At 40.9% G+C, this 107,500-nt stretch overlaps 2 protein-coding genes across 5 annotated transcripts in view; one reads left to right on the forward strand and one right to left on the reverse strand.

Moving 5' to 3' along the window:
• Window positions 1–1,843, forward strand: part of cblb (Cbl proto-oncogene B, E3 ubiquitin protein ligase) — a 70,041-nt gene extending 68,198 nt beyond the window's left edge. For both annotated transcript variants that reach the window (XM_084073725.1, XM_084073724.1), the window contains exon 19: window positions 597–1,843. In XM_084073725.1, the coding sequence (XP_083929851.1) occupies window positions 597–859 (263 nt within the window). In that variant the 3' untranslated portion in view covers window positions 860–1,843. The remainder of the gene's footprint in view (window positions 1–596) is intronic.
• Window positions 1,844–29,599: 27,756 nt separating this feature from the next.
• On the reverse strand, window positions 29,600–103,648 carry alcama (activated leukocyte cell adhesion molecule a). Of its 3 annotated transcripts, none has more exons than XM_084074900.1 (15): window positions 103,326–103,648; window positions 58,274–58,380; window positions 57,383–57,602; window positions 56,893–56,957; window positions 51,778–51,865; window positions 50,256–50,426; window positions 44,522–44,646; window positions 44,192–44,324; window positions 42,860–42,972; window positions 41,794–41,917; window positions 39,937–40,058; window positions 37,159–37,294; window positions 34,436–34,468; window positions 33,665–33,894; window positions 29,600–32,459 (listed from the first exon to the last, which is right to left on the reverse strand). In XM_084074900.1, the coding sequence occupies exons 1-14, from the start codon at window positions 103,387–103,389 to the stop codon at window positions 33,698–33,700; spliced, it is 1,698 nt and encodes a 565-aa protein (XP_083931026.1). In that variant the 5' UTR covers window positions 103,390–103,648; the 3' UTR covers window positions 29,600–32,459; window positions 33,665–33,697. The 3 variants fall into 3 exon arrangements, with proteins under 3 accessions (XP_083931026.1, XP_083931024.1, XP_083931025.1); XM_084074898.1 differs by having other exon boundaries at window positions 39,925–40,058; XM_084074899.1 differs by having other exon boundaries at window positions 29,600–32,462; window positions 39,925–40,058.
• Window positions 103,649–107,500: the final 3,852 nt, after the last annotated feature.

The raw sequence follows: 107,500 nt of genomic DNA on the forward strand, positions 1-107,500 counted from the left end.
CACAGCATGCTGTTAGTCCAGCAAACATCTTCACCCACATGTTTGTATGTGTTTGGCTGTGGGACTGTAGGTATTTGTGCCAGAGATCTTTTTCTAGATTTTTCCTAAACGTTTCAGAAATGGCGGATCTGCAAGCTAGTTTGTAGGGTGGCTATTTTTGAATAGCCAATGTATGAAATTATAGGGGTTAAAATTATTGTGACGCTATATTAAGTAATTTAACCCCCTGGGACCCCACTTTGAGAACCACTGCTTTAGTCCTCCTGCTTGGCTCGGCTCATGTAGTCGCACAAGTCAGTGATAAAAAAAAAGGAGTAAAAAAGAAAGGGAAAAAAAACTGCATTGCAGAGCCAAGTCTTTAGATCTCAGACTGTCTGCCAATGTGAGACTACCACCCACCTTGCTCTGAGATTTTACAACGCAGTTTTTTTTGCATTAAAGTTTCTGCAGTGAATTATTATTACATCTCAAAGGTGAAGCTCAGTAGGATGCTATCTTACTATATATATATATAATTTTGTTTTACAATTACTAATATATCCCCTGGCTTATGCATCTTCTGTGTGAATCTCACTCGATGCTTGTTGCCCTTGTAGCCATGGAGTGTTTGCAGGCACCCGCCCGGCCGCCCAAGCCACTGCCAAGGAAGATTCCTCCAGACGTCGGGCAGGGGAAACCCCACAGCATGATGGAGTCGGCGGCCAGCGTGAGTGTAGACGCCAAGATTGCCAAGCTGATGGGCGAGGGCTACTCCTTTGAGGACGTTAAGCGGGCACTGATGATTGCCCAGAACAAAGTGGAGGTGGCTCGCAACATCCTGCGAGAGTTTGCCCTGGTGGCTCCCAGACTCAACCTTTAGCCCCAGAGACGGCCAAGAGACTGCGCATCAAAGGACGCTGTGCCTCTGACGGATTTAGATAATGGAAAAAAAGGGCTTTTTTAACCTTCTAGGCCTTGGACTGAGTGGAGGAATGAGGAGAGAAATGCCATGGGGGGTCTTTCTTGCCCTCCCGTCGCTAATCAAGAGAAGACAATGCACAACAATGTTGCTCAAACTAAAAACCGAACCGCGGCGGAACAGAGAGACGAGGACGAAATGTACTGTCTGTGAATGATAAAAGTTGAAATCTGTGAAACTAAAAAAGGACTTGGCTTGTTGTTTACAGTGAGCTTTGCCAGTGCAGGCCTCTGGCTTTTCAAATGCTCCTGTTGCCAACAATTATGTCATGGGGACTAAGACCACCAAACTATATAAAAGGTCCCATCCCTGCTACTGCTGCTACAGTTCCTTTCACTCCCTACTAGAGACATGTGTTTGTAAAGCCTTTCAATAAATGCGACATCATTTGCAACTCAACAAAACGAATCTTAATACTCTCAATAACGATGCTCAGTAATGTGTACAGTTGGCGTGGTTCTATTTACTACCAGTGGGGGGAGCCAGACTCCTCCATATCTGTTTAAATAAATTCCTTCACTCATCCACCCTTCTATCTTCCTCCATCTGTCTTTCTTCCTATTTTATATTTGTCAGCTAATCGCAGCTCTTTCTCTCATCCATCCTCCTACAGAACAGCGTGTTACTCAAAACTCGTTTACAGAGTGTGACTGAGCAGTAGTTATTTTTTCTTCACAAAGCAGACCATGGGCTGGTGAGCTGAGAGCAGAGCAATAGTACCCGAGAGGTGGTCCATGGACTGGTGCCTTATTGATCCACTGGCCTCCTCTAGTGCAGGTGATAACCCACCCCAGAGAGAACACTGGTCCACTGTTCATGTCAGGGACCCCCAAATTGATATGTATTTGGCTGACAACCCCCCATCTGAAAATGTTTTGTGCCAGGAGCCCCCATAAGAGAAGAGTTATTGTTTTTCAAAAAATCGTAAATAGAAGATCTACAAGCTCACAACGTGCTTGTAGAATGGTTATTTTAGAAAATGTTTGAACATTTCTGGAAAATGTTTAGAATTATTTATTTATTTTTAATCTTCTGATTGGTTTTTAATTTATGAAGAATTGTGGGAATTATTTTTTCCTTAAGAGAAAACAAAAAAACTAAACAGGATAAATGGTTCATGTCCTATGTTTGTTAAACAATATTGTCTAGACCAGGTGACCATGAAACCAGCCCAGAGAATTGCTTTGAACCAGGAAATCTGTGTTAACACTTTGAAGCCAATAAGTGAAAGGCCAAATCCAATGAAGGCCGAGGAGTCATAGAATCAGTATAGAAGTACTGATTCTGAAGTATAGTTTCATTTAGCTTTTCTGTAGCTTGACCACAGGTTCAATCAGACGGGACCTGTTTTTGTTTTTCAGATTGACGTGCTTTCTTTAATCAAGGGAGAAAACAAGCCAATGAATGTATTTGTTCAACATGAGTGAGCTGTTTTGTTGTACACTTGAGTTTCACTGAAGCCAATTTGTTGATAGTGATGACTGAATTTATACAGTACGTGCCAAACAGGCGGGTAGTTAACCTGGTAATGCCTTTTTGTGTATATGTGTGTGCACATGTATGTCTGGAGGAGTAAGCGTTTAACCACTTAAACCCTATATAATTCATTGACCCCCAGGGGTCTATACTTGGTCCGCTCCTTTTTTCCCCTCCAAATTACTTCTCCGAAAATAGCCGGTCTACAAGTTCACAATGTGTCCCGTTGCGTCACGTTGCGACACGTTGTGAGCTTGTACAGTAGATGTGCTATTTTCGCCAAATGTTCACCCCCAAAATAGGGATGCTAGGGTTCATGTGGTTAAATAATGGGAATTCAACTGTGCTGTAGTTCAACAGCCAAATGTTGTCTTTCAGGCTTTAGGCCTGACATGACGTGCTCTTCAGTATTCACCGCACACACTGGCTCTTGTGAAGCACATGGGGAAAATATCATGTTTGCCATTCTTGACATGTTACAAAAAAATACGCCTCAGTCTCATTTGGAGTGGGAATCACTTGATGGCTCTGCAGTAATTATGCATTTAATTTTATGTTTTGTATTGGATATTTCACATTTGGGATAATCGTCTGCTGAGAAATACAATTAGATGGGCAGAGTGGAACCATGTGGGATTGTGTTGTGCTCTATAGTCAAACTTACGTGGCATACTGTGGAGTCAGTGCTGTGACTTAACACGCTGAGTCACTGTTAAAACGAGAGTGATTTTGAGTATGAATTATGCCTGATTTACAGTATATGCATAGTTGTGTGCGGGTGCTGCACAGAGCTGTTACGGGTCGTGAGTGTATAGATCGGCTATGTTTGGTGTGCAACGCCCGCGCGCAACTATACCTCAGGCCTTTGGCTCAGTCCAGGGACTGAAGTGATGCTGCATGATGGGGGACAGGGCAAGTCTACAGCCAAATGAAAGTGCTCTTATACAATCTAGGACCTAGAAGGGATTATGTGATACATACAGAGATAGAGAAATCTTCAAAGATCTAGTCCATGTACTAGATCAGTGGTTCTCAACCTGTGGGTCGGGACCCCCAGGGGGGTCCCCAGATGACAGTAAAGTGACAATGTAAGGACTTTTAAGACCTATTTTAATATAGAATAAATAAAAGAAAAAGACCATTACTGCATCAACATCAAAAGTAAGTGACAAATTGTCAAATGAAATGAAAGAAAGAGGGAAACTTTTGGAAAATAGTTGTGAGCTTGTAGATCTGCTATTTTCTCTATTTATCTGTTCAAATATGATTATTTTGGGGGTCACGGCCTGAAAAGTTTGAGAACCACTGTATTAGATAACGGGCAGGCAAAGCAACTGTGATGTGTTGTCCAGTCCAGTTCTGGGCTGCTTCGCCTGCGATGAGGCACGTGTCACGATATTGCCCTGACTTTTCACTCAGAACAAGATAAGGAAAGCTTTTTCTTTAACGCACCACCCCTCTTCACCCGTTCCCTTTTTTGTGCAGCTCTTTAAAGGGGAATACCACTTTATTTTCTGAACTCTCATGTTATTCTTATGGTCTCGGACACTCCACTCAAGATCCTAATCTGTTATTTAGTATACAGATTCAGGAAATGTTATTATGTATTGATCGAATCATCTATTGATGGTAAAACTTGTTAGGCCTCTGCAAATACATAAGAAATATATTAACAAAAGACAGACATTAAGAGTAAAGAGCATTCATAGCATCTAATCTCTTCGGGAGCATGAATCTGCTCCACTGACAATAGGAGACATGGCTTTCTGAACTCATACAAAGACTGTCTGTGATGTTACAGCCAAAAATATAATTAATATTGCAATCAGGTTAGAAACTGCCATGGATATCTCGTCTTTTCTCATTTATAATTATGAAAATGCTTTAGTTTGGAGATGTGCATTGTGCCTGAGAGACGAAACTTCCCCAGAGCATAGGAATAACATTTCTAAATGGTGGCATTCCCATTTAACTTGAAGCTTAACCACTTAAACCCTGCGTATATACTTTGTTGACCGGGTTCTCCCAGGGCTCTATCCTCTGCCTCCTCCTTCTTCCCTCTACACCAAATCTTCCCCGAAAATAACCCATCTTCAAGCTCACTGTGAGTCCCAATGCGACGCATTGAGAGCTTGTATATTGGCTATTTTCATAGAACGATCGCCCCAGAATAGGGACGCTAGGGTAATGTTGCACTGGGTGTTTTGTTTTGTTTGTTTGTTTGTTTGTTTGTTTAACTTGAACGCCTCTGAGCTCAGCATTGTCTGTTCCTTTAGGTCCCTTATTAAGGGGATAAGTGGCCTTAGGTTGCAAAGAGCAATTTTGTTTTCTAATTCCATTTTCTTATTAATGTGGTTCAGTGACAAATACTGTGTCAATAAATATGTAAAGCATAGAGTAATGTGCAATTAATTTATATATTATTAATGCCTTTTCCTTGATATGTTATTTTCATGGACAAGTAAATAAAAAAAAGTCTTGAGGGCTTTGTCCTTGTCTTTCTAAATGGTATGTGAGTGAGTGAGTGAGTGAGTGCCAAGAGCATGGGTGCTTACATCAAAGTTGTATAGTGCTTTGAGTGATATAATTTAGAAAACATCAAATTAATTTCCAAATATCTGATTTTACATTAAACTGGACTGTTAGTATGTGATTATTATGTAGTTATTAGTCTACTTCCCAGGGAGAGAAAAAAAGCCTGTTACCATTATAAGAATTGTATATGGATATAAGGCCTTGTCACATGAGGCCCCTCTGGCTACTGATGACCACTGATGACTCCATCTGTAGAATCATATTTCATAAGTCACACACACACAGACACACACCGATTTCCCTCCCACCCCATGGTTGATGCTCAAAGTAAGTAAAGGACACAAAATAGCCTACACTCATAAAAGAACACAGAGTGGAAATACAGAATGTATTCATAAAATAAAAGCTGCAAGTAGAGCTGCCATCAGTGCCTTTCTTAAGACAGGTCCCATCCTGTTAAACCTAGCAGAATATACTTCCATTATTATTTTAAATAATAAATCTAGCAGAAGCTGCCATGTCAGAATGGAAAGAACCTGAGGAGAGTGGCACCTGCTGTAATTGCTAACTTTTCTTTTTTCCATCGGCACTATTGCCAAAGTAATCGCTGAGGTTAACTCAATATCTAGTTGGTGTCATCATTTAAAATATTTTTTCCGCCACATGTGTAAAAAGGTTCCAATCAGATATTGCTGTCCAAGGTTACAGATAGGTGAGGATGCTATTTTCATAGTGTATCTAATATTAGGATTTAGGTACAGTCTGTGCAAATTTGCTGCAAATGGATTTGAGAAATCAGGCCTAATCTAAAAGCCTTCAGACTTCAGAAGGGGGACCATATAGTATATAGCCTAATCACCTTTAAAACACCAGGTGATAGACTGATGAATGATGAATGAATAAATAATGTATGTGAATTGTTAAGAAGTAATTGGTCTAGAGCGCTAGAACTCTAAAAATTAATGACATCACTTATCAAAACAATGGCTCTGAGCTAGTACAGCACATTTTGTTCAAATATTTTGTTCAATGGTTAGAAGAAAAATGCAAGCTAAACGCATTTCAGAGATTGGTTGAATGTGCAAATTACATTATGCGACTACATTATCACATAATCCTGGAGGGACTGTTTTATATAATTGTTTCCATAAAGATTCAAGGCAAGGCATAACACATTTCAAACAGAATGTAACTTCCCTGTGGCAGTGCAGAGGCACAAACAAGTCCAGTGACAGATCACTGCGGGACTAGGACTGACCCCTCTCTTACTTTCTCTTACACACACACACGCACACGCACGGACGCGCGCACACATCACACTCATAAGCAGGTTTATTTGTATAGCACATTTGATTTCACATACACCGGCATAAAGACCTTTACCTTGAGCATTTAAAGGCACAAGAAAGCATTTTTTAGAGAAAGATGCTGTTGTAAATGTAATACAACAGATGCATTGTTTTAAAGAGACATAGCAAAACTATAGGTTAAAGTGTAATTATGGTTTTACTTATTCTCACAGTATCAGCAACACACTCATATGAGTATGTACTGTATGTATGTATATGTTGGCAAAGGATGCAATGTAAGGCTCATTAGTCATGTTGCGCAAAAGCCTTACTGCTTGATTGAAAACAAAAACTAACAAGGTTCACATTATTTATGACTAATATTGAAGAAAGACTGTCTCCATCTGATAAATAGCATGACTTAGTCTGGTTTTCCTCACATTCGCACAGCACATCCGGTGTCATGTAAAGTCTCTAACATCTGGAGTCATACAGTACATTGTTTCCGATTGGATATAAAGAAAAAGAAAAGATCCCTATATATCATATAGAAGTATTATCCTTCTGATCAGCCACCATCATGTGGAGGGGTCCCATGCAGACCCCAGGGCTTTAGTAGTAAAAAAAAACAAAGCAAGGGGGAGTGGCAAGGCTGGAAGGGTAGAGCTGTGTGTGCATGCGTGTGTCACGTGCCTGTGTGCGTGCGTGTGTCGCGCTCGCGTGTGTGTGTGTGCATGTGCGTGTGTGTGTGAATTCTGTAAAGCGACCAGACAGTACTATGAGTCTAGTAACATGTCAATGTAAATTGGGATGAAGTCATGGAGTGAGACTTGCAATCTTGGCTTGGTAGATTGAGTAGAACCTACAGTACAGTATGTTAGCTACAGTGACCTTTTTATCAGAGGCATTTTATTGTTGCTTTGGGCTACTGTGTTGTCCGTTCTGCTCTATAAATGGTCTGAAATCTTTTATCTTCACCCTTGGTGAAAAGGATATTGGATGATTAAAAAATACCATGTGGGTGTTCCTGGTGGCTGAGCCAGCACTAACCACATGCTTCTTGTGAGTCATCAATCTCGCATGTCTCCCCGGCCCTCTCTCTCTCTCTCCCCCACCTCAGTTTTTTGATCCTATAAACCAGATTGACAGGTGCCTGATTGGCTGGTTTTGGTATTCCATACCTTGGCAGGACAACTACTCTGCGATTATGAATTCACAAAAATGACATCGCTGTCATTGACCAGTAAACATGTTTGGGAATTGAGGTCCTTCGTCTGCTGTCAGAGTGCACAAGAAATGTGTAGTTTGCGTGATGTGGACACACACACACACGCGCACACACACACACACACACACACACACACACACACACACACACACACACACACACACACACACACACACACACACACACACACACACACACACACACACACACACACTTGGCAGGTATAATAATTACACCTGTCTTGACCTACCTACATGTACATACTTTAACTTGATTCACAATTTAAAAATTCCACCTTACTGTGGACATGTATGCTTGAGATTGACACAGTGGTTCTTACTTATCATGTTCACTTGTCCCTGCGGGATTTGAACTCAGGACCTTGTGTATGCAAGGCCTGTATCTATGGTTTATACAGTACTTTCTGTGGTCTCTTGCACGCTGTTCAGTGAAAGATCAAATAAAGGTGCAAGAGTCGGGTAAAAGTTTGAAAGGTGCGCTGGTTGGATTTTAACAGGGAACCTTCTGGTTGCAAGTCCTGTATCTAAACCACTGCACCACAGAGGTCCTTACCTGGTCTGTTGACTTGCGTGGAATTTTCTGAAAGATTAGATAAAGGTAAAAGCCCCAAGTAAAAGTTAGAAAGTTGTCCTTGCGGGATTTGAACTCAGGACCTTCAGTATGCAAGGCCTGAATCTTAACCACTGCTCCACCATGGTACTTACTTTCTATGGTCTCTTGCACGCTATTCAGTGAAAGATCAGATAAAGGTGCAAGCGTCGGGTAATAGGGTAGCACTTTACAATAATGACCCGTTATAAAGCATTTATAAACGTTTATAAGTAGTTTGTAGACTATTAACAAATCATTAACAACCTGTTTGTTGACATTCATAAATGATTACTAAAACCTTTATAACTACAGTTACAAATCATTTATAAAGTATTAGTAAGTAGTGAACTATTCATTAATAAGCCATTTATATACATCTGTAAAAGATTATTAAATCATTTGTAACGACCCATTCTAAAGCATCTATAAACTTTTATAAGCAGTTTGTAGACTATTAACAAATCATTAACAACCTGTTTATTGACATTCTTAAATTATTACTAAAACCTTTATAACTACGGTTACAAATCATCTATAAAGGTATTTTATGACTATTCATGAATAAGACATGTATAATATATCTGTAAATGATTATTAAATAATTTGTAACTGATGTTACATAATATATACAAGCTATTGGTAGCTTGTTCATGTTTAACATATGCTATGTTAAACATTCCTAAAGTATCTATAAATCCTTAATACATGTTAGTATGTGCCCTATAGTAAAGTGAAGACAGTTCATCATTTACAACTGTCTGTTAATGTGTTTGTTCATGTTTAACATGCTTTGTAAAACATTCCTAAAATATCTAAGACTATGCATTATTATACTCTACCAGGAAGGCTGTACTTGTCAGCCATCTGTTAGCTCAATGGGTTGAGCCGCAGTATTCATGATCCAGAGGCCATGAGTTCAAATCCCACTGATGTCATTCCTATGATTCTTTCCTTTGCAAACTGGCTTCCAGAAGATCAAATGAAAACTACCAGGAAGGCTATATTTGTCATCCAACTGTTAGCTCAATGGGTTGAGACGCAGTATACATGATCCAGAGGCCATGAGTTCAAATCCCATTGATGTCTTTCCTATGATTCTTTCCTTGAGTGGGTTCGATTCCCTCTCCGAGTCATGTGTCCCCGGTAACTTGGGGCAACGGATAAATTGACTGATATTCTTCGTGATGCTTCCCTTTGCAGAATAACTTCTAGAAAAACAAGTTAAAACCACCAGGAAACCTGTAACTCTCAGCCAACAGCGTAGCTCAACTGGTAGAGCGTCTGTCCAATAACATGACTTGACTTGACTTGAGTGGGTTACACTACACTACACTACACCAGACACACACTATGGTCATTATGTGATGTGGATTGACGTAATTTAGCTTTAACCGCAAATGATTAGATCTGATGATATAGCACTGACGATGGTCTTATGACCTAAATGTGTGTTGCTGCACTTTTCACTTTGAGCACTTGGATCACTTTATGATCATGAAACAAATAAAACAAAAATAGATTTTCTTAATCTGTCTATCAATCTTTCTCTTTTTCCTTTAAGTTTCCTAATTTTTTTTTTAAATAAAACACTTACAGAAATAAAAAAGTTCTCATATTTCAAAAGAACCTCATAAATTTAAGGCAACAAATGGACCCTGGTCCGCTGTTTCCCAAGTTATGGGTCGGGACTCAATGGTGGGTCGTGGACACATTTTCTTGGGTCATGAGTAAATACCCCCTCCCCCCCGCCCCAAACCTGTTAATAAAGTATTCAATCAAATCAAAGATCTACAACATCAAAACATAACCCTATCGATTAACGCTCTGTACATGAGCAAAATGTAGTTCACAATTAAGATTGTTTTTAAAGGAAAAACTATTTTATTCAACACTTTTTAAAGCTCTGTGGATTTTTTGTTTTACTTTTTTTTTTTAATGACAACCTGATAATGCATTTAATCATTGGGTAAACAATACATCATATTTTTATCAAAAAAACAAAGCAAAAATATCCACAGAACTTACAAGTGTGAAATACAATCTTGACTCTTCCAAACAAAAACATTTAGAAATTTGTAATAATTTAATCATTACAGACCATAAATGTGAAGCCATGTTAACATCTTTATACAAAAGGAAAACCGGTTGAAGAAAAGACTCACTCCACAAAAACCTTAAGAAAAACACCTTAGACAGAGACTAAAAAAATACATTAGTGTTTTATTTGTTCATGCTCATAAAGAGCTCCAAGTGCTAAAAGTGAAAAGTGCAGCAGTAAACGTTTGGGTCAAAGGACCATCGTCAGTGCCTCGCCTATTGACCGGCATGAATAATGAAGCTTTACCCACAAATGACAACACAGAAATCCACATCACATACTACACTACACTACATTACGGTCATTATGTGATGTGGACTGACGTGATGAAGCTTTAATTGCACTGACGATGGTCCTACGACCTAAATGTGTGTCGCTGCACTTTTCACTTTGAGCACTTGGAGCACTTTATGAACATAGAAAAAATAAAATAAAAATATATGTTCTTAGTCTCTGTCTGAGGAGTTTTCCTTAAGGTTTTTATGGAGTGAGTCTTTATTTCTGCCAGTTTTAATTTGTTTTTGAGATCAGTCAGTGAATATTCCTCTTTCCTTTTAGCATCCTACATTTGTTTTACATGAATAAAATACAATATTTAGAGTAGTAAAACGTTCTTATGTTTCAAAAGAACCCGATACATTTAAAAACAAAAATCAAAGAAATTCAATTTAAAATATTAAAATAAGAGTAATGAAAATAGCCGATCTACAAGCCGAGCTTGTAGATCTGCTATTCTCACTAGGTCCCAGGGAGACATCACATTTCTCTTTTGGGTGTCGAGCTAAAACGTTATGAAAATCTTTACACTGAAATGTTTACATTCCAGTGTGTTTTTGCCATTGCTTGTTTATTGATAATTTCAGATCCAGATTCAAACAGTGACCATTTTTTCTGGGGTCAAATAGTAAAATGAAAATTAATTAAAAGCACATATAAGAAGCAAGCAAAATAGAACATGTGCCATTTCGTGAAAACAACAAATATAAGCAATAAATTAGAAACAAAACAAAAAAAAGAGGTTGTGAAAATAGATTTACATGCTCGTTGTGAGCTTGCAAATCTATTATCTTCACTAGTTTGGGTCCTGAGCTAAAAGGTTTGGGAACCTCTGCAGTGGCACAATGCCTGGTAGCTGTTAAATATAGAGCTTACACATTTTGAATGACATCAGTTATGACTGTAATGTTTAGAATGCAATCACACAGTTATGACTAATGTTTATTTTATTTTCCAGAAGTAATACAGTCTACAGTGACTGAACTGCCTCTTACACAGTGTCACAGTGGCTGCTAGCTGATGCCTATGAGTTCAATTCAAAGTTTCAATTTAAATGGTGCATTTATCTATAGTACCTTTAACCAAAGCACTTTGTAATGTGCATTACATTCACCAACATACTTAGCAGGGGGAGAGATAGAGAGATGAGGGATGAAGAGACAGAGAGAGGGATAGATAGAGAGACTCGTATAATTTACATCATTTGTGAACGATTGACATAAATCATACGAGGCGCATATGACGCAATGGCAGCAGCATTCTTTTCATGTTCTCTGCATCAGTCCATTTTCTTCATTATTCTCCGGCCAAATGACGAGCATTGTACGCAAACAACGTGAAACGAAGTCCACATCACATACTGGTCATATGGTTGTATGTATCGTTTATATTATATTATTATATTATTATTATTATTATTATTATTATGTGATGTGGATTGACGTGATGAAGCTTTACTCGCAAATGACGGCACAAATAACGAGTAACTATACGTGATGCACATGCCGACATCCGTCAAACACCTTCACATCACATACTGGTCATATGCGATGTGGATTGGCGTGATTAAGCTTTACCGCAAATGACGCAACGCAAAATCAATTGTGCCAATATTTGTCAGCAATACAGCAACAGCATGAATGACATTAGTACACAACACTATGAATGACATTAGTACACAATATACAACACTATGAATGACATTAATACACAACATACAACACAAGCAACAGGAATAACCAAAGTCATTAACCCTTTAAGACCTGAAGCCGATTCTACATGTCTCCTAAATCCCAACAGTTTTCTGAAAAACACAAGTTTCTATATCAGTGGTTCTCAAACTTATTCATGTCAAGGACCCCCAAAATTCTATGTATTTGGGCGCGGACACCCATCAAAATATTTTGTTCCAGGGACCCCCCTCCCCCCCCCGCAGAAGCAAAGATTTGAGTTAAAAAATATTTGCTTTAAATATATATATATATATTCAAAGATTTGCACACATTTTCACGAATTTTCAAAAACAACAGATCTACAAGCTCATAGCGCGGCACTCGGTGCTGCGCTATGAGCTTGCATATCTGCTATTTTTGAATAGCCAAAGTGTAAAATAAAGCTTTTTAGCTCAAATCTAAAAATGACACAGTTCCAGGTCTTAATGGGTTAAATGCATATGATATGAATGATGGCCCTACATCTCTCCCTGTTCTGACCTACTGTAAACAACGGCGTGTACCTCGCCTAAAAGAAAAAATTGCCGACCGATGTGAATGACAAGCTATCCGCAAATGTCGTGAAATAATCACAAAATCACATAAATCCACATCACATATAACCCTAACCCTACGACCAGTAATGTGATGTTGTTATTATTATTATTATTATTATTATTATTATTATTATTATTATTATTATTATTATTATTATTATTATTATGTGATGTGGATTGACGTGATGAAGCTTTACTCGCAAATAGCCTGAAACGGTACAACGGCAATAAAATTACGCGAAACGACACACGACGTAAAGGACGACATGCATCACATACCTCCACATATGTTCATATGTGACGTGGACTAACGTAATGATGTTTTACCCGCATATGTTGTGAAATGACACAACACAAGACATACATCACATCAATGCACATCACATACGGCCCCCGTGTACGGTCATATGTGATGTGGGCTGACGTGATGAAGACTTACCTGCATATGACGGAAGCGACGTGAAATCAAATGTAATTTTTACCCGCATGTGTTGTGAAATGACAACACATACATCACATCAATCCACATCACATACTACACTACACTACACCATGGACTTATGTGATGTGGGCTGACGTGATGAAGACTTACCTGCACGGATATGACGTGAAATCCTGAGACGCGACGCAAATCAAATTACTTAACGCAAATGACGCGAAATGCTACGAGACATAAATCACACAAACGCTGGCCGTGACCCAATAATAAAAAAAAATGGTCCAGTCCCTTACATATTCTTCACGAATGACGGGCATTGAACGCAAACGACGCAAACCGCTGGCCCGCCACCCGTTAAATGACGCAACGCAAGCGGCGCTGATAGTGCAAATTTTACAGTTAAAGCTAAAAAAATGTTTAGTTGATACTATGACAGGGGGAAAAAAAAGCTATATTTTTAACTTTATCAAAAATAGATAAAGCACAAATAGGTTTAACAATGTGAGTTTGCTATGTGACCAAGAGCCACATATACTATACCCTGTCACTATATTATACAACCTAGTATACATATACTGTACCCTGTCACTATATTATACAACCTAGTATACATATACTATACCCTGTCACTATATTATACAACCTAGTATACATCTACTGCACCCTGTCACTATACAGCTTAGCGTAGGCCTACATATACTGTACCCTGTCATTACATAAACAGCCTGGATACGTATACTGTCAGTACTACGAATAGAACCAAATGGACCAGTGACGGGTCCATTTGGTTCCATTTGTAAAAAACTCAAAGACACACTAGAAGGAAAAAAAGTTATAACTTTATTCAAGCAAATAATTAAGAGAAAAGAGGGGAAGTTAAAGTATGGAGGTCAGGCAGAAACCTTGTATGTCCAAAATTGTTACTTTTTAAAATGGACACAAAATAACCTGTGTTCCAATGGATCCAATATAATTATCATGATCTTTGCGTTGTGAGCTTGTAGATCGGCTGTTTGTACTGCTTTAGTATGTGACACTGTCACACGGTATGACCAAGTAAAGAAATGTCTTTACGACAAAAAAAAATGTATATATATATATATGGTTTCTGCCCGACAACCAATGATAGACCGTGTCACTACTATCACTTACCTTGAACAGCAGCCACGACTCAAACAGCAGATGAAATAAAAAAAAACACTAAGAAAGAAGCAAATGACACCACGGCACGCACATCATTTGCTTTCTCTTTTAGTTTGCACAGACCTACAGCATAGATGACTGTTAACACAGTGTTAATGGGGCTACATGCTACCATAATGATACCAGACATAAATCACATAGCTCCACATCACATACATTTGTACACACAAACCACTAGTGAAGAACTAGTGCAATAGACAGGCAAGAAGAAAGAAATTTGTTTGTGAAAAGAAAGATAGACAAAAATAAAAAATCGATCAAATAACTCACACAAAAGTAAATAAAAACAAATAATCTTGTTATTGCTTTATTAAAGCAAAGAATAGAGAAAAAGAGGAGAAGTTAAGACCACATATGGTCATATGTGATGTGGACCGATGTGATCAAAGTTTTGGGCGCAAATGACGTGAAACAATAAATAAAATCACATTAATCCACATCACAGAAAGGCACATGGTCCTATGTGATGTGGACCGACGTGATGAAGCTTTACCCACAAATGACGCGATGCAAATGACGTGAAACGATAGACGACGCAAATTACCACATACATGGTATGGTAGCATGTAGCCCCCTTAACAAGCAGCAGCTGAAATCAAAAGGTTCCTACCTTCCTGCCATCTTCACTTACGGACGTCTACTTCTTGTCATCTTCGTGTTCTGTAAAGACACAAAAAAGAAAACAAAAACGTTGAGTTGAGCAGGCCTTACAGGGTGACATTTTGGAAGCCAAGATGGTCTGTAGAGCCATAAGCTGGTCACTGACAGGGCTGTGTCACCATTATGGCATTTTACTTGAGTAATTGTCACAAATAATTGTGATTAAGGATTTAATTGTTTTGTACATGAACATTGAACATGTTTGAAAATAAATCAACATTTTTGTAACTAGAAGAGTGGGCACCCGGGAAAAGTGGGCACTTCAATGTGTAATTGGCCATTTCTATTCCTCAAAGTAAGTAATTAAGTAACTTAAAGGAGTAGTTCACCCACAAAATGACTTATTTTCTATCAATTGCACACGCCATGAAGCCTTAATTCATGGATTTGTTTTTGTCGCATTCCTATGCCAATAATTAGATTCCCGTCTCCTACCGGCTAATGTATCCGGTAGGAGACACAAAGTAAATTATTTGTGTCTCCTACCGGAAATACACCCGGTCATCAAATGATTGGCTTAGTAATGAGACAAAAACTAAATCATGAATTCAAGGCTTCATGGGGTGTGCAATTTATAGAAAATAAGTGATTTTTTGGGTGAACTACTCCTTTAAGTACATGCTTTGAAGATGCTTGACTGGCCTACAGCCACTGTGGGCATAAAACAATACGTTTTAGGTCTGATAATGATGTACCCACCCGTACATGTTCACATCATGTATACTTTACATTACTTAAAGAGGGATAGTTCACCCAAAAACATACTTTTTTTCGATTAGTCACCCCACGGAGCCTTGAATTATGGACCGGTAGGCACAAAGGAGACTCTTTGTGTCTCCTACCGGAACCGCTGCCGGTCATCAAATTATTGGTTTAGGAATGCGACAAAAACAAAAACATATTCATGAATTCATGTCTCCATGGGGTGACTAATCCATAGGAAAAAGTGTTTTAAAGTAAACTATCCCTTTAAGACAGGGGTCTTCAACGTTTTCAGGCCAAGGTCCCCCTAGCTGAGAGAGAGATGAAGCAGGGACCCCCTCTATATTGTATAAAATTGTGTTTGGGATAAACTTTTGCTGCTCTTTTTTCCCTCTACACCTATAACTCTTTGCTAAAAAATAGCCGATCTACAAGCTCACTACGCCTTGCAGCGCGAGGCGTTGTGAGCTTGTAGATCTGCTATTTTTGGCTTAAGTTCTCCTCAGCAAAGGGATGCTAGGGTTCAAGTGGTTAATGTAAAAAAAGATTTGGCGGACCCCCTGTAGTAACTCTGGGTCCCGGACCCCCTGTTGAAGACCCCTGCTTTAAGAACATTTTGCAAATTCTTCATTTGCTTTACATTTTGGGAGAAACATTGCCAATTTAGCAAAGAGGTGCCGTCTATTCCTGTATCAAACACCATGTTCAAGTAAAGTCTACAATGCTTATCATTTCATCAAGTTTCAGAAACAACTAAAGACAGTGGCTCTCAAATGTTTTCATATCAAGGACCCCCACATGAATATTCATTTGGCCAAGGATTGGGCCTCTTCCTTACTTCCTTCACATTACCACGTTACCAATGATACAAATGAAGGCTCTGTTCTATTTAGTGTAGCACAGTGGTTCTCAAAGGACACCCATAACTCTGAGTGTACAAATGGAACCAAATGGACTGTAATTTGTTTCCATCTGTACACTCAAGTTACACACCCGTAAGGGTCCATTTGGAACAGAGCCTTCATTAGCATCATTGGTAACACCTGTGAAGGGAAATGAGGAAGAGGCCCGATTTATTTCCAATATGGCCGCTGATTCCAAAACTCCAGTGTGTGCCTCCTACCTCCAGCATGGTTGTGTGTTACAGTGAAATTGGTGACCTTCAGAAAACATGCGACCATCTCGTGGACTTCACAAAAACATCACCACGTCCAAATGTAAATAACAACCGTTTGTTTATGAACAGAGCAACTCTGTTCATGAACTAACAGCAGTGATTTACTTTGGATGTTTGACATGTGATGGACACGATGGACACATCTTTTGCCAGGTCACCAATTTCTCCATAACACTGGAGGAGGCAGAATGTTGAGGGTTGGGATTCGGCTTGAAAATAAAACCACAGACGTCTTGGTTCAGCTCTCAGCCGCTAGACCAGTGGCTCTCAAAGTGATGTCTGATACCAGTCATCAGTTACCATGAGTATAAACCCTAGGGTTTATACTAGACCGGTCACAATTATTACGCAATAGCCTAATTGCAATTATTTGAATTTGCAATTATGTTTTGCATAATCGTCATAATCATTACCATGTTAATAATGTTCATATATTTTCAAACATTTTGTGGAAATAGCAGATATACCAGCTCAAAACGTGTTGCGATGCGACACGTTCTGAGCTTGTAGATTGGCTATTTCCACTCTGCTAATCCCACTATGAATGTATTTGTTGTAATTAAATGATGTATATTATGTGTCATATCTACCTTGTGCAACTTTTGTTTACGAAGCCCTAAAAGCCAAAAATAAATTACATTTGTATTCATAATGTTCCCATGCTCAACGTCAAACACAATTAAATCTTTGATCGCAATCAATCATGTGACAATGAATCGTCAACTTCCAATTTGTAATGGTGACACAGCCCTAGTTTATAATGGCCAGCAGTGGTGGAAGAAAATACGGATTTGTTTTTACTTAAGTAAAAGTATCACTACTGCAATGTAGAAATACTCTGTTACAAGTTAAATTGCACTTAATACAGTACTCAAGTAAATGCACCTAGTTACTTTCCACTGCTGGCCAGGTGTGATCCAGGTACGTACCGTGTGGGGCCTCCCGCCGCGTGGTTGAAGATAGCTGGTATTAATAGAGCCGCGTAGGTTGTATGGCACCACGTCCCGAGCACCGTACGCCTTGTATCTCAAACGGAGAACGTTCGTTGGCACCGTTATACGTTTCAGCTCTCAGGGCCTCGTTGTTGCGTCGACGCAATCGAGGTTCCATCTTCAAGCCCCTTGTCCTGAGTTACAGACACTCTATTACCAGCTATCTCCTGATGACTCCATCCATCCTTTGAACCTTCCCTGAAGCATTCATACAGTGAGTCAAACGCTGAGTCATAGCTAGGAGCCATGACGCAGCGTTTTTAACTCACTGTATGAAGTAGATTTAGTCCACTCTGCAGAAGGTCACATGATTAACCTGCAAGACACAGATATATACCAACATTAAATTTAATATATTGTATAATAATAACAATAATAATAGAAAATACAGTTTTTAAGTAGGCTATAATGCAGGGTGATACAACTTTGATGGTGTATAGGGCCACTATATTTCCACACTCACTCCAGAGGGACACATTGCATATTATTGTTACTGTCGGGCAGACGCCTCTTATCTCCATATTTTTACTTTTTTTGTAAATTAAATTCGTCATTCTAGTATGTCACACAAAAGTAGCAAAAAATAGCTGATCTACAAGCTCAAAGCGCGTCGCATCGCGACGCGTTTTGAGCTTGTAGATCAGCTATTTTGGAATTGGAATCCTGACAGTTTTTTTTTTTATTTAATTTCAAACGGATTTGCTTATAATTAAGTTAACTTTATGAACTTAAATACAAATACATTGGATATAAAGTCATTGAACTAATAATATAGACTGGAGTAATTAAAGCGGGTCATGATTGCATGTTTGGAATTGGAACAGCTGAAATCAATAACATATATCACTATTAACCTGCGGGCCACATTAAGTTAAGGTGAGGGCCGCGTGTGGCCCCCGGGCCGCCAGTTGCCCATGTATGCTATAGTGTTAACCCTTTAAGACCGGGAACGCATCAGTGTAAACACTTTAACCATTATCTTACACTTTGGCTATTCAAAAATAGCAGATCTACAAGCTCACCGAGTGCGGCGCTATGAGCCTGCATATCTGCTATTTTTTTTTAAATTCTGAAAATTTCTGAATTTCTTTTACTCAAATTTTTGCTTCTGGGGGGTCCCTGGAACAAATATACATATCATTTTGGGTGGTCCTTGTCCTTGACATGAAAAAGTTTGATTATAGCAACATACGTTTTTTTCAAAAAACGTATGATTTAGAACATTGGTTCTCAAAGTGGGGTCCGGGGACCCCCAGGGGTACTTAAGGGGGTTCCAGGGGGTCCCCAGCTAAATGATGGACAGGGACCAAATGGACCCTTATGGGTCTGTAACTCTGAGAGTGTACAAATGGAACCAAATGGACCCTAACGGGTCCATTTGGTTCCATTTGTACACTCTGAGTTAAATTAACAATGATTTTACAATATGAATTGGGGTCCCAGAGACATACATGCCATTAAATGGGGGTCTGTAGCCCTAATGCATGTCAAACTGGGGGTCTTGGAAATTTAAAATGGTTGAAAATCACTGCTAGAGAGCCGTAAAAATCTTCTATTATGGGGGTCCCTGGCTTATCTTTTCAAATGGGGGTCCGCGGGCTAATAAATGTCTATTTGGGGGTCCTTGGCACGAAAAAGTTTGAGAACCACTGATTTAGAAGACATTTGTAGAATCCCCCCAGAAGCAAATATTAGTGTTAAAATGTTCGCTTTAAAAAAACATATTGAAAAATGTGGACACATTTTCAAGTAGTACCATCAACAGTAGCAGATCTACAAGCTTGAAACTTGGCACAAAGCAACACGTTTTGAGCTTGTAGATCTGCTACTTTTGCCATTTTTTTAATCCTGAAAAGTAACAGTTTGGGACATTCTATGGTTTCCTCCCGATAGAGACGATATTATAGTTTCATCTTAGCCTTAGATCAAGACTCAGATTTCTTATCGATTTTGATATCGATATTTAGTTTAGATTACTTATTATCCTGCCTGAGTGTTATTTATCTTATGTTACAATTTAGCTCAGTTTAATCTCTATCCTTAGGCTTTTACATTTGTTTTGTTCTAGATATTTCATGAAAAGTATGAAATGTGAAAAGTGCTGTACAAATAAAATGACATTATTATCATTATCCTATCTTTGACATTCTTAACACTCTCCAAAAATAGTGTTTGTTAGTTGGTTCCATGTTAAAGTCTCAAACATCTTGATAAATGTATGTTACTCTAAATATAACGTGTTTATCCCAAAGCCACAGATGTTATCCCACCATACAGACCCTTTATGTTCGGTGATATTCCGCATTATTCGATAAATAAATGTTTCAATCTGGTCTGTCTGAACATCACTGTATATATCATTCAATGGGTGTAAGTGGCGCTGTTGCAGGTGAACACCGGTATTACACCCCATGTAATCCAGGAAATACAATGACGTTCATCCACAGAGGGGATTAAAACACTTCTTTATTAATCTATACTGAACATTAACTGAACACCAACACCCCGTATGTACGGATAACATCTGTGGCTTTAAGATAATCACTTTATATTTACAATGCATACATAAGTATAGACGCACGAGCCTTAAACACAGAACCACAAACTATTTGGTAAAGTGGCTGTTGCAGCAGGTAAATGTCCATGTAAATGTGGAACTAGAACGGCGTTCAGACGCACACGGGACTACGACGCGTCTTTATTAAACTCTACGTAATATTACGGAACACAACAGACCCGTATGGACGGGTAACATCCGTGTCTTTGTGTTTAAACACTTTATATGTTGGATTGGGTTCATTTATGAGGATTTATGATCCGTTTAAAACTACCAACAAACATCAGACTCGATCACCATAAATAATACAATCCCTGACGGGCCGTCTTGATCCAAGACTAAAGTAGATTTATAAACACACATGAACATATGGCAGGGTTAGATCTACAAACCCCCACACAGTGAGTGTTTAAACTTTAGATATAAATCAAACATTACCTTCAGCAGAGCGGCGCGACGTGGTGCAAGCTAAAATGTTTGAAAGCAGACGTAGTGCGCCTGCGTATTTTTTACATACGGTTTAAAGCCCCGCCTACTGGATCCGGTGCGTTGAACACGTTCAAACGAACGTCACATGGACAAACCATTTGCGTTTTCTGACCGGATCTTCATCCTGCAGAGTGAATAGATCCCCACAGACTGCTTTTTACTCATCAACACTAAATCATCTTCACCTGTGCAGAGCAGCGGTGTAAAGTAACTAAGTACATGTACTCCTGTACTTACGTACAATTTTGAGGTATTTGTACTTTATTTGAGTATTTTCAATACGTTTACTTCTACTCCACTACATCTCAGAGGCAAATATTGTACTTTTACTTCACCACAATTACTTGAAAGCTTTAGTTACTAGTTACTTTATAGATGTTTAATATGATTACAAAACATGCATTAACCACTACAGTCCTATGCATACTTAGGCTATTTGAAATCTACAAGCTCACAATGCGTTGTGAGCTTGTGGATCTGCTGTTTTCAAAGCATTTTTACACATTTGGAAACTTGTGAAATGGGATATTCTGCAAAATGAGTACTTTTACTTTCAGCACTTAAGTATATTTTAATGTGAATACTTTTGTACTTTGCATATGTGAATCGTGTATATTTACATATTTGAATAAATTGTCTATTTAAAACCAGTATGTTTTAAAACAAAAAAAAATCGATTCAATTTAAAATACAGCATCACAATCATTTTAACCACTTTATCCATATTTTATACTTTGGCCATTCAAAAATATCAGATCTACAAGCTCACAGCGCGTCACTTCGAGGCGGCGCAGCGAGCTTGTACATCTGATATTTTTAAAAATGTTTGAAACATCTTGAAAATGTTTGGAACATTTTGAATGATGTTGAATTTCTTAACATAACTTTTCTCTTCTGGGGGTCCCTGGCACTAAATATTTTTCAGATGGGGGCCCCTGGGCCAGGGGGTCCCTAGGGGTCCGTGGCCATAAAGCATACGTTAATGTGGGGGTCTCTACTGATTTATAGCATCCATAACTAGACGCGTCGCAATTCTGGGAAATTGCAAAGTGTGGTTGCGCCGACCGTATCACGACTCGAGGGATACGCCGGGAGGAATACCGTCGGAGGCCGTGCGACGTGCCATTCGAATCGGGTGCCGATCGGATCCTGCCTTCGTGATACGTGCCGTTTTGATTTTAGGAAATAGGCCCCTCCCACTAAATAAATAGGCCCCTCCCACAAATGTAACAGACCAATCGTATTGTCACGTCACTCCTGATATCGCTTTTATTTCATTTTGAGAGGACTGATCCCCCCAAAAATCATGTTTTTGCCTCGGTTACATTTTGTGCATTTGTGGCGCCCCCTATGGGTCAAAATGGAAATGCTTTTGGGGATTTGTTGAGTAAACCATCCTCAACATGTGATTCAAATTTGGGATTCACCGGACGTTTCGTTCGTGATTTCTGGCATTTTTGGTAAAACAGGCCCCTCCCACTAACTTTGGAAGCCATTTACGGACGAACGGTAAGGACTATCAAAATGTCGTTTGGATATGTTTATCGCATGGGCCCAGAGATCATGTGTATCGATTTTTGACATAGAAAATTTGGACAAAATATGTGGGAGGAGGAGCTAAAAGTGTGTTTTGATGAAAATTAAAAATGGCGGAAAATCTATCCTGACACAAATGCGTCATGACCCAAGGAATCTAGGGAAAAAATATTTTTAATTTACGACCTACGGTTCAAGAGTTATAGGCCAAAACGTAAAGTGGGCTGTTATAGCGCCACCATGAGGCCGACTGGTGTAATTCTTTTTCCAATAATTTTGGACTAAATCATGAACCACCCCTCCAAGTCTTGAAACTCTAGCCCTTACGGTTTCTGAGAAATAAATACTTGAATGGGAGTTTTTTCATTTTCCCATTAAAGTGGATGGGGACATTTAATGCACTAATAAATCAATATCAATTAAACTATGAAACCAATCTCTTAGCAAAATACAAGCACACGATTCCCGGTGAAGCCGGTCATTTTGACATATGGCACTAAATTGGGAAAAATAAATTGTGGGAGGAGATGCGGTTCAAAATAAACTGTTATGGCCTCGGAGGATAACAATAGTCTGGTTGCCCTGTTAGGGCAACCACACTAATTATAAAAAGTGTGAATGGAGTTTCTAGGTGAAAGCGTTGTTTGAGATGCCAAAACTTTTACGAGTACATTTCTAAACCTATGAAACATTTCAAAGATTTGTTTTCAGGCAAACATTGTTCACAGTAAGATGTAAAGTAAAGTTTGAATGGGGTTTCTAGGTGTAAGTATGTAGGACTAATAGCCTGCCAAAGTTTGTACTTTTTCCCCTAAAATCTATAAAAGCAGTGATTGTCAATGGCAAAATGGACCTCAAAAAAACACTTTCACCTAGAAACTCTTGTCCATTTTGCCTTTGACCATTGTACATATGTCCTAACTTGCCCTAGTTGGCTATAATACAGTCTGACCAGTGTTTTATCTATTTATATTAGCATTTTGTCTTTTGCCTTTTATTTGATTATGGTCTATGCAATGTCATTAATTGTATCTGTATCTGTATATCTTCTCTTTAACCAAATTGACTGCTCTTGCGATCTCTGTGGCCTAGCATATTGGCATATTGACTCGAGTGGCTCCTGTGTGCTCCCTCTACAGTATGTGAGCCAGTCCAGTGTGTTCATGTACATGTGGTTATTGGATTTGTCTATTGGATTGGGTGAGTGTTCAGTTAGTTATGTGTTGGATGGCCCGGGTCCTCTGCAGAGGAATAGACTCGGGTCACATGACTTGGACTCGAGTCACAAATTTGATGTCTTTAGACTCAACTTGACATTGGCTCAGATATAAGCATTATCTTTATTCCTCCACATGCTCCAGTAGCAGCTGGAGGAATAAATAGAATGTGTGTCGGAGCCAAGGGCCTCACATCTTTTACTGTTTGGAGTGCCACTATACAGTAGTTCCACCTCGGTGCTTTTCATTGTTGTTGAGTATTATTTGTTAACTGAGCACCCACGGCCAAGGAAGCAAACAGAGGAAGCGCACCTGCTCACTGTTGTTTTCCTGCATAGTGCAGGACAGTTGTCGAGGTTTTACTTCTGTATGCCGTCGCTCTGTATTGTTGATGCTTCTTATTTTTCTTTTTGTCTTGTATTGCTGTACACAACAGTACTTTTTCTTTTCCTTACTCTTTACCTGTAACTCTGTAACCTTAACTGCTGTGCCGCCTCTGGGCGACTGAATTTCCCCCACGGGATAAATAAAGGCATCTATCTATCTATCTATCTATCTATCTATCTATCTATCTATCTATCTATCTATCTATCTATCTATCTATCTATCTATCTATCTATCTATCTATCTATCTATCTACAGTATCTATCTATCTATCTACCTACCTACCTACCTATCTATCTATCTATCTATCTATCTATCTATCTATCTATCTATCTATCTATCTATCTATCTATCTATCTATCTATCTATCTATCTATCTATCTATCTATCTATCTATCTATCTATCTATCTATCTATCTATCTATCTCCATATCCAGACTATTGAGAGCGAGTCTTAGGACACTCCCATAGACTTCTGTTGTAAACGAAGGATATCCGAGTATTTCACAAAGGTCTCAAATGGTTCAGATATAATGTTGTTTCATAAGCTGGTCCACCTGGCTTTCACTGACTACAATGCATTCCATCAAACTTCCTGCTCCAGTTTGCCTCCCAGTGAGACGAATCTGCCAGCTGGAGTTGCTGGACAGAGAAAACGACGTAGATGACTGTACCTTCTTTTCTGAAATACCTTGACTACAGTCGCCTACAGACAGTTTCCAGCCACAAGGGTGTAAGTCGGAGTCGGACTACACCATATTTAGTTCAGCCTCTACCAGCACCTCCACAGTGAAAGGCACGTGGTGAGACGTGACACTCCCACAATAACTTTAGAAGGTTATATAAACACCATCTAACAGCACTAATATTTACCGACACAATACAAATCACTATTTAGCCAATACCGGTTAAAACAAATGCATAATGAACTAAAGAGATACCAGAACAAAAGCTAAACTAACAAAAACCCTCCAACCACACCCTTCGCTCTCTCTTCCGTCACCACTTGGTCACTAAGGTAAATAGGGGCTGTTGCTGCATTCTCATGTGTGAACTCCATGAACACACACCTCCCAGAAGTAAACCTCAAAAAGCATGATTAGTAGGGCTTCTCCAAAATAAAACCACAATGTAACCAATATGAACTGACTGTATTCGCCTGTTTTTGTCAAACTTCACACAACAGTCAACATGCATGTGTCTGTTTTCACCTTAGCAAGGGGGATGTTCTCTTCTCACCCGTGGCTGGGAGTGGCTTTGGAAAGGGAAGTGCGGTTGCACAATGCATGCTGGTAATTCAAGTAATACACTATACAGTGGAAAGCAATCCAAAGGAACACATAATTTGAAATATTAATACTCTTTCTCAGTCTCAGCCTAGCCTCCCAGCATGTTGACAGACACTTAATTCCCCAGATCCAATTAGTTTGAACCAATCAAGACCTTTTTTTGGGCCAGTGCCCCTACATTATACTATCCAATAGCCCCCAAACACCCAAAACGTAAGCTTTATTGTTAATTGATCTCTTCAATTAGCAAATATCAGATTTTACATTTAACTGGACTGTTAGTATGTGATTATTAGGGAATTAATAGCCTACTTCCCAGGGAGAGAAAAGACTGTTGCGATAGAATTGTATATGGGTGTCACATCAGGCCCCTCTCACAGCACTGAATGACGTGGATGTCATGGCCCTGTCACAGGCCCTGTCATGTTACCATGTTACCATGGTACCATCAGGCGGCATGGATCCTGTTTTGAAAATGAAGCCGAAGAGCTTTAAACCCTGCAATTTTCCTTAATGAAGAGGGTGATGCTATTTCCCTCCAGCTCTCACTGGATCGGTTCGCAGTCGAGTGCGCAGCAGTTTGGGAGCAGATTGCAATGCATTTATACTTGGCCTTATAAGTAATTATAAAATGTTTTATAATTTGTTATGGCTATTGTTATAAAGCATTATGAGTATTTATAAGTGCTTATAACTATAAGTATACAGTGTAATCAGATTATAATGCATTATAAGTATGTCTATAATGCATTATAGACATGGGATGCATAGCAAGTGTTACCATGATGGGTATACATTTTATATCTCTGCTGTCCGGCAGGAACCAGCTAACTCCAAAATGTTCATTTTTCAGGAAATTTGTTCATCATTGATAAAAACAGCTGAATGGACCTCCAAGCTCTCAATGGGGTTGGAGGTCAAAAGGGGGTGGAGCCTGGAGCCAGCAAAACCAGCAGAAAGTTTGAGGATCCAATGGAGTTAGCTGGTTTTGTCAGAAGCGCTTTTTAATGCTTTTCATTGGTTCAATATTGTTTTTACCAACACACAGACGTAAAGGGTGTTCAATGGCCGTGATTTATGGAAAAAAAAGCAAAAGTCAGAATGGAGTCAAAATGGAGTTAGTTGGTTTCTGCCGGACATTATTACTCTGTGGTTAAAATTGTGTTACATTTGGCAAAGTGTGCAATATGACTTGTAAGCACCCTTAACTAAATGTTTAGGGCTTGGAACTTTAGTGCAAAGACTTTAGACTTACTTGTGACTTTAAAAACCATGACTTGGTCCCACCTCTGGCTCATCTGTACTTCTAAAGAAGTGTAAGGGTAATATTCACCCCAGGCCTGTACAGAGTACAGACTGGCGTCAGCAATATTTGGCCCCTGGAGAACAAGATTACACCCAAGGCAGCATCACAAATGACATGTCCTGACTTTTATTAAACACGCACAGAGAATATATACCTTTGCACAAGCCACATTATGTGGCCAGCAGATATTTGAGTCATAAATCTGATACTGTAGTATGCAAGATGGGATATGAATAGGAATAGACAGAAAACATGATGTTCTAGCAAGCAGCTGACAGTTGTTCTTCAACAGTGACATCGTGTATACTTGGGCCTACAGTTTCTTGATAAAGGAGAGCACATGGAGAGCTAGGAGGAGAGCTAAAAATACATATATGGGAAAAGGTTATTGTTAGTGCCTGGGGGGTATAGCCACTGAAAGATCAACACTTACTGTATTGTAAACAACAGCTAAATACAATAAAGTGCCATTATTTTATGTTTTAAGCTACAAAGTGGCTTTTGGCCCGAGGGTAGCGGAAAGGCCATGCATGGGTCATCAGAATCGAGTATAGAGGCCAGTCTGGGGAGCATGAAGGTAAAACATGGCATTCCAGTTAAAATGTCCTTTGTTATGTCATTTATTCAGTGATATGTAAAAGTGCCCATAGAGGAGACAAACATTTCAGTCAGGAGAATGGGCATTTTGGTAGGAAGGCATGTACTGCACTGTACAGCATATAGAGGTAGATAACTCATTGGCCGCTGCTGTTCATTGGAGCGATGTGTTTAATACAATAAATTGGGGTTTCACACCAAAACACCTTATCTTATTTAGACAGTAACAGTAATGGTTATAAAACAGGAAGAAAAACGTTTTAATCTCAGGCACTTATATACAACTCAAGCATATTTCTTGCAGTGGAGTTATGGCAAGCTGCCCTACACACTATGGGGGCGGCATTGACGGTGTGGCCCAGTGGCCAATGAGGCATCTGCCTATTTTTGTCTATGCTGCACAGTATATAGAAGATATTAACACCAGCTGGAGAAATTCTGGCTTAAACCATACCTGCCAACTCTCCTGTTTTCACCAGGAGACCCCTGAAACTCCTGTTCTTCCATTTCTCCTATTTAGGGGGATTCCACCCTTTTTGTGTGACCCCTCACTGATATGCAGCCACGGCCATTCATGTTAATTTGCTAGTTCCTTGAGTTTTTGATATAAATCATAATGGCAGTATTTGATTGTTCTTTTTGTTGGAAGGTGTGAGTGGGCTCTCTCTCTCTCTCTCTCTCTCTCTCTCTCTCTGATTCTGGCACACACACACTTTCTGAGAGAATGGGAATGTTACTCTTTTACTGTGGCTTTATGTATATTATGTCTGGATAAACTCCAGACATAATGGAGCCTTTTGCAAAGGCTAAAATGTAATTTAGATAGCATGTTATGTAAACAGATGCCAGGTCATTTGTAGACCAGCCGCCTATTACACGAAAGGAGAATTAAATAAACCTGGATTTAAGTCAAATCCAGGTTTGACAAAGTCTGGTCCGTACAGCCTGATTTATTCCGTTCCATGAACACCAAGCCAGGCTGAAAAGGAGCGACTTTGTCGAGCTAGACCTTGTCAAGCCAGGCTGTGTCGAGCCAGGATGGTAAAACCAGGCTTCACGTATTCCTAAAAAAAAAGACCATGAAAGTCGATAACAGAATCCTTGAACTTACTTGGACCCCCAGCGTGGTCAAGAGCCCCGCCTGGGAAAAAATCTCCTGATATCGGACGGTCTGAGGTTGGCAGGTATGCTTGAACGAGTGAGGGAGTAACTAAAGGGGATATTAAGGAAGTTACACTGCAACACCACTAGGTGGCACATCCATCAATCAAATAGAATAGAGAAATTAAGACATCAGTCATTCTACATCACATCAACCACCCACAGTAACAAATATATACATTCATATACATTAAAGCCTGTATAGGCCAAATAAAGACAACCATAGATAGTGACGTGGCATTATATGCCGACAATCTGCAAAAAGCTTAGCATCAATATTAAGCCTTATTAGACTCAACTAATGGACTCAACTAATCCAGTGCCCATTTAGTGGCACAGATGAAAGTCAACAGACTGAACTGTTTGCCGCTTCCTTTGCTTCCCTTCTTTAGGCACTTTTGCACAGTCACTGCATACCTAAATGAAGTTGTTGCTTTATATTTTAGTCTCTCGGGAGCCAGTCTATATTTAACATTTCACACTAACAAGCCACCCTGAAGCATGCAAAAAAATAAGGGAGTGGATATTCAGCCTCAAACCCATTTGATTGATCAAAATGTTTATAGCTTGCATCTGGTTTGAGTTTAGGCAGGGGTTTGGTGTGGTTTAATCACTTATATTTAAGGTTAGGTGCCGTTAGCATGGGAAGGCATTGGTTTGGTGTGGTTAAGGATTGGTGAGGGCGTTCACCATGCACTGCTCTGAGTGGAGTGTTTCCAAGCACAGTCACGATTTCCCCCTATCAATTACTCACCCCAGGAAGCCTAGAATTCATGGAGATGTTTGATTTCGTTTTTGTCGCATGCCTGATCCTATACTCCAATATTTTATTAATTGAAGTAAATAGGATGCCAAGGCAAAACTATATAACATGAATTCCAAAAGAACTCTCAGTGTAAATCACTGGGAGGACTACTACTGTCCATGTTATAAGAGATTGTTTTAAATATGGTATTGCTCTTGTTAAGCTTGGCCTCCTATTTACCTCAATTTATAATTGGAATATTGCATCAAGGATGCGACAAGGGGAAAAAAAACTATCTGCATGAATTCAAGGCTTCATGGAGTGAGTAGGAAAAGTTGAAATACCCCTTAAAGTGTAGTATTTAGATACAAAAAAAACAAGGAGACTATACAAGATGTTTCAATGAGAATGTTTTTTCAAAATGTACACTTTATTGTCAACAACAGTACAAAAACAAAAGTTCTGTATTTACAGTAGTACTATGGCCTTCTCGTCTTACGCTCTTTGGTTTCACTGCTGACCTGATTATTTGAAAAGGAACAAAAGGCATGAGAACACAATGGACCAGGCAGACAGAGATGCCCACCTCATGCTTGTATGCCATTCTATTTTTTTTTTTTTTTTTTTATTAACCATTCCACAGTACAATGCATCGGACAGTCATCCTCCTCCCACGGCCATCAGTGGAGCCAAGATGGAAAAGGGCAATACCTTACAGGACTCTAGGTGGGGACACAAGCTGTCTACTACATCAGTGGTTCTCAAATACGGCAGAAGAACAGTCCAGAAGGAACTCTGCTTACACAGTACACTCGCACAGTAAAATTGTCTCTGTTCCTGTAACGCTGAAGGTGTACAAACTCAACTGGTTCCATTAGTACACTCTCACTAACCATTTGGTTCCTAACTACTAGCAATCATTTAGCTGGGGGCCCCCTGGAGCCCCCGCAAGGACCCCTGGGGGTCCCCGGACCCGATTTTGAGAACCACTGTACTAGGACATACCACGTAATTGAACTAGTATTATCATAAATAATAGTGTTGGGAGGGAGCCGATTTCAGTTACTGTAACTGTAACAGTTACTGTAACTGTGGACAGCCGTCGTGTCTGCCATCAGACTAAAACATTGTGATCATAAATCTGTTCCAAGAAGATTTCAAATATTCATTGTCAACTTTGCATCTCGAGGATCGACCCCCTGCCATATAAAGCTGTGTGCACTTCTGGGCTACCAACGGAACACGTGTAAATCCTGTCTAATCTGTTCCCAGTGCGTTTTCTTTGGTGGGACATCGGGGCATTGCACGGCAAGGGGAACAGACAGGACAGAATAATCCATAATGCCTAATTTATGCTCCATCGTATGATGATGTCGCGTGCCGAACATAGCAGATCTACATGCTCACAACGCATCGTGGATGCAATGCGTTGTGGGCATGTAGATCTGCTACTTTCTGTGCACCAGAGGGCTGCCATCCATATGCAGATAGCCTCATTTCGCCAATCACAGTCGCTGTCTTCAACATGACTGATGGCTAATTTATACTTCGTTGTACGACTAATAGTAACCTATTTTTAAATGTTCCGTTGAAAATCTGTCATTTCTGCCCGCGACATTCATACGACAAAGTTTAAATTGGGCTTTATCCTTCAGACCATTTTAACAAAACAAAAATATATATAATACAGCAAAGAACACACAGACACTGTATCGCCTTATTCACCCCCATGTAACTCTCCTACCATACAGTACCTTTTCAATACTTAGATGATGCCTTTCAACAAGGCTGTAAAATAAAAAATAAAATAAAAAAGATCATCTAGCATGCTGTAGGACAGCTATCCTGGTAGGATTCACTCAGAATATAAATATAATAAAAAACACAAAGATTTAGGACATTCAGACCCCGGTACATTTGGAGTAGAGGTACTCCGAGGAAGAAAGAATAAACATCTACTCTTAAGCCCAATTTATACTCGTAGCATGATGGTGTCGCGAGCCGCGAGCAAGCGACACCGCCATGCAATGGTGTATAAATATGACGCTTTGACTGAGTGGTCTTAACCTATAAAGGATGGCATAACAGGAGAGGAACACTAGAACAAACAATGTAGGAAGGTGAAGGCAATTATGTCGTTTTTAAAACTAGCTTAACTTCAGATGCACAAATCACACACAGTGTCTTAGCCCAAGGGTATCAAAGTTGTATACAAGACATGGGAGATATGGCCGCACATTCATTACTAACTGCAAATACTTTTTTCTTTTTCTTTTTGCACATTCCTGATAACTGCTTGCCTTTTTCACATCCAATAGATTTAGAGCCTAAATCAAGCAAAAAGGAAACCCTTGGGAAAGGAAGAAACTGACAGTTAAAGTTTAATGAAGAACTGTAGTGAATTATACTTAAAGTGGAAAGAACTACTATGATTTACAGACAGAATCAAGTGAGTGGGTGTACTGCAATGCGCTGTCAGTTTAAAATCTACATCTACACAACTGCTTTTTTTGCGGAAACATGACACGGTTGTTTTTTGAATCAAGGACAGTTACGGATCACAGTTACAGTATGCTGCTTGTTTAGAATTGTATGTGTCATGCATTACAAAAAAACTTTTGTGGTCTAAAACTATCCCCCGTAGGCATTTTGCCATACTCAAAGAAACTCAAGAAAATAATAACAGGGGTTTTGATGGTACAGTACACAGGTTATCAACAACTTGTATAATCATTCCTCACAGCCTGGAAGTCGCTAACTTGGGAGGGTGTTACTGGCTGCAGAAACAGCAATGAAGTGTCTTTTTCTCTGAGCACAGCCAAATGAAGGCTATTCCACACAGCGCATTAAAATCAGCATGCTCGTCCATGGGCACACGCATGAATTGTTACACAGACCTTAAAAAAGTGTACAATTGACATTCTTGCAGGGAAAATGAAGAACTGAACGAAACAAAACAAAACAAAACAAAACAAAACAAAACAAAACAAACACGTACGAAGAGCCAAATCCCTCCACATGGCCTCACAGATTGACTCAAACCAAAGAAAATGAAACAAAACCAGAGAGCATTCACCAGGAACACAAAACATAAAATGACACAATAGCATGAGGCAGCCACAGTGCAGCCTACACATCAGCTGTAGGCACATCCTGTTACAACATTACTCTGTGATTGTGTGCTGCTCACGTGGAGCCTGATGGAAGTTGTCAGCAGTCGTTTGGGAGTCTTCATTTTTGGCGTGTCAAGGCCTCTTTCAACTGCTTCTATGCCAAAAGAAAAGAAGAAAAAAAAATCTCGCATTAACGTTGTTGTGATTGTTTAGGAGTTTAGGAACTCTTGTCGGTCGGTCTGTTTACCGTAATGACCTTGTATCTTCAGTTAAAAATTTCAAAGCATCCTAATATCTTACAATTTCCCCGCCAGCCACAGAAAAAGTTAGAACTGTGTGTGTGTGTGTGTGTGTCTGTGTGTGTCTGTGTCTGTCTGTGTGTGTGTGTGTGTGTGTGTGTGTGCTTGTGCGTGTGCGTGCGATTTTTCGATTTGTAAAGGGAACCATTATAAACCCTCTGAATACTTACGTATAACAAATAGCCAAAATAGCACATTGTGACGCTTTGTGAGCATGTAGATAGGCAAACAAATGTTTTTACATGTTGACGAATTTGCCCAAATTAGGAATGCCAGGGTTAATGTGGTTAAAGGACCACAGCCCCCATTTTCAACCTATCTCCATAATTGGTCCTCCTCACTAATGCTCATTATAAGAGGGCACCATTTGTGTCTCAGAGGAGGGCTGTGGGCAGATCAGAAACTTGCCTACCAGTGACATCATTGGTAGGCAGGTTTGGTCATTTAAAAAAATACGTTTTAATTGATATTCTATTTGAGCACGCAAACTTTCCAGGAGGAGAATCCCCATCGATGATGACATTGGTGGCACTGGGCCGGGTTCTGAACCGTCCATAGACTAGACCGCCAATCAGACACAGAGCGAGTAGACAGAACTGTCTACCATCTTATAATGAGCATTAGTAAGGACATGAAGATAAGGTTGAAAATGGGTTAACCACTTAAACAACCCCATCTGGGTAACTGGAGTCCCTCAGGGCTCAATACTAGTATGTGTTATGTTATTGTGGGGAAAGCTTTAGCTGAAAATAGCCCATCGACTTTTCCCACAACACCGACGCTGGGGTTTAAGTGGTTTCCCAAAAGGAAATGCATGTCTTTAATTCTGTTTGACCAGAAGCAGGGATAAAACATATCCCCACCGACCATAAATATGAATGACCACAGAGGGGTATCAAAAGGATTCCCCCTCCCATCCCGCCCAGCAAATCCAACCCTGGTGTGTGCACAGCGTGTGTGCGTGTGTGTGTGTGTGTGTGTGTGTGTGTGTGTGTGTGTGCGTGTGTGTGTGTGTGTGTGCGTGCGTGCGTGCGTTTCTCTTCATCACTCCCCGTACCTTTTTCATCCCCAAGTACAGCACAGCTGCCTTTTAAACGGTGTGGTTGTTCTCCTCTAGCTTTTTGCTCTCTTCAGATGTGCCCGTCTCCTTCTCGCCGGTCTTCCAGGTTCCTTGTCTTCTCTTCATGTAGAGCCAGTAGACCAGCGCCACAACCGCTGCAGCGATGATCAGCCCCACCACGATGCCAACTATGAGCTTGGCCTGGTCCCCACTGTCATCCGAGGACCCTGTAACACAACAATACCGAGCTCATTCACTGAGACAACAATAGATATACGCGCACATACACACGCACGTGCCTGAGTGCACACTCTCTCACTCACACACACGCACACACACACACACACACACACACACACACACACACACACACGCACACACACACGCACACACCCGCACTCACACACACACACACACACACACACACACACACACACACACACACACACACACACACACACACACACACACACACAGAGCGATGCTTTGAGAGCTCCCTTGTATGATAAACCAGTCTTTAGAAATCTATGTGGATGGCAAAGCCAGGATGAGATTAAAAGCTCCCATGGAAGGGCAGTATTGTCTTCCATGTCAGGAGATGTGGGCATGTGGGCTGGGTGGTGTACAGGATTGGAATGTGATGATTATGAATGCAACTCCCTGCGGTACACTTCCTAATACATAGCCGTTATCTCACTCCGAGGCCCTCGACATTCTAGAGAGCAAATAAATAAAAAAATAATTCTCAAATGAAAAACAAAATCTTACCTTCCCTTGCGCCCTTCGGCTCTTCCTTAAATACTGAAATTAAACATAACAAAAATTAGAAGGAATAGAAAATAAACTGGAATGGAAGTACTGCAACATTAGCCCGCGTTCAAAGTAAAGCAGAAAGCCAGCCGGTGCTAATCAATTCTCAAGAACAGCGGGGAAAGCCTAGTCGTTCACAGCCTCTCAGAATCTAATCAAACCAAATCATGTTTTCTGGTCGTGCCTCTCAACATGCACGGTCAAAGTCAGCAACGGGGAAGCACATCAATACTCTCAGAGCAATACTCTTACTGTGCTTTCAGAGCATGTTTCAATATGCAGTGACATTTTTGGGAAATAAAAACAATTTGAATGCACTTTTCATGAACAGACATTCTTAACCCATTCAATCCGGGAACGCATCTCTGTCATTTTAGATTTCTTTCTGGCTTTGTGAAGTTTTGTGCAAATCTTGGAATATATCCACAAGTTTCAAAGGCATGGTGGGCATCACTTCCTGTCGAATTGATCAGGTATCAGGGATCAAATCGACAGGAAGTGATGCCCACCATGCCCTAGGAAACTTGTTTTTTACAGCAAACAGTTTTTTAAAACATTTGCTAAATATTTTGTGCCAGGGACCCCCAGAAGCAAAGATTTGAGTTACAAATGTTCGCTTAAAAAAAATGTATTGAAAGATTTGCACACATTTTCACGATTTTTCAAAAATAGCAGATCTACAAGCTCATAGCACGGCACTCGGTGCCGTACAATATGAGCGTGAACATCTGCTATTTTTTTAATAGCAAAAGAAATCTGAAAATGACACAGATGCGTTCCCGGTCTTAATGGGTTAAAGTTACTGAGATGGGAGTAACACGTTGACCGAGCGTCTTTGAGAGACTGCAGGGACTGTAAAGAACACTAGGCCCTTTGATGCTCTGATTTAGCACCCTGACTAACAAGAACAAGGGTCTAGTCAAGACCAGGAGGGAGGTTTGAAGGAAGGAAGGAAGACAAACGCACCAAGGGTTATCACAGCCAGAAAGAAAGAAAGAAGGGATGAAGAGGTAATGCAATGCCAGGGCGTGGGGGGATGCATGAAATGAAAAGATGTTAATGTGGCATTTTCACCATGATCTTTCCTTTTGTCAGTTAGCATCTGTGTAAGTTGAACATCATTTCGTTTACCAAAGCGCTCCTTCAGATAAAATCACATCAAATTGCCACAATAAAGAAAACACAAACGAATGGTCTCTCCACAGTTCAGGGTTCTGGTGTCTCAATAATGGCAATGGGTTTATGTTTCAACATAGGCAAGTCCAGCCATTACAAATAAACAACAATGACAATTCTTGTGACAATCTGTATTGCATGATGTACAGTACTGTATTTCTGTACGTGTGTGTGTATATGGGTGAATTGTCTTCCACAATGTGAAGGCCTTCTGTAACCATTCAACCATCCAAAAGATAATAACAGCATTATATTATTATGCACATACTCTTGGTATCTCTCGCCAAGATAATTGGGCTAAATTATTGGACTGCTCATAAAAGAATATTGCTGTATCTCCAAGAACTCTACACATGACAAGACTCCATATCATAGCGCATTTAATGGAAAATACCTGTACTGACTCACTGCGCAACTTAAAACTATTGTACTACTTATCAGAACACACTACAACTCATTACAACATAGACCCGTCTTTGTTCAGTGGCCAAGGCTGAGAAATTATTCAAATGCCAGTTATTCAGGAACTCTCAGTCCTAAAAACTGCAGACTGTATTGGTATTAAAAGTACTCAAAGAACCAAAAGTAGAAAATACTCATTATGCAGAATGTCCCCATTGCAGATTGTCCCAAAGTTTTCAAATGTATGAAATGTATACAAATCTTTTTGTAATTGGAAAGTACTTAAAGAAAATGTCACTTTGAGTACAGTACTTGAGTAAATGTACTTAAGTTACTTTACACCACTGGTAAAGAGAAGCGTTAGTTATTTCAATGCAGAGAGCAGATATAACAATGACATTCGCCACAGGGAACAATGTCTTCAGATTAACAGAATGTATCTGTCAACAAGATACCCGATACCTGTTTCAAAGAGAATGTGATCCTGTAAGTGTCACACTATTAGGCCTGTATCACAGCACATGCTCGTTGACCAACATTCTGTGTGGGCCTGAAGGCGTGAACAAGAGTACACAGATGGAAGGAACATTCATCAGCAACAGTGTTCTCAGCTCCCAATGACCCATAACTGATTTATAACTGGGCTTGAAAGTGCCACCCTAGACAGCATTCTGCAATATTTGCAAATATTTTAATTGACTGAACCAGTCATAAAACGATGCTGTGTTCTATTTAGACAGCAATGTGCTTTACAAATTACTTAGTGTGTCTAGTTGCTTTGGCACTGATATGCCAAATGATGCCATTGCCATCGGGGGGGGGGATTACAATGAAAATGATGTCATTATCTGTAGGATTAACCTTGACCTCTGGTAGATAGAAGAACCAGAGATCACACCAGAACGATTACAAATCCTCAACTGTAGAGAGTCTTTACGGTTGGTGTTTCCCTTACTTTGATAAATAGCCCATTGCATGATAGAAATAGAGATGCACAGCACTATTGAACAGTAACCGTTGAAATTAGCCCCTTCCATGCAATCAGCAGTGAGCTGGCACTAGCCTGTTAGTTACTAGCACAGGGAGGTAGCCTGCTAACTTACAGGAGGACACATTGATAGTCTTGGCATCATCTCCCAGCTTGTTGCTCACACTGCAAGTAACGGTCAGGTTTGCTCTGGGCACCACGGTGATCTTGTGGGTGGCCTTGCCATTCTTTTCATTGTAGGAACTCTCCTCCTGCAGAAAGAGCAAAACAAACAATTAGTTGGTTATTGGGCTCTACAAATACTGGGAAAATATATTGCACACACTCACATTGTCTTTTTAACCGTCTACACTCTCACAGTGCAGAATGTTTTGTACACCACTTGTCAGGTTTGAGATGGCAGGGGACAAGACCGATAATGGAAGGAAAATATTCCAAATGTCAACATCTGACAGGACACTGAACTCTGCTATTTTGCCAGGGGCAACTGACAGTGAGAATGCAACCCCCTTCTGAAAACAGAATTAAACAAACTACCTCCTACTCTACAACTATAGCCTAACCACAGACTTAATCTGGCGAGACAGAAAATAATGTTTGCTAATTGTGGCTACAAAAGACAAGACATGACCTCAGGTGCTGTGGTTCTGACAAAACATATGTAGATAGTTAAGTTAATCGTGCAGAACAAGTCTGAACATCTTAGTGGAAAGGTCACTTTGGGAAATAAGAAAAAAGGTTATTAAGGGGAAATACTGAAATAAACAATAATTTTATATTATGCTCAGGCCAGTTCAGAAAAAAGAGACTAAAATATTTTGTAATGTTGCAGAAAATACAGTACTGTCTGTGAACTACCCGCTCTCAGTACACCTGATGCCACCTGATGTACCATGGCAAATCACACACCTTGAGGTTGACATGTCATTATGGATATATTTATCTGTGATTTTCCTCAATGTTTTGATGTGTTCAGGGTAGTTTTGAAATGGTTACAATTATACACTTGCTGATTTCATCCACTAGTCTGTAAAACATTTTGGATTGATGAAGTAACAATTTGGCAAGCCATGATAATGACCATGACTAACCATGATACTGACATGATACTGACCGTGACTAACCATGATACTGACATGATACTGACCGTGACTAAACATGATACTGACATGATACTGACCGTGACTAACCATGATACTGACATGATACTGACCATGGTACATCATGGTCAGTATCATGTCAGTATACTGACCAGATACTGACAGGATCTGGACCTGTACTTGTACTTACAACTGAAATTGGACCGCTTTTGTCCATCTACTTGATCTACAAGCTCACAGGCTTGTGAGCTCGTAGCTCGTCTGCTATTTTTGGCGAATGCCCCCCCCCCCCCCCCCCCCAGAATAGGCAGGCATACTGGGGTTCAAGTGGTTAATTCTCTCTCCCCTGCAGCAGTAACACCTTGCTTTCCTTTGAGTATAATTTTCCTAATTAGGTATTTAATTATAGCCTTTATTTATTGCATTTGGTGTTGTGTCCCTTGTGTTGTGGTGCTTAAGCAAGCAGTAGCAAAACCCTTTTCTTAATGGTCTCATAACCGAAAGCTGTGCAAATAATTTCAGTCTGTTTAGGGCATACCAATATGACCACCCAGTGGCTTCAACCTTAGTGGATTATGATGTTGACCAGAGTTTATTAGTCTTGCAGTAGATCTTAGATCTGAGCTGGCCTGAGGGCCCCTGTCTAGTCCTCAACTCCCTGAATCATTAATGATTTTCATGACTTAACTTAACAGCATGAAAATCTGTAGCCTGATGCTTTTCCAACTGAACCCGCATACCCGTTTGCTTTCTAGAAAATGCCATTATCTCTCACCTACTTAATGTAGAAAATACACAATTTATAGCAGTTTAGTTCCCACACACACTTTTTCCTGATTTGTTTTGACTCAATTTTAAAAGCAATTGCCTAAAACCTCCACAAGGATCCATCATTCCACGGACAGATTAGAAACTGTCCCAAACTATGTCAGTATACCCACTGGAGCTTCCAGAAGAATGAGATGCTGTATGCGCTAGAGGATAAGGCAACTTTCAATCGCACCACCCAATCTAACAACAATCAAGGTATAACAGAAGCAGCCCCACAATGATGGAATTGACTGAGAAACTCAATAACAATGCTATTTTAATTTAATCACGTGGATGAGGCTAACTCCCGCAGGGCTCTCAGAAAAAAAAACATTTCAATTACAGCAGACTTAACCACTCTTGCTGTCCTCACTCGCCTCGTGTGGTTTTCGCTGCTACCCCCATTTTACAATAACCAACCCACGTCTGCTACTGTTTCTGCACATTTATGCATCCTTGTGGGCATTTTATAGGTGCAACGTGTGTATATTTATCTACCGCATGTCTGTTCTGATTCCATACCTCCTCGAACAAGCTCCACCCAAACAGAGCAGAGCCATTATACTACCAAGTGTAATTGTACAACCACTAAATTAAACACTGAAATACTCACCTTATGCTTGTGTGCCGTAATGAGCTTTAGTGAAGCTATAGAAGTGTCGAAAATAGCCTAACTATGATCTCACATCCGTGATACGTTGTGAGCTTGCACATCCGCTATTTTTATCACGCAACACCACAGTACGCACAAGTCAGACCCAAAATCATCTCTGTCGGATGTCCAAACTTTTCAAAACGCGTCGCTTCGCAGCCTGTTTTGAGCTTGTGTATATGCTATTTTTAATGCTTTTGTGTGACGCTGTAGCATGATTAAGTAGGGCGTTAATTTACGAAAAAACACAAAAAGTTAAGATGTGGATTTAAGAGGTTTCTGCCCGACAGCAACGATTTGTACCTACATTTGTACCTACATTTGTACCTACATTTGTGCCGTTGACGTTCCAAATGAAGACGGGTTCCGGGACTCCCTCCGCCTCACAGGCCAGGACTTTGTGCTGGGCGTCCTCTGCTCGGTGTTTGGTCAGACCGGTGATCACTGGTGTACCTAATGTAACCACATCACCTTGTTAGCCATATGCATCACCTATACATTCTAGTGTCATACTCACGTGATACCTGACACAACATGTGCTACACTGTGTGCATGTGTTGCATTATTAACCGCATAGCATTAAAGTCAGTAAACTGCAATTTTATATGTTCATGTCCTACATAGACATATACAGTACATAGATACTGTAGATAGATTACAGTAATAGACTTTATTCGCTCACAGGCATGCACATACTGGCTTGCAACTACACGTGCACACACACACACACACACACACACACACACACACACACACACACACACACACACACACACACACACACACACACACACACACACACACACACACTAGTTTTTTTGTTTGCAAACAGTCCATAATTTGGGTGGGATGGCAAAAGTCCATGAAGCTCATACAGTACACAAATGATCAATGCTGATGTTTCATACGGCATACAGCACCTGCATATTTATTAGCTTTACTGCATAACTAGTTTTGTAAAGTTGGGTGCCTTTGGATTGATCTAACAGTTTTGTTGCCATGATAACAACCTCTCTCTAAATGTTGATAAGACTAAATAAATCGTTGCGGAATTCAGTAAGATCAGACGGAATCACATATTTCTATCAATGGGGCGTTTGTTGAAATTGATGACAGTGTTTGCTTGGTATACACATCTCAAACACCCTCGCATGGCCTTCCAGCGCTAATTGCTGCCTTGAGAAAGCACAGCAGAGGCGTCTCAAGAGTTCTCTTTTTTTATTGCTGTACCACTGAGAGCGTTCTGACAGGCTGTATCACGAGTGTGGTTTGGCAACCTGACTGCTCAGGACTGCAGACTGTACAGCAGCAAAAATCATTGGCACAGAACTAATACAATTCTGTAACATTTACAGCACTTGCTGCAAAAAGAAAGCCCAAAACATCATTAAGGACACTAGCCACCGCGCGCTCATTTTCTGTTCTCGCTCCTTCCATCTGAAATAATGATACCGAAGCATCAAATCACACACCACTTGTCTGACGCTTTCTTTCCACAGTCAGTCAGGTTGCTGAACAGATAACGCATCTACAGCTTATGCCCTGCACATTGTTATATAATATGTACTATTATCGGGTAATTGTTATCGTACATTGTGTATATAATGTATACATATGAGTGTATTAAAGGGATAGTCAAAATGACTTTTTTTCTATCGATTAGTCACACCATGGAGACTTGAATTCATGGATATTTTTTAGTTTTTGTCACATTCCTAAGCCAATAATTTGATGACCGGCAGCGGTTCCGGTAGGAGAAACAAAGAGTCTCCTTTGTGTTTCACTGCCTACCGCTGGTCATCAAATTATTGGCTGAGGAATGCAACAAAAACTAAAAAATATCCATGAATTCAAGTCTCCATGGGGTGACTAATCGATAGAAAAAAACGATTTTTTTGGGGTGAACTATCCCACTATTTTTGTAGGACGGTGCGTCCTTGGCGTTAAGGCAGAGAGAACCAGAGTATTTCATTGTATTTTTTAATCCCATGACAATAAAGTTGGACTTGAACAAGTGAATACAGGTACTGTGAAAGCTTTCTGACTGCCTGTTACATCTATACTGAAATATCTACAAAGCAGAAAAGAAAACTCTGAGTAGATATATATATATCAGGTCCTCGTCCAACCTCACTGAACATGTGACGCCCGCCCCACACACACCGACGGCAAATAAGGACACACTCACCTTCTACTACCAGTTCAAAGGACTGGCGACGTGTTAGACCGGCCATGGAGACTTCACAAACATACATGCCAGCCTGTGCATAGGTCAGCTTTCCAAACACGGGTGCCTCTGTCTTCTCACCATTCTGAGAGCGAGAAGTAGAATACTGAGCTGAATGTGGATTGGCAAAACATTCAAAATGCCTATGAATGGAAACACATTTGCATGTTCTATGCCTTGCAGCTTGCATGCAAGTTATCCCTGTCTCTTCCTTGGGTATTTATAGGCTCATAGTTTTGTCTGAGTTGCAGTCCCAATGTACATCTTTAGCCAGAAAATGGACCAGTAACAGGGGCGTGTGATGGGAGTTTTTGTCCTTTTCTATTTTTGCCATGGACATACAAAATGAACGTTCAATAAATATAACAGTAACACATAGACCTGGGCCTAAATATATACTAGTGGTCTGCTAATGAGCCATATTGTCAATGTCAATGTGATACACACATTTATAAAAGTGTTATTCAGCTATTCTGAAGAAAACATGGAGACTGGTATTCCAATAACTGGGTCTCATCAGTACAGTACAGTCAGTACTTTCAGCGCACATTATATGAACAAAATAAGGACTCAAACATTTTCCATGGGCATGGACAAGTTGTACGAGTTTTGTCCGTGTACGAACACGTTGATGACCCCTGACCAGTAAATGTCTACATTTCCTGAGGAACGTGCTGTACAGTAGACATGTGGGAAAAATCAACATGCTGCCATCCCACAGCAGGTCTCATGATTAATGGTCACTGTCTTTTCACTTTTGCTGACAAGAAGTATCTAACTTCTCGTCAAACAGGTTCCTCTTGTTCCGAATCATGTTTAAATTGAGGAAGGAATCGGGTTGTGTCAGGGATGGGGATGTTTCACTCAACGTCCTATTATCATCGCTGTTGGGAGGAAACCTTATGTTTTATTCCTTCCTATATGTTGTTCATGATCCAAGTGTCAAAATGGAGTCCTCGTGGGATTCTACACACGTTTCCACACACATTTCACTCCCTTACAGCAGCTATTTCCCCCTCCTCTTTACCTTGGTCCATGTCACTTTGGCATCGCCTGAAGCGTTCTTGTTCATCTTCACCACCAGTGGGTCCTTTACCTTCTTCAGAACCTTCCCAGTGGGGCTCAGGCTCAGGTCCAGATCTGGAAAACAGTAGGTCAGGAAACAGGATGTTCAGAGGGGGCATGGTGTTATGTTGAGTACCATCAGCTGGCTCTGCTAATCCGTTAGAACAAAGCCACAGTGTTGCAACTTGAAGAAGAAGACACACTCTCACTGCATATTGCAATGTGCGGCAACCAGCTAGATGGCCCACGCAATAGTAACAATAGCTGGCAGCTCACAATGACATATACCCTACGGATAATCCCATACAGCACAGTACTGTAAAAAACACACATGCATGGCATGCACGTACACATGCATGCACGTACGCACGTACATACATAGGTATGAGCGCACGCACGCACGCACACACACACACACACACACACACACACACACACACACACACACACACACACACACACACACACACACACACACACACACACACACACACACACACACACACACACACACACACACACACACACACACACACACACACACACACATTGTTTCTCCTTCCTTCTAGCCCCAAACTCAATTTAGAACGTAGGACAGAACAGGACATAAAATGAAGACGTGTGAATACACAGAGGCAGCAATGTGATTACTGGAGGGGAAATGTGCAAGACCTATTTATTTATTTATTTTAAATTTTTCATTATTAAAATCTTCTGACCCGTTTGAACTGAGAGGGTTCAGACACATGCACCTGGTTAGACAGGGATGATTACTTGAGGGAGTATCTGTAGGAGCGGAGGCAGTGAGCTCTTTCCCCCGTCCAAAACACTTTGTCACTTTGACTCGTTGGAAGTCAGAAATTTCTAATTAGCTCTCTTCCCTCTTGGCACTTTACTCTGCCTTCTCTCCTTGGCACTTCACTCTGCCTTCTTCCAAGCTTAGGCTTGCAGAGCTTGGAAATGTGATTACTTTACTGTGCTCCCATGACTTTATTTACCGTCAATAACAAAAGCCTTGTTAAAAACAAAGTTGGAAAATTTCAGTTAGCGAGGGAAGGGCAGGGAAGATTTGACTGGAGGTGTTTGTTGGCTCATTGCAAAGGCAACCTCGGGATACAAGTTTTATTTCTGAAGTCACTTTTCCGTTAGCGAGGGATGGCTAGGGAAGATTTGACTGAAGGTGTTTACTGACTCATTGCAAAGGCAACCTCAGGATACAAGTTTGATTTCTGAAGTCACTTTCCCTCTTGTTTTTGAAAATTCAAGGTTTGCATAATATGTCACGAATACTCACAGCTAACAGCGATGCTTTGTGAGGCTTCCATTTTCTCGTTGTCAACCAACGAACACTTGTATTCCCCAGCATTGTTCCGTGTGATGGCCGTCAAGGTGTAGCTGTCAGAATTCTCAGCCAAAACCGTCTGTCCCTGGAGGGTAGGATAACAAGGAACATGGGAATGAGCTCTTTAACCACTTACAACCTGTTGTCCTTATTTTAGGCATGTCATTGCAGGAGATTAGTTTTTAGTTTTTTCAAAAATGTCAAAGGTAGCGAAGAATACAGCATCTGGAACGGTGGGATTTGTGATGCTCTCTGGGGGTGGGGGAGGCTTGGGCTGCCTACCTTGATGTGGAACTTGTAGCTACTGGGAGGAGGATTGCCGTCCGCATGGCACTTCAATGTAACGTTACCCCCTTCTGCGATGGGCCCTTTGGGTTGAACCGTTAGGCTCACCTTCTCTGTTGGATCTGCCATTTAAGAAAGGTTGCGAGAGAGACAGAGAGAGAGAGAGAGAGAGAGAGAGTGAGAGAGAGAGAGAGAGAAAGATGTAGATTGATATTTTCGGTGAAAAGATTTGGTATAGAAGGAAAGAGCGGTCCAAGTAAAGACCAAAATACTTACCACTGGTAAGTATATAGGGTTAAGTAACCACACACAAACTGACCATCAAGCACGTATTCATAAAACCTTACTTTGACATCATTTTACAAGTGAATGTCCTGCTAGGTATGTTGTCTACTGTAGGCACGGGAGGGAACATCCTCTGAACCGCAGAGCTGTGCACTCCCTTTGTGACATTTTGGCATGCCATGGCATTTTATCAGCTACAGGCGCGAGGAATTACATGTGTTCTCACTTAAAGACATGATGAGAAATGATATAAATTGTGTGGCAAATTCGCAAACATTAACTCACATGGCTGTTCTTGCCTTCTTGGAAGACGTTGTCAACAGTGCGTTTCAAAGACAATGAGTTTTCCGAGATGTTTTTTTGCTCATGATGATGAGTGACTTAGAACTCCCTTTATTTCCCAAGAAATGTTTTGTTAGATTTGTGTGCTGATGTGCTGTAACCATGCCATACTTGTACCTGTCTACATACTCTCCACTCTGGGATTCCTTGCTAAGGGGACTTTCCAGAGGGAACTCAGTGACAGGTCTGGTATCACAGACATCTTTTAGCAGCATCCTGCCCAATGTGATCGAGGCTATTCTACGTATGCTATCTTGAAGCTACAGTAGATACTATGGATGGGTTTTCTGATTACAGCCAACGAGCAGGCACACATAAAAGATTTTGTGCACGCATTAATTTCCCTGGGGTTATGCGTAGGAGCAGTTGACTTTCTTTTGTTTTCCACGGTTCCATCTGAACAAAGACTCTTACTCGAGTGATACATTTATATACCTACGGGGAAATCTGTAATTGGTCCTTTTCCAAAGGCAACGGCAAAGATAGTTTAACATTTAGAAATTAAAGGTGCTCAAAACACAATCGCATGTGACCATAGGCAACTTTTTTTGTCTGATGTATTATGAATCAGATTACGCTTATCTGTTTCAGCATAAATCCAAGAACATTTTCATAAATGAGGCCCCAGAGCTTTATTGACACAACTCAACAACAATTAAGGTGCAACACTGATGACAAAAATGTAACAGAAATCAATGCACCATGCCTCCATATCCCAGGGATGTGCAACAGCATGCATCATCCCTTTACCATTCAGTGGTACAAAGCACCATCTGCATTATCCACATAGAGTAGTAGCAAAGAGGAAAAGCTATTTCATCCTATAATACATTGCAAATAAGTCCCGTCTTCCGTCATCATTCACTCATTCACTTCCGTTATCATTGTTTCCCTTCCATTAACACAACCACAACATATCACTGTCACTAACCACACAAGCCACAACGTGCGCGATTAATTGACATGTGCCATAGGCTACTTTTCATTGCTCACCACACATTTGCCACCTCGGAGCATAATTAATTGCGACCAGCACAAACTCACAACATTTCGGGTACACCATTTTGTTCCCTTTATCGTGAGCACCGCCGAGCCAAACCGAAACCAACACGACACAGCCGCCATTGAAATCTCCCCACAACAACAACACACACGACCACTTCGCTTCAACCCACGCTGTTGCTTTCACTTTAGTCATGTCTCTATCACACCACACTCACGGTAATATGACCGTCATTCACGTGCCATGTACATCCCAAAGACAACCAACACCACGCAGCCGCTTTTGGAATCTCCCCACAACAACAACACACGCGTAGGCATCTGGGTTGCCACGTCGGCGTTGACAAGCAGATAGGTCTGTGTTGCCAGATGTGCGCCAGAAACAAGCAACCACCTTCATGAAAAAAAAAACAGCCCGCGATGTTTCGCGGGGGTCCCAAGACTCCCAGGGGGTCTGCGGACCACCAGGGGGTATTTTATTTTTTTATATAGATTTTTTTTTTTTACTTTTTTGGGGGAAATTTTTATCCCACGATTTTGGAACCCCAAAATAAGCAAGGCCTCGCTAGAGACCTCTAGTTAACTTACGAAAGCAAAACCCCAACCTTCTGGCAAATTAAAATCTACTGTAAACATTCTGGGTATAATCCCTGAAATAGAGCTCCAGCTACATATCAATGCACATAAAAAATGTACTTTAATCACATTCAACTTGAACAAATCTTATGCCTTAAAGGGAAACGTTGAACCTAAATCTGATTTGATTTGTCATCTTTATTAATCATGAAAAATATATGAAACAATCACCATTGTGCTGATGTGAGGAGATCATATATAGTGTGGGATAAAATACCCTATGCACATCAGAACCATGGGATGTAGGTTCAAAATCGGTAAGGTTTCCCCTTAACATTATATTTTCATTACTATATAAAAGGTTGCATCAATAGAAACCTCCTCATTTCTCCAGGCTGTCACCGTGCACAATAAAGACTCCACTGGACAAAGAAAACTCACCCACTAGCAAGGACTCTGCAGTAGGCAAGATCAGACTAACCTTCTCTGTATAGCTGTGACTCGCTCTTATAATAAATGTATTAGCTTTATTTAGTAAAACTCATTTGCCTCTATGTTGTATTTCTCTCTGAATTTGCAACATCCAACCTGCACCAACACCTGCCACAACCATCACACAACAAGCCCTGAAATGGATCCCCCCAGGGAAAAGGAAATGAAGTGTCCAGGCAGAAATGATAGACAGTGGGCTCAACTGGGGAATGGCTCATGCTCCCTGGAGGAGCAAAGACAAGTAAGGCGCCGTTCACACCAAGCACTATAATTACAACTTTGTGTGTGTTAGGAAATGCGCATCGATTCGGGAGCGCACTCACATATTAGTTTGTATTGGCCAGTGTGCTCAGTGCTACATATATCCGAACGCACCCTTTATCGTTTATAGTTATAGTTATGGTGTGGTCTCTGCCATCCACTTGACTACTTTAAACTATATATTTATACTGTAGGTGTAGTGTTCGGTGTGAATGGCCCTTAAATCATGTCGCTCAGCCCTCGATGACAGAAAAGCTAATTTTTCCATTTTCCGTTGTGATGCTATGAGAGAGCTTCTCCTGATTCGAGGGGAAGAGGAAATAAGGAAATGAAGGGCTCTACAGTGTGAGTACTTCACACACATTTTCCACAAAAAAAATTAGATATGTGCAAAACAGGGAAAAATACTAATAATTCATGAGCACGCTGGGCTCATTCAAAACAGCCCTAAAAACTCATCTTTCTGGAGGCCTAAAGAGGAGCTAGTACCAGATTCCCTGTAGACAGACGATCCCCCCCCCCCCCTTTTTTGTACATATATTTTTTTTATTCTATGCTTTTTTTGTATATAATTTTTTTTTTCTCATGCCTTTTTTGTACATAGTGGTATATATTTTTTCCTCTGTATTCTTATGTTGATTTTTGAACTGTTTGGTTGCTACTATATATGTCTATGAAATTAATTGAAGGACCCCAACGGAAACAAGCCCGCAAGGACTTTTTTGGCCGGACCTTTTAGACAAAAGCATTATAAATGTAACTGTGTTGTTTTACATTCTTTTGCCTAATACAAATTTCAATCAATCAATCAAAAAAATCTTAATAAAAAGATTAGACCCGCACACAACTGCTCACTTTGTTCAGAGTTATTTAATAAAAGAGCAACGTTTCGGTCCCTTCGGACCTTTCTCAAGCTAGGGTGTAGACAGGTTGACAAACATTTTATACTTTCTGAGGCTATGACAGCCAATCAAACAAAGATTACAAGCTACCATAATCTTTTCAATCCAAAGTAAAAGATAATTCTTTCTAAGTAATTAATCATTTTTGTTGTAAACACCAACCCCAGCCCCATGCCTTTTCATAGTCGCAAGCAATCCCAAAATAATTCGTGCCATCGGTTTGGATTGTTGTAATTCTCGTATTGCCTCTGGACAGCACGCGCCAGATAGAGATGCAGGGAGAGGCAGGGATTGAGTTTGAGAGAGAGCTACTTTGCAGGCCCTTCAGCGGCGCGTTTGCGACGTTGAACATGACACACGAGGCACACTCGTCTACTGGCAATGGGGAAAGGAGTCATTCGCCTATTTCTGCAGGTTCTTCCGAATAAAATAAATCCAATGAATAATAATAATCCATATAAGTGCTAATTCTGGTTGGAAAGGGATATAACATTGCTTGGACCTGGCATCATTATTTTGGGCACGTCATTATAGGCACACATTTATTTATTTCAATAAAATCTTTCTAAAATAGCAGATCTACAAGCTCACAACACGTCACAATGCAACATGATATTTGTCGCACAATTTTAATTTATATAGGGCTTAAGTGGTTAACTGGTTGTTGTGAACTCGTTGCCCTAACCCTAACCGGTGTCTCAACCTAGAACAGTGTAAAAATAGGCACAGCCTGTTGTTGTTTGCCAGAAGAAGAACATATCATGCGCATACCATAACCTCTGGAATTTTCTACAGCAACACCATGGTCCAAGAATGAGAAGAATGCCAACATGTTTACTGCGGTGTGAGCGGTGTCTTTGAAGCAGTCACACCTGGCCAGAGTAATTAACATTCTCTGCTGGTGTAAGTACTGTACACACCTGTGCCGTGCATCGATTTAAGCTGTAATCTTTCATCAAATTCTAACCAGGATTAGATTACATTCCATTATACAGCTTCTACAGAGGCAGTAATATTTTCAGCTGCCTGAATGCACATTATAATTAAATGTCGAATGTAAAGTCATGTAGTGATATGGATAGCCTACTGGCCGTCGTATGTCTTGGATATGTCTTGCATTGCCCGATTGCTTTCACAGATCGGTGAAGCTGTGAGGCTCTGTTGTCCTTGGACCAAGTGGCAGTAAGTACTGTCTACAACAACTATGCCATCAATACATATTCCTCTTAGAGGAGCAGTTGTAATAGGACTTGGTCAATAAAGTGGCTGGCAATAGATCCCAAATAAAATTAGAAGGTGCTAAAATGGCGTATTGGTATTTGAAAACAGTGTATAACCCTGGAAGGGCATTCATATTTAAAGAAGGGCATTCATATTTTAAGAGCTCATTGCAATCCAATGAGCTCTTAAAACAAATGAGCCATTTCTCACTAGTATAGGAGTTTGATGTTTTGGGGAATGTTCCATGCAATTCCACTTAAGCTATCTGTTTTCTACCTTGTTGACATTAAATTCGATCAAAGGACCTTGTCATTCATCATCTAAAAAAGTGACTTTGTATCAGTGCATTACAAGCGTGGAGCCTGAAGGAGGTGCTATAGCCCCAGGGGTTCCCAAACTTTTCACCTCAAGACCCAAAAAATAAATTTGGTGTCTCCCCGGGATCCAAACTTACAAACATACATCATGACTTCATAACGTAAGCCCTTTTTCAAAATAGCCGAATATCCGATCGACAGCCCGTCGTGATGGGATGCGTTTGTGAGCTTGTAGATCTGGTATTCCAACTATTTCTTACAAGTTTCTTCTTTTTTTTTAAATGGAATTTCTGTGACCCATTGTTTGGGAAACACTGCTTGTAGCGTACTTACAATGAACAGGAATGGTCTGTGGCTCTGACTCCACTGGGCCCAGCTTGTGTTTGGCCAGGCAGCTGAAACGGGCCCCCAGGTCCGCCTTGGTGGCCGTGTACTGGAGGGAGGAGGAGGTGGTGGACAGACCTGTGGCAGTGTCTTCCTTCACAGTGGAGCTGACAATGATGGCTGTAGTGGACCGACACACACACACACACACACACACACACACACACACACACACACACACACACACACACACACACACACACACACACACACACACACACACACACACACACACACACACACACACACACACAGGTAACAGTGAGCAGTGAGTAGGTACTTAACCTATTAAGACCTGAGGCCGATTCTACAAAATGTCTTCTAAATCCTAACATTTTTTTTTTTTTAAACGTATGTTGCTATATCAGTGGCCCCCAAAATTACATGTATTTGGTTGCCGAACCCTATCTCAAAATATGTTGTTCCAGGAACCCCCAGAAGCAAAGATTTGAGTTAAAAATGTTCGCTTCCAAAAATAAATATCGCGATTTTTCAAAAATAGCAGATCTACAAGTTCATAGCGAAGCACGAAGTGACGCGCTATAGCTGATATTTTTGAATGGCCAAAGTATAAAATATGGTTAAAGTGGTTAAAATTTAAATTCTTTCCCGGTTTTAATGGGTTAATCATCTCTTATTGTTTCATCTTTTTCAATTATACTGAACTGACTTTAAATGTGTCCCTTGTATCGTATCTAAGCTTTGTAGATGCCATTGTTGTCTCCTGTAAGGTACCAAATTGGACTCAAACTAGCATAGAAAAAGTGCTTATTTATTTATATTTTGCCAGCACTGTTAGACCCAAACTGTGATGTGTTCCAATGAGAAGTGAAAATACATATCATTACTGTTGGGCAGAAACCTCGTAACTTCACATTACATTTTTTCATAAATGAATGCCCTACTTTGTCATACTACAGTGTCACAGAAAAGTTGCAAAAATAACCGATCTACAAACTCACACTGTCTTGCAGCACTTGTAGATCTATTTTCCCTCAATTTGTCTTATTTTTCCAAGTGAAATTGGTTAAGTGTGTTTGTGGGGTTAATAAATATTGAACCAATGATAAGTATTAACAAAAGCTTGTGACTAAACAATAACTACTTTGGAACACTTTCTTTTTCCCATTTTCTGAAAAGTAACAGTGTCAGATATACAAGGCTTCCACCTGAAAGCAACATAAAGTTGTGCCAGCACTGTTAAGAGCAACACTGTGATGTGTTAAAACGGGAGAGGTGAAAATACTAATGTCGCATATTATCAACATCATGAAAGAGGTGATACATTTCAGTAGGTATGATGTCATAATAGAGAATGATACTGTGATATTTTCAACTTGATATAATAACAGTGAAAATACCCTAGCAGTCCCTCGGGGGCTTTCTGTCAGTGACTTAAGTTACGACACTGTGTGTCATGACCGTTTTACTGGGTGTGTCCGTAAACAGAATGTCATGTCATTTGATTTACCTTTCCCGTCAGCTACCAATGGCTGCCCATTCTTTTGCCATGTGATCTCAGCAGCAGGGTTGGCATCCTTCGAAACACATGTCCCCAACTGGGAAAATAAAAATAAATACAAAACACATTTTAATAATAATAATTCACCAAAGCGAAAAATCAATCCACCCAACAAATGACAAATCCATTATGTACTAGGAAATGTCATTAAAATAAACACAAAAATAACACATTTGGCCATGTAACAATGACAATCTGCATTCAGAAGATAATGAGAAATTACAATTTCAATTTCCTTGGATGTGTGTATTGTAAAGTTGTTATTATAAGTCATTTTGGCATTCCAATGTTGACTATGAGCTACATAATGTCATTTGATGTAATGAAAAAGAAAAAAGAAAAACGATTTTTGGCCATGTAACAATGACAATATTCATGCAGAAGATAATGACAAATTCCAATTTCGATATCCTTGTCGTGTGTACTGTAAAGGTATGTCATTTTGGCATTCCAATATGGCAATATGGACTATGAGCTAGTTAATTAACCCATTAAGACCGGGAAAGCATCTGTGTCTTTTATATTTTAGCATTGGCTATTCCAAAATCTTTGAAAAAAAAAAAAAAAAAAAAAATCTTGAAAGTGTTTGAATTTCAAAAAAGTTTGAGAACTACTGACTTAGAAGCCACTTGTAGAATCGGCCTCAGGTCTTCATTGAATAATACAAATAGACATTCTACTGAAGGGGAAACGGTTTAACATTTCCCGCACACATATTGACTCTCTGTCACTGAAGGTGTGAAGGTCACCAACAGTACCAATAAGTCACATGTGAAATGAGTAAACACAGCATGACATCATTCCACTGCAGTGCGTAGTGCATACATACACAGGGAAATCCTCAGTGTTCGTTTAGCCCTTTGTACCTCTGAGAGTGTACCAATGTGACGGGTCCATTTGGTTACATTTGCACACTCTCACAGAGTTAAAGGAACACTTCACTTAATTTTCAGCCTTATCTTCATAGAATTTCTCTAAAAGATGGCACCGTGTCTGTCTACTATATCAGTTCAGAAAGCTATTATAGCTAGCCCATATTCTACGTCCTACCAATTACATCAACTGTAGCCTGATTATCAGACTGAAGCTGTGTGGAACTTCAGTCTGACATTGGCTCCAGTGTAGGCGATTACAAGGGGGAGGGGACAAGTATTTCCCTAAACCAATCCTAAGGGATCCCCACCCCCACCTCCGACTCTCATTTCTCCGGTACATTTTGTACCGGAGAAATCCTAGGTTCACAATTACAACACCAGACCAAGAGGCAGTCCACTCAGAGAGTGGGCGGGGTCTATGGTATGGAACCAGGCTACATCAACTGTGTTCATTTAATTGATGAAAGAACGATGGCTTCTATTTCAGTGGGCTAACTTTACGGGAAGAGGAAAGGCTGCAATTTCCATTAGCTTTGAATCGCCACCAATGCTTGGCTGCGTGTGGGTGTCACGCTCCGAAAATAGCCGATCTATAAGCTCACAACGAACTATAAATCAGACATTACGACACCATCAAGGCCTGCCAAAATAAATGTTTGATGACTAAATCAACTGTACGTTTTGTTGACTACAATCTTATACTATTTAATCAACTAAAATTAGACTAAAACTAAAACATTTCTGATACTGAAATATGACTAAATTGAATTTTATTCAAAAGACTATGACTAAAACTAATGGAATTTTATTCAAAAGACTATGATATAAACTAGACTATAATAGTGTCATAAGACCAACGTGGGCATGTCCTGCGGCATTTCCTGTGACACATTGTGTGGTTTGAGTTTTAGGAGCATGATGTCATTGACTTATAGGTAACTATAGCCGTCTTTGTGGCACAGTAGGTGACTAATTCTTTGACTCACAGTACAGCTGTGTCAAAGGCTGGGGGAAGATTATTATGCCACATTCACATTTCATGTGTTTTGAGCGTGCATGTCTTCTGACTCTTGTTCCCCTTTATTACCTACATGTCACAATATACACATTCATAACACAAGTGTGGATAGACGGGGACATTTTAGCTATTCTCCCCCACCCCCCGCCCAGATGATTGCAGTGTGTGTGCATGTGTGTGTGTGTGTGTGTGTGTGTGTGTGTGTGTGTGTGTGTGTGTGTGTGTGTGTGTGTGTGTGTGTGTGTGTGTGTGTGTGTGTGTGTGTGTGTGTGTGTGTGTGTGTGTGTGTGTGTGTGTGTGTGTGTGTGTGTGTGTGTGTGCATGCATGCGTACGTGAGAGTGTGTGTGAGAGAGTGTGAGAGATAGAAAGAGAGAGATATAGGAGAGAGAGAGAGAGAGATATAGAAGAGAGAGAGAGATATAGGAGAGAGAGAGAGAGAGAGAGAGAGAGAGAGATGGAGAATCACTTTACATAAACCACTTTAAACCTAGAACCTAGGTTACACAGCAAACTCCTCTGTTTTAATTTAATGCTGAGAGCTCTCAGAGGATTTTACTGTGCAATTAAAATTAATTAATAGTAAAGAAAATATAACTATCTAGTGATATTTCTCCACAGAGGGAACTTGGATACACAGGATGGACGGGGGGATTATAGAAATTCACCCCCACATCCCTCAGATAGATAATTGCAGGTTGTCTGTGTCTGATTGTGCGTGCGTGCATTCATGCGGGTGCGCGAGTGTGAGTGTGTAGGCATTGAGGCATTTTTGTCTGTCAGAGAGGTGCAGGCTTCTCTCTCTCTGCTTTGACAAAACACAATGGTTTGAATTCCTAAGTGTCACTTAGCTTGGGCCAAGTAGGTCCTTATTTCAGTGACACCCTGCCGCACCCCCCCCCCCCCCCCACCAAGAGACCTCAGCACTTTTTACCAAATGGAGAGAAAATTGAGGGGCAGAAAAATCCATTATTGCAAAGGAAATGCCTCATCAATACAAAATGCCACAAAATAATTTGGGGTGCAGCTGTGGACCTGTATGCAAACCGCTCCCTTGGTAGGCGTTGTGTGTCTTGTCAATGTGTGGGTGCTTGTTTATTTATAAATGAGAGTTTGTCCAAGTGAATTGCAGTCAATGTGTGTGTGTATTTACGATGATTAATCTCTGTTTAAGTAGAGTATGCTTACACAGGAGAGGAGAGGAGAGGAGAGGAGAGGAGAGGAGAGGAGAGGAGAGGAGAGGAGAGGAGAGGAGAGGAGAGGAGAGGAGAGGAGAGGAGATGAGATGAGAGGAGAGGAGAGGAGAGGAGAGGAGAGGAGAAGTGCACAGAACATGTCACATGATGAGATTAACAAAATCATTCAACCTATACTGTAGCTCATTGAACATTCAAAGGACAGTTTCAGGCCCATTGTACCCCCCCACACACCTCTACATGCACGTATGCATGCGCATGCGCACGCGCACACACACACACACACACACACACACACACACACACACTCACACTCACTCACACTCTTGACAGTGTCAGCTGTTTTGTAAAGAGAAACTTTAGAAAGGGGGAGCTACTGCTGCTAGCGTAACTCAAGAAAAGTTTATATAAGCCAAGGGCGAGAAACGTTCTGAGAATGTATATTGTGTGATTTGGTTTGGACTCCAGGAATCTTCTAGCCAAGGTTGCACTGAGCACATTCTTTTGAGAGCTACATTCGGATATACTGTTCTGTCTGTTCAGTTGTACACTGTAAATTTGCCTGTCAAAATTGTAGCAATATTATTGATATTCAATGTTTACACATCTAAGCCAGCTCAATGATAAAGGTTCAAGGTGATCTTCATAGCCACATCTTGTGTACATATGAGCTAAACTTATTTGTTATTTTTGTGCTCAAGCATATTACGTTTCTCAAGCACACATGCTGTACCCAATATCATCCTCCAAACAAGTTATAAAATGAAATCACCCTGTCCACATGCACGCAAGCATGCACAATGTACAACACACACACACACACACACACACACACACACACACACACACACTACAACTCTTATTCTCATCACATCCTCTATGTCTCCCTCGCTAGAAAGACCACAAAGCTGTTAAATAATACCTCAATGGAAAGGGAAAGAAACAGGACTTGTTTGATCCATAATGAATGTGTACACGCTGCAGGTGGTGCAATGTGCATTGCATGCTGGAGAGTGGAGGGGTGGTTGTCCAAGGTAACAACATACTCTCAAAGTGAACGTGTGTGAGACTGCTGCATGTAGCAATGTGCACAGTAGCATCCTGATTGGAAACGCCGAAGGTCCACACACACCAGAGGCGCTTGTTTCCTCTGTGCGATTAATTTGACAGATTTACTTTATTTTTTTCATACTGTTTGTGTCTGAGTACATCCACACAGAACGCAGAATGTTACACGAGAAATGTTAACTTAGAACCAGATGGATTTTTCACCGTAAATAATGGCGTCAACCTGTATGAATGAGGCATCGATGATGTTGTTAATCGTTTATTTGTTACACGCCTAGTGAGTACAAATTATTTAGTTATATGTGTACACTCTCTGAGTTACAAATGCATACTTTAACATTGTGTACTCGCATGTGTGTGTGTGCGTGCTTTTATGATGCGTGTGTGTGTGTGTGTGTGTGTGTGTGTGGGGGGGGGGGGGGGGGGGTCATGGAAACCATGGGTGCTTATACATTTATCAAGATACTACAAGGCTTTGAGCAAGCTAGTGACTGTTAGTCATGCACTGTCATGCAGTTGAAACAGTAACTATGCTTATTTATTTAATTTTTTTCTCCTTCAAAGTGTCCCTAACCAAGCCAGATGGAGAGAAGTGTGCTATTAAACAACTCACAATGGTGGTTTGGAGATAAATAGCTGGTTTATGTGGTGCTACAGCAATAAAACATTTTTAGTACGATTACCAGCTGGGACTTCATTAGCAGTCAACTTCCCGCACTAGTTAAAGCTACATAGAGTATGATTTCAAAAGAATACAGTGGCTTCCCTTTTCTGAGTGCACATACGTGTGTGCATGCACACATGGCATTTGGGATGCCTCACACATGCATTTGTACACTTGTGCACCTGCAAACAGGGCATACCTTCACTTCTCTATTGCAGAAAAGGGATTTTAGAGTGACATTTTACCATTGTTAGTTTATCCTTCTCCAGCATTTTGGCTTTGTCCATAATCTCAGGAGACGCCGGCTTCTCTGTAAACACAAACAGAGAGAGGGTCAGTTTTTGATGAAATATACTGTGAGAAAAGTTGGGGATTCTAAAATGTCAAGGAGGAAAGATTGGCTGCTGTCTTTGCTGCTTCTTGGTAAGACTAGTGAGAAGGTCATGCGCTCATTGTGATTTTCTGTGAAATTCAGAAGGAAGAAGTGTCCCAAAAAGAATCAAAGCTTTCAGCTTAAACAAAAAAATACCCTCAAACTCTACAAGTCTTTGCAAATGTATTTTATATGGGATACTCCACTTGCTCCTTGAAATCCTATATATTAACCCCCCCCCCCCCCCCCCACCCCGTATAATATGCTACAGTATTTCTCTTAGTCCAGGTAAAATCATCATTATGTTCTTAGCAACCCAACATGTGACTTGCTGTATGTTTGTATGTATGTACGGGACTTACTGTAAACCACAACAGAGAAGGGATACTCCCGGAGGTTGGATTCAGACACCACCATGCAGGTATAGATCCTCTGGTCCTGCAGGGTGCCCTGGCTGATCAGCAGGCTGGAGTTGTCGGCCATGTCGACCCGCGTGGCATAGCTGTCGGTGGCTTGCACAATGGCTTCATTCTTGTGGGCCTGTTTGAGCATCAGGTCACCTGAAGAGCCATCATCTTGCTCCTGAAGGACGAAAGGAAGAACGATTGTGTTGATTGGGAACCACGGATCTGGGAACACTTAAAACCCTTTTAAACCTAGGCTACACAGTCAAATCCTCAAGGTTAATCTAACTCTGAGAGTGTACGCTCTCAGAGGATGTTACTGTGTAATGAAATTGTAAATAAATAAATAACAAATAAATTCAATCCCTATTATTTTGTCGTTCAACGGATCTTGATTAAACATATAAAGTTGATTTTAATTCTGTCAAATTCTGCCTTTCCATATTAGATTCTCAGCTCATAATTTATTGTATCGCTAATGTGTTATGCACAAGCATCCATATTTTATACATTCACACATTTGTCAAATAGTGATAGTAAGGGTACATGACAGAATAATTGATTTGTGTTTTTAATAAGGCACCACACATTGTAGAGAAAGACACTGATATGGTCATGTTCAACCCAACAGATTCAAGTACACAGTTGTTCCTTGCTTAGATTAACTTTATGTTTCCAAATATGATGCTTTGTATGGTCCTGTTAATATGAACCTTACAGCAATATTTTTAAAAGATGCATTATTATCTGCGTAAATCTGTATCTTGACCTTCCTCATAAAATGTCTATATTCCCAAGAAAATATCTTTACAATAAAGTTGACAGTATAGCAGACTAATGGATACTCACATATTTCCATTTGGTGAACATCACTTTGTCCCCTGGTGGTGTTTCATCACTGCATGGTACTACAATGGTTTCTCCGTACAGGCCGATAACGGTTTCCAAGCTCCTCACTATGAAACAAGAAGAAAAACAGTGTGCTTTTAGACCGAGTTCTTATTGAGTACAACGTGACACCAGCCTCTGTCTCAGCAGGTTTTACCTGCAAATGAGCAGAAGATTACAGTTGTCTGAGAGGGTAGTTTGTGACCAGATAGTCACAGATTTAAATGCAGACAAGGACAATCTGGGCTGTGGAAGTGACTGAGGCACACTCTTCTCTTTAAGCAATAACACACAGAGGCTGTGATACATCGTATTATACCACAGCTGCGGGTGTTTTAGCACAAGACAAAGCAGAGTGTCTTAATAACCACTTAAGCCCCTATACACTCCGTTGTACGACGAATAACGAAAATAGCCGATGGACAATTTTGCACTACTTTCGGCTATAATGACATGGTTGAATGTGAGTAGCCCCTCACAGCCCTGAATGTACTAATTACCAGCAATTAGCAGCAAAATTAACCCACAATTATAACCAAAAACCTTATGTTGGTAACCAAAATCTTCTGCAGTCATGGGTTATTATCATCACTATAAAACAGAATACCTATTACAGACAGTTGGGAGTATCAATTCGTTCATAGTGTATAACCCTTAATAACTGCAGTCATGTTGACCTTGAGCAAGGAACTTAATCAATTGCTCCAATAGAGCTATACCAGTGGTTCTCAAAGTGGGGTCGGGGGGGTTCCAGGGGGTCCCAAGCTAACTTAACGGGTCTGTAACCCCGACAGTGTACAAATGGACCCCAAATGGTTCCAGTTGTACACTATCAGTTAATTAAACACTGAGGATTTTACAGTATAAATTGGGGTCCCAGAATTTAAAAAGGTATTCTCAAATGCTGGTTAATGGCCTGATGATGCACATCAAACTGGGTGTCCTTGAAATGAGAAAGTTTCAGAAACACTGAGCTATACAACGACAGACAGAGGAAGGCTATGGTAGTGCTGCATTCATAGCTTTCAGGTACAATTCAGAGGCTGAAGAAGAACCATAAAGAAAAGGGTAACACACACTGCAATGCAGTGTCATGGTTCAAATGGTGGTTCCATTCACAAATGCAAAGTCAACACTACTTCCCTCCCCCCATTCACTATCAATGGGTAGTGATAAAAGTAGTGAGGATGGAGGTTGCTATGGCGGCACAGTAATCTCATGTGCAATGTGGGGGGTGGGGGAGGATCGTGGACGAGAGAAGATGGATTGAGGGAGGTCAAAGTAGAGTGAAGGGGCGGTGAGTTCTTGGTCTTCACGCTCCAACTCTTTCTCTTTGAGCTTTCAGCTAAACAGGCAGAACAAGCAAGAGGTTCAAATTCTGCTCATTCCAAAGTGGTGAGGCCCAAAAAGATTGCTGAAAGTGGCGGGCCACTGACTGAAGTGGCTTCAGGATTGTTGCTCAGTGCAAGTTGTTGTTTTCATAAAGTAATCTGGCAGCTACTGAAAAAATGCTGTTGGTGTATATAGTACACTGTGCCAAGATCATATGTTTTACTTTTACTTTACTGCTACTGTAAATATAGAACAGGTATAACCTGAAACAAATCAATAAACCATGTAGATCATAAACAAACTTATATTCTGTTACTACTGTATGTTATTTATGAGGCCGCATTATGATTAAATAACAGGGATTTAAAGGGAAGGGAAGTTTACATGCATTATCAATTACACTCAACTCCTGAATCACATTATTGAGCTTTAATTACTTTAATTACTCATCACAAAAAGAAAGTGCATCCATACTTTTGTATCTAGGCCTATGAAAGATTTTGCATGGTTTTCACTTTGCACTGTTCCATTGCATGCTCAGAAAGGGTTTGAAACTCCCTAGTCCCTATTGTCGTAAATAATTCTTTATGAATTCCTTTGGGTTTCAAGCCAGAAAGAGTGGGTTCAGTATACAGTAGCAGTATACAGTCACAAGCGTATATTTACTGTATATGAAAGTTTCAAAGCCTTTTTTTTGTTCTGATGAAGGTCAAACAAACAGCAAGCTCAGAATAAAGCAAAGTCTGCATAGATGTATCATTTTGTGTAAAGCCCAGCCAAAGTCCTGAGTATTCATGTAACTACAATTGTAACCAAAAGGACCTCACAGGTCTTTAATATGTAGGGTAACATATAGATTTTAATTTGACCCCCCAATAAGCCTTCAAGTGATGATATCGGTTGAGAATTAGAATTTTCTGTAGGATTCTAATAAGTCAAACAAAGAATGGTCCACAAACCTAGATCTGATGTCACTAACTCGGGGTAGTATTCTTTTCATATTTGTTTTTAATTGAATCCAATTAAAACAGCCACAACTAATGCCACATATTATTCTGACATAAATGTTGTATCTTCTCCTAGTGAGCTTCAACACCACACAATTGATTTTAGTAGATCATTTGATAAATCAGATTTTCACTAAGTTCATCACAATTAATTTCCTCTCTTCATCAATTAAAGCTTAATGTTCAGTTTACTTTCTCTCTTCTGTTACACAAAATATTGCATTTTTTTCTTTGTGTGTAAACACAAAGTGTGTGTGTGTGTGTGTGTGTGTGTGTGTGTGTGTGGGGGGGGGGGGGGGGGGGGGGGGGGTAGTTTACTGATACTACCAACAAAATACAAAATGCATAAAAAACATAAAATATGGTCCTGGCAATTTTTTCTGCCCTAGTGCTTTGTGCCACATTAGGGATGGTACAATGGTGGCAATGGAAAAAATAGCTGCATGTGATCTTTGGGTAATGCAAGGCACAAGGCATGAGGGAACTATGCACAGGGGCTAACAAACCTGCTGCTACAGAGGGAGGAAATAAACAAACCGTGTGAATTTCATTAGATTGATTTTTTTTCTTCCAAAAGTAGGAGTGTGTCTCAAACCCCAGAGCACACGCACAGACACACACACACACACACACACACACACACACACACACACACACACACACACGTATGTGCCCTGTGGATCCGAATGAGACGGAAGAGAGATAGGGTGGGCTAAAGTTATCCCAAGGACATTTCAGACTAGTCAGGTGTTCACGTCCTCACACACACACACACACACACACACACACACACACACACACACACACACACACACACACACACACACACACACACACACACACACACAGGTTTATCATATCTCAGGGCTTGTGTAAACAAGGCTGTGCTGGAGGTGTTTACTCTGTACCTACGCAGGTGTAGAGTGTCATAGCAACAGGTTATGAAGGGGATAAGGGAGGTAGGCGAGGACGGTAGGAAAGGAGATGTGCAAACAGCTCAGTTTCTTCCCCCCAACAAAGCAATAGGACTCCTGCTTAAAGCATTTAAAGCGCCATTAGCACAGTGGTAGGAGAAGCCAGCATCACCATCAGGATAAAGTAATTGGGAATAGCAAGGCTTTGGATTATACTAAGACTGAAACATAATAGTCAAACTTTTTCAAACATTCTCCAAAAATTGAGAATACGATTGTCATACGATGAAGTATAGGGCTTAAGTGGTTAAGAACATTACTAAATGTAGGTCACACTCCAAATGTATTCCTTGCCCAACACACTTTGTATTGCCTTTAGCCAAAGAGATTGGCGTTATCAAATTCAGAGATGGCGAAAATGAAAAGAAAGATAGACTATTATACAGCCGTATGTTTGTCTATGTGACCACGCCACGCAAGCTCTCCAATTTCAACACACAAGTCATTCAGTATCTATGGTGTCTGGCTAACAAAAGAGGGTTCTATTTCAAGCCAGTGAGGCTCTCCTGTATAGCAAAGCATTGTTCACAAAGACAGGTTATGTCAACCTCTAATCAACTCTTGGTGACTAAAAGCTGAAAATACAGCGAAGAGAGAAAAAGTTGAGAGAAGATATGAAATCAGAAACTTGTCAGTTTATGCACAATTTATGCATCTTGACCAGCTGGTGCAGCCAAGCAGAGGGGCAGAATGTTTTCAAGCAGCATTTTACATTACATTTCACTACATGTCGTTTTGAGCAAGCTGAATATAGACAAAGTAGTTTAAGGGATGGTGAATGCAATCTGCACATTTGCCTGTTAATGGGTCAACTAAACCCGCTCCTACCTGCTACTTCACTGTCAATTATAACCCCTACTAAATGGTCCTCCGGTCCAAATTATTTTTGTATTTCTGCATAGTAGAGCCATTGTTAAGTATGGCTGCAGTGCACACACCAGGAATTTGTCTCAGTGAGGTTGGTGTGCTATACAATCCCAGACATCTGTCAGCAAGGCTTGTTTGTAAGCCTCACTGCCTCGGGTAAAAAAAACTGTTGAAGTGGCGCAAGGAAGTGGTCCTGATCCCATATATTTCACATTATTGACTCCACTGAGAGGAACATGGCTGGCTATACGGACAGCAGTATTTCCTACATTTATTTTATTTTGTCACCTAAACACTCCCTACTCCTCACTTGTCCTCACCTCACCTCTGTTCATTCATTACTTAAAATCATTAGCACAAGGTACACAGGAGGATGTGTAGTGCGAGGGGCCTTATCGACTTCACATGCGCAATTAACTTGCTCGATGCACAAAATGTTCGGAGACAGATAATTGACACCTTTTGTGGTGTATGCCTCTGTCCTACAATGGTGCAAAGGTTTTAACCAATGTGGTCTACTTATTATTTTTACAAGTACAATGCAAATCAATCACCCTAAATGTTCTAGTGTCAGTCAAGGAGCAAATTTTCAGCCGTATTCCCTGAAAGCGTGTCTTTGGTGTGAGAGGAAACCGCAGCACACCCATGTGAATAAATGTTCATACTCAGGACCTTCTCAGTGTGATGCAGAGGTGGGCAGTAACTAAGTACATGTATTTACTTAGTACTATACTCAAGTACATTTTTATTTTATTTTTTTGCAAGTGCATGAATTTCACTAGAAATATTGTTCTTTTGACTCCACTACATTTCTAGGAAGGGACTATAGGGATTTATTTACTTTCTAAATGTCAATAGAGCAAGGCATTGATATTAAAAAGAATATGTACTTCTTAATTTGTACTTTTGAACACTTGAGTATTCACTTGAGTATATACTTTGTCCACCGCTGGTGTGAGGCAACAGCGTACTGTTGCATCATGAGCACCACTATGAATATTTGAAAATGCTTCTTTACCTCGAGCAAGACTACCTTTCTCAAACTATACATGCAGCCCATTTCATGGAACAAGCATTGTTTTGTTTGCTATGGAAACTCCAGCACGACTGGTTGTGCAACACCCCTCCGGCAAAGTACTGTAGGCTACTCCAGAAGACATGAACTGTTAGCCCCCCTGTCACACCTTTATCATTATAAACAAGGTAAAAACAATTTAATTTGACCCAACGGAAGGCGTTGACATGTGTGACATGTGAAAAAGGACATTCTAGTGTACCCAAGAACAATATTCAAATGAAACAATATAATATAATGTCATTTTCATGTATTTGAGCAACACTGAATAAAAGAATATACATAAGGCTATGGAACCTAACAAGGGCAGATAGATGTAAAATTAATACAATTCATCACTTCATCTCAACATATATGTACCAGCATACCCCGCAAAACATGCCAGAATATATCTGTAACAAGCAACCAATCAAACAAGATTGGAGCAGTGATTATCTAGGCCATGGATGAAGCGAAACGAATGCTGGAGATTTAAACAAATTCTTGGATACATCCCTGCCTCGTCACCCTTCAAAGAGCGAGCACGCAAAAACAAGGAACAGTGCAGGTGTGGATTAGACGCCACTAAGTCCCTCACCATGTGTGTGTATGTGTGCATGCATCTGTGTTATGGCAGCTGGGCCACCTGAAATGTCTGCAGGTGAAGGCATAAGCACTGAGCCTTCGAAACATCCTCTACACAGAGACTCCGCTCCCTACGGCTACAAGAACAACCACACCATGCAAGATTGATGCCGTCCATATCTTCAATGGTTAGGTCCCTGTATTTTTGTATCTTGTACTAATATGGATATACTGAAAAAAAAAAAAAAGCGGCAGTGCATGGGGCAGATGATTTTTGCCGAAAGGAACAGACTGCTGATTTAGTTCTACCAATGCACTATTGAGAGCATCCTGACATACTGTTGTGCAGTCGCATACACTAGTTGTTGCACCACAGCAGACAGGAAAGACCTGCGGTACGTGGATAGTGAAAACTGCTTAGAGGATCGGCGGCTCCCCATTCCCAACCTAAGAGACAACCACCCCACAAATGGGCCTCTAACTAACATCGTGAGAGACCCCTCACACTCCTCACACCCCCCTGTTCATCACTCTCCCCTCAGGCAGGCTCTCAACTGATAGCACACGAACCAGCAGGCTGAGAAACAGCTTTTTCCCCAGAGCCATGGACACGCTGCTGATCCCATAACCCCCCCCCCCCCCCCCCACCTCCAAAACAACTACCACCTCCCCAAGGGCAATACATAACTCCTGCTACTGCAAGTGCTCATGTTCTATGGTCAATTCATCTGACTATGACTATGTTATGGTGAAACTGAAAACATATGGGAATTTTAACATTGAATCACCGGTAACTTTTAAAATTCCCAAGTGGGGAGGGTACTGGGTAGATTGGGAAAAAATCTACATTCCACATGACATGTATTTGTTTTTGATTATTCACCTTAATGTACAGTAAATCAATTGAAATGTAAAATCTATATCTGGAATCGGCCTCAGGTCTCAATGGGTTAACATAATGAACAATGGAACAGGTGAGAACCAGTTCCATCCACCACTGGCTTGTCAAGTCGGACCTGGCAGCTCGACGACGCACAAGGCCATCGGATACTCAGCGCAGGCGCTGGCCTCACGGCTCGCCCGGGCGCACCGTGGCCTTGTTTTCAAGTTATGCAAAACGTCATGCATGGAAAACCATTCTTTATTCAGTTGAGAATGAAACAAAACAAGTGCTGCCCCCTCCCTCTGGCCCATACGATCCTCAGAGCATTCTGATTCTCTCTAGTAGTGGGTGTCCGACAGTCCGTCAGCATGCTTATATGCTTTTTTTCCCACCCAAAATACCCCGGTCTGTTGGTGATGGTCACCAGTGAATTTAAAAATCCCCAGTGGTGTGGGGAATATTCTTGGTGGAATAGGCTCTATGCACAGCATCCATATTGGGAATGAATTGGGCCCCTTCCGTACTTCCTTCACAGGTGTTACCAGTGATACTAATTACGGCTCTGTTCCATTTAGTGTGGTGTAGTGGTTGTCTTATTTTCAAGGTCCCCCATAACTCTGAGAGTGTACAAATGGAACCAAATGGACCCGTAAGGGTCCATTTGGTTCCATTTGTACACTCTCAGAGTTACACACCCACCATAAGGGGCCATTTGGGAACCAAAATGGAGTGTTTCTAGTGAGCCAACATGCACGATATCAGCACCCTGACCAGAATGGAACAGAGCCTTCATTAGTATCATTGGTAACACCTGTGAAGGAAGTAAGAAGAGGCCCAATTTCTCTCCAAAATGGCTGCTGTGCATAGAGCCTATTGATTGTTGCCCAAGTTTCTTTGCGTTCATGCAATGGCAATAAAGCATCTATCAATCTAAGCATGGGATGAACACTGTCACACGGCTTACACAGATTATGCCATTAATCGGTTCATTTGGTGCCTATGTATTTATGCAAAAGAAAATCTTTCTGCATCTGGTCACCTCGCAGACTCAAGGGGAAATGTGTCTGGCGGCTGCTGCCCGGATATTTCAGATTTTAGAGCTTGTTCACGCGAAACCTTGATTAACATGCATTAGCATAACACCACACCCGTGTCCAAACATAATGTGAAAGCGTGTGTGTGTGTGTGTGTGTGTGTGTGTGTGTGTGTGTGTGTGTGTGTGTGTGTGTGTGTACAGTTTCCTACTTGCAGAGCGGACAAATATTTGAAGTTAGTGTAACTGACGCAAAATTACAGCAGCCTAAAACCCCCAAACAAGTGCAATTCTTGCAGAAGTCGTTACATGTAGGTGTTTATACAGCCTAAAGGAGTTGGGCAGTCAGCACAAATGCATCTACTTATAGATTTCCAATAACACAGCAGTACATCAGATATGATTAGGATCACAATTAAGCAAGCACGCTGCATGAACTCACTTTTCAAGTTGAGTACATGAAAGTTCATACGTTGCCTTTTTCCACATGTACGGTCAAATTAAATCTGACAATATTTCAGTATCATGGGCAGTGCAAATAATGCAGATATATGTACAGTATATATAGTGTAGTAGTATAGTGGAACATTGTATGTTCTAAACATCCAGCTTTTGGGTGTCCACAAACTTAATCATATGTTTGTTTGCACATTTACACATCATATTCATAAGATTTCTGTAAACATTAAAAAATAACCAAAATTATGGTATGAAACGATTATTTTTGATCAAATGCTGCTCCCTTTCCACCCACACACACACACACACACACCAAGCATCAATGTGTGTGTTGTTTGTGTGGGGGGTTGTGTAAAGAGACGGTGAGATAGAGAGAGATGCATCTCTGAGTCATCAAAAGAGTCCCCTGCCATGGCAGTGATCAAAGGCAGACTGCGCAAGCTGGCTAAAAAGGGATGCTTTTTTTAGGGGAGGATCCGTGATCCTGCTGCCTGTTTACTTTGTGTATGTCATCAGTGCATATAGATAAGGGGAGTATGTTTATGAGGGGAGTACGTCTCATACTATAGGCTACGTACCTGACAGGTAGTACACATCTTGCTCCTTCCCCCAAGATAGTAGAGCCATTGTTATCAACCTGCTTTGAGAGGTAGATCAGCGGTTCTCAAACTTTTCAGGCCACGACCCCCCAAAATAATCTGAATTTGAACTGGGGACGTCCTCCTCCCCCCCCCCCCCCCCCCCCACTCTGACAAGCACTTGGAATGTAGGAGTTGAGGCAATCGCCTATGTAATCGCCTCTTTCTTATATAATTAAAAGATTTGGCCAATGTTTGACCAGTTTTTATAGTATATTTTGTTGATTACTTTTGATGCAGTACTCTTTTCTTTCTTTTTTTTTTAGTTATTAAAAAGTTCCTTAAAGTCACTGTCATCTGGGAACCCCCCACCAAAAATCATGTGGGGACCCCCTGGGAATCCCGACCCACAGGTTGAGAACCACTGAGGTACTGTAAGTAACAAGTGGAACGAGTGGAACAAGTCGAACCAGTTTCAGTCAGGCAACGCAGGTCAACCTCACAGTCAGGGAAGAAGGTGACACTCAGGTCAACCTTGTCAGGGAAGTAAGGTGACAATGAACATGGGAATAGCCAATCGACTGCACTTGTCAACAACACCACTCACAGACCCCTTAACAGGCTAAAATCAATATCTTGGGCCACAGCTGGAAATAATCCTGCTTAGTGCTTAAGTGCTTACAGCTCATTTCATATATATTTCATAGAGCAAATTCTGGTAAATTTTGGCACAACACACTTCCCATAACCACAGAGTTTCATCGAATTCCAATCTTTGTGAGTGTAGCATAATGTATTTGAAACAGACCTGTACACATCTCAACAGTGAGTTAAATCCCCCAAATTAAAAGAAGCTGGAAAGTCCTTGATGTCCCTAATAGGATGATTAAAGCATAAAACTAGTGAACTATATAAACTGCTGAATAATTATCACCATTCTCCTCTAAATTCAATGGAACCAGACTTTAAAGAATGGTTCGTCATAATGGAAATATATGCACAAAATATCTAATTTAATATAATTATGAATTTGCTATCTTATACCAAGAACAATTAAACCCATTAAATTAAGTTATAATGATGTGGCTACAGCTACAAGCAAATACAAGTTCAGTAACCCACACCCACACTGACACCACAGATAGTCCTTAATTTGAGTATTACTCATTAAGCTAAAAACCGGCCCATAGTAGTGTGTACTGGGCTGATGAGTGCCAGAAATATTTAGCAATTAATTGGAAAAGCACAATGAATATTAATAATACAACATAGTTACATGAACTCCACAACATGCTCATATTATAGAAAATGTCATTAAGATTAAACTGCATCCAATTAGAAGTCATTTATTTTTGGATAGAAGTAATTACAATGAATTTCAGTTCCGAAGCTATGAGTCCCCTTGAGCTTACTGGCTCTGTGTGTCTCTGAGTGTGTGTGTGTGTGTGTGTGTGTGTGTGTGTGTGTGCGTGCGTGCGTGCGTGCGTGCGTGCGTGTGTGCGTGCGTGCGTGCGTGCGTGCGTGCGTGCGTGCGTGCGTGCGTGCGTGCGTGCGAGAGATGTGTGTGTGTGTTTGACAAGTGTATGGGGGAACAGCACCCAGGATAACAGCACCCAGGATAACACTCACTTGTCCTGTTTTGTCCCATGACATTATTGAATGCACTATAGGACTAACTATACTATACATCTACTCAAAGCTGTTGCTTCACATTATGCTTGACATGCTAGTATGTATTTTCCTGCCTGATTTGTTTATCTATTTGTTTGTACCTGGGCAAAAAAGGAAATCGATAAGAAAGGAAAAAAAAGTAAAGCATCTCAACAACAAGAGACAAGAGTGAGAGACAGAAACACCAGGGCCCATTAGCCCTTAACCACTTTAAAGCCTATATACTTTGTTTTACATCAAATAGCAATCTACAGATCACAACGGGTCACATTGTCTAGCCTGGAAACCAGACGAATCTGCCTTTGCAAACAAAAATTGCCCTTGGCAGATTTGGTCTGGCACCGCTCAGTTGTTTTTGGATTTCACTCCCTCTGAAGTAGTGAGGGACCAATCAGGGCCCAGTATGCACATATGGGGCGGGTTTATCACCAGAGCCTTTTTTTTAATCCCCCCCTTGGAAATGCAGGTTCCATACAGAGATTCCAGACTAATATCTTCGCAGTGTGATATTAGTCTGGCCATGCCAGGCTACACATTGTCTACAAGTCAAGTTGTAGACGTGCTATTTTTGCCGAATGTCGCCACATGTTCATCCAATTTTGCCTAATGTCTGCTGAATGTTCGCATATGCCCAGAATAGAGATGCTAGGGCTCATGTGGTTAATTTCTAATAAGCCAAGCCTTTGATCTATTAAGCCTAGACACAATCACACAGTCACAATGATATATACCAGTCAGAATAGTGTGATTAAATGCAGAACTAATTAAATGCTCAGTCAAGAAACACTGTCAAGAAAAGATTGTTAGCAGGACAGACAACAGCTTGGACCACAAACGCCAATTTGATTTAAGAGACGTTGTAAATCTCCTGTATAGTACAACGGGTAAAGCACGGCATTCAAACTTTCAGGGTTGAGCGTTTGATTCCCACTTTATCCACTCATGTCTAGGAAGAAATAAATAAAGCATATTCACTCCCTGTACTATATGGTACTTTTAAAAAAAGTATTCTCTGTTATGTTAGGCATGTCATTTTAGTTGAAAGGAGTAAAGGGCTTTTAGAGATATAAGCAGACTAACAATGGAATGTGGAAGCTTCCATGGTAAGCCTATGTTTTCTTCCACATTGTGGTTCAATCTACAAAATAAAGGCAGACAGGAGAGAACAAAAACAGTGGCTGCAAAAAAAAAAAGGAAAAACAAGAATGAAAGAAACCTCAGAGACCTCTCAAACGAGGCAGGAACATTGGAGCTTCAAGGAGAAGGATAAAAGGCCCAAATCTATCTGAATCTCTAACACTGGGGCTTGTATGTTCTGGGCAGCAGAGACGAACAGAAATAATAACCTTGTATGGTGGACTGCCACAGGGGGGGTAGAGGAGAGCGCAATATACTGTAGCTGCATTGGTCTTAAAGTCTAGATGAAATTAAAAAATACGTTTTAACCCTTTAAACCCTTCCATTCGCTCAGGCTTATGGCAAATAGTTGTTTGTTGTTTTGTTTGGTTGTTTGTTTTTTGGTTGGTTGTTCATTGTTTTGATGTAAAGCGTCCTTGGGCTCATGAAAGGCGCTATATAAGTTCAAGCTATTATTATTATTATTTTTTTTTTTAGATCACATCCTGGTCATATGGTTCACCAACAGTATTTATCAATATTTAAACAAATTGTTTTAAAATAAAATAACAATAATAATAATAATTATTATTATTATAATAATAATAAAGTAAATTCCTTTGTAATCTTAAATATCAAAATCCAGTGTTCCTGTAAGAAAAACAACGTGTGCTTTTGTAGGCTTGAACCAACCAATTTCCACCAATGATATCATGGCATCCACCCATCAATCAATCTTCAACTGTAATTCTCTATGTTTGTTATGACGTCCACTTTTCAACCAGTCAGAGGGAATAATAGTGGCTTGGTGTGACCTTTAGACACTCATAATGGGCCTCACCTGGTGGACATGATGCCCTGAGGTCCTCGCCAAAAGTAAAAATGCTGTAATTTCATTTTAGAAGATGTAATTGAAATCAAGCCAATGTGCCAGGGCCAGGAAGAGTAATTGAGCAGATGGCAATTATCTCCAACACAATCCATGGATCAGACCATGGCTGGGCGTTGTCTCGTCAACACAGTTTCACATGGCGAGATGTTATAACTCCTTTAATCTGAACATTTCCAGCAAAAAGAACAATGCAGAGAGACACCCTTTCTCCCTACTACCTACCACAGTAAATCCTCCATTTCCAATTCTACTTCCAAACACGATCAGCTTCTGATGATTCACATGCATTACCTAGCGTTCCTAAAGACATGGCGAGGCATATCGATGTGAGGTAAAAAAGCACAGCTCCTAGACAGAAAATGAAAATGGTGAGATGAATAATTCTCATCAAGGTCATATAGCCAGCCTTCAGAACAAAACGATCTATCACAACAACTTCACAATATTTGCAGGTTAAGTGTAATTTCAACCGGCATTAGGATTCAGAATCTCTACTGCTGATCTCCAGTCTTTCTTTTTTTTAATCTTTGCTTCTTCTTTCTCAAAGCACTGAGTGTTTGATTTCTTTCCTCATGAGAGGTGCTGGGTTCAAACTCAAGGGATTCTCGCCAACTCACCAATGTATAGGATGTCAGCACTTAAAGAGTAAAGACTTGTACCATCTGCATGGTCCCTCACCCCAGTGTAAAACTACACCTTTGGTGGCCCTTAGCCAAGCTGTTAGGGTCAATGGGCACTGATGGATTGGATTACTGGCACTTAACAGATAATTTGTCTCTAGCAAAAAAAAGCCAATAGCAATGCCATATGTACATCAATGATAATGCCACTATCTGTCAGAGATACCATCTGTATCAATCTGAATCCCCCCCTGAGAGGAACCAGTTTAGACCATGGACTGAACGACAGTAATAAATCTTACACTTCTGATTAGGTATCGTATTACCAGACTGTGCAATACTGTATAACAGCTTATATATGATGTTACTTTAGTATTGGAGCTATAAACTGACATATCAAGAAATTATGTTCAAATGCAAGGTATAGGGAAAGAAAGACAACATTGCCTTAAGTTCATTCTTCATGGCTTTCAAATGTATTACGTTTGTAATAGATGTTGTCATTTTGTCAAACAGAGACATAAGTCGTGACCAACTGTACGTGCATCAATGTGTTTTACTTTTATGGTGGTAATAGTTTTGTTATCTATTTTGTGCTGTCACTTTCACTCAAATGCTGGAAATCAAATTTAGTTGAATATTGAATATATCGTCATGAGAACGGCTTAAATTGAATATTCTACCATGGCCTGGGAAAAGTCTACTGCTGATTAGCTGGTGATGTGGTGACCATAATTTATCTCTGAAGGACACTACAGCAGGAGACAGGAAAATTCAGTTAATGGATATAAGCCCCACATTGTTTTTGGTCATTATCCCTCAAACAGCCTGTAGTGAACAGAGTGGTTGCCACTGTGTCTCAGTATTTCAACACACTGTAAAATTGCCTTGACTATGTGTAACATATTGACGTAGCCCAATGTTACGGATAATGTGATTTAGAATTGCAAGCTCCAATGGGCAAAATGTCCAGCTCATGGTCACTGGGTCAGCATTTGATGACATTAATGCTATTGAGAGAGCAGTTTGTCTCCAAGGAGCAGCAGCACATTATGAACACTGTTTTAGGGTGGACTTTCCCTCTTATGGAGACGCTTTTGGGGTCTGGAAAATCCCTGCCTAGAAGCCATTTCCCATCGCCACCCACTGCCTGTAGGCCCGCTCTCATGGCTCTCCTGCACACAGGACCTCTAAATCCACCCGGATTAATCGAAGCATTTATTGTTGCTATGAGTTTTTGGAGCACAATTCAAACAGCATCAAATGTCTCTGGGTGATTTTAAATCCATGAAATCCTCCATAGCTGAAGATATGTTTTGAAAGGTGAGGTTTCCAGTTTTCACAAGCAGGTTGAGAAAACCCAGGTGGGTGGGTGGGTGGGTGGGTGGGTGTCATTTTCAACCATTGTGTGCATTTCTTCAGAGATCAACAACATATTGAAAAGTGATATTTTTTTGCCACCAATTTTAACCACTGAAACCCTATATTTTATGCTTTGTTGACCGGAGTCCCCCAGGGGTCTATATTACCTCCTTTTTTCCATCTACACCAAATCGCTTCACCGGAAATAGACCATCTACAAGCTCACCCAACGGGTCACGTGTTGTGAACTTATTGATCGGCTATTTTCCCTGAATGTTCACCTATATGACATGCCCAGAATAGGGACACTAAGGTTCAAGTGGTTAAAAAGAAGGAGCCGCCCACACAGTGTCACAAACTGGCAGTAGAAAACAACTTCAAAAGGCAAAAAGATGGAGATGCAACCTTTGGTCAAATGCTTCCAATAAACAGCAGCTTTAAAACGAGCAGGGGAGTGGCTGCAGTTGAATTGCATTACCTTCCCTCAGGCCAGGTTCAGTTAGGCTTGTTGTCAAACCAGGCCAAGCCCACCCTTTCCCCCCCCCAGTGTCTTTGCCCTTACTTGTTTTGTGTATTCCGCAGATAAAAGGCTCCCCTGAATTCCAGAGCAGACTATAGAAGTGCTAAACAAAGCCTGAAATCTCTCAACACAAACGATGTTCAAGCCCGTTCTACAACACTGCCAGTCAGACACCAGCCCTGCCCACAGGGCTCATTTTTTGATCTGCAGTTTACGAGGTTCGATAAAGATGAGCAAGTCATGCTGTCTCCTAGCAGCCAGCTGTGTCTGAGTAGAGTACGACTTGGGCGGTGGGATGGCGGCGTCACGTGGAGGTCACGATGGTGGCCCTGGCGTGTCCATGCAGATCTTTCCAACTCTGTTTCACCACGTTTAAATTACTACCTATGACCACTAGCACACTAAACCTGACAGGTTTTATTTAGGATTTGCTGTTTAGCGCATTCCTATCTGCCCTATGACACACACACACACACACACACACACACACACACACACACACACACACACACACACACACACACACACACACACATGCACACACAGATACACAAACACACACTTGCGCACACACACAAACACACACACACCTACACACGCGTCACACACAAAGACCCTTGTTTCCACAAATGCACATAAAGAATTTCAAACAATGTCATTATACTCCTTAAACTGCTCTAGAATGACAGAAGCAGGGTTTACAGCACTGCCCTCAGGCCCTATCGTAAACTCACAAACTGCAGCCCCCACACCCACCCCGCCCCACAATACCAAAATACATCCGCCCAAGCATCCAAGCAAGCCTTATCAAGGAGTTTTAAATCTAATTGCCCAGCGCGCAGACAAACTTCATTTTCTGCCGTGTGAATCGGAGGGAGTTATTATTTCAGGGTTGCATGCTATAAATAGGCATTTCATAGCTCAGATTAGGGCTGACTCAGGAATGTTGGAGACAGAGGCCGGTGATAATCACCATATTACAGATTACTTTATTTAGATAGAAGAGAGACAGGACGATTGAGAGTAGAGAAAGGGGAACGACACACCACAGGCCTTCCGGACAGAATCGGACCCGGGGATGGTGAAATTATGCAGTCCACACACTATCTGGTCAGCTACCGGCGTTAGTTTACTCATCATGAAATATGGACCTCTCGCATCAAGCCTTGTGTGGGAACTCCATATCGTCCCTTCATCTTCTATTTGTAATGTCAACATTAGCTGAACACCCCTACATGGGAGAATCACTCATCCTCTTGGGAACATCAGTGTTGAAAAAGCACTCAATTGCTTTACTTAAGTAAAAGTATCAATACTGCAATGCAGAAATACTCTGTTAAAAGTAAAAGTCCGGAATTAAAAATGTACTTGAGTAAAAGTACAAAAGTATTGGCATCAAAATGTACTTAAAGTACCAAAAGCACTCATTATGCAGAATGTCCCATTTCAAGTTTTCAAATGTATAAAAATATTTTGAAAATAGCAGATCTACAAGCTCACAATGCGTCGCATCGCGACGCATTGTGGGTTTGTAGATCGGCTATTTTCAAATGGCCGAAATGCATACAGAGCTGAAGTTGTTAATGTAGGTTTTGTAATAATAATCAAAATCTACTAAGTAACTAGTAACTAAAGTTTTCAAATAAATGTAGTGGAGTGAAAGTACAATATTTGGATCCGAGATGTAGTGGAGTAGAAGTAAAAGTATTGGAAATTGTAAATACTCAAGTAAAGTACATATACCTCTACATTTTACTTAAGTACAGTACTCAAGTAAATGTACTTGGTTACTTTCCACCGCTTGCACCCTGTAGAAGGGGTGTCAAACTACAGAGGGGGGAGGGGAGGGGGGACAAGAGGGTAAATTAGTATAATAACAAAAATACATTTTGTCCAGTTGTGATGCAGCTTCTGTGTCTGTGTGTGGTCTCTCTGCCTCCTTGCCGCTGCCAAGCTGCTGCTGAGTGAACATGGAAAAACAATGGAGGCGGCAGGTAACCCACCCACTGTGTGTTAAGCACAGATCCTATATACAGACACTATAGGATGTTCTCAAGTGGGAAAACTAATTCTCAGCTGATGCCTTTTAGAAGTGCATGCCAAATGCAAAGTGGAAATCTACATGGAAAACACACCGTAAACAACTGGTCCAATAATAGCAGGAAGCTGATAGGTGGAACGTGTTCCATATCAGCATATCGTGGCTGTCGGGTGAAAACCTTGTATGTCTGATAGTTCCAATGTGGTTATTATTTAGTCACAACCTTTTGTTAATACTTTTCATTGGTTCAATATCCATAAAACCCGCAGACACACTTTACCACTTTCACTTTCAAGATCTATATAAGAGAAAATAGCTCCATAGATCGGCTATTTTTGCTACTATTCCGTGTCACTCTTGTACTATGAAGTAGGGCATTCATTTACATAAAAAGTTGAAATACAGAGATATAAGGTTTATGCTCGACATCGACGATATCATAAATGGATGGGATAGCCATTAAAGGGAATTGAGTCAGAGCAAAGAGGTCCAGACGGATAATTTTCTACACTGAAGTAGACATGGTATCAGGTGCATAAGCCTCTAAAAATACTCTTTTTTTCCCATGAAGTCTCATCTTCAGTACAGACCTGCGGATATTCCACACTGACTTGTGCCTCGCTAATGGAAAAAAGCAGGCGAGCTGTTCAAACCCTTTAAAGCCTGGAGTGGAGACCACGGGTCAGGAGTTCATCACTGGAGCTCAGTAGCACGGCCACTCATCTGCTTGACCCAACAGGTAAGTGCAGTGATGTGGTGCATTATGAACCCAGCTAAGCACTAAGGGAGTCTTTGGGGGTTTGGGGAGTGGGTCGGTGTTGGGAAGCCATAGCCAGAGGGAGTAAGATACTGCTGGCGACTAATGAAGAGCCGGTGGAGAGTGAGAGGAAGAGGTAAGAAGCGCACAAGAGAGAAACTACTATATATCATGAATGGCCTCCTCCCCCCATCCATCTCCCGTTAAGCTAAATGACATACTATCAGTGACACATCGCCGAGCAGAGCAGCTCTCTCTGCTCAAGATGGATCATTATGGGCCTGTGTAATTAGCAGCTGTTAAGTCTGCAGCTAAACCCCTCCCTTCTTCATTTCGTTTGGTGGAAATAAAAAAAAAAGACCTAAAGACATGCTAGGGAAAATACAAAATGAAAGAGACAGACTCCTCTAGCCTGCTTACGTGTCTAAATCTTTAAACATCTCTCCACTCTCTCAAATGCAGGTCAGCTGGGGGAATGGCTTTGAGTAGTTAAGTGGATGGTCGTGAAATGATGGGAGTCGGCGTGAACAATCTGCCATTAAGTGCAATATAACTTGAGCGACACCCATCTCGGCAATAAATGAGGTCTTTTGAAAGTACACCCACCTATCCTTGATATCCCTGAGTACCAAATGCTAGCTCTATGCATGAGAAGCCCTCATTCAAACTGATAGGCCCGCATTCCTTTTCATGTTTTGACACAGCTCATACACGCGTCATGCATTAAGGCGCGATACAAAATGCACGCTGCACGTGCAGGAACACCCACACACCCACACCCACAAACACACAAACACACACACACACACATCTTACAAAGCATACAATCTCGAATGCCCTGAAGGAAAGAAGTGATAGAACAAAAAGAGACGTGGGGAAAAAGAATCAATATTTTCCTTTCAGACATTCTAAGATTTGCACATCAAATTTCGTGTAAAGCCCTACAGACAACATGTGAACTCAAATTACTGAGTTGAGTCCACTTCGCTAACCCACTATATCTCCGGCGTGACTTCCACCCACACCAAAAGACATGGCTGCTGTGTGAGAGAGAAAGAGAGAAGCAGGGAGGGAGGGATAGAGCAGTGGTTCTCAACCTTTTCAGGCCACGACCCCCCAAAATAATCATATCTATTTTGAACTGGGGACCCCCCACCCTGATAATGGAATGTAGGAGTTGAGGCAGTACATTTAGTTTGACTATTTTCGCAATGTTTGCCTCTTTCTTATATTATTTGACTATTTGGCCAATGTTTGACCAGTTTTTATAGTATAGTTTGTTGATTACTTTTGATGCAGTAATGGTCTTTTTATTTTATTTTTGGTATTAAAAAGGTCTTAAAGGTCCTTAAATTGTCCCCCCACACAGACACAAATCAGGTGCCGACCCATAGGTTGAGAACCACTGGGGAGAGAGAGAGAGAGAGAGAGAGAGAGAGAGAGAGAGAGAGAGAGAGAGAGAGAGAGAGAGAGAGAGAGAGAGAGAGAGAGAGAGTCAGTATGCAATTATAGTGCCACACACTGTACTGTATGGGTATGGTGCCAGAAGGCAAGGCACACCTCTCAGCCAGTCGTGGGAATCTGTCCCGCAGCCCCATGTTTTCCCACAGCTGAACTGTGAACTACATTCATGTAAGCCAACGGTTTACACGGACAGATAAGAATCCGGTGACTGGGGATGAGTATGGATTCTGAAAAATATGTGTGGAGTTCTCTTCTTCGTGAGACTGGCTGATGCGCTTTCACAACCTTTGCCCGGAGGGGGGACCGAAAAAAAAACATGTTGAAAAACGTAGCCCAAATCCATGATGCATCTGTCCAGACATTCTGTGGTTCCCAGAGACTGGTAACAATCGGCAAGCCCCCACAACCGACAGTGCCTACAGGTGGGCAGCTCCCCCAGTGCTGTGCAGGTGTTATGCAGCGCAGCCCTATCATTACCTCTGCCTCTTGCCCTCCCCCCTGCTTTCCTCTGCTCTCTCTTTCTCCACCGTGTTTCAAACCAGATCTTAAAGCCGGAATAAGAGCTTTGATCCAGCCCTAATCCTCTGCCTTGCTGCTGGAGAACCCTACAGTTGGGAGACCAATTGATTGGCGGCTCATAATCCCCTTCCTTCACACAGGCGCGCACACGTCACACGCACGCACGCGTACGTGTGTGTGGCGCGCATACACAAACACACACACACACACACACACTAACAGCTTGTCTTTTTTGCCTTTGCCAACCACTTGAACACTGGCGTCACTATTCTGAGCATGTCGTAACAGGCAAACATTCAGTAAAAATAGTCAAACATTCCTTGAAAATAGTCGATCTGCAAGCGTTGGTTTGTGATCTTGTAGTTGACTGACGTACAACAAAGTATAGGGTTTAAGTGACTAACAACTTGAACCCTAGTGTTCCAGGTCAGGGCAGGGCATAATAGGCGAACATTTGCCAAAATAGCAGATCTACAAGCTCACAGCGCGTTGTGTGGAAGATATTTTGTGTAGAGGAAAAAAGGAGGGGGCCAAGGATAGACCACTGGGGGACCCCGGTCAACAAAGTCACACTGGTTTAAGTGGTTAATATAAAAACTCCCACACAAAACAATGCTATAATGCAGCTTGAAGGCCGTTGGACAGCCAGACAAGGTGGGACGAGTCCCGAGTGGAGCGATAAGGCAGCCCTTTCTGTTTGCCTTAGCCTGGCACTGAAAGGTAGCCCTGACTCACACATGCACATAGCACTGAGTTAGCACTCTCCTGGGCCTACCTAGATAACATTATCTGGGCACACATATCAGGACAGACATGCACTCACACATGCACGCGTACGCTTCGACACACACAATACAGCCTTCAGTTGCCAGTTGTGAATTATTTTAGGGGGGGGGGGCGGTTTGCTTGTCTGAGCTAGAGTCCTTGAACAATTCACGTTCCTCATTGGAAGAGATAACGGTATGCTTCAATCAACACACACACGTTTGGGAGGTTCGAGTTATGTGACTGTGGGGAGCTGTCTGATGAAAGATTCAGGCTTATTGAGTCACAAAATACACATCAAATTAACCTAATATTTCCGTGCTTTGTTTCATTACCACTCAAACAGCGTATAAACTATGTGATTGTTTTGCAGAGCCGGTTAGCTGCTCCCTGCAATGTAATGTAATGCCCGATTGCTATGCAATGTTTTGGGACTCTGGACAGTGTTAAGATGCCAGGGAGGTCTGACTGAGGCCTTGACCCCCTCAGCTAAATTCAGAGTGCCGGACCAAACAAATCACCCCCCACCCCCTCGCTAAGACACAGAGGTATGGGCTCAGACGACTCAGGGCTTGAATAGTTTCACCTCCCGCCCACCACCTACTATAGTTTGAGATTAGATTCCCCGCATTCCCGTAAACACCTGCCGACCACAAGACCCTGAGCATTCCAGAGGGGTAGAGCTCAGGGAACAGTCTCGGTCATGGTGCGATATGCCATGAAAGACCTCATGTCAAGCAAATTTCTAAATTTACATTTGGACAGTAGCTCCATTGTCAAGGACATGTGCGGCATTCTATTTCGCTGTGTTATCACAGTGGCCTGAGGTGAGTGCATAATATATTTTTTGCCTAACAAAGCGATGCTACCTATTGCACAATTTGAGACGTTAAATGTGACTGTTGTGTAAGTGGCTCTCTCTGCCTGCCCGAGGCCTTCCACTGGGAGTCCTGTCATAACCATGTTGACCGGTTCCTCAGCTCACATCTGTTTAGCATTACAGTGTTGTCAAGTCCACCTCCCCACTGGCCTGAGGAGAGAGAGGGGACGTCAAACTGGAAAGGGTGAATGGGGTGATGTGGTTGGTATTCTTGGAAAAGGGGGGTTACACTGAACCCTAGCTAGGCAGATGAAGGAAGCACACACAGAGACACACATGCACGCATGCATGCACGCATGCATGCACCCCACACACACACACACACACACACACACACACACACACACACACACACACACACACACACACACACACACACACACACACACACACACACACACACACACACACACACACACACACACACACACAAGCTCTGAAGATAAAATGTTGAACAGGTGGCTGAGAGCATAACAGCCTTTCCCTCTCTCACTCCTTCTCTCTCTTTCTGCAGACGTGTTCTCTGCATCAAAATGGATGGGGGGAGGTCAGAGGGGGTCAAACAAACTCTCCCCGCTGCCTCTGAACTGCCTCTGAAGGGGCTGCTGTGGAAACGTCTTCCTGACAGCTGCTTTTGTCATCAGAGGGCTACCTGAGAGTAACCACAGCGCAAAGCACTATGAGAAATGGAGCGTGGGGGACCCCTCTTTTTGCCTTCTAAGAAAAAGAAAAAAAAGTACTGTCCTCTCCGCTCTCCTCATCCCTACCGCACGTACATGTCCAGCTACTGAGGAATGCGGACCACTCTGAGGTTTAAGGGGGTCAGCTATTTATAATTCCACTATGACAGAGAGAAGGGTGGGGGGCAGAGAGAGAGAAGAGAGAGAGACAGAAAGAGGGAGAGAGATTGATTAAGGTACACCAATGGGTCTAAGTAAGCAAAGAAGGTATGTTGTGGCTGTTATGATCCTCAATTCAAACTAGGATAGCTGGTTAACAAAATGGCTCCTTCTATGACGTTACAAACGTCATTCAATGAACACAAAGGTGATATGATTAACAGTTTACTGTCGATTACATTTTTTACAGTTTTTCTTTTACAGTTTACTGCATTCATTAAGTCTGTTTTCATCACTTGAGCAACTCTTCTTCAACTTTCTTCATCACCTCAACTTTCAATGTCTGGTTTTGGGTGGGACTTTTCCCATAATAGAAACATACAAATTCCTAAAGTTTCTACAGGAACACACACAGATTATATCATTTTTCTGGATGTATCCACTTAAGCCCTAAACTTACAAAGTGTTTCAGAAAAGTGTCAAAAAGGCTCATAACTGTGACGCATGATCTGTGATCAGCTATTGGAGCTATTTTTAAAATGAAATAATAATAATGATTGTCAAAAAGTTTTTGAAAGCCTATAATGACATGCCAAAATTAGGGACGCCAGGTTGAAAGTGGTGAAAAAAAGTCACAAAACACACAGAAAGTGTGAAGTGAATATTTTACCTTTTAATTTTCATATGACAAATGATGTGGAAGCCAATTTAATAATTGGTGACCCTGGAATCTGAGTGCCACAAGCCACAGTGTCAGCAGTTTGGAACTAGCAGAGACTTCGCTTAAGGAAAACCCTCTCATTAATTTGATATAGCAAAGAGTGCCACCGCTTGTAATAGAAAAATCTGCTGTGCACACCAGCAAAAAACATGCACATGGACACACACACGCGCACAACACACACACACACACACACACACACACACACACACACACACACACACACACACACACACACACACACACACACCCGCAACCCCCCCCCCCCCACACACACACACACACACACACACACACACACACACACACACACACACACACACACACACACACACACACACACACACCATAATTTACACAACCATTTTAAACATTGCTTCTCAGTATTTGAACACTAGCACACACACTTTCCCTCAACTTCCTGTATTGGCCGATCAGCCTCCTGGGCCTGAGAGTAGTTGGGCCTCTCATTACCCCAATGGTACCCTGCAGTAAGAGATGGAACAGTGTACACCCATGGGAGGAGAGGCTAATTCATTCTGTATGGTGAGAGAAGGCCCTCTGCTGCTTCAGCAAACCGTTCCGGCACCAGCAGGTCTGGAGACAAACACATCGCTTGTCCTTGGGGATAGATACACAAACACGCACACACAAAGAAACCTTATGAAAACAAAAAAAATTAACCTTAGCTAAGTGCCCTCTAATTGCTTACTACCCCATCCAATTCTCCAGTTAGCTTTAGCAAGAGACTACGGCAAAGAAATGTAAAAACAACAATTGAGCATTGCTGTCATTTTATTGTGTTTTCCCGCATAGGAGACAGGCAGACAGACTGCAGCGAGTGCAGCACGCGGAATTAGGAGAGAAAGAGAGCAGGAAATTGTGCCGTTCGATGGACACGGCGTCAACAAATCCAATTTGTCTGCATGCATAGTATGTGTGCGTGAGACGCTTGCCTTGTGTTGTGATGAGGACGCACGCGGCAATCCGCCTGTTTGTGAACTGCACAGCATCTCGCCCAACCCAGGGGAGGCCCATTACTGGGAAATGGGGGCCGTGTCAGTGCACAAAACAGGGGTAGAGGGGAGTGTAGGAGGGGGGCACCCGTAGCAGCTCTCCATGTTTATCTGAGCGGATATTAATGGCAGAGGTCCACCAAGTGATGCTCTCCAGCAAATACTTAAGGTACGTCCATTAGAATCTACACAGTGACAAACACTCAGAGTCTAGCTGATAGGGGGTTGGGTGGGGTGGTTACTGTAAGGAGAGGAGGGGTGGGCGAGAGGGAGAGAGAGAGAGAGAGACTAAACAGAGCTCTTTGGGTGAAGTATATCATTAGTATGTCTGTGGGTGGTTGTCTAGAAACAACTCCTCACCCCCGGAATCCCATCATCCTGTGGAAACTGTCCAACCCTTGGTGTTATCTGTAGGCCACGGCCTGTAGATACTGAAAACATGAGGACAAGGCGCAACTCACTCCTATGGCCTTGGCATGATGAAAGTGAGGCCAGTAAAAAAGATTTCTGGTTAGTTGACATTTAATGGAGAAAAACAAAACCTGAGAGCTCACATGGTCTGCTCAGTGGTGTGTGTGTGTCCGCCCTCCTTTCTCCTGGCAAGAAGTGAGAAGAAGCCAATTCCAGAGTGGAGTTTCAATTCATTGAGCAGAGTGCACCTTTAAGTGACATCCCAACATGACTGAGCAGGTCACAGTGTTTTGGAGCTCTTGGCACCTCCAAAACACACTTTCCCTCTAAGAATAGATTCTGAGAATCCTCTTCAGCTCACACACAGACTGATGTTTTACGTACATACTGTAAATATTACAATTTCCAGTTTTTCATCTAAATATCTTTGTTTTGTATTTGTTTTTAGTGTATGTTAATTGATGCATATTTTGATAATGGATCAACACTTTCAGAAACGTTAATAAAATATTTTGATTTTCACATCCTACAGTTAGTACAAAACACAAAACACAAGCAAAAGCCAAAGTAAAGTCAACACCTTAGTAATAACACATGCTGCAGGCTATATGGAAGCCATGGCTGCTGTGGGTTGTTAAGGTGTGCCGTGATGTTTCTTGGCACGGTTTCAATCCCATTAGGTAACCTGAATGGCAAGAATGTGGCAACTTACAGGTCTGTCGCTTTTGTAAAAGTGATAACAAGGAAATGACAGCGCTTTCGCTGCAATCAGTTCTGGCAAGGGAGATGTACCCTAGGAGAATGCACCAATTTAGCAGCAACACCAATAACAGATTTAAGCACATGAAGCTCTGAAATAGTTTGAGGGTGAGAGAAAGATTTAGTGACTCCACATCAACTGCTAACGGCATTTTGTTTCAGATGAGCTTGGATGAATTGGGGTGATCTATTGAACACTACAGGAAATATATCTTGTAAACTCATCTGGCAACTCAGCCACGTACAAACTAAATAGACATATGCCTGCAGTGCTCTCAGATGGTTTATTACCAGTGATGTGACAGAATTAAGAGGATGCCAACAATAATGCTATTCCTGATCCCTCCGGTCTAAGAGCATCTAAGTCAGAATTACAGTAAAGCATTCTCTCCTTTGCCCTTCCTCCTCCCTCCTGTTTATCTTCCTCAACCCTCTTCATTTGTTTGTGTCACTTACATTTTCTCTACCCAATTCGTTTCCCTCTATTCTTCTTTTTATTTTTTCCCTCTTAATTTCTTTATCACACAAAAAGAGCAGCAGTGTTGCTCCAGGGGTGTGAAGTGAAGTGCATCATCGACCACATCATTTCAACACCCCCAGTTCGATTCCGGCAGGGAACCTGTCAAGTCAAGTCAAGTTTATTTATATGACATTTCATATGACTTGAGGTGCTTCAAAATAAAAAGCAAGAAATTGGCAAATATCATTATTACAAAAACATATACTGTGTTTCATACCTTTCCTCCTCTATGTACTTTCTAAATAAAAACAACAACAAAACAAATACAGGTTTTTTTTGGCCATGATTTTATTAATTCCTTGGAGATTGTTCGACCGACTACATTGCGAGTTTAATGAATCATTCATGAGATTCAGGGGTTTGCAACAAGTAAACTGATCCTAGAGAGTCTTATCAATATCTTAAACAATACAGTGAATGTTCTAGTTCCCCAAAGGAAACACAAAGACAGGATGCAGTGCTTAGCAACAGCAACAACAAAATCAACAACGGTTACACAACACCTTATATCAGGAATGCATGCATATCGTTGTTGTCGGGCAGAAACCTCCTATCTCCATATTCTAACTTTTTGTGTTTTTTCGTAAATTAACTCCCTACTTCATCATACTACAGCGTCACACAAAAGTAGCAGATCCGCAAGCTTGAAACGCGGCGCGAAGCGACGCGTTTTGAGCTTGTAGATCTGCTACTTTTGAATGTAAACCCTGAAAGGTTTTTGACATATGAGGTTTCCACCCAACAGGGACGATATGCACATTGGTGGTGGTGCACATTGGAGAATTAGGTCTATCACTTTACTTAAGCCAGGCATGGTCAAGTCTCAATATACTGTATAAAGACCATGGGAGGAACATTACCATAGATAATTGATTTACTCGTTGCAGCATCCGCTGACAATTATTTCTTTCTCTCTGAAATGTGATTGTTATCAGTGAAATACAGTAATTATTCCATGAAAGTCTGAACAATGCATGTGTTTTTGTAATGAAAAGAACATTTAATTTATTTTCATTATTGAGGCATTTGTATTATGCTGCATGAGCTGTATGGAGTACAATTTTATGGTAATTTCCCCACTTTTTGGAACTCTAAATAACTGGTCACCATTGACTTAAGTTGTTTTACAGAATCTGCTACTGTATGTAGTAGCGGCTGGCAATCTTACTGTGGGTTATGTGGACAAAATAATCTTCAACTGTATGTGAACGGCATGAGAGTGAGTAGATCATTTTGGGGTGAACTATTCCTTTAAGTGCTGGCAGTCTATCTGTCAGGTACAGTGTCTATTTTTAAACTCTGATAACAAGTAGAAAGGACAATTAGCCAGAGTTTGTTTGCCTCGTTACACTCCATTTCCATCGTCCGTCTGACTCTGACATTGCCTCCACTCCAACAGATTTCCGTGGGGGGAAGGGGTTTTCGATTTTTCCATAACTAATCAACAGAGACTGCCGGAATCTAATGTTGAAGCTGATGCTTAGCCATGCAATCCCAAAATCCTCTCTACTTTGAAAAAAATTACTTCAAAGCATAATGCTGTTTGGATTTCAAAGTAATTGGTACTTTTAATCAATTTAGAACAGCTTCAATAGCAGGGTCTATCTTGTCATTTTAGTTTTTACTCCTCCCAGCTGATTTGACAACGCTTGACAACAACTTAACAACGCATGATAACAGCTTGAAAATGGTGTTAGTCCCGCCCGTGGCTCTGATTGGCTAATACTTTAGTGCCCCCTCCCCCCCCCCCCCCATGGCGCTCATTGGATAATGGCTTTTTTTAAACCAAGAAACCGCTGTTTCGTGTCACGATGCCAGACCATAATCAGTCAACTCAGTGGAGTGGGCGGATTCAAAGGTTTAGACCCAGGCAATAAATGGCCTGTTAGTCGTAACCATGTCAAGACAAGGACTAAGCTGTCTCAGAGCTATCAAGTGAATGAGGTATGACCATAGCAAGAAAGCGATGACATTGTGAATCACATTCCCCAGGAATTCTCTCAGATAAGACTTCCCCTTTGACCGTTTAAAGGAAATGCAGCACTTTCAAATGAGTTCTTCAAAAGAAAAGAGAAATATGGAAACATTTCTAGGTCATTAAACTCAAAGAGGAAAGTTAACATCCTGACAACCCTTTACTTGCCCGATCCGCCTCAGACTTCAAAGGGTGAAAACAAGGCACCAAAGCAGGGTATCTGATACACCTTGATCAAACTAAGCCTCGGGGGCCAACACAGCTATGGCTCCTTAATAAATAAAACTAACTTATGCTGAAATTAGGGCCATTTTATGATGATTAGAAACACATAGTTTACCTCTAGAGCCTTTCGCACTCAAAGTATGGCTTATGTTATATAGAACTGCCCCCAGGACACATTTCTACTGTTTGCAATTTCTGTCACGAGGCATACAGTCCTCCATGAGATGGAAGTGTGGAGAATTGGGTTGCCATGATAATTCTGCTCACATACATTTCAAAATCCATAACAGTTCTGAACTGTCATCCAGTAGTCAAATCTCACTTAAGGCCTACAGTATGTAATAGTCTCATTAAAATATCAATTACCACAAGGCTAATTGTTGAGGGTATACAATCTGCATCACTGTTGGTGTGGTACACACACCCACAGGGATTCCCTTACATTACAACACATAAGACTGGTCTTCCCGCAAACAACTGGAATTTTGCCCTCCAGCAGTCAGTGAGAGATTTCTGTCTTAATCAGGCCCTTAAGGCCTCTGCAAGATTTAACTTGACATAAAACCCCTTTTGGAAACTCCAGTTTAAATGCACAAAGCACATACTGTCCTACTAAATACATCTAACTTGTGCACCCTCTGTCTTACGACTTAAATACATCTAACGTGCCTCTTGCACCCTCCGTCTCACTACTGCATATCTCCCACTTTAAAAATCAGGATTATGGCCAAAGCTCATGTAAATAGGTGTGTGCTTTAAAACAGCATGATTTGCATTCGCATTAACCTGATAGATATGACAATGCTAAGCTCTTCAGACATAGCAATAAACATTTGATTTGTAAATGAACAACTGAATTAATCAAAACAAGCCCTTTGCAGCTGCGAGCAACTTCAAAGCCTCTCTTTAAGTTACAGATACGGGAGTGGGGGGTTGGGAATAATCATCTCCTTGGTGCTTATTTGTACATCACAGCTTTAAGGTTTTTCAAGGTTTCTTTATTAGTACCCGAGGGCACTTTTTTTGTGCAGACGCGAGATTCAGAACTCCAGAGTTAAAAACAAGACGTGACAGCAATACAGATCAAAACACATCAAAACAAATACTCTACAACAATTATCATCAAAAACTGTCATATTATTGAGTCTAAACAATCTATTCTGTCTTTGCGTGGCTTTTGGGATGTTATTTTTTACATGCGATTTCTATTTCCTAATCATGAAAACAAATACTCTGGCAAGTAATGAAAAATGTGAACAATCCATACTGAGATCTCATGTCACCCTGATATGATAGGATGGATGACTGAAACTGACCCTAACCTGCCAACGCCAATGTTTACTCCTTAAATCCTCTTTGCATAATGCCTGCAAGCTCTGGTAAACAGTGTGCTATCTGAAACCTGATCTATTGAGACACCCAACTAGTCAGCTTCGCACTGTTACGATGCTCCTGTAGGGAGTAACATTGTATAAGCAGATGTAAATGGTATTGTACACACACACTCGCTCTGAGACTCTCACAACAGAATATAGATTCTGATCGAGTGGTCATAATTGAAAAACTCCAAGCTAACAAACACAATTTTTTTCTGGATGAGGTCATTTGTTCAGGTCATTGTTCTGTTCCTCTGTGGGAAATAAATGTTGCACTGTACTGAGACTAGACTGCATGAGAAAAGATTGAAAGAATCAGAGTCAAAGTTCATACAGCGAGCAACGCTATTAGAGAATGACAAACCGGATTGACAAAAGACAGAAAAAGGAAGGTCAGTATAGACCAGCAAGACACATAAATGAGTTGATGAAAACAACTGTGTATTGTGGTCTTTCAGATGATGAATAGGAAGCCTTTTTTTCTGAAGTCTTGGCAGCCACGTTAGCATACAGAAAAATATACTAATGACCAGTCTCATTATCAGGTAACTGTAAGAGTGTACTGCCTCTCTCTAGCAGGTGGGGTGATATATAGCCTAGTTTTCTCAAGTGTCTTGGAAAAAGAAAGAAAAAACACCCAGTCTGCTTTTGTTATCTGTGGAAAACACACAGTTTGGAAGGGAAAAAAGCCTTGTTAAAGCTTTCACTGAGGAAGAAAGGTTGTGTGTTGGAGAAGAGAAATGTACTAGTCAACAACAATTGGGGCTCCAGTGCATTTCTTGTGAGTTATGGGTGTATTTTCAGTAAAGAGGACAGTCCAGTTTCAAATACCTGAGTACTGCGGCTATCTTGAAAGAGTGCTTGGTAGTGTTATCTCTGACTGAGAGATACACAGGAGATCCCCCCTGGTATTTCCTCAATAAGGCCAAAAGTAGTTCAGCTTCATGTGGTTCCCATCCAGTCAAGAAGTTAAAATTAGACCTTAATGCTGCTGTCTTCAGCAGAAGACATCAGCTTATAGTACCAACTTGCCTAGACTTCACATGCTTTGTTCTCGCCCAGGATAGTATTACAACAACAGCACTACTGTGTGGACGATGTAAGTCATCTTTACAAGTCTAAAGTCATCCTCACACTCAGCCATGAATCATAGATGAAAGCTAGAACTTTAACCCTATCATTTATACTGTGGTTGACAAAAGATCTATGACTAGAACAGTATAATTAAGGAACAATAAGGTTTAATCAAAGTTTAATTGTTACATAGGGTGGTCAGTCAGTGGTCAAACACAAATGAATGTAAGTCTTATAGTGTAACTGTAGACTGTACTTAATTGATAGTGAATGTTACGATAGGTTATCTGTTGGTGATGTGTACTGACTAATAATGTAATTAAAAAGGGTGGCTGGGAAAGGCCCAGTAAACTAAATTATAAATAGCAGATCCCTGAATGTTATTGGGTCACCTAGTGACCTGACTAGATTTCAGCTGAGTTTTACAAAAATGTTTAAGCATAGCCTATTAAGAAAATGAGCAAGGTCTTTCCACACAGGGTCCATGGACCACTATCTTATAACAAAATGCTCTTAAATTAAGCCTATTCTATGCTTTATCGCAATCACAGATAATGTGTTAGAATACTTAGGCCTACTCTAAGCATCAGACTGTTTTATCACTGAAAATGCATTATGGTCTGAATTGAACAGATTGTAATTGAGCATCACATGTATAAAATAGTGCACACTTTAAGGAATCCAATATCCTATCATATAATACTGACACAAAAGCTTTGGACTATCTCCATTATTATAATTTTAGTTGGCTGTCAGGGCTGGTGATGAATGCCAGAATCACTGGCAATTGATCATACTCATTCACGTTGCCTAAGGGGGGCTTTTTTGTCGGATACAGGCTACATCTGAAATTGCACATTGTCTGAACTGAAATGATTTGTATACAAATAAACAGCATACACAAAGAGAAAACATCGGGCTCAAAACAAACACAAGAGTCTAAAAGACAGCTAGAGGATTTACTGCTTTTTACACCCAACCGGACCAAAGATTCTTAAAGCACGCACTCTCAAAACCGACCGACCAACATCTTGCAGCTCACCACTAACGGGGCACAAGTGTGTCTTGTGTCCTCCTTTCACCAGCAGCAACTCTCCACTGAGGTAGTGGCCAAGAGAGCCAAGCTGCTAAAATCATCTCCTCACATCTGTACACATAATGCCCAAGCGTATTCTCTGCAATGAAGCAAAGCGTATGACTTTTCACATGAGCCCAATCAAATCTCCTGCTTTTCAGATTTTGAGCCATTAACCACATGAACCTATTGACTCCCTATTGTGGTGTGAATATTCATCAAAAATGGCTGGTTTACAAGCTCACAATGCTTCATGATGCTGATGCAATGTGTAGTGAGCTTGTAGATCAGCTGTTTTTGGTGGAGAGATTTGGTGTAGAGGGAAAATATTTGATAACCTGGTCAACTAATAGGGTAAGGTTTAAGTTTAAAATTACAGATGAAAAAAAGATAATTCAATGAGGCGAAAACTGATAGCAACTGATATTTCAGTACACATTGCAGAAGAGATTTGGAGAACATCTGCTTGAGGAGATCAACCATCATCTATGATGCATTTTAATTTTCTCCTCTCTTCCTCTGCCCTATTGCATCCTGTCCCTTGTTGCTTCTAAGTGTGACATGAATGGTAATAAAGGAAAAGAGGAAAGCAGCCAAACATTTTGCACTGCACCACTAGCAGAAAGTCTGAGATGGGTTTACAAATTACAATTGTAGACTGATGATGAGTTTAGCCCAACAAGGACTAGATATAAATTTGTCCACAAAACTGAAGCCTGCACATGCACATATTCTTAGCCATGTGAACTATAGCGCCCCTATTCTGGGCATGTCATAAGAAGTGAAATTACACAAACATTCAGCAAAAATATACAAACATTTGATGAAAAAATATGGCAAAAGTAGCTGTTCAAGAACAAGCTAACAAGAACAAGTTTTGTCATGCAACGAAGTACAAGGTTTGAGTGGTTACTTAAGACATTGCTAGTTTTGTACTTTGTAGCTGGAGTGGATGAGAACCATAATGATGTACATGCAAGTCTTTAAATTATAGGACTGAAAAACTAAATGATTTAATGTTTGTAACACTATATATTTTCTTATCATAAAATAAATACTATTCGGTGATATGTCAGAGTGAAGCAGAATAATTAAGAGAAACACGGACTAGTCAGGGTAAGGAAAAACCGAGACACGATGCCCATGGCAGTATACACAACCTTACAGATGAGCACGCAGCTGCAGTCATACTGTATCTCACTTCAAATGAATAATTTCTCAATTACCACAGACCTTCTGAACAAACAGAACAGCTGCAGCATAACGATGTCTTTTAAACAGAATGCCAAATTAATTTTTGATGGTAGGGCAGACAGGGCAGGCTTTTCCAGTCCCCTCAGCCTACTCCCTCACAAATCCAAATAATGAGGTGGGCGTACGCTGTTGACTGAAAATCGATTGCACTGTGGAACTACAAGCATCCTAATATAAGTGAATGTGCTCAAGATTATACCATTTAAAGACTTGCAATTTCTCCTTCCTTACACTAGTTTATAGTGTGTAAGCTATTATTGCAGTGAAATAAGCCCTTTCGTGGGATGGGATACTGAAATTCTGGACACTTTGACTGTAGCAGTTGGCAACCAGAAAATGTACCATGATTCCCAGAGAAATCGCCTAATAGTTAATGCCATGGTCACCTTTTCGCATCTTTTCCCTGAAATGTGTCTGTCTATATACCTCAGTGTCTGTCACTAGGGGGTAGGCCAAACTCATTTTTAAGTCCCCTTTCTGTGGGGTACAGTAGTAAATGTTCACTAACGTACATGAATCTCCTAGGGTGTAGGAATAATATACTTCAAAGCTGAGCCTTCAGCGATAATCTCCTTTTAATGGATGAATTCTATGCTCCTGCTGGGTCCACTCTAGGATAAGGTTGGGCCAAATTCCCAGAACTGAAACCTCAGCTGCTGGTAAGGACTACTGATCCACTGCCATTGTCACATGAAAAGAACCATCGACCACTGATGACTTCTGAATCTCAGAGGTGGCAATCAGCTCTAAAGCTGAAAGCCCTGGTTTCACACGGCGTAAGCTGTAGGATTACCATCCGCACTTGCGCGTTCTGGAGGTGTCACCAGGTTGGCCTCATTAGATGTCAAACAAAGAAAAGAAATGCATATGTTTATGCTCTGCATAAACATGAGCAGCGCAAGCCATGAGTTGTCCTGATGCACTGCACAAACCCTAATGAATTCCAACAAACCAAGTGAGACATATTTATTTTTATGTCATGTTCACCAAGACAAAAAATAGAACACGGTGGAGCAAAGCACAAACCGACTATAATAACGATGCTTTTCCATTTCAAAAAGAGTATCCTAACTATTATTGCCGGCCTACACTCTTTATGTTTGGCCTGGTTCTCGCTGCTGTCTTTTTTTGTTTTTGTCTAGACAACAATAAGCCAGTACCTAATTAAATTAAATGTTTTATAAACGTTCCTCCGAACACAGCCTAAGGTTAAATTGTTCTGTACTCATCTAACTGCGGAGCCTGCGTAGCACTGCAGTAAGTAAACAGACAAAATGAGCGGCTTTGTGCATCTGAATGTTTCATTACCACGATGACATATAGACACCACTGCTTCCAACCAATCCTGACTCCGTGAGATGTGGAAATATTTACTTCTTTGGAAGCGAGGAGACGAATGTTTATGCGGCAATCCACCTCCCGCCCCAAACTTAAGTACCCCTTTACATCAAGCAGGTAGATGTGTTTATCATTCAGCCATGGTCAGGCAGCCACCAGAGGGTGATTTATACTGCCCTTGTAAAATACAACATAAGTTACTTTTACCTCTTCTTCCCTTGACCTACTTGTTGTCGCTTTTACCCCCTTCATCATAAAAAAAACTTTGGTGGGCAGTTTTGAAATTTGAAAGGCATGCCTTGCAAGTCAAAGTCACTTTTTTTGCTTTTGATTTGGTTGTGCTCCATGACAGAGACTTTGTGAAAATGTGTAAAAAACATCTTCTACACAATATATGGATGCTGGATGCTGGCTGCTCCCTGCGGTTTTGGCAATTGCTGTGTAATCAGCCAGTGAAGAAAATCCTGTCTCTGTGCTTCTTTTTTATGCCCCAACACAAGAACGCCTGCATGTCACAAGAACAGAAGGAGCAGAAACCATTCATCATTATTCTCAGTGGCAAAATTCTCATTAAGAGGACACAAAATTGGATTTTCAATTTCCATTCCAGTCTTCACAAGAGCATTTAGCTTTGCCTTACAGACTCCAAAAAACATTTTGCACTGTAAAATCCAAAGCACTAATTTAACAGGTCCATTTGGTTACATTTGTACAGTTTTAGGATTAAATTAACACTTATGATTTTACAGTGTGCTGTTCTTTTCCAAGAACACCCGAACAACTACAATGTTGCACTTCTCCACAGCATTGCTGTCAAAGTCAGGTTCTACAGCATTTTTCGATGACACATACAGCAAGAGATGGACATTCTAGCTGGACAAGCACACAGTGATGTCCAACTGTTACTGTACAGCTTTCATCGGGCATCAGCGACCTTCAGGGGAAAACCCAGGATGAATACTTGCTTTGTGAAGGCACCGGGAGATACCAATTAAATGTAGCAAGCAATGTCAACATGACCCATTTTCCTGTCTACTAGCGCCCATGTTGTCAGCCACTATTCTCTTCCAGGAGGGCTTAAGTCATAACACACACCCCACATCCCCTCAATATACCAATACCGTGTGTGTGTGTGTGTGTGTGTGTGTGTGTGTGTGTGTGTGTGTGTGTGTGTGTGTGTGTGTGTGTGTGTGTGTGTGGACAGCACGACACTATGCCCTCTGCCCTCAAGCATACTTCTAACCCACCTACACACACACACACACACACACACACTGTGTAACACTATCCGTCAGCGTGTAGGATACACTGCTCTTGCTGCTTTATGGACATTCAGCATGCGGTTTGTGTGCTAATAGTATGGTCAGTGAGGAGTGATTCATTAACCACTTAAACTCTATATACTTCGTTGACGGAGGTCCCCCAGAGATATATACATGGTCCCCTACTTTTCCCCCTCTACACCAAATCTCTTCCGTCGAAAACATCCGCTCACAACACTGAATGTTCACCTATCATGACATGCCAAGAATTCGGACGCTAGGGTTCATGTGGTTAAAGGGAGAAAATTTATCAGAATTGAGTTACTGTGCAGAGAGTGGATGTGTGTGTCTTTGTGAATGTCAGTTGTTCTGAATGACCCGAAAAGGGAGTCAGATTTGGGATGATATATATTGGCAGTTTTTTTTCCTGCCTTTCAGCAGGAAATCTGTATCAAAGGTTAACAATGCGGGGTAGGGGGAGAGTGGAGCTGTTCTCGCAGCTTGAGACTTTAGCTTGCATAACTCAATTTTAGCGCAGCAGCATCTAATTGCAGGCACAAAGAAATTCCATTAAGTGTGTTCCATTAAGTGTGTCCAGTTGGAAGACTACATTTCACATTGGTGCTTCTTTCACTCCATTGTCAGGGTTAATTTGGGCACCATCCAGTCAATGGCCATGTATGATATAGGTTCAGTCAGATATGCTTCTTTTATGTATCTACGCATTAGCACTTTTCAGCAATTGGTTTTGTCCAGCTCCCTTCCCACTGTCTAATATTCATAGGAAAACAGTTATTTGATGGTAAGCTACTGAGTCATTCCCCCACACATGCATACATAGGGTGCCTATTCAAGAAAATAATATGGTGCTTAAACAATCAATGCTAAGAGCCTGAATACAGAGCTCTCCCGAGCCGTATGTAACTTATTATTTTTAGGCATCTCAATTAAAGTTAGCAATAGAGATTTTTTTTCTTCACATCTCTCATTACTTTAAGAAGCCTGCAGCCTTCTGTTTAATTGGCATCTAAGGCTACAAGTATAACCACTGCTTTTGTTGTTTTCCATAATAGCAGTCTTGTCCACTTAAGATAACATTCATGGTTATTGATCTTTTTTCTTTGAGTGAGCACTGACATGTTCCTATGAGATTTTCACCATCCAATACAAACACTCGAAGCTTCTGCAAAAGAAAGTTCCTTTAATAGGAGTGTAAAGGTACTTTTGGTAGAATGATGGTACCATAATGTACTTTTGTAAGAGGAGAAAGTGTATTGCCTCTATATTTCACAAAATACTAGAATCAGCTCTGAAAACCTATTTGCGTAGGGGGGAATGTATAATGTAATATTTATTTATGTAAAAAACAATTCTGGTCATTTAGGTAAACGCTTTATGTAATCATAATATTTACACCAGGGATTCTCGGCTGATGTTCAGTATACACGGCTGATGTCCTGCTGGTTTTAATTCCAGCTGTCCACTCAGGGAAACATTTAAGCAACACCTGGTACACTGGACACTGCAGGAACAGAGGACTGGTCTGGCAGTAGTGTGGCTCACCAGGACCAAAGTTGAGAACAACTGGTTTACATTATGCAGAAAAATCACTATGACTAGCAATTTGGGTCAGGGTCAAGGGTTGGTTGGGGGCGGAGAGAGAGGCCAGGATGTCCCGTGAACTGAACAATTTCAGGCAAATCATTCATAGCTGCATCTTTTACATGTGCTTAAAGTTAATGAGCAAGCTATTGAAGACGCCTGTACTAGTTGACTTAGTTAGCACCTAATGCATATCACCAAGACAGCTGCATTGGTTGCACTAACCTGCCACTGTCAAACAGTCAAAGCTCACTTACATGATAGTTTGCTGGTAGCACATAGAGTTAACTGTAAAGGGGCTCTCCGCCAGGCTGGATGGCCTACCCAGGGCTGTGTAGGTCTACGTCATGGGCTGGAAATAGTTTCTACAACATAAGGCTCACCTTTTCACATTTGTGGTGCCCCCTATGGACAGAAGTGAAAGCACTCATACAGGTGCGCTCTATAGAGGCCCCTCAACATACAATTTCAATTTGGGGCTGACTGGATGATGCGTTAATGATATGGTGTATTTTGTAAGAAATAATCCAATCCACTCCCACTAATTTTGGAGGCCAATAGGCAAACGTGATTACCGTACCATACGGAATATGAAAAAGCAGTTTGTTGCTCCAATTATCCCTAGGAGCCTATTTAAGCAGGTTGTCCAGAGTCATTCTCTCTCTCTCTTCTACCACATTACCACATTACACTACTGATACTACTGACTGATCACATCACATTGTGATTTATATATAGCTATTTATAGTTTGTTAAACAATTTGTCAGAATTATTTCTTGAGTGTGGTCTCCCATATTTCGTTATGAACTACAACAAAGTTCATGGTGAAATGGGGGCTTATCCTGGACCTGAACCCAGGACCTCTGCGTTCCCAGAGCGAGAATCAATGAATGATTGATGATCAGGAGGGAGAGTGACTTTGGCCGGCCTGCTTAAATAGGCTCCTGAGGATGATTGGAGGCAGGTGTCTCATCCCTGAAGACACCTCTGGCAGGCTGGCTGCCTACTTTTACTCAGGAACAGAAAGGAACATAATCGGAACAAACCAAAAACCAGGACATCATGTGTCCTGGATCAAGGGTCGCATACCAAGAAATCAGGTTGAAAGTGGTTAATGTAACTGATTTAAGATTTCTCCTTGTAGGAACCTACAATGGACCTCATTGTACTAGAAATGTCAATATGTATTCAACACATGAACCATTCAAATTCAAATCCAAACCCATTCTTGACTGTTGTAATACATCTCAATTACATTTATTTGAAAGCTTATGAACAGAGATGTGTGTAGTCACGCATTACATGTATAAAGATGACTAATGAGCAGTCATCTCATAATAGCACAATCATGAAGTTTCAGCCATATACAGGAAATACAGAAATGTACTGCATTTCCTGTATGTGGCTGAAACTTCATGTTGCGCAATTATTTATAATTAATTCTGCAAGTCAAACACATTGTCATCTTTTCAGTTTTCACTATTTTTTTATATCTCAATGTATCTGACTCCAGCTGTGACCCTTTTTTTGGGCTCTGAATTACTGGTGAGGATTAAGGAGTAAAAGAGACAAGTAAACAAGGATCTGAGTTATCAATATAGCTTTGAACCTACACACGCCATGAACCAACTGCAGAAGCTTCTGAATAAATAAGTCACACGTGCATGCACACCCACACACAAAATAAACACATTTCATTTAAAGCTTATTTGACAGATTCTCTCACTGCTCATCTCTGCTTTATGTGACAAGGCACATGTCTGTGTGTACACTACCATCACCGCTCAAATAAAAAGGCATGCTATCTGTTTTGTACTCTCATTCATTCCTAATCCTTCACTCGTGATATAACTCAGCTTTTCAACAATCAAAGATGAATATATTGATCTGAATCAATACATTTTAATATACCTCTACACGAAGAGAGTGATTTGAACGCTATACTGTAAGGGCATAGCTTTCCTAGAAGTCATTTAGCAGGTCAGACAGCAGGTCCCATTTCAGCAGAGCTGGAATTACTCCATTAACGAATGGAGGGGTGGGCGATGTGGGTATTTTTTCACTAGACTAGATGACCATCACCCAGGGCAAAAAGCATCGCACAGACAAGGGTGAGAAAGTCAGATGTTCCTTCATCTGTCACAGGGTCACAGTGATTTACTGTAGAAGCCTGTGATGACCTGCCAGCATCACTGACTTTTCCCATTTACCATTTCCCAACCACCACACGAGACTAGGTCCCATCCTCATCCTCATCAAATGCCACCTCCAAGGGTTATTTTACATAGACAAACACAAACACAAACACACACACACACACACACACACACACACACACACACACACACACACACACACACACACACACACGCACACACAGTCATATCCATATATATGATGCCACACCCCAATTCCACCGTCCCCACCCCAACCCAACACCCCCCCTGCACGCACGCATACGCATGCGCGCGTGCACGCACACACACACACACACACACACACACACACACACACACACACACACACACACACACACACACACACACACAAAATTGTATTAAAGTAGAAAATACACTGTAAAAAACAGTCCCAGAGCTCAATGCAGTAGTAGGGAAAACAATTAACCACAAAAACACACACAAGTCCCTCTGAACAGTTCCAATTCAACAATGAATAAATTATGTTAATCTCAAAATTGTGTCTGGAAAAAAAAGTATGAGGTAGATTTAAAAAAAAAAAAAAGGTCCTTATTTTAATATCTATTTGGATTACAAGTTATTGCTTGGGACCCTTTTGGCCTATAAACAATTGAGTCTGCAAATCAGAAAGCAGAAGCAAGATAACACAAGCCATTTCCCTGCCGCTATTCAGAGCTGCCTGACTCTGTCTGCACTTCCCCTGGGAGTTCCTTCTTGGCAAGGTGGACTTCACTGAATTTTAATTTTCCTGCACATTAAACAAAGCCTGGGCTCCCCCGCTGAGACTTGGGCAAACATCACATTTAACTTCCTGCTTTGATACTGTCACGCTTTCCTGGGCAGTGAAATGAGTTTCGCCATGACATCACCACCACCACTACACAGCAAATGTCTGGCACTTTCGCCCCCACAACACAACATCGAAGTGCACTGCTACTGTTGAGTTATGCACTGCTTCATGCGCACAGTAAAGTCCTGAGTGTTAATTTAAGTTAATCGAGGATTTTACACTGTGAAGCGATGAGGGGGGGGGGGGGTGGTGTGTGTGTGTGTGTGTGTATGTGTGTGTGTGTGTGTGTGCGTGTGAGTGCACATGTGTGCGTCTGTGTGAGAGAGAGATAGGAAACTTCCAGCACAACCTATGACCTCATTCACATTCTATTTTCGTTTTCGTTGTATTGCTTCCCCCTTTCGAGTGTTTATGGTCACTGAATACATATAAAGTACATTTTCACATGGAAGAGAATAGCAATGCAAAAGGTCTCTGACCCTGACCAAGCTACAAGGTACCCCCAAGTGAGGGCCCCAACATTAGACACACTGTCCATGCTCTCGCTGTGTGCCTGGGAAAGCTGATCGGCACAGAGCGAGGACCATTTTATTTTATTTTATTTTAGAATCACTGTATTTTTTTCTCAATCTTTGTTCTTTCCATCTTCTCTTTCCCCTGTATACTGTTGACATTTTCTTTCTTACCCTAGCTTCCCTTTTCTGGGGACTAACATTGTGGTATGAGCTTGTACAGTAGTTCGGCTGTTTTCGGTGAAGTGTAGAGCGAAAACAAGAGGGGGTATAGTACATGACCCTGGGGGACTCCGGTCAACTAAGCATATCAGGTTTAAGTGGTTTTATAGAAAATCCAATGAAAATGTAACAATGTGGGACTGGAGTCTAAAAGTTTAAGCTCTATTGACAGTGAACCTGACGAACCAATGTGGAAAATGCGCTGCTCGCTGACATTTTGCATTTCTAGGAAGATGAATTAAACATGTCAGCATTTCAGCCTCCTTGTGTACAGTACCATTATTTAATGTATGGCAGGTACATTTGGTATTTTTATGCAGAAGCATTGAATTAATTACATAGATCACCATTTTCATTGTCAAGACTGCTTGCTGAACCACTAATGCACAGCAGAGGGGGGCCTCTGGGAGGGAAATTTAAATATTGGATTACTGTTGTATTACCAAGTAGCATTGCTACTGCTTCAAAAGTACATGTAAAATTACTCATATAACATAATTCATTGCTATTAACATGACATAACTAGTCAGTTCCGCGTGTTAGATTTCCAGCCCCTTTTGAATAGGAGATCAAACTAAAGCCATCTGACAGAATGATTAAGGTGGCTTCAAACAAGACTTTGACCTTTCACAGCATAAGCCATTGAGGTTGTGGAAGTTGAAGGTAGCTATAGCCTTCAGACAGGGGCGCCATGGGGGCCCCTGAATGATTCAGAGGGCCGAAACCTGGACAGGGGCCCTGGAACACGCCAGAGATACCAGGCTAAAATATCTGGCTGTTGGCAAGAACCTCTTTTTTTTCAATGAATGCGTCAGTTCTTTGTGTTCAAAATGTTGATTTTGGAGTATTTTAAATGGTGTACTGTGTAACATGTAGTCGGTCGTTGCCAGCAAAAACTAAAAACGAAGAGCTGTGTTTACAAGTGATGTCGTTCCCATAACTTGAAGGGAGGGCTGCACGTGTTTCTAAGTGACATTGCTCCCATAACCAGGAGGGATGCGGCGGCTGTTTAGTTCCCATAACCCAGAGGGACGGGCTAGGCCATAAGTAATGACTGAGTAGTATAATTTTAGGATATGTTTCTGCTAAGGGTGAGAATCCTGCTCAGAAAAATAAGTTGCAATTATTGCATGTTAAAACCTGCAAAGATAAATAAACAAACAAACAAACAAGATAAACAAACAAACAAACATATGCTTGTACTCAATATCGGTGAGTTCTCAAAAATAAAGCACTGACACTGGGGCATGAAAAGGTGCTATCGGCGCACCCCTAATGTTTTATATGTCAGTTTAACTACCTAATACTATTATGGGGCCCAGGAGCCCAGGTGTCAGGGGGCCCAGGATTTCTAGCTGCACCCCCGCGTTCAGAGGCCACATACCCTGAGTACCCTCATACTTCTCAGAGTGACAGCAGGATCCACCCCCTTCCCCCTCCCCTGTCCAAAGGTATTTTCCCTCCAGAAAAAGAGAGGCTGTTTCACATGTCTGGGCAAATGTAGATAGTATTACATGCCCGTCCCCAGGCTAAAGTAATTTGAAGTACGAACAACATATCACACCCTCTTGTCTGGCTGGCTAACAATCTTATGTCAATTTATTTAATGTGAATGGGTGACTTTAGGGTGCACATAATTAAAGAGCCATGTATTTTAACAATGCAATGACTGCTGCTCACTAAAGCACTGTGATTGATGTTCTTTTTCCAGGAAGACAGTTGACCATCTTAAAGGCTTTCAACATCAAATTTATTTTAGTTTGGACATTAGTACTAATAGCATTATTAGCATTCCTTGGTGGTTGATCATGCCTGTCTGTCACATTAAGTGATGCCAACATTTCAAACAGAGCGGCTATGTCCTCAAGGTTTGTGTTAAGTTAAATGAGACATGCTCTACATTAATTTGTAATGGGGTTTAGTTCTCAGTGAGAACTACACCCCAATACAAATTAATGTAAGATTTCACAGTTGAACCACCCAGCCTCACCCCATTCGTGTGTTGCACAAAGTCATGAAGCTGTGTCTGTCATCCCATTTATGTTCCCCGTAACAGAAAATAAAATAAAAACCTCTGAGTTTAATTTCTTATACAGGGCAAGCAGTATTTATGTATTACCTGCCTGCATGCTGACCATGACTACCAGCACTTGTTCTTAGATAGCCATTGTTTGTGTGCCTTGCTTTTAAATTTCATTATTTAGCTCCATGGTTCACACAAGGTAATGTAGTCTAGAAGCAACAAAACTACTTTTGGAGTATGCCCCAGCCATGGTAGGCTGTTTAATGATGCATTGTTAGTCTTATTTGATAGAATTCTAGCATTCCAAGCATTTCAAAGTGGGTAACGGTTCAAGGCAAAGCAATGTTCACATGACTCATTGTGTGAAACACTCCTCCTGGGATGTAGTCTACCCTCTGAATGATGCATAAGCATTGTAAATTAGCCTATTATTTGACCAGTACAACACTACTGCCTAGAGATGGGGTACGTATTTTTGCACATTCAGCCATCCCCATTTTTCAAAAACCTTAATGGCATAACCTCATGTCAGCCAGTAGAACTAACCTATTACTTTTAAGATCATCTTTTGAATTCCTTTGGAAGTACCTCTGCTTTGATGTGAGGAATCCCACATATCACACTTAATACCAACTTCAACCACTCTCTGCACTATCTGTCCTCCCGTTGGGGATGAATATTGATTTCAGCGTGAATTAAATGAACCAAAACAGCCCTTGTGCCCACCTCCCATGGGTCGGTGAAAAGGGACAGGCCAGATAAGATCAAATAATGTGAGGTATGGGCCACCACCCCGCTGGCCAGACAGCCTGCCTGCCCTTCAGCCATCCTGACAAAAAGCAGCTCTGTGAACAGCAAGAGACATCGAATGACAGACACACCAGCCCAGAGATAAGAACTGGGAAAATAGGAGTTGTGTCCCAGCAACCCTCACCCCTAGGCAGTAAAACAAATGGAAGAAATGTTGAGATTCAACCATAGAGATCATATAACTCAGTGGGTTTTAACATGTCCCTGTGGCACAGAACAAAGCCCCATCAGTGAGCTTTGATGGGAAAAGGTTTTAGCTCTTAGAAAATTAAAGAAAAAAGTCTTAATTACTAGACTAACCTGTTTATATATTTCTTTATGTCTGAAGGGAGGGAAGTGTTAATTCTATATGGCAGTCACGCACGCACACACGCACACGCACGCGCGCGCGCACACACACACACACACACACACACACACACACACACGTTGGTATCCAGGCATGTAGGTAGGCTACCTCAAATGCGCATTAAACAATTACATCCCTAATTACAACCAAATGACCAGCTGGCAGTGACATCTTAACAGTAGGGTTCTAAATAGCTCCATAATTGCGTTCACTGCTCCATGTGCCAAGCAGGGGGAAATGTGAAAGGGGGTGTGGTGGTGCACATGAGAAAGGATTAGACTGTGTTAAAGTTATTCGGAATTAAAATCATGTTGTAGCCCAACGGTTCCTGTTTATCTCATAAACAGCATGATAATGCCGTTATCGAACGGACCACGACCTCGTGCGTAATTTGTTCTCCGGTCTCCTCTGAGTCTGAGTCCTGACGACTCTCGTTCATTTCGCATCGCTTAAATTCATCATCATCCAGATCAGTGGTTCTCAAACTTTTCCATGTCAAGGACCCCCAAATTGATATATATTTGGCCACTGACCGCCATCTGAACATGTTTTGTGCCAGGGACCCCCAGAAGAGAAGATTTATGTAAAAAATATATATTTTCAAAATTAGCAGATATACAAGCTCACAGCGCGGCACGAAGTGACACGTTGTGAACTTGTTGATCTGCTATTTTTGAATAGCCAACATATAAATGGATACATTGGTTAAAAGGATTGTGAAGCTATGTTAACTACTTTTGCTGGGGACCCCCACCCCAAGGACCCCTAGGGGTCCCCGGACCCCACTTTGAGAACCAGTCAAGGACATGAGGTAAACTAAATGACATAGTTGGATAAGGTTCAGGTACATTCTATGGGAATGGACGCTACAGCCACACAAAGCGAAAGCCAACTTGGAGTGGTGTGGTGGTGCCGTGGCGTAGGATATAACTTCAGGTGATATTCATGTTAAGCCAAGTTGTTCTGTTCGTAATGCGGAACAAATCATTATATCTGTGGGTAGCCTTGGATCAAGACAATCGTAGTCGATGTATTTTATCTACACTTTTACTTTCGTATCTTGATCATAGATATGCAAATGTAAAAATCGATAATAAAAAATAAATCAATGATAGTCTTGATCCCAGGCTAATCTGTGGGATATACGGTTACAGGTAATCCAGCACGTAGCTGTACATTATATGAAGGCTGCAGTGACTGGAATGATAATCATATTGTACTTAATTATAATACATGTCAGTGTTGCTGAGGCTACTACACAGTAGTGACATGATGAACCTACCTTGACCAAGTATCCCAGTGCTGCTGACGGCGAGGACGATCAACAGGAAAGCAGACGAATCCATCCTTCCCAAAAATCAATGAGTTTTTGGGACACCTGTGGTGGTAGATTAGAAGAGAATCTGAAGTAGATCTATAACAGTCGTTGTAACAGAAGAATTGTCCGCGGGCTGTGGATTCTTTCTCGTAGGTTGTAAGAAAAAGGGGAGAAAAAACTTCACAAAAAAGTTGTACAATCTGTCTGTCGGTCTGTCTGTGTGTGTGAGTGTGTGCGCGGCAGCCAGGTAAAAACGCATGTGTGTGTGTGCGCATGTAGAGCAGAGAGAGGAATCTTCTCGCCAGGGGGGGGTTAGTGTTTGGTTGGATGTCGGTCGCTAACTCCGCCTTTTGCCCCACCTTCAACCGAGCATCGCCTGCAGTAAAAGCCTGGTGGTTTTACACTTTGTACGTACAACGGTGTCCCACCGGCGTTGCCATGTCTGCTTATTATAAGCGACTTTGTGGTAGTTTTTCTGAAAAGTTGCTACTTGCTTGTAAATATTGGTTTGCGGGTTGCGTTTTTTTGGGGCTTGTTTCTGAAGTGCAGTGATTTAATTGGGCTACTTTCCTAAATGTTGTTTAAATCACTGGTTCTCAAACTTTTTCATGTCAAGGACCCCCCAAATTAACATGTAGGCTACTTGAAACTTGGCCACAGATCTGAAAATATTTCGTGCCAGGGACCCATACATGATTTGTGCATTTAAAATGTTTCAAAAACATATATTTTCAAATATTTTCTTTGAAAATAGCACATCTACAAGTTTTAAAATAGCACATCTACAAAATAGAACATCTACACGTCGCATCGCGACGCGTTGTGAGCATGTAGATCGGCTATTTTTTCAAATAGCTGATGATGTGATGAGGTTCAATGAAGTGTTCATGTGGCATAGGTGCTTCTTTTGGGCTTGTTTTCATAGACCTGGATGCTTGTTTCTTTCGCAATACCTGGCAACACTGATTTACACTTTGTACGTACAACGGTGTCGCTCACACCAGAAATGCAAGCTGTAGCTTGCAAAATCGTGAGCTTGTAAATCGACTTGTGGTCGATCTACAAGCTCACGATTTACAAGCTTGTAATTCGGCTAGAGTGTAAATTAAGCATGAGGACACATGAGGAGAGATATTAATTCGTCTTTATATACTTTCAATTTCAATTCAATTCAATTCAATTCAAATGAGCTTTATTGGCATGAGAAAACACGTTTACATTGCCAAAGCAAGTGTCAAAATATAATAAAAACAGTTTAAGAAAATGGGAAAAGTATGTATAGTTGGAGGGGATACAGCATGTGTTAAACAGCTATGTCACATAGCGTCGTCATACATATTAATGTACGCCTACAGGCGTTTTTGTCAGTGTCAATAAATATTATAAATATAGTCTGCACGTGTGTAACTTGTGCCTCGTGTTGTTGTTAAATCATTAACTTATTTGAATAAAAACGTCGAGGCAATTAAAAAATATTCTTCGGGACTTGTTACACGGGCAATAAACAAACTCCACCTTCTTCCTCTTTCCTGTGTGACCAAATGAAATCATAAAAAAGTCCGGGGATTGTCACCGAAACACTGCCTGTAGGGGACAGTGGTGGTAAAATGTCTTTATAAGTAAATGTATCAATACTGCAAAGGTAGAAATACCCTGTAACTTCTGGTATTCACAATGTACTACAGATTTTGTTTTACTAGAGTATAAACGTACAAAAGCATTGGCATCAAAATATAGGCTACCTAAAGTAGGCCTACTCATTATGCAGAATGTCCCATTTTAAGTTTTCAAAATGTATACAAATCTTTTTGAAAATAGCAGATCTACAAGCTCACATGACATGAACGTGTTGCAATGTCACACGTTGAGCTTGTAGATCTTCTATTTTCAAATGGCCGAAATATATATAGAGCTTAAATGGTAATGTATGTTTTAGTAATGACAATCTAAATCTGAAAAGTAACTTTAGTTACTAAAGTTTTCAAATAATTGTAGTGGAGTAAAACAAAGTACACTATTTTCCTCAGATATGTATGGGGTAGCCTAGAAGTAAAAGTAAGTAGGCCTACAGTACTTGAGTAAATGTACTTAGTTGCTTGTTTCCACCCCTGCCTGTAGGGGACGGATTATAAAGTAACATAATGACTTATTGCTCTCGGTTACAGTTACAGTCTGAAAGCCATTAGAGCGTTTTATCTGGAGCGTCTGTTTTGTCTCCCCACACAGTCCCCAGATGATGTGTGATTAAACGACAGTAGCAGCCCAACACGCATGGCACAACACACAGATCCCTTCTGTTCTACAGTTGTTGTGTGGACGAATTACATGTAATGCTGAGATTGGGAGTAGGTTATGCCAGGGGTCTTCAACGTGTTCAGGCCAAGGACCCCCTAGCTGAGAGAGAGATGAAGCAGGGACCCCCTCTATATTGTGTCTCAGATTAAAAAAAATTTGTTTACTTGGTCTGCTCTTTTTTCCCCTCTACACCTATACCTCTTTGCCAAAAATAGCCGATCTACAAGCTCACAACGCCTCGCAGTGTGAGCTTGTAGATCTGTTATTTTTGGCTAAAGTTCTCCTCAGAAAAGGGATGCTAGGGTTCAAGTGGTTAAAGTAAAAAAAACATATCACACAAAGATTTGGCGGACCCCCTGTAGTAACTCTGAGGACCCCCTAGGGGTCCCGGACCCCCTGTTGAAGACCCCTGGGTTAGGCAGTGATGGAAGATTCTTCCATCACTGCTTCCAGGAAGAAGTACTCACATGTTTTACTTAAGTAAAAGTATCAATATTGCAATGTAGATATACTCTGTTACAAGTGGAAGTCCAGTATTGAAAATGTACTTGAGTAAAAGTACAAAAGTATGTATCGGCATCAAAATATACTTAAAGCACCGAAAGTACCCATTTCACAAGTTCAAAATGTATTAAAACATCTGAAAATAGCAGATCTTGTAGATCGGCTATTTTCAAATGGCCGAAATATATATAGGGCTGAATTGGTTAGTGTGTTTTGTAATAATAATCTAATTCTACAAAGTAACTAGTAACTAAAGTCTTTGTATTATTGTAGTGAAGTAATAGTACAATATTTTCTTCTGAGATGTAGTGGGGTAGAAGTAAAAGTATTGAAAATTGTAAATACTGAAGAAAGTAAAAACACCTAAAAATTGTACATAAGTACATAAGTAGTTACTTTACACCGCTGGGACGAATGACATGTAATGCTGAGATTGTTAGTAGGTTAGGCTACACAGATCAATCAGTTGTCGCTGTCAGCCAGGCTTAAACCGTAGGCTAATTCCATTCCAGATTTAGTGATACAAAAGAGTTTGATATAGTACTCCAGGTGATGTCATATTTCCCCAAGTAATGACACTTTAGTCTATCCCCTATCTTGTTGCAACTCATTGGAATAGTTCAAATGTAGACTATAAATGAACACAAGTTTCAGTCATGGATGTTGTATGTTTTATTTATTTTTTTAGGTCAGTTAAAGATTAAGCTTGTTCATATTGCATAAAGTCAAACAAAATGCATAGTCAGTGGAAAAGGCAATCATTTTGCCCTCTGGTGGTGGTGGTATGACGAAAGAATCGGCTTTACTTGCAGGTTCTTTTTTTCACTGCAGGCCAGGGTTGGATGATATATATCCATCCCTGTGAATTTGATCCTGCAATTTCTTAATGTAATTACTAGTGGTTTGCGCTTAGGACATTATTAAGTTAGTTTATGAGTTCTATCTCTATGTAAGCTAAATAGGCCATTTCTTTGGGGAATCAGTTTCAGCAGAGGCTGCCATCAGGTCTATTGGGATGTATTTATTGAGCTATTAAGGTTATATTTGGGTGTACAGTATGCCAGATCAGTGATTCTCATGGGTCGAAGGACACCCAGGGTTCCTTGAGGGGGTTCCAGGGGGCCCCAACAAAATGAGGGACAGTTATTTCACCTGCTAGATGTTAGCCCATATAAGATGTATAAGAATGATTTTTCAGTTTCTTAGAGTATGTTAAACTCTCCACTGGCACTGTTATCTCTGTATTTACAGATGTAGAATTCTGCACTAAATCCAATCTAACAACAAAATACGTTCTGTTATGGGCATCCTTGGCACAGAATCCTTTTGCGCCTAATATG

Source organism: Gymnoscopelus microlampas (assembly GCF_963454915.1).
Source record: "Gymnoscopelus microlampas genome assembly, chromosome: 12".
Lineage (NCBI taxonomy): Eukaryota > Metazoa > Chordata > Actinopteri > Myctophiformes > Myctophidae > Gymnoscopelus > Gymnoscopelus microlampas.

Coding starts and splice junctions, on each gene's coding strand:
- alcama (XM_084074898.1), bottom strand. CDS start 103,389: ATGGATTCGTCTGCTTTCCTGTTGATCGTCCTCGCCGTCAGCAGCACT. Junction 44,325..44,521: donor GCTACAAGTTCCACATCAAG/GTAGGCAGCCCA, acceptor CCTACCCTCCAG/GGACAGACGGTTTTGGCTGA. Junction 34,469..37,158: donor GACTATCAATGTGTCCTCCT/GTAAGTTAGCAG, acceptor GTTTAATTTCAG/TATTTAAGGAAGAGCCGAAG.